Here is a 144,179-nt window from a genome sequence, read left to right as displayed (position 1 = left end):
ACAGTTGTGGGTGGAAGCTATGAGAAAAGAGTTGCAAGCTTTGGATGACAACTTCACCTGGGAATTGGTAGAATTGCCTAAAGGAAAGAAACCAATAGGATGCAAATGGGTGTTCAAGGTTAAGTTAAAGTCTACAGGTGAACTAGAAAGGTGCAAAGCAAGGCTAGTGGCAAAAGGGTTCAATCAAAAGTATGGCATTGACTATGAAGAAACCTTTAGTCCAGTTGTCAAAATGAGCACTATAAGGTGTTTGATTGCAGTTGCAGCAAGCAAAAACTGGCCTTTGTTTCAACTGGATGTAAACAATGCATTTCTGCATGGTGATTTAAAGGAAGAAGTGTACATGAATGTACTAGAAGGTGTTCCTAACCCACACAACAAGGTTTGCAAATTGATCAAATCCATATATGGATTGAAGCAGGCATCCAGACAGTGGCATGAAAAGTTAATGACAGCACTTCAGAGCCAAGGTTTCATTCAGTCTAAGTTTGACTACAGTTTATTTATTCACAGAGATAACACAGATATCAACATTGCAGCAGTATATGTTGATGATGTGATCCTCACTGGAACAGATTCCAGTAGACTTGAAGCTTTGAAGGTGTTTCTACACAAAGAATTCAGTATAAAAGATTTAGGGCACCTAAATTATTTTCTTGGGATTGAAGTTGGATACACAGAAGAAGGAATCATACTAAGTCAGAAGAAGTTCACAAGAGAACTCATCAAAAGCTGTGATTTTGATGTCTCCAAAAGGGTTGTTACTCCTCTACCTTTGAATATAAAGCTGACTAACTTTGATGGAGCACCTTATCATGATATAGAGAAATACAGGTCCTTGGTTGGAAAGTTAAACTTTTTAACTCACACCAGACCAGACTTGTCATACACAGTACATACACTCAGTCAGTTTCTTCATTCCCCTAGATTACCTCATGTTGAAGCTCTACACCACACCTTGAAATATCTAGCACATACAGAAGGGCAAGGTGTTCTCTTAAAGGCAACAAACAACATCAGTTTACAGGCTTTTTCAGATTCTGAATGGGCTTCATGTCCAGATTCCAGAAGATCAATAACTGGCTATGTCTTACTACTTGGTGGCTCACCTATCTCTTGGAAATCTAAGAAACAGAATACAGTTTCTAAATCATCAGCAGAAGCTGAATATAGAGCAATGGCTGCAGCAGCTGCAGAGGTAACTTGGATTGTCAACCTTCTGTCAGACCTTGGGATAAGTGGACTAAAGCCTATCACTCTACATTGTGACAATCAGTCAGCTCTACACATAGCCAAGAACCCTGTGTTCCATGAAAGAACAAAACATATTGAAATAGATTGCCACTTCACACGAGACAAGGTTCTAGAGGGGCTATTGCAATTAACTTATCTACCTACTCAACAGCAATTAGCAGATGTCTTCACAAAGCCACTACCATCTGCACAATTTCAGAAGCTTCTATCCAAGATGGGAGTATCTATGACTCCATCTTGAGGGGGACTGTTAGCATTATAGATTGTAATCTAGCTTATGCATTGTAATGATCAATAAGATGATCAAATAACAAGACTGCCTTGCTGTTATTCTAGCTGATGAGTCAGCACCTATGCTAACTGATTCTTCAAGAATCAGTTACTTGTTATAACTGATTGTAACAAACAGAAGATTCTAGACTTCTGCTCTCTTATATAAGCTGTAATATGTTGATTTATTAATACAATTACAAATTCCTATTTCCTTAAATCCTAAATCTAACAGGGTATCATCGATGTAATACAGAATCTGTTCATCAGGTAATATTATATTTGTTGTTATATAGTCAAACTTGTCAAAAACTACCTTATAAAATAGTTTTTTTTGCCAAAAAATTTCTTATAAAAAAATGTTGTAATTAAGTACGTTATTGAAAATTTAGGTTATAAGATACTACCTTTTTCCGAATTATGAACGTTGAATTAAAATTTCAGGATTGACTTTACCATATGCATCTTACGTGTCATTTAATTACCCCATCCCTGTTAGATAACTCGTGAAATACACCTAATAAAGTCAATCCCGAAATCTTGAATCAATGTTATATATAATTCAAGTATCCAACCAACGGTAGTATCTTACCGCATAAATTTTTTATAAGTTAATTAACTACAACATTTTTTTTATAAGGTAACTTTTCACAAAAAAACAATTTTATACAAATTAATTTGCCTTATATATATATTCTTTTTTTTTACAAATATATATTTCTCTTTAACTAGTACAAACTCCGTTTCAAAATGATCATTACATTTTTCGTTTTAATCTGTTTCATAATGTTCTTTACACTTTACTTTATTCTATTTTTGGACAGGAAAATTTACTCCCTTACATTTTTTTTTACCCCATAATATTTACAATTTTCCGCTCACTTTCTCTTACTTTATTAAAATTTTCTTACACTAACCCACGTTTTTACACATTTCTCTTACTTTATTCATATTTTATTATATTTAACGAACTTTTCTACTTTTCTTAATACTTGTGCAAATAGTAACCGTAAAGATCTTTATGAAACGAAGGTAGTTCTCCGTAGTTTAGATCAGAAAATATTTTACGACCAAGTAGTTTTATTTCAGTGGTATATAATTAAACTGCACAAGCTAAGGGCATATTTATATTCTTCTATACACCTTTGATTTATAACAGGATGGTGCTGATCTCCTAGACAAACTGGAAGAAATTCAATCACCGGAACCAGGGGTGTTGATTTATTTAGGTTATCAGGAGCTTTCCCATCATTCTCAAAAGATCTCACCAAGCTTACATTTGTTGATAATGAGTTCAAGACTGTGTATGTCGTTGATGGCAATGGATTGCACACCGTTTTTGAGGTAAAACTAGTTTAGTGAACAGGTCCATTTTTTAACCATTGGAGTTGCTCGATTTAGCATATTAATAAAATAAAATAAAATAAATGTTAAAGTACGTTTTATGTAAAAATCACTACAAGAAATTGTACTATTAACGACGAGAAATCCCGTCGCGAAAGGCCAATAATCGTTAATTAACGACGGGATTTCCTGTCGCGAACCCGTCATAAAAGGGGGCCGTCGTTAATAGAAAATCCCGTCGTAAATCCGCCGTAAACCCGTCGTAAAAGACATTTGCGACGGTTATTCCCGTCATTGTTTGGTTGTTAGCCCCGTCGCAAAAGGCTTTTGCGACGGAATTTTTGACCCGTCGTAATTAGGTTGTCGTTAAAGATACAAAATCTTAATGATATAGGCGAATGAGTCAAATAGCGTGTTTGCTCCGATTTGAAGCCAGGATTCAGAAAAAGATACATTGTATGTATGCAAGGGACCTGCGTTCAATGCCAACGGAACTGTAGAGGTATGTGCAATTTTGGATGCAACTAATGCTGGTCAACATCAATTCAAACACCTTACAGACGGTTTTAATAATGCCTTCCCATGTACCAATCCTGATGGTACGTAAACCACCATTCTCATCTTTATCTATTGAGGCTTTATTATTTTGTACATTAATTGGGCTAATTTACTATGCATTTAGCCATATGTTGTTGTATTTAATTATAAGCTAAGCCTATTATATATTGTCTTAATTAGACTTTAGTTTTCTGATTGTGTTATATACAACCTAATGAATACTCCCTCCGTCCCTTAATACTCGCACCGGTGCGGAGTTTAAGGCATTTGAATTGACTTATTAAATTACAATTTAATAATATATATGTACGTGCATGGGACGTGATGTAGTATAATGATAAAAACAGGTACAAAACTAGTATATCTATTTCGATCAACGAGAGATGGAGGTGAGAAGAGATACAAAAATCTATACACAATAGAAAATTTAAAGGCCTTGGAAAATGGAGATGAAGAAGGTGAAATAACAAGATTAAGAAATGGTCCATGGATTGACACACATTGTGAATGGTCACCAAGCGGAGAATGGATAGTATTTGCATCGAACCGACAAAGGACAACAGATGATAAAGATGATGGTCTAGATACAGGGTTTTTCGCAGTATATTTAGTAAAAGCAGATGATCCAGACGTGTGTATTAGAGTAATTGGAAGTCGAGGGCATGACTTTGCTGGTCATGTGAACCATCCATTCTTTAATTTAGTCCTGATGGTAATAGCCTTACAGTGGTTGCTGATCTTGCTGCTGTTTCTTGTGATCCAATCTCAATGCCACACTTTACTCATTCAGTAAGGCCTTATGGTGATATCTTTATTTTGGATATTGACCATGATGATATACATAAAAATCAGGATATTCAGCATTTTAGACGTGTAACACATACAAGGTATGAGAATTCTACTGCTGTTTGGACTAATTTCTCAAGTCATACTTTCAGTCAAGTGTGGAATACCTTCTTTACTCATAGTAAACACATGCTTAACAATCATGCACATGATCGATGATGATCAAGGAGAAACTTGGCATGTTGGGGGTCACATTTGCATACCACGAAGACGCTGTTGAGATCAATTAATTTAATCAAAATGCAAACTAATTAATCAAAAAACAACATCACATCTAAACTAGAGTCTAAGTCTGACATATACGTTCGAAACACGATTCACCACAACCTGACAATCTTCTTCCAAAATGATTATTCTTAGATCGTACCTCTGGCCAAGTTTCACTGCAAGGTGCATCGCCTTGCATTCTGCCACCACAGCAGGAATGAGGCCTCGCATTCTCCTAGATGCACCGAATATCACCAATACTTTGAACGACTAGAGTATGTAGTATACTCGTATTACTCCCTCCGTCCCTTAATACTCGCACCGATTTAACCGGTGCGGAGTTTAAGACATTTGAAATTGACTTATTAATCTAATGGGTGTTAGTTGATAGTGGGGTATTTTTTAATATAGTTAGTGGAAAATGTGTAAGAGGTGAAGAGTGGTGAGTGCGGTTGTGAATTTTTAAATGATTTTTTGTAGGGAATATGGGTGTAGGTGGGGTTAGTATGTAAGTGTGAGAAATAATATAATATTGGTATAAATTTCCATTTATAAAAACGATGCAAGTATTAAGGGACGACCCGAAAAGAAAAGCGGTGTAAGTATTAAGGGACGGAGGGAGTACAGTACAACGAAAGGATACACACACCCAAAACAAGAGTAGGAGAGAGAAAATGAGAGAAATTAGAATTAGTAGGAGCTTTGAAGTTTGGGACGCATGTCACGCATATTGTCCAAGGGGACAATGATAGCTTGGGCCTTAGGGTCAAGTGGTCAACAGTGACCGGAAAGGAAATTGGGCTTTGTTAACTGCAATATTATTTTGGGATTAGGGCAATTGCTAACTGCTGTACCCGGGTACAGTCAACTCTGGCTGTACCCCCAAAAATGACGCGCTCATATTGTTTGTTCATTCTTGTCGACTGTTTGTTCTTTTTTATTGTACTGTTTGTTCATTCTTATTGTACTGTTTGTTCTTTCTTGTTGTACTGTTTGTTCATTTTTGTTGTACTGTTTGTTCTTTCATGTTGTTTTTTAAATTCATCATCAAATTTTCATAATTGTTGTATTTTTTGTTCTTTCTTCTAGAACTTTATGTTTTTTTAATATTGTTTGTTCTTTTTTGTCTATTTGTTTGTTTATAATAATCATATGGTTAATGACCATAATTAAACTCTTCATTAATATTTTATTATTTCTTTTTGTATTGTTTGTTCTTTCTTGTTGTACTGTTTGTTCTTTCTTGTTGTTTTTTAAATTCATTCATCAAACTTATTGTTGTATTGTTTGTTCTTTCATGTTGGCTTTAAAATTCATCATAAAATTGTTCATAATTGTTGTATTGTTTGTTCTTTTTTCTGGAATTTTATGTTCTTTTTTATATTGTTTGTTATTTTTTGTTGAATTTTTTGTTATTTTTTGTTTATTTTTTTGTTCATAATAATTATCTGCTTTATTGTTTGTTCTTTCTTGTTGTATTGTTTGTTCTTTCATGTTGGCTTTAAAATTCATAATGAAATTGTTCACTTCATTGGTCTTTTATGTTTTTACAAGCGCCTATATTGTTTATTTCCCAATAAATAAATAAATGTTCATTTCCAAAATAGTAAATGTTCATTCCAAATAAATAAATAAATGTTCATTTCCGAAATAGTAAATGTTCATTTTTGTAGTTTATTTCCAAATAAATAAATAAATGTTCATTTCCAAAATAGTAAATGTTCATTCCAAATAAATAAATAAATGTTCATTTCCGAAATAGTAAATGTTCATTTTTGTACCAGTATTTGTTCTTTCTTGTTGTATTGTTTATTTTTTCATGTTGGCTTTAAAATTCATCATAAAATTGTTCATAATTGTTGTATTGGTTGTTCTTTTTTCTGGAATTTTATGTTCTTTTTTACGTAGTATATTGTTTGTTCTTTTTTGTTGAATTATTTGTTCTTTCTTGTTTATTTGTTTGTTCACAATAAATATATGGTTAATGTTCATAATGAAATTGTTCACTTCATTGGTCTTTTATGTTTTTACAAGCGCCTATATTGTTTATTTCCAAATAAATAAATAAATGTTCATTTCCAAAATAGTAAATGTTCATTCCAAATAACTAAATAAATGTTCTTTTTCGAAATAGTAAATGTTCATTTTTGTAGTTTATTTCCAAATAAATAAATAAATGTTCATTTCCAAAATAGTAAATGTTCATTCCAAATAAATAAATAAATGTTCATTTCCGAAATAGTAAATGTTCATTTTTGTACAAGTATTTGTTCTTTCTTGTTGTATTGTTTGTTTTTTCATGTTGGCTTTAAAATTCATCATAAAATTGTTCATAATTGTTGTATTGGTTGTTCTTTTTTCTGGAATTTTATGTTCTTTTTTATATTGTTTGTTCTTTTTTGTTGAATTATTTGTTCTTTCTTGTTTATTTGTTTGTTCACAATAAATATATGTGTTCATTTCCAAAATAGTAAATGTTCATTCCAAATAACTAAATAAATGTTCTTTTTCGAAATAGTAAATGTTCATTTTTGTAGTTTATTTCCAAATAAATAAATAAATGTTCATTTCCAAAATAGTAAATGTTCATTCCAAATAAATAAATAAATGTTCATTTCCGAAATAGTAAATGTTCATTTTTGTACCAGTATTTGTTCTTTCTTGTTGTATTGTTTGTTTTTTCATGTTGGCTTTAAAATTCATCATAAAATTGTTCATAATTGTTGTATTGGTTGTTCTTTTTTCTGGAATTTTATGTTCTTTTTTATATTGTTTGTTCTTTTTTGTTGAATTATTTGTTCTTTCTTGTTTATTTGTTTGTTCACAATAAATATATGGTTAATGTTCATAATGAAATTGTTCACTTCATTGGTCTTTTATGTTTTTACAAGCGCCTATATTGTTTATTTTCAAATAAATAAATAAATGTTCATTTCCAAAATAGTAAATGTTCATTCCAAATAACTAAACAAATGTTCTTTTTCGAAATAGTAAATGTTCATTTTTGTAGTTTATTTCCAAATAAATAAATAAATGTTCATTTCCAAAATAGTCAATGTTCATTCCAAATAAATAAATAAATGTTCATTTCCGAAATAGTAAATGTTCATTTTTGTACCAGTATATTAATGTTCATTTTAAACAACACAAAACGACATCGTTTTGGATGGGGGTACAGCCAGCTTTGGCTGTACCCGGGTATAGCCAAAAATTTGCGGGATTAGGGGGTCAAGACACAGATGAGTCCAGATCCTCTAGAGTTGTATCTAAATCATACATTTTAAAATCAATGACTTATATTGATGAGAAAAAATATGAGGGATTTTGGAAAGATAATATATAAACCATTAATTTTTCATTCAATGGATGATATGCTCAAACTCTACCTTGTAGAGTTATTTTAGAACTCTAGAGAATCCAAAACCGCCCCAGATGATCCTCTTTGAAAATCCGCCTCTGTCAATGATTGTAATTTGTAGGAATACCCAAACATTTCTCATGCTCCTCTTCTCGACTCATGCTCAAAGTACTCCATACAAATATATAATCAGAATTGGACCCCGGTGATGCCCTGGAGTATTATGTGAATAACAATTAATTATCATATTCAATGAAACTACTTCCTCCATTTCTGAAAGTTTTTTACGCTTTGGAATACGTGTCCAAAATATAAAAACTTTGACCGTAAATTGTCACTATTATATATATCAAACCGTTACATGTAAGGTCTTGTTAGATTGGTCTTGTATTTTCAGAAGATCAACTTTTTATAATGTTTTCACATACGAAATTGGATACATTAGTAGTTAATATTGCATTGGAGTCCGTGCAAATAGTAACTGTAAAGAACTTTCTGAAACGGGGTAGTATCTATGAATTTTTTCACAAGATAATTTTTCTGTATATATTAATATTAATTTTGCAAAGGTAACAAATAAAAAATCATAGCTCAATTGGATTTCACTCTAATATTGATATAGAGGGAGAGCGTCACGTGTTATGTAGACGTTTGTAAACACGCCTTTTAATATATAGTATAGATTGACGAGTGAAAAAGAAAGGGTTTTGACTTTTGCAAATAGATTACTGGTATTAAATTATTAATTCCGTGGTATTAAAAGTACTTGTCAATATACCTGGATATGCCCTCAAAAAAGAAAAAGAAAAAGAAAAATATATATTGATATAATTAGGCCAATCAAATAGGTTTGGGTCAAAATTAAAAGAGCTTTTATTGATCAAGACTCAAATTAAAAAGGGGCCTTTTAACGTCAAATTGAACCCAATAAGTTAGAGAATTAAAATACTTATGAAATAAAATTCACATAACTATGTTTTCACATGTACTCCCTTTTGTCACTTTCTATTTCCATTATTTTTTCTTGTTTGTTTATCCGTCCGTCCACTATCTACCTATTATCGATCAAAAACTTATTCGAAAAGGTCCTTTTATAATCTAACCCACTTTTAAGTTTTAAGTTAGTCCATCCAATAACCAGATCTACTCGTCAATGAAAAAGGTTGAATGTGAGTCATGTGGCTAGGGAACGCAATATTAAATCGGCAACTTTTGTGTAAGATCGCCTTACCGGAAAGACCACTTTGGTCGCTTAACTAATTGGTTCAATTTCTTAACTAATTGGTTACATTGCTTAATTAATTGATTCAATTGCTTAACTAATTAATTCCCTTGCTTAACTAATCGGTTTCAGTGCTTAACTAATTGGTCCATTGCTTAACGTATATGACACCAAGGTGGTCTTTTGTGTAAGACCGCCTTATAGAAAAGTTAATATTAAATAGATACACATTTATCCAATATCCATCTACAATCATTAAAAGTATAATACCCTTAAGAACGACTATGTGAAACGTGTTCTCAAGATTTTGACAAAGCTCGATAAATTGTTATAGATTGATTAGAGGATAGATATTAGACCTGATCAAGATGAGCCCGGCCTGTCGGCCCGGCCCGGCCCGCCCGAATTTTTTGCGGGTTTGGGTAGAATTTTCCGGCCCGGAAACCGGACCCGGCCCGAAAATTTTATTTTTTTAGACGGGTTTGGGAAACACAAAAATACATTTTTTTTAGTTATAAATTTGGCCCGGTCTGAAAATGACCCGAAAAATCCGGTATTTTAGGCCCAAAAATAGCGGGTTTGGACACAAAATTTTGGCCCGAATCTTGGCCCGGCCCGGCCCGACATACCGGGCTGCTTTTTCATGTCCAAACCCTGCCCGAACCCGGCCCGACCCACACTTTGATCAGGTCTAATAGATATCAAAGTTTTTTCCAACTGAAGCATTCGTCTAAGTGAGAATTACAATTTACCTCAAAAAAGGGGGAACAAAAAAGTGATCCTCCGTAACTACAATCGTTTGACTAAGTAACAAGAAAATTAGATAAGTTGAGTCAAGCTAAGTAACAAGCTTGTTTGCAAAAAAGCTACTTGTTGTTAATGTATATTCAAGCTGGTTTAACTCAAGCCCTACCTCTCAGTCGAGTTCAAAAATGTATTCGATCACTTTGTTCGATTTAGTCTGAGACTCTGGGTTTAGTTCTATTTGACCAGTTAATTAATCGAGTTGAGTTCATCATTAACGTTTTTCTTCATCCACAAAGTATTGTCTTTTACCAAGCAATTGTTCATTTATTCATATAATTTAATTCATTTTAAAAAAAAATACATTCAGATAAGAGAATTTCATATTAATCCATGTAAACAAAATAATTAAGTTGAACCAATTAAATAGAGTTGTATTGGAATGAAGTTTTGAGAGTAGTATGTATCTGAAATCTGAGATCGAATCTTGTGTATATTAATTAATATCATTAACCTTTAACACCTCTGTACCATAAAAAAATATTAAAATTTGAGCAAACATCCGATAAATGAATAAATATCTATGTTTAAAGAGAGGAAAAAAAAAAAAAAAGGTGTTTCAAAGTGATTAATCCCTCTGTCCCAGAATACTCGTAACGGTTTGACTGGACACGCTTGCCAATACACAACTTTGACCATCAATATCTTCAATTATATATTATAAAAACTTATAAAATATTAATATTTTGAAAATATATATTAAGATGAAGCCAACAATATGTTAACACTTATTTTCATATACTATAAATAAAATAGGGTCAGAGTGAATTATGTGAATAGTACAAAAAGTCAAATCGTTGCGTGTATTCCGGGACAGAGGAAATAATAGTTTAGATTAGCAATTTTTTGTCGTCTTTCACACTAATCCTTGTAATAATCCATCATAAGCGCGTAATGCTCTATGAACAAGCCTTTTTTTAATTGAATTAAAAAATAAAATAAAATCTAAACTAAATCTGCCAACTTGTCTCAATATTATTATTTTTTTCCTTTTTTTTTATGAACAAGTTGTCTGAATAAGTTGATGACCTGGACATTGCTTTCATCAACTAGCTTCAACTTGCCCTTTGAATACTTCTCTTTCTATTTACTCCATAAATCATGGAACCATAATCTCCTTTGACCTTTGTATTTACATTTCCATTTATAGTAAGTTCGATCATCAAATATATAGTGAGATATATAGAGAGAAAGAAGCGATAATAATGGATATGAAAACAGTTGAAGAAGAGTTGAAAAGGGGTTGGGAAGCAACTAGTCAACTTCGAGCCTTACTTTTTCCACCACAATTAGAATGTGGTATTGAGAGTAGCAATCGAGAGCTAAATCGATACTATGACAATGAATTGATCATACCTTTTTTGGAAAGTCAATATACGACTATTATCAACTCGTTTAACACCTCCATTTCTATTTTGAAACAATTTTCCGAGTCTTCAAAACCCTCGATTAACCACAAAATTAACAGATGTAGAAAAAGCAGGTATGTCTCTGAAATTTCTCTGGTACATTTATATTAATGTGATTGTTCTTGTTATATATTGTCACATAAAAAATTTCTAATGATCTCCTAGTTCTTGAATTTAAGATACGTCATCTTAAAATAAATGTATGGAAGATGATCAAGGTAGCTTAGTTTCCTTGTAGTAGATTCATGGATCTAAATTAAATTAGGTCAAAAAATTTCAAAAGTCGTATCTTTAAAAGGTACGAATCTAGCTAGATCCTTTCGATTTCCTTTAGGGGCTAATTAAAAGTTCAAAATTTCAAAAGTCGTATCTTTAAAAGGTACGGATCTAGCTAGACTCTTCCACGCTAATTTCTCGAGAGGATCTGGTAGTACTTTTTGTTTGTAGTGCTTCTCGATCAAGATGAATCATAGATTTGACTAGATCCGATATTTAATTTGAAGTTTCTCTATTATATACTTCCTCCGTTTCAAAAAGATCTGTACAGTTACTATTTGCAGGAACTCCAATGCAATATTTAACTACTAATATATCCAATTTCGTATGTGAAAAAATTATAAAATTTGATATTCTGAAAATACATACCGAGACCAATCTGACAAGATCTTATATGTAACATTTTGATGTATATAACAATGAGAATTTACGGTCAAAGTTTTTATACTTTGGACACATTTTCCAAAGCGTAAAGAACTTTCAGAAACGGAGGTAGTACTTCGTACTTCATTGTTGGCAAATTAATTTTTATTAGAAAGAATGATGAAATGTGATGTAACAAACAGATCCATGCATTCTCCACAAAAGTGGAAGAAATATTCAGATCATAGTTTAGCATACAGCTATACAAATTGCTAGGTGTGACTTATCCACGAAGTATGTAATATATTCCATAATTGATCCACCTCTATTCAGATTAGTTTACAAAACTTCACCAATCAGTAGCATGAAGAATGCATAGTTCAAAGACAACACCTAATATAAGGATCGTGTGAAATCTTATGAAAAATGTGTATGAGTTGCTCACGAACATAAATTAGCTGATTGATACACATGGTATATTCATTTGGTTGTTACCTTTTTTTTTAATGACTTTGAAAGTTTTATTTGTGCTTATAATGGCTGAGTGATACGTGTGGTGTACGCATGGTGTACTCGTTTAGTTAATGCATAGTGACTAAGATTGAAAGTTTATGTATTGTTAAATAATGCCTTGAATCGGTCAAGCCCCTTACTGCAACGCCCCAGCACGGGGATCTGTTATCTTGGACACGGATTATCTGTTTTTGGGCCTATTTTCTGAGCTTTTCCGCATCTGTCTAGAGAGTACTATATAAACTCTTTAGGTCATAAGATAACCTAGCCGTATTCTGTAATCTGTATTCCTCAAAATCAATAAAACTTTCCTCCCCTCTGCCTGTGGACGTAGCTAACACATTATTAGTGAACCACGTTAAATCTCTGCGTTCTTTAATTACGTTAATTTAATATTTCTTTACATCCGTTATAACATGTATAATATATCTCAAGTTCAAATGTGCCTTCCCCAATTTGTAATTCTATTGTTTTTCATGACTCATTCAAAAAAATCTAGTAATTAAACAGACAGTATTGTAATTTTGAGAGAGTAACATTGATTTTTTGATTGTATGCATAATTAGGACGATTGAAACCCCTAATCTTGCACCTGATGGCTACGCATGGAGAAAGTATGGGCAGAAGCCAATTTTAAACTCAAAGCACCCAAGGTATATACAAGCTAGCTTTTTAATTACCTAGCTTGTTTAGTACAAATATGAAATTAATGATTCAAATCATTCATTAATATCTTTAATTAATTATTTTATTCTCGATAAAAATAGGGAATACTACAGGTGCGCATACAGAGAAGATCAGAATTGTCAAGCAACCAAACATGTCCAAAAGATATCAAACAATCCAACAAAATACAGGATTATTCACTATGCTTGCCATACTTGCCACCCTCTCTTAAACAACAACAACAACAACAACAACAATATTATCCCTGAGATAAACATGTTGGATTCTTCTGAAAAAGATGTTACCAACTTGATAAGCTTTGAGTCAAAAAAACCTACACAAAACCTTAATTCTGATGCCCTAATTTCATCATCTTTTTCAACTAATGTACACCTACAGCGTAATGGTGATCAATTTGCTTCATTGAAGACCCCAAACCCATCAATAGGGGATGATTTTACTATTGATTGTGTCAATCAGCAGCCAAATTACATGGATATGGCTAGTTCATATGTGGATGTAGAGGGGTGCACTAACAATCAGTTTTGTGATTTTGATGATTCATTGAATTTGCAACACTTGCAATTTTCGGAAATGAATCATGTTTATAAGTGGGAGTAAATTAAATTAAATAAACCAACTTCGATTTGCATTGCATGAGGAAATTAAAGAGTGTTACTTGTTGTACTTGGTTTTTATATTTTATTATTATTATTGGCCTTTGATCCAAATAAGTACTTGTAGATCATGAGCATGGTGTAATTTAATTTGTTTACATTTTTCCAATATCAATGTCTGGAATCTGGATGAAATAAAACTACCGATTGCAATATAATATAATGTTATATCCACCCTACGTTGTTTCCACTTTTTTAATTTAATTTATTTACATTTTTCCATATAGGATAAATTCAGGAAACATAAAAGTACGTAGTACAATATAAATGAATACTTAGCTTTGTCATGTTCACCTTATTAATTTATTTCATAAATAATAATGTCATATATGTTTAGGAAAATAAGAGACCCGGGTGTTGGAAATGCTCCCAAAATTATAGTTAGTGAGTTAATGGATTATGTGATTAATCATATTTCTTAATGTTAGGTACGTAGTTGTTTATGTTGCTTATAAATAGTTGTTGTAATTCATAACTTTTATCTATGAACTGAATCAGTTTATTTTTCATCTCCATTTATAAATTCAAATAACTTTTACCTATACTGAGTACACCTTGATAACTAAATTCAAATAACATAAGTTCAGAATGACACCCCTACTATTTTTATTATTATTTTGTTAATTGGTTAAAAATAAGTGTGCTTACGTGTGGTTAGGGCCGACATCTCATGTCAAGTTTCTATAATAATGTCCATGAACAATCTATAAGCCACCATCAACACGCCTCTCCTATCACATTTGATTACAACGAGCTCGTTTTGTATTGGATTAATTTCGTGTCAGGTTCAGACAACCTGTGTGATATCTCGGCGACCCAGCCCATTCTCAATCACAACTGCTGTAAAAGTCAAAAAGAAAATGTGGACTTCCAAGTTCCAACCATACAACAAAAGAATAAATATTACTCCGTAGTCAACTACTACCACAAAGTACGGACTATTATATTATTTGGAAGATGGAAAGAGTAATATTTTAATAACTCAAGTGGTTTTTTATTTTTGAGATAGGAACAAAAAAGTGGAATTAGTTGACTTGATGGATCGATTAAACATCACTATCAAGTATATCAATCATGCTCTGGGATACGGAGTACTCCGTAATTGATTAATGATTGAATTATGATTATGTCTCCTTCAAGTGTGGATGACGTTGGTGCCCTTTCAAAGATGACGTTTACTTCTATACATCAATTCTTAAGTCATTCTACACGTAAGACTAACCGTTGACAAATTTTGTATATATCATGACCTCGTGGCTCGATCTACATCTAGATCCACTAGAGCTGGCAAAAATTGACCCAACCCACCAACCCAACCCGAACCCAACCCAATAATAAAGGGTTGGGTCAAGATTTTCAACCCGTTTAATTAAATGGGTCAACCCAACCCAACCCGTTTAATTAAATGGGTTGGGTCAGGTTGAAATTTTCAACCCGAAAACAACCCGTCTAACCCGTTTAAGTGCAAGAAAGTATGTAATATATATATGTATAATGTGATTTGAAAGATTTTATTTCTCATTTTCCCTTCAACATTGAATAATTATTTGACGTTTTGATTCATGTCAAATACATATTGAAAAATTACTTTTTGCAATGAGATATGCCCTAACAAAATCACCTCGCAATTCTATAGTCAAATCAATTTACAATTAAAAGTGGGAAAAAAAAATTAAACGGGTCAACTTCAGGTCAACCCGTTTATAGTTGGGTTGGGTTGGGTTGAAAATCTCAACCCGTTTAATTAAACAGGTCGGGTTGGGTTGGGAAAATCTCAACCCGTTTATAAATGGGTCGACCTGATTTCGACCCAACCCAACCCATTGCCAGCTCTAAGATCCACAATAATTTTGAACAAAAAAGTAACTTTAATTGTCAAGTACTCGATTCGTATTTTATTAAGTGGTGTATTTTTATTTGTAATCGCCCGTATTTTATTAAGTGGTGTATTTTTTATTTATGAAAAATTTTCCTCTTATTTTATTATGAGGTGCTTCATTCAGTTTAACTTATTTTCATTTATTTAAAAATAAAATAAGGATTAATAAGTTCAAATAAGATAAACAAGATGAAGTATAACATAAGATAGCCAGATAGGAGTCAACAAGTTCAAATGACATCTTTTTCTACTTCCAATGAGCACCAACAAAAGATAAGATCATGCGGTGTACTCTTACGTTTCATAATAATAAGTACACTTACGCATTTTACAGGAATAAGTATTTCAATATGTTGGTCAACTTAGCATATTAAGCACATCGAATATTTTGGTCGAATTAACAAACTAAGCATATAAAATATGATTAAATAAATATGTCCAAGAGTTTCATAAAAAAATTGTCAAATAAAAATTATTTTAGAATATTTGTGCTTGCACGTGAGCTACTCCGGTTTTTATAATCCTTACCAGGACTTTCCAGCCCACATTTAGCTAAAATAAGGGACAGCCCAACCTATCAGAAGCTCTGCCCAAACTGCATAATTGTATAATCACTTTTTATCTGAATACTCAATTTCCCTGGACCTTTATCCACCATTAAACTTGTTTGTATATACGGAGAAATTGTTGTTGATCTCATTGATTAAAAGCGATTAAAAAAGAGAAATATACGGATCTTCTTCAACCTTGTTATTTTAAGGTAATGAGATTATGAGACCGATTGAGAATGTACTTCGTATCTGCTTAATCAATTGTGACTATCCTCCTTCATATATTCATTCGTACTCCAAAAAATATTTATCCCGCTATTATGGCACATTTGCACCAAAAAAAGTATTCATTTGTACTCCCAATTTGACAGTAAAGGGTATTGACCTCGAGTTAAACGACATTTGAACACGGAACTCCAATCGAGGAACTGCTAATCATTCAAAAAAAATATAGCAATAAAGTTTCATGAGACAGCAGTTTTGATTGATACTTCCAATTTCAACTCTAATAGACTCTTGACTTGAAAGGAAATCAAATGACTTACACTTCCTTGTACAATAAATTCTGAAAAAAGGGTCTATACATTAGCAACCTAACCACAAAGAAGACAATTCTGTAAGTATTCCATATCCACTGAACTTGCTTCTTCACTAATGCAAATAGACCACATTTCATTAGAATGTTGAATTATGCAATGGAACATTCTATAAGAGTAACGGTACAACTCTAAAATATCTACTCTGCAGAGGATTGTCTCAGTTTTTTCCCGTTGTCTTAGAATAAACAAAGGAAAAAAATAGAAAAGGCCGCTCGGACAGACAGATAAAGGCTCATTTCCATGGACGCAAATGCCAGCACCAGAATCCAGAGGAGAAAAATATGAATTATGACTTGTAATCCTGTCCAATAGAAACTGCAAGTATCGACCCCAACATATGCAATGGCAAAGAAAGAAATTTGAAAAGGCCTGTCAAAATCTGAAGCTGGGATCGCAATCCATAGCCCATGAGAACTTCGCCAGCAGAGACTTGTTAAAAATCTGCGAGCAATCAGTCAAACCAGGCACAGACGGAAAACAAGTACCACGTCAGATACCAAAAAATCAAGATAAAAATCAAGTATATTACTCCTTAAATTTGAATAAAACTTCGTCTATGGTGGATTTCAGTTGATTAGTGATGGTGGCAATAAGATTTCAAGTTAGGAGTGACATTAAAAAAAACATAGTTGGGGTAATTTTTTAAATAACCTCACTTGAGGCATTTGAGGGGAGGGGGACTTTTGGTTAATTTTCCTAAAAATCAAGTAGGACCCTCTGTATTCAGAATTAATCAACATTGTAAAGAATTACGAAGAAATTATTAAGCTAAACACAAAGATGGGAAAGTTGTATAAGATGAACAGATTTACTTTCTCGATTGGAACTTCATTTCTTTTGCACCATGCAACTGTAATCCGAGGATCAAGATAGTTAATCTTTGATGTGCCCAGAGCTATTTCTTTGAGATCCTCTTTACTTCTCATGTCACGCTCGTATTTATCTATTTTTGTCTTTGCTGATTGTATCTTTTTCTCAATCCTACAAGAAAATTATCATACATCAGCCGAAAAATCTCAAAGATATCAGTAAGTTAAAGAAAGGTTTCACAATAAGCAAAGGCGATGGGACAATTACGCTTCAGGGCTCAAATTTCTCTTTTGCTTTCCATTACTGTCCTTCAATGGCGGCTTTCCTTTCTTTGCCCGAGCCAAATCCGTCTCCAGTTCACTCAGCTCAGCCTATTTCCAATACCATGTAACTAATTAATATTCACTCGCCAATATTACAAGACAGAGAGAGGGGTCAGATATGCTAAACAGAAAACCATGCCTTAGCTTCGTCTATTCTTGTTTGAAGTCTATCCATCTGTGCAGAATGAGACTTTGATACTGTACGTTGATGATTACAAATGATTGCAACCTGTAACAAGAGAAGTAACACATTGAATGAAACCTAGTACAAGGACACAGAGCAAAGATTTCAAGCGATGCAAAAGACTCAACCTACCTCCTTGTTTGCATGCTGATAATTGGCAATTTTCTCCGGCACCTCTCCACTTCCAGCCCCTCCTTTAGCAAGCTATCACACAAATACACCTTCAGAAACACATCAACATATAGAAAATATTGAAGTACATCATCTATAATTGTTTTAGCTTGATGTCCTAAAAGAAGCCATAAAATTACACGTTCAGTGGCAATAATTTTTTTCTAGTGCACGTCCATTTTAAGCATTCGCATGACAGTTCAAGAAGGTCATTGAAAATCCTTGAAATCAACTAGTATAAAATGCTGATTATACAATTTCATGGAATACGAGGAATTACTAACCCATTCATGTTTTGACTCTCATTTCCTTTTAATTCAGGTAACACATAGCTAAAGGGCTTTATTGTTCAAAGATGACTAAGGCTTTGTTCTTTGCACCTGATCTGATCTGATTTCTCTAGTTTTTGGTCTGGTCTGATTCTTCCTGTCTAGTTTGGTCTGAATGTTTTCTGCTAGTATTTTTTGCTTTTTTTGGTCTGTTTTGAATTTTTCTGGTCTGGCCTGATTTTTGTAGTCTGATTACTAAGCAATAAGAATAAGGTGAATAGAACAGAGCCTAACTTGAAAACTTATTTGAGATTATGTGACCGCATGAAAACATAACCACTCATCCTACATAAAAGGTCCAAACTTTTCCTATTGTTCCCTGATGTACATAGATTATGTGACCGCATGAAAACATAACCACTCATCCTACATTCCTACGCTACAAAGTAAAGAGACGGTCATTGATGTCATACCATGTCATCCAAAGTGACAGATGCATTAAAAGTACGAAATACTTTTGCAGTGAGGCCAGGCATTAATTCTTTCAGATGAGTGTTCAGTTTGCTAGTGTCCAACTTGTCAAAGAGATCATCACTGCCACTCTTCCCTGATAAGAATTAATATTGTTAATCAAAATTCAACAAAAAAAACCAACTCAATCAGCACATGATCAATTGTTTCTTACCTTCTCTGAACTTCTTAACAGCTTTATACACAGCAGGATCAGCTTCAAATTGTTTGTAGTACTTGATTGAATCTTTACCAAGGAAATCAAACTGGAGGGTAATATGTTAAATTAATTATTGATTGTGGAGCTGCAAATTTAAATAAACATTTGCAAAAATGCCCTCAACCGACCCCTACCATCCCCCCCACCCCACTCAAAAGAAAATATCAACAGCCTGTTTATTGAAGAATTCCCAAGAATAGCCATCTAAAGACATTTCAAAGTTGAACCTAGCCAGAAAGAAATGGGAAAATCTTACCTCCAATATAGGAGGATCCAGTGGTTTTACATTTTCCACTTTCAATGTACAACAACCAACAGTATCTGCTTCATCATCATCCTGGAACATGGAAAAAGGTATCACAGTATAAGAATATGTTAACAGATAACCTGATCCCCAGGGTTTCATAACTCTTCACTCTTCTTGTGGTGTAAACCGGAACACAAAGCTCATTAAAAACTTAAAAAGACCAAATAAAGAATAATGACTAAAGAAAACCATGTGACTGCTTTCAGGTAGGAGACATCTTATGGGTCATTAAAAGTAAAGGGGTCTAAATACAGCAGAGATCTCAATTATCTCAGTAGTATATAAGTGCCAGAACTAGCATAATTGCAAACCCTCCTTTTATCATCTCTTTACATGCACAACATACCCAATGGCCTCGCAGGTATAGTGGATACAGTGTACTGCTATCTAAAAATCAAACTATCTATCTACTGCAGGGAGGAAATTAATCTCAGTAAGCAGCTTCATAATTCTCCTTCCAAGAGTTCCGGGTTTATGCCAAATTTTAAATTACATTGAGAAAGGATTTCATCTAAGACATATTCATGGTTTAAGTGATCAATAGAAATCCTTTCAATGCAGTACACCCCACGATAGCCTTGTACAGAGAACAAACCCATGGCAAAACAACTTCAGCGAACAAACTTAAGGTTAGCTAGACATGAAACATGCTCTTAGCTTCCAACCACAATAATCACAATTGTAAATGTCAACATAGAGGTAATCTCAGACTCTACCTTCTCATTTCCCGCCCTCAGAGCAAGTCTATCAATGAGATAGGTAGCAACTGCTATCTGTTGTCTGGTCATATCTTTGCTCCCAAAGTTATTTGTATATGTTGTTCTAATACCTTCAATGTAGTCCTGCACTTAACAAAAGCAAGCATTAAAACAAACCATCCATAGCTCAAGACCAACAATAAACATGGAGGTGAAAATCCTACAAAACAGCAACCTTCAACTTCCTTGCTTTCTCATATTTTTCCTTGTCACTTTGCCCCTTCAATGTACTGCTAGCTGCCAAGAACACATACTTGAACTCTTTTGGGTTTATGGGATCGTTCCAATAAGCTAACCATGTAACTGTATTGTCATGCCTTACTTCTTTCCAGCTGCCAATAAAGATTACACATCTTAAAGCATATTTTCAAAAAACAAAAAAAGATCCTCAATCACTGGAACAAAAGAAGCATTCTCTTATTTTGTAACAAATAGGAAATTGAGTCAACCGCTACCTCTGGCCAGGGATAGGACACTCTGGAATCGGAGCGTCCTTTCCTATATTTATTGTAATGTCTCTTGGATATATACGCTTTTTGAGTTTCCCCATCTGCATCATGACAATTAAAACTATGACTTAAACATATTAACCGAGTTAATCCATTAAGCCTGAGATACAAAGTAGAAACTTTGACAACCTTGGGATGCTCGCCGCGGCCCCTAAACAATCCAGGAGGCTCAACTCTAAAGTTACCCACCTGTAAGAAGTTGAAACTATAATTCAGATTCAAAGTAGCAGCAGTTGCAGTTTTTCATACGATAGGGATATTGAAAGTGGGTTGCCTATCTTTCTAGCAGTCACAGCACATGTACCAGTACAGAAAGTGTGTCTTACACAAAAAGAAGCACATTGCCAAGAAGTTAAGTTTAAATCACTAAGAGATTGGCAATGATAGTACCAAAGTATTTGTTATAATGGTATTGGCAGGACTTAAAATCAGTAGCATTAGAGTACAACATGTTAGGCATTTTATATATTTTACTCCGTACTATTTTAAAAATTACAACTGTTGGCACATCCTTTTTCCTGCACAGAAAATTCTGCTTCAAAACATATGATACTTTACATTCGTTCAATAGGGAACATGTTACCCAGTTTGCATGACCTAAGTGACAAAACATTCAGAACCATTAACCAAAAATATGTATCAATATGAATCAAGCTAACAGAGAAGACACTCCAGTGACTCCCTACTTGAAACTCTACCATTATGTCACCCCCTTGTTAAAAGAAACAGGGTACCACAAAAGATTGCCAAAATTAGATGAAAGTATGAAACAATCAAAATGAAATTTTGTTGCCTCAGATGAATTCTTCCTAATGCTATACATGTGAATAGATCAACTCAGATGCAATAACATTCAACAAACATGACCAAGTTCCTGTACAAAAAACTGACACCAAGTTGCTTCAAGTATAAATCACCCTCTATATGTATATATTAACCAAACAGAAAAGTCCACAAAAATGGATAAGGCAGAAATGGTAGCGTGAAAAGGTCCCAAAAAAAAAAAAAAACAAAGATATTATGTGTACAGTGACACAACCACTATAACTTCAGTTGAAAGAAGGGAAGAAACCTTTTCTTTGACACCATCAACGATAGCCCACATATACTTCTCTTCGAGTTTCAATTTTTCTTCTTTTACTTCCTTCTTTTCCTGCAAGAATAGTGACTCTTGTCAATTTTCATAAACAATAGCATCAAACAAATCCTGAAGAAACATAATTCACTTCACCAAAATCATAAAGGATGACCTGGCCAACCATACAAACTAACAGATATTGACACCAGCGCCAGGCAGGAGGGGAGTTGGGGGGGCACCTTATGTGCAACCCAATCACTGAAAAAAACAATTGTGATACACAAGTCAATGAGAACCCTCTCCCCCCCCCCCCCCCCCACCCACCCCCAAAAAAGAAAAAGAAAAAAAAGTCCCCTTAATCAGAGATTTGTACTCCCTCCGTCACAGCAATCATACTCTTATATGTTGGCAGGCACATAAAGAAAAGTTATTAAATATAATAAATGAGAGAGAGAAAAGAGAGGGAGAGAAACCACCTGCCAAATAAAGGTATATTTACATTTTTATTTTATATTTCTTTTGTTATTTTACTTGCAACACACCCCCTTAGCATGCAGTTCAAGGAAAATATTAGAGAAGGTAAAAGACTAAAAGGACAACTTAATAAATATGGAGTATAACTTAAAACACCGGTTAAGGGGACGGTTGGGTTATTAAGGTTATAAGTTACACTAATCAACCTGTTTGTTTACCTTCTCCAGTCTCCTACTTAACTGCTTGCCACGGGGTGTGTTGCAAGTTATATACTTCCTCCATTTTTTTATTATTGCACCATTTTCCTTTTTTGGAAGTTGCATATTAATTGCACCATTTCCTTTTTTAGTAAGTTTACTTACATGAAATGACATTTTTATCCTTGTATGGGTGGTGGGGACCAAACCCCACTTGTTCTTTACCTACAACTTGTACTTAATCACATGGGTATTTTTGTCAATCTCTCACCTTTTACCACCTTTCTTAATTCTTGTGCCCAAAGTAGATGGTGCAATAATAAAAAAACGGTTTTTTCATGAAATGCCCCTGAGGTTTCACAAAATGCACCAAATACACCCGCGCGTTTCAAAATACATAATATACCCCTATTTCTTAAAAAAATGCACCAAATGCCCTTGAATATCTTTAATGACTAACGGCCGTTAACTCCGTTAGTATTAACCTCTAATTGCCTCTAATTAACTCTAGCTAACAAATACAATTGAATTTGAAGCCCAAAATTGAAGAACAATAAATCTGAAAATTCAAGAACAAAACCCAAAAAATTGAAGAAGAGAATATGAAAATTTGAGAGTTTAATACCTAAAATCGAAAATCTAAACTACAAATTGGAATTCTAGTGGCTCTAATCTCTCTCTAATTTACCCAAATTCTGCCATTTTCGCCCTTTGTTGTTGTTGTTGCTGCTATTATATACTCACAAAGAACCCAGCTGCAAAATCTAAAATAGGAAAACCAACAAAAATCAAAATCTGAAAAACATAAAACAATTCCTGCTGCGCTATTCTCTATCTCCTCTAATCGCAGCTGCTCCCTCGAACCAAAAAGAAGAACATAAATGCTGAAGAACAAATTCTAAAACGAAGTTCTAATTTGTATTGGGCGAGGTAGAATAACAGCTAGGAAAGAGAATAGCGCAGGGTAGTTAGAATTAGATTAGAGAATCAGAAACAATTCGTAGATTAGAATGAATTTCGTCTTCAAATTTTAATTTCTTTTTCGATTTTGTTTTCTTATTTTCGTTCTTGGGGTTGAGTTCTTCTGCAGAAAGAGATATATAGCAGCAGTAGCAGAAATAGGAGAGTAGAATAGCAGCGATTGGAATCGAGGGCAGCCAAATCAATGTCTGTCAACTTGACTTTCCATTCACGAGAGCAGCAAGCACAAATACAACCACCACCACCAATGGAGGTCCAATCACCCATCAACACCACCTCCGCTTTCAACACTGTCTCTCCTCTTCCGCCGCCCTCAAAGCCAGAAACCACCCCTCCGCCCTTAAAGCCTGAAACCACCCCTCAGCCGCCAGATCCTAAGAAATCCGCTCCTAAACCTCCCGATTTCGTCACCGTCCCAAGCTACTCAAGTAACCAACATATATCATGAAGTACATATCTACATGAGTTAGCAATTGATGTTTGATGAAGATGGTTTGAAGAAGGAAATATTGTGGTTGGGTTCACCATTTTGATACCCAGAAAAAGGCGTGAGATTGAGAGGATAGAGGAGAGTGAGAGGAGAGAGGGGAGTTAGAGTTAATTAAGGTTCATTAGGTGTTAATTAGGATTAATTAGACTAATCGGTGTTTAATTATGGTTAAATTAGGATTAGTTAGATTAATTAAGAGTTAATGTTAACGGAGTTAGACTTCCGTTAATTCTAAGGGCATTTGGTGCAAATAAGTTTAAATAGGGGTATATTATGTATTTTGAAACGCGCGGGTGTATTTGATGCATTTCGTGAAACCTCAGGGGCATTTCATGAAAAAACCGATAAAAAAATGGAGGAAGTATATATATTAAAAATAAAAAAAATAAAAAACAAGAAAGTTCATTTTTTCTTAAGAGGTCTATTAACATTTTTTTGAAATAAACAAAATAGGAAAGTTTAAACATAAAGAAAAGCGGAGGAAAAAACAGAATGTCAGGTCAAAGTGCACAGGGGAAGGATAGGTCATTATCCATTCTGAGTAACAAGATATTTGGCTATCGGCCATAACGTTCCACACAAGCCAGCCTCAAGCTAACAACAATCGACATAATTAGACAATAGAACACAAGCAAGTTAACCTCAAAGATTCTACCAAAAGTCGACATTTTTGGCTATCAGAAAAATTATCATCAAATTGAAGTCACTATTCTTTAGTGTAATACTTACTTCAGAGGTCATTTGTTTCTTTTTCTCCTTCTCACTTAGATGCCATTCATGTATAGGCCTAAAATCACACTTGCTAAGATCCTGAATCACGTGGTTCTTCCCAAGAATTTTCTTCCAATCGCTAAAGAAGTTTTCATTAAATTTTTCTTTCTTTATATAATCTGTCTCAAGCATCACAGCATACATAGTTGCAACCTGTGAACATAAAATGTGAATAGAAGCATAGAACAAGTAAGTAACCCTGCGTAAAGAAAAAAAAAAGACGATAAGCTAATAGATGTTTGGAGAGACACATCTAAAAATCAAGAAACTGAAAGCAAAGAGCGAAGAATAAGATATACCTCCTCCTGCTCGGGTGTGAGATTAACCGGTTTACCATTGTACAGCATCTTAACCCCATGAGGCTGGTATGGAGAAGGAAAGATAACACCACTATGAACTAGAGTGGTCCATTTCTGCCCGTCCCCTGAACTAGGTAACTCTTTCGAAGACTTTGAGTAACTCGATTTCTTGATTATTTTCTTTGATTTCTTATTGACTTTCTTCAACTTGGAAGAATCAACTTTAACAACCTTCTTCGCTGGAACTGATTTACTAGCTGATGCAGCTTTATTTAACCGTTGACCTATAGGAATGTGGTCATCATCATCGGCCTTTGCCTTTATAGGTATTTGCTTAACTTTACCTGAGGTGGATGCATCAGAAAGCTTCACCTTTTTTATAGAAGATTGACCAGCAGAGGTGTCTGCTGAAGGCCTTTTACCTAAGCTAACAGGCGTTTTGTTACTTTGAGTTTCCCTCTTGATAGATCCATTTTGTTGTAGCTTAGAAGCCAATGGCTTATCTTCATCAGAATCATCATATTTTCTAGAAGTTGTTCCACTGTTGCCTTTCATCTGTAACTTAGTAGACAAAAGTTTTTCATCATCTGAATCATCTGGTGGTTTCACACTCACGGCCTTTAACTTTTGAGCCTGAGATGCTCCAGCAGTAGCCCTCCCCTTATCCACCCTAGCACTGAGCGGCTTATCATCCTCAGAATCCTCAGAATCACCATTTGGAGGCTTGCCTTCCACACCAGCGACATTGGAATTTCCTTTCTGTGACCCAATTGAACACCTTGTCCTAAGTGGCTTATTATCATCGGAATCATCAGAGTCATCAACAAAATGCTTAACAGGCTTTTCTTCTTTAACTGCAACAAGAGTGCGCTTCTCCTCTTTAACCGGAATATCCTTCTTTGGATGGTGATTTGCTGAAGAGGCTCCATTCTTTGGATGGTGATTTGCTGAAGAGGCTCCATTAACGGACGGTGATTTAACGGGTGGTACTCTGCGTGGCGGAGGAGATAAAGAAGGTCTAGTTGACGAAGGCTGTGGAGATGCAGAAGGTCTAGTTGATGAAGGCTGTGGAGATGCAGAAGGTCTAGTTGATGAAGGCTGTGGAGATGCAGAAGGTCTTTTCAATGAAGGTGGTGGTGATGGAGATGGTCTAGTTGAAGAAGATGGTGGAGATGGAGAGGGTCTAGTTGACGATGGTGGTGGAGATGGAGAAGGTCTTTTAGATGAAGGTGGTGGTGATGGAGATGGTCTAGTTGATGAAGGATGTGGAGATGGAGAAGGCCTAGTTGATGAAGGAGGTGATTTTAGGGGCTTTGAGGATGGAAGTGGAGATTTTTGAGTTCCAATAGTCGGCTTTGATGATGATGGCTTCGAAGATGAAACCATCTTTCCCTTCAAAGTGCTAGAACTTCGATCATTCAAGGTTCGAGCATCAGACCCTGGCTTCCCTGACTGCTTATCCGTTCTCCCTGATGATGATGATGAAGAATTCTTTAATTCTGAGCTAACTTGATTTGTTTTTCTTCTACTAAAAACTAAAGGCATATCTTCATCATCACTATCGTCAGGAATAAGTTTTTGGTTCGAACAAGCCTCCACTGCCATCTCCAACTATTTGCGCAAAACCAGCATGTTCAGTAACATCAATTCAGGCATTAATTTAACACCCTCAAAATTTTAATAACAGCAAACAAAACCAAATTATAATGAAATGCAACCAATACAACAACCAAATTACAATTCATAATCCAAATAACCCACTAATTTCCCCTCTCCCTACAAACCCTAAAATGCACAATTTCGCAATAAAAGAAGCTCAAAGCTTCATAACAAAATCATAAGCTAAATCAACAAAAATAACAAATATCTAGAAATTAAAATCAACTTCTGCCAAAAACCCATTATCGCAATTTCACCCCTAAACCCCAAATTGTTCATAATTTCAATTCAGTCGACAAAATAAAAACCCTAGGGCACAAAATCCAGAAACGGGAGAGAGAAAGAGGAGGTGGGTACCTTAGTTTCGAGAAGAATAAATTGGTAGATTGACTGGTTGAACAGATTCCTGCTTTGGTTTAATGGTAAATCTGAATGTTATAAAAGATGATTTTATGAATTTTTTGGAGGGGAAAATAAAAATAAAAGGAAAAAAAATGAAGTTATTTAAGTAATTAAAAAAAAATGGCGTCTTCACAGTTTTAGGTTAGGTTGCTTATAGAGACAAAGTACAGAAACGAGAGGAAGAGGGAAGAAAAGGGAAAAGGGACATCCTTATGTTATGTTTTGTTTTGTTTTTTTCTTTATTTTATTAAAAAAATGTTACGAAAAAGCCGAGCTAATACGTTAATTAAGGGATTAATATTTAAGAGTATAAATGAAAAGTAAATTTGTCAAAAATTGCGAGAAACCACCTTTTAAAAAAATATTGCGAGAATAAACCCGATTCATAAATATTTTTGCGAGAGACCACCTTTAGCCGAATTACGGTAGTTGACTCATTTTTCTGGCGTTGACTTGCACGTGACATGTTTAAAAAAAAAATTATTTATTTTTTTATTTATTTTTCCCCTCAATTTTTCTGCCGCCTATGTATTTCATCCTTTATACCCTCAGACCCTCACTTGATTACTCGATACACTAATTGGGTTATGAATAGTTTCTTTTTTAAACAACTAGCATTCTACACTATCATGGAGCTATATATATCACTATATCAGTCATTGTAATGTGTAACTTCAAATGCTCCTACTTTTGTGAGCAAGCTATACATCAAACGTGCATATTATTCATCCTCCAATGTTAAATCATCCATTTTTATAAGAAAAGGTACAACTACACAAGAAAAAGAAAAAGATAATCATACACTCATACGACTGTTAATCTCTTTCAGTCTCCATTCCAACTCTAACAATCGACATTCTCTCATCAAATCTATACAACTAAAAATCAAGGGAGCGTGGATTCGAGTCCAAAATTTGCATCTCTTTCTCTTCAAAAACAACCATGGGAAGACAATAATCAGTGAGGTGATGGATATTATTCTTCAAAATTATCACGAATTACACCATTAGATACAAACAATCTATAATTAGTTAATCATTGTAAATTTAATTTTTCGCAATTACAAAACCTAATTCAACCAAAACAATAAAAAAAAAACCACCAAATTACTTACAAAAGAGTAATTCTATGCAATTACGTACCTTGAATTGTAGTTTAGTGCAAAAAAATAGAGTTTTGTTGATAAAGTTGAATCCCAACAAGTTCAATGGAAGGAAAGCAAAAATGGCGCAGTGAGAGAGAGGTGAGAGAGAGAAATTGAGTGTAAATTGAAGGGAAAATAAGAAAAACATATTGATTTTTTTTATTTTAATGAGGTCACGTGCAAGTCAACGCCGGAAAAATGAGTCAATTACCGGAATCCGGCTAAAGGTGGTCTCTCGCAAAAATATTTATAAATCGGGTTTCTTCTCGCAATTTATTTTTTAAAAGGTGGTTTCTCGTAAAATCTCTATTTTAAAAGGTGATTTTTGACAAATTTGCCTAAATGAAATGAGATGTCTTTGAAGAACAGTACATGATTTATACACACTTGGAAGTTTGTTTATTTTTTAAAATTATATTGAAAGTGGGGTAATAAATGAAAAATAAATCAAGTGAATTTCTTCAACTTGTTGTGGTTTCAATGCCCTTTTATTTAGGAGGTGCTGAAATTAATACTCATTTGTGGATAATTGAAAAAAAAGGTGAGTCCAATCTTTTAATTGGCCTCCTTGCTCTTGTATGAAATATCACATATTCATATGTATTTTGTAATATTTAACATTAGGGATGTGCAAATGCGGGTTTAGTTACCCGTTATAAATTTATTTCGGGTAACCGTTAGTTTCGGGTTATAAGAATGCCGACCCTGAACCGTATCCATAACTACCGGTACCCGCTTTTTCGGGTATCGGGTTTTTTCCGGTCGGTTCGGTCGGGTAATAGTTCAAATTAAAATATGATTTACGTAGTATACAATAACTAATTCAATCACGTAAGAATATTCAACGTTAAACATCATCATTAGCTTAGCAAATAATTTGCATACAACCTGACATACATCAACTTACCAAATCATTTGCATACAACCTGCCACACATTAGCTTAGCAAATCTTACCAGAGTAGCAATTTCTATATATTTTCACAGATTCAATAACATAAGAATACCCAACATTTAACATCATCATCGGGTTAGCAAGACTGAGTAACTTCTTTTTTCAATACTGTAAACAAAAACTGATTGGAAAAAATGGATAAATTATATTTTTTTTCATTTTTTTTAAATAAAATTTTATAATTTCGGTCGGTTCGGTTACCCGCTTTTCGGGTCGGTTACCCGCAAGTTCGGTTCGGGTTTTTTTTAAAAGCAAAAAATCCGACCCTAACCCTATTATTTCGGTTCGGTTACCCGCTTTTTCGGTTCGGTTATTTCGGTTTTCGGGTTCGGTTTCGGTTTTCCGGATTTTTTGCACACCCCTACTTAACATTTGGTTGTGTAGAATTGAGAAATGACAAAAGTGGTGGATCAAATGTATTTTATGTGAGAGTAAAGTTATGGTCCTATAATCTTTATGGATAATGAGACAATCTTTTAGAAACGGCTTAAAATACAAATTGGCCAAACAAAAAGAGACCCATAGAGTATGGCAATTTGAAAATGCAACAATTATCAAACTCACAAGTCACAAGACTCACAAGTCACAACCCCTTCTCCAGTTCTCCCACAAACCATCTTGGAGTAATGTTCGTACTCCCTCTATCCCTAAAAGATTACCCCATTGCAATTTAACGGATCAAACTTTAAAAACGTTGACCATGAATTTTCATTAGCTTATAAAAATTAATATAGTCATGTGAGGTCTTTCTAGATTCATTTCAATATATATTTTTGGAACATCAACTTTTTATAATTTTTATGCATGTAGATCGAATTAAAGATATTTACGTTTTAACTCGTGTGTTGGAGACCGTGAACAGTCAAATGGGCGATCTTTTAGGGACTGAGGGGTGTACACATAAAATTTAAAAAAGGACAATTATAATAACAAAAAGAAAAAAGAAAAAAAAAAGCTTGAGGTAATGCTGGTTAAAATATGATGATGGTATATTGATACATCAAGTCTCATATGTTGATATTGGGCGCTTCCAACAAGAAGGAAGCTCTTATATAATTTAACGCGCAGACATAGATCAAAAACAAGCTTGTTGTCTTAATGGTTAGACTTTCTTATAGTATAGCTATCTTCAACTAGATAGGTCGCGGATTCGAATAGTGGCAACAACATTTTCTACTTTTCCTTTTTTTTCTCTCTTTTCCATTTCTTCGATTATTCTCCCTTTTCTTGGAACACACTTTTTCATTTCTTTTATTGCAATACATAATATTATGAGTAGCAACCCTCAATATAATGTTAAATATTTCAATAATAACATACAGAATAATAAGCAACTCAAATAATATAAAAAAATAAACTAATTAATATTTTAAAAAAAGTTTTAAGAGAGTTATTTTTATAGTTTTAGGGGAGTTGTTTTTATAGTTTAGGCCTGTTAAGTTTATAGTTTTAGGGTTGGTACTTTTTTAGTTCAGGTATGTTACTTCTATAGTTTAGACATGTTACCTTTTTTATAATTTTAGGGGAGGTAATTTTTTAGTTTAGGTATGTTACTTCTATAGTTTAGATCTGTTACTTTTTTTTATAGAGTTTTAGGGGAGGTACATTTATAGTTTAAACGTTACTTTATAGATTTGGAGGGAGTACTTTTATAGTTTAAGCCTATTACTTTTATAGTTTTAGGGGGAATACTTTTATAGTTTAAGCATGTTACTTTTATAGTTTTAGGGGGTACTTTTATAGTTTAGGCCTGTTACTTTTTATATTTTTAGACTTGTTACTTTTATATATAGTTGGCTTGTTACTTTTATAGTCTATGCTTGTTTAGTCAAGGTACTTCTATACTTCTGTTACTTTTATCGTTTAGGCGTTACTTTTATAGTTTTATGGGAGATACTTTTAAAGTTTAAGCTTGTTACTTTTATAGTTTCAAGGGAGTTATTTTTATAGTTTTAGTCAAGGTATTTTTTTCTATAGTTTAGACCTGTTATTTTTATTGTTTAGGTCTATTACTTTTATAGTGTTAGGGGAGAAAAGATAATTATGTCGCACTAGTAATAATGGATGTATTAATTAAACTCTAAATTTAATTTCAAGTATTGTGTTGGATTTTAATATTAATCTTTAATCAATGATTAGGATTATTTATTAAGGTTTATTTAGATTACAATGTAAATATTAAGGATTTAATCAAAGTTAAGTATATTTACGGTTACTCAACAAAAGTTAGTAATTTAAAAAGGTTATGTCGCCTTGTATTTCCCGTGAGGGAGATACGACATGTGACGCTCCGACTAAGCTAGGGTGTCCGCTGCTAATTAATGATAATTAAACTAATTATTGGTGTATAGAAATCGGGGCGTTACAACAACACTTCACATTAACATTTAATAATAATTTTTATTTGCAAAAATGGTATAATAATAATTTTTTTACTAAGTAAAAGAAATGTCAAAATCACAACATATAAAATTGTGATAATTTAACTTCTCATTCACCAATAATAAATTCGATTGAGCTAGTTATCGTTGGAACATTGTAATCCGTTTGTTCTAAACTTCACATTCGTTTCCTTTAATTTCCTTGATGATGTATCAAGTACGGAGTATCATAGTGCATGTTATAATAACTAGCAAGATAACATGTAAAGGGTTATAACTTAGTTGGTTAATGCTTTAGTGTTGAAAGTGAAGGTTGCGGGTTCGAATCGTTCTATTTTATTAGTCATTTTTTAAACGGTTTTTTCATGAAATACCCCTGAGGTTTGCAAAAACGCACCAAATACCCTCGCGTCTTTTGAATCACATAATATACCCCTATTTTTCCGTACTGTTCATGAGATGCACCTCCAATTAACAGACGTTAGTCTGCCGTTAGTGACATTTTACTATTTTGCCCTTAATACATGATTTTCGACATAAATTCAAAAAAAAATTAAAAAATCTCAACTTCTTCCTCTTTCTCTCTCCTCTCAGATGTTCTTCCTCCTGCTCTCTGGTCGCCGGCGGCTCCGATCTCCGCCCCATGGTCGCCGGCGGAGACCGATCTCAGGTCGCCGGCAAGCCTAACTCACGATTTTGAAGTATAGTGGCTCGATCGCCATCGAATTGCAAAGATACTAAACCAGATCGAGCTCGGGATCTAGCTAAAGGTCGCCGGATCTGTTTACTTTTGGGAAGTATAGTGGTTCGATCGCCAGATGCCGGTTTCTTGGGGGGATTGTCACCGGGTGGAGGATTTGATGAGGGTTCAGGCATTGAGGTGAGTGGTTTATTTTTGATATTATGTTGGATAAAGGGAATTTTATTGTTTCCAGTTCATGTATGAACCCGTTACGGTCTAAATGCATAGAAGTGACTGAAAATTTTGGGATTTACATTTCTTGATTAGAAGATGTAGTTAAAAAGATACATAAGTCAAACTTCGAGGCCATTTCTTGTATGTTGTGGCCACCTTCAACATGTATGGTGGATACGTTTCCACCCAGCAGGTAACCCCGACTTTGGCTTAAATTAGAGCTTTTTATATTGCTTGATTGGGTGTTGTTATTTATGCCATATGTTGATTGATAGTAGTTGATGGTTACCTATAAATTTGAAATCATTTCCTTATGGCAAGCAGCTTGTAGTTCTAAAACTTATGAGTCATAATACTCATAAATGTTGTGTCGAATTTATCTATGTTTTCTCAGGTTGGAATTCTGTTTATGAACAAACATTGTAAAACTTCAACTAGGAGTGGTCAAACATAGATTCTTTTTCATTGCAGGGTAGTCTCATCTAGAAATTTTCTTGTGTTGTTAATACAAGATGGGTTAGATGCTCTTGGCAGAGTTCATAGGGTGTTGACACTGGAGATAGAAATAATTTGTATAATCTCCTTCAATAAGCCAAAAACAACATCAAAACACGCTTGCAAATTGCAATTTCTTTTTTGTGGCAATCAACTAACTTGATCCCCTTTGGTGCTAGTAGAACCACAAACACCTTTTGTGAATTGTGCAAGCCTTCAAGAAGTTTAATTGTTTTCATGTGTTAATACGTAGCTCCAAATAAACCATTAGTGCATTACACTTTTGAATACATAGTCAAACTTCCATGGTTCCACATGATTGCAGAAATTTGTGTTGATGACATAGTACAATAGGGAATTGGATGTTGTTCTGTTCTATCTTATTTCCTTTACTTGTTTGCCAAAGTTTATTGCAGAGTATTATCTTTTAACAGTTTTGGTTAAAGTATATTGTGTTAGATTTTTTTTAATGACATCAATGTATTGCATCAAACCTAGGTAATGGTTGAGCTGACACCAAATTTATATTTTAGGGATACTAAGGAGAAGGAAGATAACCGCAGCCAACCATCTCCGATCAGGCCTGAAAAAGCATCCCCCACTGTGAAATTTGAATTTGAGGAACAAATTGCGATTAACCAATCCCCTCAAATTGTTTCTGATCCATCCTTAGACGGCTATGCAGTACACAAACTTGGAGTAATTTCATGAGTCTAGTTTGCTTGCACTTGGGAAGAGAGTTCGTTCTTTAATGGTGGCTGTTGGATTTAGATGTAGTACTGCAGTGACTAATGCACTGATCGATATGTATACCAACAGTATAATTCAATTCAATCAATTTCTTATTGGATTTGTTGTTTGAGCATTTCAATTTTCTTTGATTATTACTTCTATTTTTGTTATAGGTTTAACTTTTAGGTTGATTAATTTGATTAATTAGGTGAACGATTTGTGGAAATCAAATTCTGCAGGTTAAAAGCAGTTTGAGTATTTGGTGCAACTTAGTTTCAAAATAGGTGTATATTGTGCAATAAGTTTATAAATAGGGGTATTATGTGAATTAAAAACATGACTTAACGGAGGACTTACGGAAGGTCGGTTTAGGGGTGTTTAGTGCAAACTTGGGAAAAAATAGGGGTATATTATGTGATTCAAAAGACGCGAGGGTATTTGGTGCGTTTTTGCAAACCTCATGGGTATTTCATGAAAAAACCGTTTTTGAAATCTTTCCTTATTTGTTCAACATTTATCCATTTCATACCCTTATAAATATTCAAATGGCTCATTTGCTTACTCTCAAATAAAATTTTATCCCCATTAAACCCCTTAATTATTTCTCTATCCTATACATATTGGTTGGATTCTATTGAATACCAGATTTCAATTGTATTTTTATTGGAATGTTTTCAATTACAAAAGTGACTAACACTCAAGAACGAAGGGATACATATTTTTATAGAAAACATTGAATAAATTACCACGTTAATTTCCTCTCTTTTAGTATATAAAATACGGTTTTTTCATGAAATGCCCCTGAGGTTTGCAATAATGCACCAAATACCCCTGCGCGTTTCAAAATTCATAGAATACCCCTATTTTTTCAAACTGGTTCACCAAATACCCCTATTATGACTTTCCGTTAGTCCTCCGTTAAGTCATGTTTATAATTCACCAAATACACATATTTATAAACTTTTTGCATAATATACACCTATTTATAAAGTTTTTTGTACCAAATACCTAAATAACTTATACCATTAATAATTGAATTTGAAGCCCAAAATTGAAGAACACATGTGAAAATTGAAGAACAAAACCCATAATATTGAAGAAGAGAATATTAAATTTTGAGAGTTTAATTCCTAAAATCGAAAATCTAAACTACAAATTCGAATTCTAGTGTCTATATATAATCTCTCTCTAATAATCTCTCTCTAATCTGCCTAAATTCTGTTGTTTTTACAACGTAGATCCCAAATCATATGGAAAAATTGACAATATTGGAAATCATATCCGCGGAAATCATATTCGCCGCCAACCTTCAACCTTCAATGAATTGTTTTACATTTACAACATAGATCCAAAATCATATTGTCAACCTCTGTACCAACAGTTTCATGTTGGATTGTGCGAGGTCCCATAATAGCATCCACAGCCTTGTGCGCTACGACACTTCCAGTTCCAAAAGCAACACCTTGAGCTATAGTGGCTTGTAAAGCATGAATTGGAGACATCCCCATCTAACTCACCAAATGGAGAAATAAATTGAAATAAATTGGTGTCCCTAAATTGAAATGGAAAATGAGTAAAAACAATTGAAATCATCAATTGGAAAATAATCGCCCACAAATTGGACTGAGATTGGAGATACAACAAAGGAGAACACATAGGAGAATATACGAGAAGGTAGATTGGAGAAACTCGCGTTTATCGCCCTCCTCCGACTCACCGCATTATCCATCTTTAAAATTCCAAACCTCAAACAAATCAAATTGGGTAAAAAATTGAAAATTGCAAACCCAAACTTTTGTCCGGTTCCGCCACCGTCGCGAACGCCTGACATGCCGCGGTGAGATCCGCTCTCATTGGCGACCAACATGGGCTGACCGGAGGCGATATCATGTCGGATAAGTCGCCGCTTGAACTGAGATTGGAGAAACAAGAAGGGCGAAACCAAAGAAGAGGGTTTAAGGTTGAATTCAGATTGGAATACGGATACGAATTCGCGTTGGGTTAGGCTAATCAATGGGCAAGAAATATTTTTTTGTTTTGTGAAGAGATAGGAGAGAGAAGATAGGAGAGAGAAGAAGAAGATGAACAGAGACAAGATGTCAAAGATGGGTCGAGCAACATAGAGGAGAGGAGAGAGAATAAGAAGAAGAGAGAATTTTTTTTATTTTTTTTTAAAAAAAGTTAAATATAGAATATTGGGTGAGTAAGGGCATAAAGGTAAAATAACGTTAACGGAACACTAACGGCCGTTAAGTCAAGGGGTATTTGGTGCACTCTAAGTTCAAATAGGGGTATACTATGTATTTTGAAACACGCAGGGGTATTTGGTGAATTTCGTGAAACCTCAGGGGCATTTCATGAAAAAACCGTATAAAATAATATAGATTACACATGGATAGGGGAAATCAAACTTATGTATTGAACACAAATCAAGACATACGGAGTAGTTCACTAATGGTAACGTTATCATTACAAATTTACAATAGATACAGAGTTACAAATTTGAAAATCTATTAAACACATAATCCAAATAATTATCATAAAACTAAACAAATAATGAATACGGAGTATAAGCTAATACAAAGAACAACATTTTATTGTCATTTAAATAAATTGTTGTCTAACAAACACAAGAATTGCCAGAATCTCCTCGGCAATTCTTTCATCAAGTTGGTTCCTCAAAAATGGTCGAAAGAACCATAGATATCCTGTACCCATAACCAAACCTAGGGTTATTGGGCCACTTATAGCCCAATGTAACCTCAACTTATGGCCCAAACCATGCTTTAAAAAGCCCTCCAAAATCACACAAAGCCCATTTAGCCCAAAAAACAATGTAACCTCCCATGTGGGCTCCACAAATGTTAAGTAGTAAAAGATTAGCTCGTGTATTAGACCAGATACAAGAAATACAGCCATCACAGAAGAAATTAGGGCACTTTGTTTACTTAAGTACTTGGACAAAATTGCCCTCGTGGGTTCATATATGGTGTGCCGCAGTACATCTGTTACCATGAGGTTCCACCTTCTACTCCAAAAATCTTGGAGGGAGGTTGATAAGTAAGGCTCATCAAACGGTGGATATAGCTCCACGTCAATGATGGCCTTCGCCAATTTGTTGCAAATTCCCACGACCACATCAAGAAATAAGTAAATCAGACCAGAATAAGCTAACCAAAGTAGCCCCAAGTGTAGTTGTTCTTTGTAGAAATAACAAATTGTTGACAAAATTGTGAAAGACAAGGCCTCATGTAATAAATTTAGGGGCAATATTTTTATGGACTTTTGTTTTTGGGCCAATTTATCTTTGATTTTCATTGGAAAAATCGTAACGACGATAAACCTAAGGAGAGAGGTAGATTTTACGTGTTCATTATCGGTATTTTGTTTTCCAAATTTACTTTTATGGCTGTGAATACTTTGATTGTTTGATAAAGGGCCAGTGTCGTAGCTAAATAAGAGTAACTTAAAGTTTCCTAGGTACGTAATAAAGTACGAAGTTACTCCTTTAAGAATTACCGAAGAAAAATAGAGGGGGAAAATGGTGAACAGATAGAAGCTCGGAAAAAAAAGGAAAAACCTTAGTTTTCCCTTAGGGATCTTGGAAGCTATGAAGTAGCAATAGCATAGGGATGCTAATAGTGTTGACCACACAGGGAGGAATTGTTTGCCTTCACCTTCCATCAAATCTTTTTGGAGAAATAGTTTTGTTGGCTTAGCTAATTTCAACTAACGTTGGACTAACCCTAGATTGCTTCCTTCAAAATTTAACTACTAAACTCTAATTTGAGGGCCTAATAAACCACAGAGTTAAATTAACGATGGTTTTTGTTAGATTTAAGTATATGAAAGCTAAAACAATCATGAAGTCGGAATTTTAACTCCAGGGGTTTTTGTTTACCCTTTTTGGTCGGTCATGTAAATTGGATGATAAGATAGATCATCTTATAGGTAATAGAAACGTGTTTTCTATGCTTAACACATACGTCTACTTAACAAATTTATTTTAGGTAAAATAAAGAGTGCAATTTTCACATACAAATTTGATGTTGTGTTATGGAACAAACAACTGAACAAGTTTCAACTTATCAATAATTTTAGCTTTCATATATTTATTTATTTATTTTGAAGGTATGTCTTTTTTAAATACTAATATTTTTAGTATTTTTTTTTTTGGAATAAAAAAAAAAAAAAAAACTCTATAATAAACCTGGTATACTGTATACACTAACTTAGTGTCAATCGTGGTAGAAATGTAATTTACGTATTATTTTTAATAACTGATCACGTGCCTATCCCACTTTATATACCTTTTATTTTGTTTTTTTGTTTTTCATTTGAGCATCATTTTTCAAAATTTTCATATCTGCATTCTTTTCATTTTTCTCTCTTTACTTTCTTTCTATGCTTTTCATGCATATTTTTGCCCAATTTTCAAGGGTTGTGTTCATTTTTGCTCAATTTTCTTCGTACTTATCTTATAACTCTCATAATCGGGTCTACCAGAGGAGGAAAAAAATGGAGGAAGTAGTAGATCAATAAGGAGGTTAGCCATTACCGAATCGAAGAATTTGCGCTCATCTACAAATCATTGCAAGAATTTTGAGAGATCACATCTCGATTCGTTGTTTTTAAAGTAATTTTAAGTTTATTTTTTTTATTAAAATTGATAATGTTTGTTGTTTTGGAGAAATTAACGTTTGTGTTTTGCCAAAATATCGTTTCAACTTCGCGAATTCAACCAGTGACTTCGAGATATTAAATAGTAACTATAAGAGTTTTACGGTAACTTTATGATTTAAAGAGTTACTATGTGATTTTAACTATAACTATATGATATATATTGATTATTGCTATAGCATTTGCCTACTGTACGTTATAATGATTTATCGAATATATTTGACTATAAATTTCATGACTATGTGACTATAATCGAAAAGGTTTGCTATCTTCTACAAATCGATGCAAGAATTTGGAAAATCATGTCCCGGTTCATTATTTTGAAAGTACTTTAAGTTTGTTTTTATTTAAAATTGAAAATGGTTTATTGTTTGGAGAAATTAGGGTTCGTGTTTTGTCGAAATATGTTTTTTAACTTCGTGAGCGCGCTTAATCATTGACTCGTGACTTAAAATAATACGAAGTAATTACTACGGAGTATATGAGTTTACACTAACTTTGTGAGTTAAAAAGTGACTATATGATTAATTATATATCTATGTGATTTAAATAATGATCATATGATACTGATGATTACTGTGACATTTATTTATTGTAATAAAGATTTATTGACTATATTGGAATAAAATTTTCATGATTATTGAATTATATTTTCTTGAGATTTATAGTGAGATTCTAATTCAAATAGCAACTATTGATTCTTAAGGTTACTATTTTATTATAATCTTTTTTATTAAAAATGTTTGATATTTACATTCTAATTCAAATAGCAACTATTGATTCTTAAGGTTACTATTTATTATAATCTTTTTTATTAAAAATGTTTGATATTAATACTACATGTGAGTTTTAAAAGTAACTATAGTAAAAAAAATTGTAACTGTTAAATTAAAATAACAAATATATAACTCATTTTAATGGTGATTGTATGATTTATACAATGACAATAACCGAAGAGTTTGCTTATCGGCAAATCAATGCCAGAATTTGGCGAGATTATGTATTTGTTCGTTGTTTAACAAGTACTCCGTATTTATTAAGTTTATTCTTATTTAAAATTGAAAGCATTTGTTGTTTTATACTCCCTCTGTCCCTTAATACTTGCACCGTTTTAACTAGACACGCTTGCCGATGCACAACTTTGACCACCAATATCTTTAACTACATATTATAAAAATTTATAAAAATATTAATACTTTGAAAATATATATCTAGATGAAGCCAACAATATATTATATACTAACATTTGTTTTCATATGCTAGAAATAAAATAGGGTCAAAATGAATTATGTGAATAGTGCAAAAAGTCAAAACGGTGCGAGTATTAAGGGACAGAGGGAGTAGAAATTAGGGTCTGTGTTTTGTAAATATATCATTATTAACTTTGCATGTTTAATTAACTAGTTGTTGGACCGTGCGCTAGCGCGCACGATCCCCCAAGGTATACAAAATTATTTTGCAACTTACAATTTATGGTAAATGCTAGAAATGATATGTTAAAGTTAAATGTTGGATTTACATGTAACAGGAAATAGAAACCATATGCGTTTTAATTGATAGTTCGAAGGTACAATATATAGGAAATTATACCCAAGTAAAACAATACATTTTGTATAGCAATGGAAGGGTGAAACCGTAAATGCTCTATTGTTAAGAATAAGACAAAATAAAACAAAGAAGGAAATGAAAGACATGCACGTAAATGCACTATTGGATGAATAGTAATCAAAGTATAAAGCTTTATAAGTGTTAGGATTCTTCTTTCTTTCACACGGTTTTTGGATGGTAACTTCTATCTTCTTCCATGGTGGGTCTATATTTCTCTTCGCCCTTTCTGAGCTTCCGTTTTCGATCTTAATTAAAATAAAAACCTTAATTATGATAGGTCCAATATTATGTTAATATGAATTAGTAAACATTACATATTCTTCAAATATGTTTTCAACTAAGGGAGAAAAGTTTGGTGGGTGATGGAGATATATAATGCATTCACCGTGGGTGACGGGGCGATGATGGATTTTTAGATTGGACCCGTGCACATCACTGATCTTTCATCTAAGAGATTATGTATATATCAACATTTTTACTATTAACCTACATATTATAGTGATTTGTTTATTTGCTCATTTACTCTAATCAGACAATCGAATCATCTATCATAGAGTTCTACAATTCTAAACTCTTTAAAAAAAAAAATCATCGGGTTTAGAGGTGGATTTGAGGTGGGTGATGGAGTGAGGATGTATTTTATTTTGTACCTAACAAGGCAGAGATTTAAATAGGGATGGCTAGCATACACATCGTGTGTGGCGTGGATAGAGATGAAATTTTAATATTTAGATTATAAACTGTGCATCACGCCACATGTACCTGTGCGATGTAAGCTTAAAATATATTTTTTGATGTTTCTTTTCAAAATTAATTTAACTTCACACTTAAAGTTAAAATTTATAAAGCACGGGTCATATAGTAGTTAATTACTATAGCCTACTATAAGGGTAGTTCATAAAACGCATAATTTTGTCATGTACTACTAAGTTAATACCAATCGAGAAAATGTAACGTGTATGATTATACTTTTAAAAAAAAAAACACACACACTGAAATTGTACTTTTAAGAACAAATGACACCCATGGCCATGGATAGCCAGTTAATCCAATGCTAAGATTCCCTTAAGAAACCTACTAACAGCTTTGACTTCCTCGAGTGATCTAACATCAACCCTATTCCTCACAAGTTGTGGAAAAAACAACCAAAATCCAGTAGCCATCACAAACCCAATTGTCAACGGGCCAGCAAAAGCCCAATGTAACTCCCCTAGGCCCAATACCCTCTTCAGCCCAATCTCAAGACCCAAACACACTCCATGAAGCAAGAAGAAGCACGTGACTTCCCACGTGGGACTAGCACGCGTAATGTAGAAGAACAACAACTCATGCATCAAACCAGACACAACAAAAGCTGTCATCGTTGCTACAAGCTGGGCCCACCTCTTCCCAATGTAAACTTCACAAAATGACTTCACAGGCAAATATACAGTGTGTCGCAGCACATCCGATACCATGAGGTTCCACCTCCTCCCCCAGAAATCTTGCAATGATGTTGACAAATAAGGCTCATCAAACGGTGGAGAAAGCTCCCACCCTAAAATGGACCCCACCAATTTATTACAAAGACCCATAATAATCTCCAAATTCAAATAAACTGCACAACAATAAATCCCCAGAAGTAAATTCGGGTGAATATTTTTATTGTAATTACTAAAATACCCCGTAACAACAATTAAGGAGTAAATCAGAATCTTTGACCACAAATTAAGGGGTACTCGTAATTTCTGGCCAACATTTTCAGCTTTTTCCTTAATTTTGATTGGAAATGAAGCAATTAAAACAAAATTAAGGAAAGATCTGTTGGGTAAATCATGGGTTAATGGACCAAGATTAAAGGAAAAAAGGATTAATTTGAAATTAGCAAGCCAAGTGAAGAAGAACCCAGTGAGACCTGCTGTTGTTGGGGTGGAGAGAGAATATGGGAGGAGAGAGAAGATGGAGATTACTGGTAATAGAGAGAATAGCCTAATTTTGCCTTTGGGAAGCTTTGAAACAATGAAATATGTGTAAATTAGAGATATTAAGACCTTTAACCATACCTTAATTAAAGCCTTAATTTCCCCTTCTTCTGCTTCTACTACAACCATTTTGATGAGAGGTTTTTGTTTGTGGGTTTGACTTGAAGAGTTTGAGATGGTATGAAGCTTTCAAGTCCAGCCCTGCATGTTTTGTACCTTTCAAGTTTCAAGTATATAATTAGGGATTTAATTATTTATTAATTAGTCAAATTACTTAGGAAATTATTCTTTACAGTTGTGTTTATTTGAGCTAGTCACCGCCCAGTCGCCCACGTTGGCATATCTATTACTTTATACAGAGTACTAAAACAGACACCAGAAATGAACATGTCACTTCCTCGTGTAAAATTTAACTCCAAAATAGAATTCCTTAAATAAAAAATCACTTTATTTATTGTTCAAAATTTTCTATCATTTTTATTAATTATTTATGTATAGAAAAATGAATATATGTTTATGGAAATAATAGATGTCACATAAATATTGGTTATTTATTGTCAATATTTTAGTCAAATCAATATGTTAATAATAAAAAAAAAATTTACTTAATATTTTGATCAAATTAACATATTAATATATCAAATATTTTGGTCTAATTAGCATATAAAGCATATAAAAATGCAATCGGACTGAAATTACAAGATGGTTAAATGTGTAATGTTCAAGATTTATTAATTATGCGTAAACTTATGGGAGAGAAATATTTAATTCAAATATATTATAAAAACAAATGACTAAATAATTTTAGAAAATCCGTGCTTGCACAGAACCCAATCCGATAATTAATATAGCGGTATAGGCATACAACCAATGCAAATGGTAGAATTAGGGCGAATAAAACGATCTTTTTTTCAATTAATGGTACTACTACTTATGGAGTACTTCGTTAATTGTCTTTTGTTTGGTTGGCTGGTTGTTTCTTTGTTGAGTCAGATTTTAAGACATGTACGGATTATTTAATCATGGTTAGTTGTCTTCTGTACATGTGGATGTCGTCGGTTTTAGTTAGTAAAGTTTTGAGAGTGTGGTAAAGTGGTATTCAAGATCTCGATAGAATTTCATCTTCTTCTTTTGCCTTGTCGTATTGCCCTTTGTGATTCTTTATACACTAAAAAAATCCTTACGAGTTGGCTAATACTAAAGTGTGCCGCCTCACCCATCTGCCATTACTCTCTATGTCACACATTTTATCTAGTAGTAATATAAATATGTCACCACATGATAATAAATTATTTTATCAGTACCCATAACTAGTTACTCTGTAAATGCTAATAAAAAAATACAAACGAATAGAGTTTTAAATAAAGAATGGGAGGACTATAAACAATATTTAAAGATCCGACCCACAAACACTTTTACCCTTTTATAAACAATAAAAGGGAACTATGAAAGAACAATCCAAATATAATACGTACTGCGTAGTAAACACGTGTAGTGTAAATTACGTAGAAAACCTTATACATATTACTGCTAATCAATCCTTAATTATAATTGGAAAATTGGATCTAACTTCAACCACAAAAAAATACTTATATGCTATAATTCCTTCACTTAAAGTTATCCATAAACTTCATATAATAAATGCCTTCAAATTCTTTGCAAAAACTTTAATATCCTCAATTGACTCATAATCAATATGGTTCCTCCAAAGTGGGGGGAAGAACAACCAATACCCAGTAGCTAGCACAAATCCAACAGTTAATGGGCCTGAAACGGCCCAATGTAATTCCAACCTCCAGCCCAATTCTCTCTTAACAGCCATCTCTAAAACCACACACACCCCGTGCAGCAGAAAGTAACACGTGACCTCCCAAGTGGGCCAGACCCGAGACACATAAAAGTACATGAGTTCATGCACAAGCCCAGATACAAAGAAAGTCGCTATTGTACCCATCACCTGAGCCCACTTAAGGCCCACAAAATGAACAAAAGTTATCCTAACTGGTTTGTATACAGTGTGGCGCAGTGTATCGGATACCATGCGGTTCCACCTCCTACCCCAGAAATCTTGTAGTGATGATGAAGCGTAAGGCTCATCAGACGGCTCCTCTAGCTCGAAACCAAGTGGGCCCACAATAAACGCGCAGAATGCAAAGCACAAATCAATGAAGAGGAACAATGCACACCCAAACATGACCCAACTTTTTGTACGGTCATAAATCACTACAAAAAGTGCAAAAAAGAAAGATCTAAGCCAATTATTTGGGGGCAATATTCTAGTGTGTAGGGTGTCATGTAGAGGATCTTTCCCCTTAATCTTAATGGGTAAAGCAGCAAATAAGACAAAATTAAGTAGGCTAGTTTGGGCCGATAATGGGCCGAGATCAAAGGCGTAAAGAAGAAGCTTTGAGTTTGCTAGCCATGTAATGAACCAGCTTATTAGGGTAATGGGTACGGGTCTAGTGAGAGAAAGTGGGAGGATTACGAAAAGCGAGAAAATCGGGAGAAGAGATAAAACCCTAAGTTTGCCTTTGGGGAGTTTTGAAGGTATATAAAAAGAGTAGAAAAGAGATGCAAGAATTATTAAGCATGCCTTGATGAATGTTTGGGTTTCTTCTCCCATTTTTGTGGTGTTTGCCAATTTGGAATACTTGTGTTAGCTAGTTTTGTTTGGTTTTATAGTGTAACAATAAGAGGTTAATAGTTCTCAAGGGGACCTCTATCATCAATTCATCATTAATTGAAATTCTAACTACTATTGTATCTAGTTCACTTTCAACAAACAAAAATACTTTTGCTGAATTAATGGACACGACTACGTATCTATGGCTCTATGCTAATGGTTAATGATGTTATGGAGTTATGGACTATGGGGTATGAAGTACGTAATATTTATTTTCTGTTATGTAACCCCTTAAACTGAAAGAAGGGTATCGAATAATACAACGGAGGACCATATACAAGGTTTTATCGATCTTTGTTCGACAACTTTTGTGTAAGACCGCCTTACCGGAAATACCACTTTCACTGTTTAACTAATTGGTTTCATTACTAAACTAATTAGTTTCAGTGTGTAACTAATTCATTTTATTGTTTAACTAATTGGTTGTAGTGCTTAACTAATTAGTTATAGTGTTTAACGTACTAATTGATTTCATTACTTAACTTATATGACTCCAACCGGATCTTTTGTGTAGGACCGCCTTATATAAAAATTTGTATCTTTCCTTTAAGTTGTGTCATTACTTTATTGATAAGAAGTGTTTGATTATCACAAGAATATTTATATATGCCAATTTAAACATTTTGACGTGAGTAGAAATATTGTATAATCAAGCAAAATCTCTAAGTCCCAAATATACATACGGGATAATACTTAGAGAATTTATTTTAATAGCAATACAAATACTTTAGCTCGTAGGTGGACCACTCTAGATGTACTGTCTACCATGACTCATAATTCATACATCATAATAAGTTCATAAGTATGTAATTCATAAGTATGTAATTCAAGTTCTAACTACTATTGTATCTAGACCATTTTTCCAAAAAGCACAAATACTCTTGCTTAAAATTGATCATGGTCAGTTGGTCACACTTATTTTGTTTGAAACTTCCTACTCTCTATACTGTTATATTAATTGATTTATGGTTATATATGTATTATGTTGCACGTACATAGAATATGGAGTACACGATATATAAATTATTCAATAATTCTATACCAAATAAACATCACTCTAGTATTCAATAAATCACAGTGTTCAATAAATTATTCTAAATGGCCTAGTTTTGACTTTGAGTTTTGATCTTTAGATAGGTTTAGATACTTCTTCCGTTACTTTTAACTAGTTTAGAGCCCGTGCAACGCACGACTACTACTAAAACAATTTATTATTTTAATAATAATTAAAAGACTTGTGATATTAGGAAAACATGAAAGTAAAAAGAATATATGAAAAAGTATAAATTAAAAGTTGTGTAAAAAAAATATTCAAATGAACTAAATTTGCATATTCTTATACAAAGTTAAAAATTATTGTTGTTTACTTGTATGTAGAACGATCTAACAACGTTAACCAAACCCGAATGACTCAAGACTAATTTTCGAAAAGACCCGAGCATAACCGAGTTAGTCAAATACAACATATTTTGAATTGAGTAAAATCTTGATAAATAAACTTACTACGTACATGTTAGTCTACTTACCATGTATTATTATTTTAATTAACATTCTTACTTACCAGTTACCATGTATTATATTATTAATAGTAGACTAACATTAGAAATTCATTTATCAATATTTTTTATATTTCTTATCAGATTAAAAAGTTATAATAATACATAATAAAATTATATCATAAAGGAAAAAATAATATTGATTTAGCTTTCTTCCAATAATAAATTATGCAGTACACATCTATGGTAATTAAAATATATTTTTATCTTAGTTTCCTAAAAAACCGCAATGTAATTTATTTATTTTAAAGTAAAAAATTTAAAAAAAAATTTGGCGGGAAAAAATCACACCAGGAAATGACACGTGTCATTCCTGGTGTCTCTTTTAGTACATAGTCAGAAAGGACCTTTTAAAATCAAAAAATTGTGATAAAGAACCTTTTTAAAAAAAAATAGTGAGATAGGACCTAAAATCGAATTTTTGTTGTGAATTGGGACCTTCACCCATTTTCCGGTGATTGACTCAATTTTTTCGGCGTTGACCCACGCGTGCGGGTCACGTGCCTAATATTTTTTTTTTCCTGTTAGATTCCCTCCCATTCCCCCTTACCTGCCTAATTAACCCTTAAAAAAACTTCTGCACTCTTTTTCCTCGTTGATCTTGAGGTCGTATTCCCTAACAATGAGGGTTCTGTGAATCGGCTCTTGTCTTGTTACCCAATGTTTATGTGAACCCTGAAAAGGAGCTTGAGTTTGCGACTGGTAAATACAGAGCAATCTAAAAAGGAGCATTTGATTGTTTCAATACACCCAATCTGGAATACCTCTCCGCAGATGATGACTCGTGTTCTCATTATGTGGTGAAAGATCTATCGTGGATTCGTGGGTATCGGCTTTGGGCTTTGTCAATTATGAAGCCACATGCCTTGATGATTTAGTTCCCAAGTACATACACCACCTCCTTGATTGATTTTTAAAGGGGATTGCCGCCACTGAACTTCTTACATTAACTTGGAGTACTGTATATCTAAGTTTTCGCTCTTTGTTTAGTATAAAGTGGGTTACATTCCAATCTTGATATAGCGTGCAAAATAATTTTTTGGAGATAAACCCTAACATCCATAGAATTAATTCGTAGAATTAATTAGCTAACGCGCGCGGTCCCCCAAGATATCGGAATTAGTTCGTAGAATTAATTAGCGTATAAGCAAAAGTTGTACGGGAAAAAACCGAGGGAATTAGGTAGTCCAAAAACAACTACAAGGGATAGCATCCCTTATTCCAATATCGGCTGCTTGATCTGTTCAAATAGAAGCTAATGCAAGCTAGATAGTATATTATAGGAGTTCATGCTAGACAAACAACAATACATATTCATGAAATCAGCATTGCAAATCAGAACATAAAGAACTCGGCATAGTGCCCGAGTCATAATATATACAAGAGTAGTTATGTTCATGTTACAAAATATTTAAGGGGTATTTGTTGAGAACACCGCACTACGAGCTTGTTCCCTTCAAAAACCTCTAGGTAATGAGCCTACATTCCCACCTTCTATACTATCGCAACAGAAACTAATTCTGTTGGCAAGAAGTGTAGGAGTCATAAACATATTACGTGCAAATACTAAAGGGTTTGATTCTAGGCTAAGAATACGGCTACATATATCTTACAAGTTCCCAAGGTAGACTAACCACAATACTAACTATTTTACAAGTGATTAGGCTTAGCTAAGCAAAAGAGTGGATGAATGATTTACTTGAATTACTGTCCAAAGGAGCTATCCTCTTCATCCTAAGAAAAATGGAGGAATAATGATGCAATTGAATTACTGACCAGAGGAGTCATCCTCTTCATCCTCTTCTTCGTCCGCTTGTCCTGCAATACTCCCCTATTCATCATGTAGCTCAGCTATGAATTCCTGCTTAAGTTTCTTTTTAGGAATGGCTCCCTGCTCTGGCTGCTTCCCAATCACCACTGCCTGCTCAGGGTTCTTCCTACGAAGCGTTGGTTGTTCAAGCTGTTGCCTATCGACTATTGCCTGTGTAAGCACCTGGCTGGCACTCGGTTCCTGTTCAGCCTGCTGATCAGCAAAGTTATGTTCAGCATTTTCTGCTAGGACATCCTCCGGTTCCAAAGCAACCGATTTCAAGCACCATTCAAGAACGTTGTTCTTTGAAAGGCTCGTGGTTGGGCCAATTTCCAGCAGAAAGTGGTTGGACTTGAGCATCTCCTGGAGCTTTTCAAAGGTCGCTCCATCATCCTGAAAATATAGGTGTTTGTAAGCTTACAAACTGCATAGATCTGTGCTTTAACAGAGAAGAAATTTTGCACAATCATAAATTTTAATGGGCTTCTGCAAAGAGATACTTATTTTTCCTTCCCTTGATCCCAATACTAACTGCTAAGTTCCCTAGGCTAAAATACATTCTCAACCAACCATAGAAAGCTTAATGCCTCTTACCTCACCAACTCAATTCTTCAAAAAGGTACTGTGATTGACAGAATTATGCACGATATATTGGTAACGGTTAAAATCCATAGTAAATACACAGCTACATCCATTCTCTACATTCACCCCTTTCCTATCTAAAGTTTAAGTGTAACAATATAACTTCACCTAAGATAAACAAGGTAGTTTCTCATTTCTAACAATTACCTAGACCAACAAACTTAGATCCCAAATTCCAAACAACATCCTGATCACATGGAATTTTTCATACTCCGTAAGCCGAAAGGTGCACAGGGATAACACCATGAAATACTTGTCATATCACAATTTAAAACAAGACCATAAATGTAGGATAATCACAAGATCTCGAGAAACCAAAATAGCTTCCTGAAAGTAAAAACAAAATGATGCTCCTACCCATTAGAAGTGGGTATAAAGCCGAGCCGAAAGAGACCCCCCAAGATTTTTTAAGAGAGGGTTGGAAGAAGGCTTGAAAAGTATTTTGAATTTCATTATTTCAGAAAATCGGAAAGCGAATAGTACATAATTACTTTCAAAAGTTTAACCATTCAATAATGTAACATAATAACCGAGTGAGACGGGAACATCTAATTTGTTTGATGGCTTGGTTGATTCATCTCTAGATCATACTAAGCTAACCAATTTGCATCAGTGTTTAGATTCATTTGATATAAAATCCTGGAGTGTATGGCTGCCTTTGTGTGGTCGTCGTTTGACTTTTATTTCTTAAGTAATTAGCACTTCAGACTGATGGGACAAGCTATTCAAGCAATTGTTTAATTTTAACCTGTCAAATTTGAACTTAGTTTCCTTTTATGGTCAGCCTACTTTGATAACAGTGTTCAGTTATTGTGAGGGGGTCGAAAAAAGCACGAGGCTAATGCGTGACCTCGTCCCTCGTGGGTGTGACGCTTCTTTTTGTCAAATCAAGTGTAATTGGATTTCCTGTGAGTTTACACCCAATTGACTAGTAATATAGGAGTCGCCATTCAGTTTTTAACGACAATGAGAAAAACTGACAAAACCCGGTTATCGTGACATAAAGGGAGTGCAATTATGTTTGACCACGACGGCCGTAGGTTCCCTTGTGATCCCTGGTGGTGGGGATCGCTCAACGTACACCCGCAGGGTAGAGATTGAGGGTTCGGGGGACTGTAACTACCGAGAGGAGTACTCTCTCTTCGATAACTCCAGAGGCAGGATATCCTTACTAGCTCAGCATAAATAATTGAAGGGACATGCGTTAACTATTAAACTAATCTGAGTTGATTTTAATAATATGCAACATATAGTACTAGATCGAGCGCGATTATCTGATTTAGATTGTTTTAAGGGACCTAGCATGATAATCCAATTTCCCAAAAATATCATATTTATTAAGCGTGATCGAACAATCAGATTTTAGTTAGTTTAACAGTTCATAAAAGGGCGAGGAAAGCAATTAAATCATAGAAAAGGGACACATTACGACGCACCCTTGAGAGGTGCGTCACGATTCTCAGAAAACTAACCACTTTGACTTTGCTATTTCTCCTTTTATTTAACGAATCTCAAATTATGGGACGGGATACGTTCTGTTCGATTTATGGATCGATTGCGACAGAACGCGTGATCAGTTTTGCAGCGTGAGGCATAGGCTTAGGGGTTTAGAGTCAATACTTAGAATATAATTGTGTGTTTTTGTCTTTTTCACGTCGAACTTAGGGCCCTATTTATAGAAAAGAGTTCGTGGAAAGATAGAAATGTAGAACTCTAATCCACGAGGAATTAGGAAAAAACACGTCCCAGGTATTTTCAGCGCCCAAGGCTGGGCGTCAAAGATTTCGGCGCCCAGCTCTGGGCGTTGAAAATAGGATCCATGCAATTTCAGCGCCCAGGGCTGGGCGTTGAAATTGATGTTTGGGCCGTTTCTTTGTCAGATTCGGACTCTTAGAATCCGGAGTGTATGAGACTTAATCGAGTCTTTTAGTGCGTATCAATTTTATGACGGGATGCGTCTGGGCCCGTTACGAACTCTAGGCTCGTTAGGATTTTAATTAATACGTGACTCTTATTTTCGAATCATATTAGGAATAGGATTCTCTCGTAATCTCTATCTCATTTAGGATTTATTTTGGAGTGCAACACCTAATTCTGACAGGTTTCAATCTTTTATGACTTGCCACTTTTAACAACTACTCATTACGGCATTTACTATTTTTAGCAGGTTTCCATAAATAGCAGGTTTCGGGTGAAATGAAAAGGGGAATTGAGATTCGTTATTTTATAGGAGATGCGTTGTCAAGTGGAGATTTACGCTTTCATCATCGAACCTTCCCTTTCGGGAATGGGGACTAAAGTAGGTGTCTACAGTTAGCCCCCACTTTGACTGAGTCTTGGAGTAAGACGATGGTGAAAGTATTAGACGGAGTGCGTCGCACAAGCCATGGTGACCTGTTTTGGCGAGGGTCTCACGAGCCCCCGAGTGATAACATTTGACTTAAGGGTCATCACTTGAAGTGTCGACATATCCCTCACGTGTCATTGGGATTTGTCAACGGATAGTATAGAAACTCCCTCACTTTGTCATTGGAAGTATCTAAAGAGGCGTAGAAACTCCCTCACCTTGTCATTGGGAGTAGCTACAGATGTTTTCTAAATCAAAGCTATAAAGTGTAATTGGGCCTGGCCAAGCCCAACCACGAGGTAAAAATGTTTTTAAAGATTCTCATTTTCAGGGCTAGCTAAATGAGGAAACCTCCTTGTTTTTATGGGACGTAAAACGAAGGAAAATCCAGCACATCGCTCTTTTTTGGAAAAAAAACGGAAAACCAATCCTTTTAATTTTTGGAAAAGGGAAAACCAGAAAAAGTTATCGCTGCAGCGACTAAGGACCTGCGCGGCTTGTGACGCAGACCCCGCCGGCTAAAGATGGCGAGCCTGTCCGCTAAGGGTGAACACCCCGTCCGATAGAAGTGGACGAATCTGTTTTGAAATTTGAAAATAAGGACCTACGCGGCTTGTGACGTAGACCCCGCCGGCTCAAGACGGCGAGCCTGTCCGCTAAGGGTGGACGCCCCGTCCGAAAAAGTGGACGAATCTTGTTTTTGAAATTTGAAAATAAGGACCTATGCGACTTGTGACGTAGACCCCGCCGGCTAAAGATGGCGAGCCTGTCCGCTAAGGGTGGACGCCCCGTCCGAAAAAGTGGACGAATCTTGTTTTTGAAATTTGAAAATAAGGACCTACGCGGCTTGTGACGTAGACCCCGCCGGCTAAAGATGGCGAGCCTGGTTCATTGTGTTTTTTGAAGATTCTATTTTTCGAAAACTGAGGATCTGCGCTGCTAGTGACGCAGACCCCGCCCGCTGAAGGTGGCCGAGCCCTGTCCGCTAAGGGTGGACATCCCTGAATTCGTTTTTCTATTTGGAACTTGCGCGGTTCGTGGCGCAATCTTGCTCGATTGTGGTGGGCAAGTCCCTATTTCATTTGTTTTTGTGATTTCTTTGAGAATTTCTTTTCTTATTCATTCTCGCAGGAGCGAATTCTTTCGAGGGATGCTCGGGTTTAGTTGTAACCTGAATGTGGGTTGACAACGTGCTTAGACGGACCATTGTCTTGTGGTCATCATCTTTCATGGTTTTGAGCTAGTCTTTACGGCTCAATCTTGCCACTACATGGGTCCTTGATTAGGGGACTATGTATAAGCACCAACGACGACCTTTGTCTTGAGGTCGTAAACCGGTTTTATTTTTTGAGACATCCAAACACGGGAATTCGTACAGCGTAGTTTGGGAATATTGTTTTTAACTTTGCATAATATATTTTCTCTCGAGCCCCCAAGCACTCGTGCTTGACGGTCATCTCATTCCTTGGGGATACGCATTCTGTAATGTCCTTGATCGTGTTTGGGATTGTGCTCGTAAGTGCGAGCGATTTTCGTAGTGGTGTGCTACTCTTAACAAAGCCGTGAGGTGCGACTTTCAGTAAAGAAATCGGCAATTTTCGAGTCGAATGGATGCGACAGGGCCCATTAGAAGTTAGGGCCTTTTTTGAGCCTGGGTTCATTTTCAGCGCCCAGGCCTGGGCGTTGAAATAATTCACGCCCAAGTGGGGCGTTGAAAGTGTTGTTTGGGCTGGTCTTTTGATGACACAGTTGGCCTCTTGTTCATTCGTTTATTTCACTTTGAAAGTTCTATGTATTCTCTTTTCTTTTGTTTTTTTTCTTTATTTTAGAACGTGATGATTTCCTTGAGAAGCCGTAGCCGATTGGTGGACTACGGTGCTTGTCGCTTTGGGGCGATTATTTTAAGGAACTGTTGCTCTTAAGACGTACAGTTATTGCGATAGTTGGGCGAGTCTATATGGCCCGAGGAACATACCTTGAGGCGTAAGACTTTGACCGCTCTTGTTGTTGTATATTTTTCCTTTTGAACGCGTTCGTTAATGTTCGATACTTAGAATGATGATATGTATGTGCGAACGAGCGTTCATAGAATGGCCGTTGTGTGCGGTCCATTAATCAGTTTGTTTGAATCATATTTTTTTTGAGCAATGACTGATTTTTAATAGTTTGCTTAGAAGCTTGATAGGGTTCAGGCCCATTCACGAGGTGGGTTTAAACATCGTGCCCTTTCGATTGTTCAAACATTTGCTTCGAGAGATTTTTTTTTATTTTGCTATGGTCGTTTCGTAGCTTGGAGCTCCCAAGTATGCATGTTGGGATGCTTTCTTTTGGTGTACGATTTTTTAGGTTCTTTCGAGAAAGATGCCTTGGGGTTCCGCTCGTGTAGGTGCGAGCTATCCCTTCCGTGGTAGGCAATGTTTTGCTACCTTTATTCCTTAATGTAGAAGTCGTGTGGCTTGCATTTTGAATTTGGGCGATAAGTAGTTTTTTGCCTCTTTTACACATGCTCTTGGTCGTGCCTACATTAGTGCAATATGCCTTACTCTTTTTTTAGACTTGTACCGTAGGACGGTTGAACTTATGGTGCAACGTAGGCTTGTGTGGCCTAACGGCGTGTCTTAGAACATTCCTCCAGGCGTTTGGGATATCATTATTATTTTTGCATTGGAGTACTTCATCATGCCTCGTTCAGGTGTTTGAACAAGTGTAGCACCTTCTGCGCGGGTTTGCACGGCTTATTACTTCGTTCGATGCGAGGATTCATAGGTGTTTCTTTCTTATTTTTATATATGGGAAAAACTTGGCTAGCAGAAAGAATCGGCGCCCAGGCTGGGGCGTTAAAGATATTGGCGCCCAGCTCTGGGCGTTGAAAATTATCTCTGGGTATATTTTGACAATTCTTATCCTTGATTTTTCTTTCGCTTTTGCTTTGGAACGACGTAGACTGTGTAACGGGCGCTTATAGGGCGAGCGTTAGGTGCAGTAGTTTGATCGGAGTTTTGGTGACTCGCGATTTTCAGTTACCCTTGTTAGTGGAGTGACTTTGTATATTCTAAGTAGTGCTTTAGAATTTGGGAGGGGTTGTAGCCATTCTAAGGTTCGTTTTACACGATTAAAGCTTAGGATTGTGCCCCTATGATGTATGTATAGCATTAGCGTCGAGAATTTGCGATAAAATCGTCATTTCGAGCATTTTTAGAGTGTTTTTCTCAAGCCCCCAATTGTAGCTACGGGATTGGCTTGGTGCTATAATGCTTTGCATACGTCTTTATGCATTCATGGTGAGATGGATCATGAATAGTTTGAACCAGACTCGTTTAGTGCGAGGTACGTTCGAGTAGTGACCTGCTACTTCTCTTGTAAATGTCGTATCATGTGACATCGCCATGGTCAAGGTAGTAACATGTGGAAGTGTGCCTTGACCAAAAGTTAGGTGCCTTTCTTTACCCATAATCATATTTAGAAATCGTTTTGACTCACTTGCAACATCGGGATAAACGCATACTTAGATTAAACCAACGACTCTTTATTATGTTCGAAGAAGTCTTTGAAAATTATTTGGAAATTATTTAAAATCCGAGTCCTACTGTGTACAATCCGAGGTGTCCTAAGTAGGTTGACTTATAGAAGGGTTCGTACAGGATTACATGAGTGAATCAAAATACTGTTACGATTTTTGGAATGCTGTCTAAGGATTTGCTGAAAGCCAGGGTGCAGGCGTCAAGATATTACTTGTGCCCGTTTGGCATATGCTTTAGGCTTTTAGGGCCATCTTTTCCAGAATTGCGGGAATATAAACCGTTGTCAAATTGACTTAGATTTACTTGGTGTATGTTCGCACAAAAGGTCAAGGTATACTTAGTTCTTTCCCTAGCTCTTTCATTTCAATTTTTTAGCCCCCAGTTGCTGTTATGTCTTCCCATTAATGATGCTTTCAGATTTCGATTTTAGATTCCCGTGTCATATGTCTGAGTAGAGTGAGCCTTGATTAAGTGCCAAGTCCTATTGTCCTATTGACAATGTCTGATTTTTTTTAAAAGGGGATTCGCGAGCATTTGAGTTACCATGAACGGGTGCCCTGAGCTCGAAGGAACGATGGGGCGACGCCGTAGAACAATCCTCTTTATTGCAAGCTTACTGCCTTTACTACTTGTTGGCGATTATGACTGTGTCTAGTGGTGAAAGAAGGTCTTTAAGCGAACGACTATGTCTAGTGGTGAAAGAAAGTCTTTAAGTGAGTTAGTTCGCTTTAGGGAGGGTCAAGTCGAGTACTTTAGAGGTCATGGACGTTTGCGCTAGCCCCCATTCAATTGAGGCAAAGCGATCTTTTTGAGTTTTGGCTAAGTGCCTAGGAGTGTGAGTGCTCCTTCTGGCAAAGGTACGTGCCCTTATTATTTTTTCGATGTGTGCTCGTTTTGGCATCTTGATAACTTGGATTCTTCCTTTGACTTAAATTTTTCTTTCGACTTGGGCTGCAAGTAATTAAATTTCAATAAGGGACTCTATTTCTTATTCTTGTCATTCTATAGGATTTAACATTTTTGCAAATTGGTTGGACCGAATCATGGATTGCCTACGTATCCGCCTTAAATAGATTTAATTTGGAATCAGGTCTTGCGTAGTTCTTAGCCTAGAAAATGGTTTCTTAGAATGCCGATTTTAAACAAGTACGTTCGAGTGGAAACATATTATTTGAAACGGTAGAATAAGTGAAGTTTATTATTATCTTAATCTGCTGCTTTGCCGTAAGCCAAAAATTTGTTTTATATTTTTTTTGAGTACATGTATTTTTTGGTGGTACGTATATCTGAATACGTGATGTACCCCTCCAAGTGTTCGTTATTTTTCCGTGCATGTGCGGATAAAATGACGAGCACTTCTGGACAAAATTTGGCGAGCAGAGAGATTCAGCGCCCAGGCTAGGGCGCTAAAGATTTCGGCGCCCAGCTCTGGGCGCTGAAAATGACTTCTGGGCGGATGTTTTTTTGGTGCGCTAAATGCTTCTTTTCCTTTTTAAAATGCTTCTTTTCTTCTTTTTTGTGCGCTTTGCAAAGTTTCTTTTTTATTATTCACATTTTTTATATTTTTTTTTTCATTGAGCGTAGAATGTACTTTTTATTTGTCTTATTTTTTTATTTGTGACTCAAGACGGCTTGAAAGATGGGTTGAATGAGATAGGGTAATTTCTATAGGTATTGGTCAAGCATAAGAATTACATCTTCTAGGACTCACAATTTGCAGCCTCAAGCTAGTGACATGAGTTTACATCAACCAAGGCCAATGAGTAGCATGGGGACGGCTCAAGGGTATATCAACAGGATGTATCCAAACAAGTTATATGGTCATTATGCTAATGGTGGTGCAAGAGCAGGTTTTGGAAATAATGGGTATGACGCACGTGTCAATGGCCGTACGTGGTTTGCAGTTGATAACAAGTTCGAGAACAAGGGTTGAGGTAATGGTTTCTTGGGTTATGGCAATGAGAACATGGATGAGCTGAACAGGGGCCCCAGAGCGAAGGCGTCTAAGAACATAAGGATTGGGAAGGGTAGACATCGTAGAACCTTATGTAGTTTTTGTGGCATGATTTGGATTGGTTGACTCAATTCTTTTCCTTCGTTTACTTGGGTAAATTCCGCACTTTGGGAGGTACGGGCTAAGTATTTCATGGATCGCTCTTTTCGCTCTTCCTTTTCTCTCTCTCTTTAAGTATTTCATGGCTCGCTTTTTTCGCTCTTCCTTTTCTCTCTCTCTTTAAGTATTTCATGGCTCGCTCTTTTCGCTCTCCCTTTTCTCTTTCTATTTTTCCCTTTTGCATGGGATTTCTCCCCAACATAATTTTTCTTTTTTTTTTGGGCTAAAGGTATATGGTTGTGGTCTTTGAGTCACGAGGCGAGACTGAGTGAGCCTCGTTTGGTAGGCCTATAGTGGACCTTTAATTTTAGTAGGCCTAGGGTGGACCTTTAATTTTAGCAGGCCTAGGGTGGACCTTTAAATTGTCTTACTTTGCAAGCGTATTTAGTCGTTTCTTAAAATGTGCAAATAGCGTAGATTCAAAATGTTGTTTTTACTTTATTGAAATTTAACGAAAGAATTGCACCGAAAATAACTTTTTTTGTTTCTTTTCAGACTCCAGTTTCTGGGATTTAATTGGAAGTTGTGATTTAGACTCGAACTTTCATTAATTTTTCTGATTATAACCCATGTAGGAATATAAGGAGGTGGCCTAGACTAAAATAATAACGTGGCGTAAGCCTATAATACTTGACCAAGAAACTTTCAGACTTAGGTTAATTGGACCATAACTTTCGTTGGTTGACACTTCAGATTTTAACCCTTGGGTGTTCATTTGTCATGCGCCATTTTGCTTAATGTTGGCAAGGTAGTTAATTGGGGAGATCGAATTTTAATTTTTGCAAGACTAGAATCATTAGTGCGGCTTCTCTCTTAGTGTGTATTGCTTTACCCCAATGGTAGCCTTATGGCATGCCGATTTGGGTATTTTCATGGTTGGTCATGTTGCATTCATGGAAAATCTTTTAGTCCGTACTTAGGAATACTTCAAGGGGCGAGTGGCTCGAGAGGACTATGATAGTCGTGACCCAATGTGATCATAAGCCTTGAGGCCATTAATTTTATTTTTCGCCAATGGTATTGACGCCTTAGGTTCACTTTGGGGGTTGTGCGACTATGGAGGAATGATTTTCAGAATATGACTGTTTCCATTTTGCAAATACTTGAATTAAATAATATGTTCTTTTTATTGGTGAGAGAGAGTATTGAGGCCGTGGATTCTTAGCAAGGGATGCCAATTACATATGGGTGCTTATTGATTTAAATGTTAGGAGGGAAGACTCAATATGGTTTAACCTTTTAACTTGCAGAACGACACCAAGCATTAGGACCGATTCCATGGATAAGACAACTAAGACTTAGGATTTGGATTGTACTTTGGCATAGCCTAGTCTAGACTCGGATTTATTTGAACATTTATTTGTTTTGAAGACTTTATTCGAACATTATTTTTTGAATACTTTGCCCATGTGACATTCAAGGTCTTTTAATTAGCATGCTTGATTTCGGAGCCGAGCATTGTCGTCGTAGGAGGCCTAACGACGACACAAAGAGTTATTTATTTTTTATGAGTCGCTTTTAGAATCGAGTGCTTTTCTTATGCCCTCGCAGCAAATTTTTTTCGAAAAGTTTTTTTTTGCTACGTATTTTCTTTTTCGCGGGCACCGAGGCTGTTGCGCCTGACCCGAAGGCCAAACAGCAACTTCAGCGCCCAGCGTCGGGCGTGAGAAATTCTGGCGCCCAGCCAGGGGCGTTGAAAATGCGTCCTTGGCTGGTTCTCGTTTTCTGTTTGCGTCTACTTTCGTTTATGCGACTTCGATTTTGCGTGCTTGCCTAATAACGTCCTTTACGCGTTGTGCAGCGTTTGTGGGATTCGTTACAGGCCATCCCGAGCGTCGCTTATTTTTGTGGCGATCGTTCGGGTTTGCGGAACACGTATCTTGGTATAACTCTTTGGCCAATTGGTTTATGAATGTTTGGGCAATTTTTTTTTTAGGTCGCTGGTTTTCTAACATTGTTTTTCACACATAATCACATATTTCGCTACACATAACTAACATTCCATCATGAGGCAATAATAATATGTCATGTAGTTTATGATAGGCTTCTATGGGTAGTTATTTGCGCCTGGCTTGGCACCGCTTCTATCGCAGATCCGACACATGCCCCGGTCGAGGTAGTGCCTTCAACAGACGAATTTCGTCCCAGAAGGCCAACCCGCAAGTGCAAGCCAAGGGGGCATGCAGGCGAGAGGGACCTAATGAGCTAGCGATTGGGTTCGGGATAGGTGTACTACCTGCACAAGTACCGAGTGGGCAACATGCGCGGCGTGTGCACCCCCTATTGGCGAAAAAGGTATCTTTAGTCCCAACTCCCGAGGGAGCCGAGATTCGTTATGCGGTTCTGTCCGTTCACATTAATATGCTGATTTTCAGGTCGTCCCAACTTGATGGGGAAACAAACGCGGGGTAGGATCGTTTCACCCTTCGGCTATTTTGATTACCTACAAGCACGAGTATTTCCTTCACTTTCCCCAGTGGAGTCGCCACTGTGAGAGGGTCGAAAAAAGCACGAGGCTAATGCGTGACCTCGTCCCTCGTGGGTGTGACGCTTCTTTTTGTCAAATCAAGTGTAATTGGATTTCCTGTGAGTTTACACCCAATTGACTAGTAATATAGGAGTCGCCATTCAGTTTTTAACGACAATGAGAAAAACTGACAAAACCCGGTTATCGTGACATAAAGGGAGTGCAATTTTGTTTGACCACGACGACCGTAGGTTCCCTTGTGATCCCTGGTGGTGGGGATCGCTCAACGTACACCCGCAGGGTAGAGATTGAGGGTTCAAGGGACTGTAACTACCGAGAGGAGTACTCGCTCTTCGATAACTCCAGAGGCAGGATATCCTTACTAGCTCAGCATAAATAATTGAAGGGGCATGCGTTAACTATTAAACTAATCTGAGTTGATTTTAATAATATGCAACATATAGTACTAGATCGAGCGCGATTATCTGATTTAGATTGTTTAAGGGACCTAGCATGATAATCCAATTTCCCAAAAATATCATATTTATTAAGCGTGATCGAACAATCAGATTTTAGTTAGTTTAAAAGTTCATAAAAGGGCGAGGAAAGCAATTAAATCATAGAAAAGGGACACATTACGACGCACCCTTGAGAGGTGCGTCATGATTCTCAGAAAACTAACCACTTTGACTTTGCTATTTCTCCTTTTATTTAACGAATCTCAAATTATGGGACGGGATACGTTCTGTTCGATTTATGGATCGATTGCTGCGTGATCAGTTTTGCAGCGTGAGGCTTAGGCTTAGGGGTTTAGAGTCAATACTCAGAATATAATTGTGTGTTGTTGTCTTTTTCACGTCGAACTTAGGGCCCTATTTATAGAAAAGAGTTCGTGGAAAGATAGAAATGTAGAACTCTAATCCACGAGGAATTAGGAAAAAACACGTCCCAGGTATTTTCAGCGCCCAAGGCTGGGCGTCAAAGATTTCGGCGCCCAGCTCTGGGCGTTGAAAATAGGATCCATGCAATTTCAACGCCCACAATTTCAGCGCCCAGGGCTGGGCGTTGAAATTGATGTTTGGGCCGTTTCTTTGTCAGATTCGGACTCTTAGAATCCGGAGTGTATGAGACTTAATCGAGTCTTTTAGTGCGTATCAATTTTATGACGGGATGCGTCTGGGCCCGTTACGAACTCTAGGCAAGTTAGGATTTTAATTAATACGTGACTCTTATTTCGAATCATATTAGGAATAGGATTCTCTCGTAATCTCTATCTCATTTAGGATTTATGTTGGAGTGCAACACCTAATTCTGACAGGTTTCTATCTTTTATGACTTGCCACTTTTAACAACTACCCATTACGGCAGTTACTATTTTTAGCAGGTTTCCATAAATAGCAGGTTTCGGGTGAAATGAAAAGGGGAATTGAGATTCGTTATTTTATAGGAGATGCGTTGTCAAGTGGAGATTTACGCTTTCATCATCGAACCTTCCCTTTCGGGAATGGGGACAAAAGTAGGTGTCAACAGTTATGTGTTTGTTTCTTTGTAGATTTGCACCTATGTACAGTTTATTGGTTTTTGCAAGTGTTTTTCATGTTTTACTTGTTAGTCTAAGGGGGATAGGCTTACGCTGTGCTTCATCCTGAACGTGTCTGCAACTGTCATCCTGAACAACTTCTCAAAATCTTCAGTGAATGAAGTGCATTCATCGTGCCAGTCCCATCAGATGCCACGAAATTGTAGGTAATCATGCAATGACCATTTTCAAAAGTGTTACACAGCATTACATGTAATCGTTTGTAACAAAGCATTCTAAGTTTTGTAGCTTACTTAGGAGTAGACACTGTATCCGCCTAACATCTGGTGCAAGTGTAGGGTGTCCCTGCTGGAATGTCTCCACGCCGTCCACAAGCAGCGCAACCTAGGTATGCATTGATCATGCTCATTTGAGGGTTGGGTATTATAACCCTTAGCTAATGTCGTTGCTCTTGCAGGGTGTTGTATGGCTAGGGAAAATGCAGACAGGTTCACAAGTCAGGCACAATAAGGCAAACACTTTCTGTATATTATGTTTTCTCATATCAGTGTGGGTTTCCAGCAGATTCCAATTCAGTTACCCCGGACCACTTTCTTGAAGTCAGTGGTGGTTATCAGTTGTTTATTTTGCAACCATTCTATTATGATTTTAACTTTTGTTATATGTATCTCCTTTCTTAATTTTGCACATGGTGAAAAGAGCAGTTTCTACTTTTCTATTACAGAACACAGTTCAATACTGAAGTGTTAGGCTAAAAATCTTAGTTTTGAATTGTCGGGAATCTGAAATCATATGACATCATTGTTTCATTCATCGGTGTTGTAATATTTAAAGACGATAATCAAGGTATATATGAGAAAAGCAAAGCCTTATACCCTTTTCAGTTTCAGGGAGTCCAGTGTGATGACCACCTTCTCTTTCGTAGGGTTCCTGACATCTAATACTCTTGCTTGCCTGTCACTCAGTCAGTCGGTGCGATTCTTGACCCTGCAAAACACATAGAGGTTATTTGCTTGGTATTCTATGTTGTGTTATTTAAGGATAAGGAATAACATGTGCAGTATTAACATTCCCTCAATGCGTCTGCTCTTTCTCCTTTTGGATCAGTAAGGATAAGTAAAATGACTACCTTTCCAAATAAAGAAAACGAAATGGTGAAGCAAAACCCTAACAAAGAAAGATAAACCCCCCTCCCCTTATATAGAGCAATGTAATTCTGGAAACCAGGAACTCTACAAAAGGATTTGTTTAAAAGGGAAAAATAAAATAAAGTACAACTCATTCAACACACAACCACAATTTTTTTTTTTTAAGAAAAAGGCAGCATGGTTTGATTTTCTGTAAGGGGAAGGTTGTACTATCCCAGGAAAACAGGAATGTGCACAAGGTGAACCCAAAAAACAGGGTTGCCTTATAAAGCTAATTAAGGGGAAAAAAGACCACAATTAACAATCCAAGCGATGCCTAAACATGTAATCAACCCATTCAAAGCAAATTTAAATCAAGCAAACATTTTTACAAGCAACTAAACAAAACGAACCTAACTTGATCAACAAAGCAAGAGGATTAATTAATGGACCACAATTAACAGCTTACAGATGCAATCGAAAAAGAACAAATTCAATCGGATCCGAAACACAAAAACCCGATGTAAGGATAGGAAAAAACAAAAAAAAAATCATGGATGATAAGAATACAACATACCTGCTAACAGACTACTTTCTGGCTGTCGATCAAACCTCCATACTAACTGGAAATCTTTCAAGCATGTGGAAAGAAATGAATTATTGACCCATTGAATGATCAATTAGGAATTAGGGTTTGCCTAATTAACCAATTAATCACATAATAAGCAATTCAATTCTTCCCACGGGCCGGAAAGATTTCGGTCATCGTAGACGAACACCGGCGCCACACAAAAGGAAAAACGGAGTAAGGGAAAGACGAATAAACGAACGGAGAAGCAGGGGAAAAAGGAAAAAGGAAAGGAAAACCAGAGGAGAGAGGAATGGAATAAATTAGGGGAAAGAAACAAATTTCTTAGGAATCAGAAAACAGAAAAGAGAGAAAGTGAAAAAATAAATGTGGAAATATGTATGCAACAAGGTTTGAACCTTGGTTGATTGAACAAGCATTATAGAGCTTGCAAAGGGAAGGAATTCAAAAAAATTCCTTAGGAATAGTGAATTTCATGTATTTGTGACTCAAAACACTATTACTAAGCATAGTGTTCAAAATGTGAGTATTTTAAAGGTTAGAGATTGATAATATATATCGTCTCATGGTTCTTACTTTCACCTATTTTATTATGTACTATGTATTCCTTACCTTTTACATTCTTTGAATAATTGAATACGTACATTAGCTTTTATTACTCCGTACTATTGTTTATTGTTCATTTACCCCAAGGGAGAATCATTAAATTCAGGATAGAGTTGGACGTCGGGTGGAGCTTCATCCACCTCCATCCGCTAATTGTCCATCCATTGTCCAAGCAATCCATCACCCACAAAACAAGGAGAAGGTCGTTCAGTCACTTAACCTTCATCCACATCTGACTCATCCACATCCGACCTATCCATTATGCATGGATGAATCTGGTAGATCGGTTGATTAACGGGTGTAATTAAAAGTATCGTCAAATTTATTTATAATATTAATATAAAGTGATATTTGTTAATATAGTGCAGAATGAATTATAATTTTGATACATCTACATTATAAAACCTAAAATGCTAGTAATAAAAAAATTATTAGGTAATACATACAATTAAGTTAAAAAAGTATTTATTTACCTATTTTCAAGCAAAACATTTTTTTTCTTTTAAATAACAAATATCCATTAAGTACTGAGTACTAGAAGTATAATATATCAATGTAAATATATTTATATATTTTATTAGTATTTAAGTAATTGTATTAAAAAAATTAATAATTTTAACGGGTGGATGGATGATGGATCAGGTGACAGGTTGGATGAACCTCCACCCGGTCGAATCCGACCCGACCCATCACCCGATCTACCCATTTAAAATTCATATTTTATCGGGTATTCATCCACATGTTCGATTCTGGGAAATCAGATATCCGTCGAGTTCGGATGAAATTTCCACCCATATCCTTGTCTTAATACAATAAACTCAACCTCCTTGAACTCTGTGTTAATACAATAGCTTTCGGTTGATACTGTTTTGGTACTTTGGTAGTAGTGAAAAGATAAAGAACGTAATTAATAAGATAAGGACTTCTCATAAAACCCTACTCAATATTTACCACATTATAGGGTCATTGTCTGGTCATACACAGAGCTCATTCATTCTTTTTCACAAAACAGAACTACTGCACACCATTATTATTTCAACCAGATTTCTAAAACAGTGTCTAAAACTATACAGTACATTCTTTTTAAGGCAATAGTGTTGTGTATTATTGAAATAAATTTTCATTTATAATTGTAGGTTAGGACTTAGGGGGCAGGCCAGGGCAGAACAACAAAAATTTATGAGTATACGTGTATGACAAAAACCATCGTAAACGCTGGTTATTCCGAAATGAGAGGGGTCGATCAATTTGTCTCATCTAATTATTGAAAGGTCTATTAAATATGAATAATATGAGTTCAAATGTTAATACAATTTACCTATTTGATGAATTACTGAAACTGCGATGGTATTTGGTGAATAAACTTAAACTTCGGGGTATTTCGTGAAAAATCCAATTTATTTTTTACATTTGGTTTTTTACACGCGTTTTAACTAATAATTAATGGACATTAAAATTCCTCTATTTTTTAATTTAAACAAGACAAATTACTTTTATGTATAATGTTTTTACTTTTATCAAAATTCTGATATTGGAAAAATGAGAAAAAATATATATTTAATATCCCAATGGAAAATTGTGTGAAATTAAATGACCCAATTAATTTAATTGGTTAAAATAATCATTGGACAGAAATATTAATGGAATATTAAAACATATGGAGCGCCTAAAGCCGCCCCAATATACTTTACATTAATACCCTTATATCAACTTTCCATTTCTCTCTCCCCAAACTTTAACCTCTCCTATTATCCTAACACTTATAAAGTCTTGAACTTCTATTACTATTCACTCAATAGTGTACTCACCATTTTTCCCCCATTTTGTGCCTTAATTTTTTTTTTGACTTATTCTTATCAATAGTGTGTGGACAATTATAACCTTGGTCATATAGCTACCATGTGTCCATGTATCTCTTTTTTTCTTTTTTCTTTTTTTCTTCTATTTTGCCTTTTTCTTTCTTCCTTTTGTTGGGATCCAATACCCCCATTCTACCAATTTATCGCGTCACTCTTTCTAAACTAGCTTTCCTCCGCCTTCTTCTCGTCTCTCATATCAATGTTGCTTGTGGAATACTACAACATCAATGACACAAATATTTTGAACGTATGTATGATTTCATACTTTTAATTACATGCAAATCGAACTTTAGCATTATTTTTCTAGCATAATTTGTAAATGTTAGTCTTTAACATAACATTTCTGCAAACTAAATTTGTATACCTTGGGGGATCGTGCGCGCTAGCGCGCACGGTCCAACAACTAGTTGGAGAAATTAAAGATCTCCACTGGCCCTTCACCAGCCAATCACTACCAATTGCCACGCAATTTGTCCAGAGAAAATACCTTCACAGACTTTTTTATTTGCTCGGAAAAAGTCTCACCGACTTATATATTTTAAGCTTGTATCATGGTACAGACTTATGAATTATAACCTTGTATTACATCTGTTTCATAAAGATCTTTACAATTACTATTTGCATACATATTAAGACAAAAGTAGAAAAGTTGATTGAATAAAATAAAATATGGATAAAGTAAGAGAAATGTGTAAAAAGGTGAGTTTGTGTAAGGAAAAAAAATATAAAGTAAGATAAAATGGGTGGAAAATTGTAAATATTGGAGTTAGAAGGGCAAGGTAATAAATTTTATGTCCAAAAATAGAATAAAGCTAAGTGTAAATAACATTATGAAATAGACTAAATGTAAAGTGTAAATATCATTTTTAAACACGGTTACTAAACACAACCTGATTTTACTTGACGAAACCTTTTTAATCTCATTTTTTTCATTCTAAAAAAACTCTAACCCTCACTTTTATAATTTTCTTTCAACATTTTTTATATTATTTGGTTTAAATATATTTTAGTGTTATGTGTATGTGTATCTAATCAAATAAGAATACATATTTTGATTGCAATGGACGATTTTTTTGACTTGTAAGACCTTGAAATTGAGGTAATTTTCATGTTTTTTCGAGTTATTTCATACAATTTGTATGAACTTAATACTTCTATTTTGTACAGATTGAACAGAATATAACTAACTATTTCATACAGATTGAACAAAATATAATTAACCATTTCATACAAATTGAACATAACAGAACTAAGTATTCCGTATAAATCGAACAGAATGATCGATGATACCCGTTCTTTCAATTGTCTATAGTGAAAGAACTATCGACTAGTCATGTAGTTAATGTTTTCTATACATTAGTAGCGATGATAGAACCCATTTATGTATCAATATGGCCCCTCCTATAGTCTTGTACTCTTTCCGTATTTATTTAAGGGATACACTTGTTTTTTCCGACCGTATTTATTTAATAGATACACTTGACATTTTTAGTAACTTATCAGTCCTACAATCTAATTAAATAATCTATGAATCTATCTAATATATCCTATGTCCCACCAACCTATTAAACAAATAATTTCAGAACTACACCCCAACCCTCTAAAATAACATGGTCTCTACTTGTTTCACTTATTAAAATATCTACACAACTCCACTTATTTTATTATTTTATTTCATTCAATTATTTTTCTTAATACCCGTGTTCAATCAAGTGTATCTCTTAAATAAATACGAAAAAGTATTACGGAGTACTGTATTAGAAGTCTGATACGCGGAATACGACTTTTGACTTTTAAGTTAAAGTTTTGCCGAACAAATCCTGCAATGCATGCAGCACAAAAACCGTATTCATGCTTGCTGCATGCATAAGTTCACCATATCCCCAAATCCCCCATGAATCTATATATGGAGTATTAATTAATGACTATCATATTATTATGATAAAGGGATTAGTTTAAAGTTTATTTTTAATTGCAGATGGCCAGCTTGTACCAACAATAATTTAAAGTATATTAGTGTATGATTAATATATACTTCGTATTTTTTTTTTTGGGGGAAGATCATATCACAAATCACAAATCACAAAAGCTACAGTAACAATTCAAATAAAATTTCTTCAAAAAATAAAAAATAAAAAATAAAAAATAAAATGGAAGAGGAAGCCAAGAATTTGTTCAAGGCATGTGTAACAATCCTTGCATCTCTATGTTACTCGTATTTCATAGCCTCTAAATTCCCAAAAGGCATACTTAGATTAATCTCACTCTTCCCCATTTTCTCTCTCTTCACCCTCCTCCCTCTTTCTCTCTCTAGACCACTTACGAACTTCCTCTTAGGAGGTTTTATCACCTGGCTCGCCAACTTCAAACTCATACTCTACGCCTTCAATCATGGCCCTTTATCAGATGATCATCATCAATCCCTCCTTAAGTTCATCTTTCTTGCTGCCTTTCCCATCAAGATCAAGAAAGTCAACTCATCAAAAGCTCAAAAAGGTAATTCAGTAAATTCAGAGAAGAAGGCGGTATTGCCCTTGAATTTTTGGTCAAAAGGGGTTATTTTCGTAATTTTAGAAGTGGTGTACCATCAGAAGAAGAATATGGTGGTTTTTTGCTGCTTGATGTATTTGGCCATTGATATTGCATTTGGGGTGTGTGATCTTCTGGTGGTGTATACTCTTGGGTTGGAGCTAGAACCACCGTCCGATGAACCTTACTTGTCAACATCACTGCAAGATTTTTGGGGAAGGAGGTGGAACCGCATGGTATCAGATGCACTGCGCCACACAGTATACGAACCCGTGAGGTCAACGGTTGTCAAACTCGTTGACCATATGTGGGCCCAACTGACAGGTGTCATGGCTACATTTGTCGTCTCAGGGTTGATGCATGAGCTGGTTTATTACTACGCTACACGTGCTTCTCCTACGTGGGAGGTCACGTGGTTCTTTGTGTTGCATGGAGTATGTGTGGGTTTGGAGATGGCTGTGAAGAGAGGGTTGGGCCAGAAGTGGAGTTTGCATTGGGCTATTTCTGGCCCATTAACGGTTGGGTTTGTGATGGGAACGGGTTTTTGGTTGTTCTTCCCACAATTGATGAGGAACCATGTGGATGTTAAAGCAACTCAAGATATTATGGATTTTGGCAAGTATTTGAAAGAGGTGATGATAAGAGGATAAGTTAGGTTTTATTATAAGTTAGTTTCATCCATCTTCATGTTCATATTCACGTTCAATCCTATTTAGCAAATGAGACATCTAATCATTTATTTTCGTAAAAGTTGTCAATGGGATTAACAAATTTCAGTTTTTATTTTAAAGGAAGCCTAAAAGACACTTACTTTCCATTGCTTAAAACATCAGCACTAACACAAAATAATTTTTTTACGTGAGATTACTACCCAACAAACACCAACCACATCATTGACCCACGACAAGCAACAAGCGAGCTCATGGGAAACAATATTACTACTTCGACCAACAATAGACCAAGAAATATTAGAAAAGGAACTGGAAACATGATATTTAGGCATCTAAAACAAGATAGAAATTGCTCCGCCCTTCCTTGTGCCCGTGAATTCCATTGATCTCATTCACACAGTCACTCTCCACAACTACATTGTCATAGCCATGCTTCGTCACCAACTGTAGCCCCAAGAGCACGACCTTCGTTTCAATCACTTTTGCTTCCCACAAGTCTACACAATTACATTTTCAACTTTATAGGAATGTTGTTTAATTATTTTTTATATTGCTACATTTAATTCCAAAAATCTAACCATACATATCCATATATTTAACAATTACTATTCTCTATCTCTATTATATAGGTGAAGAGGTGATGTTATTTTAGTAAATTCACTTTTGGTGTCCCATTTGGATTACTAAAATACCCTCTCCACTTATAGAATAGAGAATATAACGACAACCTACCCAATAGAAAAACCCAAATAAGCATTTTAATCAATCTAGCCCCTTAAATAAATTATTACCATTTTAATCTATCTGTTTATATGCATCCGAATCTAACTTATATGTTTCTTAAATTTGCACGCATCGCATTTGAATTATATTTTTTTACATGTTATTTCAGGTTAATAATACAAATCTGTTTCTTATACTTGCACGCGATGCGTGCATATAAGACTAGTAATTAAATAAGTCAAATCAATGTCCTTATTTGTAATTTTACACAATCAAACAACCATTATTTATCAGCTATTTACCAAACACCTTTACACAACCAGCTTATACAATAAACTAGCCAAAACTGCTAATACAATCCGCTACCGCTAACCGCTAGTTGCCAAATAGGACCAATATAAAAAAAAAGCATGATCCATAGATGAGATGGAGAAACTACCCTTTCATTAAGAAAAATAGAACTAGACAAAGAAATCCTGATAACACTAGCAATAACAAAGACAACCAAATTTCAGTCGCATTACATTATTATTGGTAACATCTAAAATGACTTCTAATAAAATTACAAGATCTGTTATGGTTAACCTTGATCCAGGACAATACCATCGTAGTCCTCCCCAGCAAAAGCAAAATCCCTGAACAGAAGTTAGGAAAAGCAGCAAACCTCGGTTTAATCATGAATCCAGCCTCCCGAAGAAGTGTGAGAAGAATAGTAAGGATTGGCGGGACCTGGTGCAAACCCCATTGAATATTCAGGTCTCGGGGGTGGGGGATGATGATGATGAGGGTAGAAGTCAGGAACAACATCGGGCCTGGGACCCATATCAGGCCCAGGACCATGACCATGACCATAACCAGCACCACCCATCCTCGGAGTTACGTTTGTTGCATTCAATCCAAAATTATATTTATCAATAGCTGAGCCTGACATAACATGATCCACTCTACCAGTGTAACCTGATGTTTCAGTCCTATATGTTGATGGTCCTGGATATGCTGGAACAGTTTCAATGTAAGGTGGTTCGTTGATTTCATAAGCGTGAGGTTGTGATCTTGATCTTGATCTCGTGTTCCCAAAAGTGGGATGCTGATATCTCTCTCTTTCACTTGGATAAATGTCATCTTGTGGATGGTGATGATGAGGATTCACATAATTCACACTTCCAATCTCCACATTTGAGGGGGGAGAATGATACCTAGTCATGCGCTCCACAGAGAATCGTCTCTCTTCATCATGGGCAGATTCAAATTTAGGTGGAGGAGACGCTGGATAATCCCTCGTTGCAACGTGAGGGTGAGGGTGAGGGGAGTGTCGGGCCACTTCATAGGCCCGAGGCCGAGGTTCATGTGGAGACAAATGTCTCCGTTTGTAGTCATGAGAGGACTCAACAGGCCCCCCTCGTACCATTTCACGCTGCCTCTTTTTCTTTTCATTCCTCTTCTTACTTCTGTTACTCTGTGGGGTAGCTTTTACCTGCTTGTCTATACTTGGACGATCATCCTTGGGTGCAGATTGCTTCTCAACATCAACTGCTCTTTCCTTCAGATCTTCTGTTGGATGAGTTTGTGGTGGAGAAGCATTGTCGTCTATCTCCATTGCTTTTGAACTCTGACCACGCTTCTTAAATGACGAATCACGATCAAGCCTGTTTTGGGGGTTGTTCCTACCAAACCAACAAAACAAAAAAAACGTCACATAATAGGTAAAATAATTATCTAACATCTTCTTAGCTTATCCTATTCAGATTTCAGGATACTTCTCTGCATTTCTAAAATGTCATCACACTCTTGGAATAGAGGGAGTATTTTAATTATGACTAAGCACCCAAGCCAGCTGAATTCCATGGCTAAGACCTCATTTACTAAAAAGTAAAAACCATATCTGATCAGCAAAAATAAGTTTCTATCTCTAAATATGGGATTAAAAAAAAATCCTAAAGATGTACTAAAAAAGCGGAATTTCTAAAGCCTAGAAAGAAGCACAACTCTTGGTCCATGATTATGGATGTGGAATATTCTACGCTGGCTGTCACCTGACTGCCGCAACCTTCCAAACTCATACAGGCTTGCGACTGGTAGTGAGTGAACACTTATTGGTGTTTAACACAGGTTGCAGACATAAATCAATGAAACCGGTGCACCATTTTGCACCTCACCAAAATGCCTTGCCCAAGCCTTCCTAAGCACTCTTTTGTGCAACATAGAAGAAATGTTAAACAAAAAATTGCACGGAATTAAGGTCTGAAGTGTAGAAAAAACAAGTGTTTCCACTTTACACAACTCCCACCCCACCCAGATTCTGTTCCATTTAATCCCGTTCAACGGCCATATAGCTTCGCGGCTACGGAATGGACAGCTGCAAAAGTTCCCAGGCACTATACGACTTATAGAACCATGCAAGCATAGAAAAGGATAGCTGCCACCACGTGTACCATCCCCTTATAGAAAGAGCATATATACCCTTGTCCCCAATTCCCATACAAGGCGACAACAACTGTTGTCCGCTGCAGTGGACAACAGAATCCAGGACCAAGCGTAATGAATCACTTCATTGCACAAAATTGCACATTTGCACCTGGCCGTGTTGTAATCATGGCCATATAATGTATCGTTGTAAGACTTGCTCCTTATCCCAGACATTAGGAACACTATGTGGATGCGTTTCCCTTACCCTTATCCCACTCTCAAGCCTCTTGGGCTGTTGTGATGGGTGGGCTATCTTCTGAGCTAGAAGGCCCGACTCAAGAGCAAGTAAATAAACGCTAACAATAATTAATTGTAATACACTGTTTGTAAATAATGTGGATCACCAGAAGTAATTCCTGTCACTTTACTGAACAGCCGCAAGGTAAGAGTGAAAAGGAAACTAAAAGCCAAGTAGTTAGGTTAAAGGAATAAGATGTGGAGCATCCTAAGTTCATCAATTATACTCTATAAAACTTGACCAGCGTGCTGCCCAAAGCTCGTACCTTACAAAACTAACCTATGCCCCCGTAAGCATAGACCGAACTAGGCCGTTCACGATATTTGACATCCATAAAACAAACAAATCTAAGTAGGAATAGCAGATAATGAAAATGGATCAGAGTGGGATTTCTGCAACTCACTCTCTCTGTCCTTCAAGCAGATGACGATGATGCGTCTTGGCTATATCCAGATGCTTAGAAGTCCAGTCTTGGCGACTCCAAAGATAAAGGACTGGTGGCACAACGTTCCAGTCATCCATTTGTTTGTCACTTGTATTAACAGACCCGGGAAGATAAAATGACTGCAGGGAAAGAAAGCATTAAAGCAGATATGCAACAAGAAGCAAGTAAATAAATCGAACAATTCACACAAAGTTTCAGTTTACCTTTCCTGAAAGTTTAACTTTATCCTCCCATACCAAATCATAAGGAATTTTCTTTTTATCCAACCTAAATACATAATAATGTCAAGCAGGAATAAGGCAAAATAAGAAAGGAAAAAAAGAACAGAAAAAGAAGATACCTTTCGGTTTCAGGGGGAACAATAAGAATAATGAGCTTTGGCTTAAATTGAAGGGCCTTATTAATGAACTGGTTTGCCAAGCTTGCTTTAACTCCAAAAGGAGGATTTAGCCCCATGATCTGAACCAGCATTAACAACAAAACAGGAGAAGAATGTTACCAATTAATTATTGGCCCAAAATTTCAAACCACATTTTATAAATGACAATATGTGGATATATCTTACCAACTTTGACCCAGTCGGCAATTCATTAGGTTGAACATCCATCCAATTCCTTGTCTCAAAGCAGAAATCTTTCTGCACAAGAATTCATCAGAATCACCTTAATATGAAGGAATAAGAAAACAGGGCCAGCTAAAATATATCAATTCTGAAGAAAAATTTAACAGCCTGATTAAGAACAAAAGACATTAAAGATCCACCGGCAATGAAGTGTCCAAGGCCTAGGGATCTACAACAAAAGAGGAGAGACTGCAAGAGGGAACAGAGGGTGAAAGGAGAGGGCTAGTGGGCACAACAAGGTTGTACGCTAAGACAACAACAACAACAACAAAGCCTTAGTCCCAAAATAATTTGGGTCGGCTAACATGAATCGTCGTAGGAGATCGTCATTGTCACCAATCAAACCAGAAAGGGGTAGGAAATAAAAAAGAAAAAACAAGGAAGAGAAAGTGGAATTAATGAAATTAAGATAAGAGAAAAATGTATATATATATATATATATATATATATATATATATATATATATATATATATATATATATATATATATATATATATATATATATACTTCCTCCGTTCCGGAAATATCGCACCATGGTTGACTTTTACTCATTTAAGCACTACTTTGACTCTTAATATCTCAAATCGTGTGCATGTAAAAATTATAAAAAATTAATATTTAGAAAATATATATCGATATGAATCTAACATGACCACACATGACTAAAATTTCCTTACGTACGAATCACAATAAATGGCCAAAATCGTCGTGTGAATAGTGTAAAAAACAAATGGTGCGATATTTCCGGAACGGAGGAAGTATATATATTATAGAAGAAATATTGTAAGAGATAATAAAAAATAAGTAAAGTTTAAAATAAATGAATAAGTAAAATAAGTACATTTTAAAATAGCGTGAAAAATAAAAAAAATTTGAAAAAAAATAAAAATAAATAAATAAATAAATAAAATAGAGAGAAACAGAATCATTGAAGCTGTATAAGTCAAATGAAGTCATCAATGTATATTCTCTCCCTCCACTCTATCCTATCCAACGCCATATCTTCCTCAATCCCAAGAAAACTCATATCGTGCTCAATCACCTTCCTCCAAGTTTTCTTAGGTCTTCCCCTACCCCTTGCAATTCTATCACTTTGCCACCCTTCTATTCTCCCAACCGGACATCACTTGATCTTCTGCTTACATATCCAAACCATCTTAAACGATTTTCCATCATCTTAAACTCAATCGGTGCAACCCCTACTTTTTTCCTAATAATCTCATTCCTCAAACGATCCTTTCTTGAATGCCCACACATTAAACGTAACATGCGCATCTCCACCACATTCATCTTGTGCACGTGACAATGTTTCACTGCCAGCATTCCGTGCCGTATAACAAAGCCGGTCGAATTGCCGTGCGGTAAAAATTTTCCTTCAATCTTTGGGGCAAGCCTGAATCACATAGAAACCCCGAGGCACCTTTCCACTTCAACCAACCTGCTTTGATTCTATGGGCCACGTCGTCATCCAATTCTCCATCCTTTTGGATAATAGATCCTAAATAACGGAACATTTCAAAGCCTTGGACAATTTTCTCATCCAAGGTAATCGCCCCTGTCTCTCTATCTTGGACTCCACTAAACTTACACTCCATATATTCCGTCTTGTTTCTACTCAGCCTAAAACCCCGAGATTCCAAAGTTTGTCTCCATAACTCCAACTTACTTTCCACTCCTTTTGTTTCATCATCCATGACTATAGCAAAAAGAAACGGGCTAAGTGCGGAACCTTGATGCACTCCAATCGTAATAGGGAATTCTTCGGTCTTACCAACACTACACTCGTGCTAACTCCGTCATACATGTCAAAATATCAACTTTGAAATGTACATCCCCAGCCTTGTATGAGCAAAACCTGGTCAAACCAGACCTGCAGCTCAAATAGGAAGATGGAGAGAGTATGTAGGTTCGAAAACAGAAAATATGGTCAGGCAGTCGGGCCAGTCCATGAGCCTGTGTTTCATTTGAAAAGGACCAGCTATTTGAATTCTTAGTTGTTTGTTCATTTTTTGATACAGAACCCTATTAAAGTGGTACAGGTGTAGATACCCCAGGAAAAAAAAAACGCAATAAGAATACTTATATGCTATACCTTTGGTCTGAAAAGATCATAATTTTTGTAATTGCATTTTCTCCCCCTCTTTTCAAGCTTTTCTTTCATAAACAAGCTGAAATCATTAGCTCCGCAGCAGAAATCAACTATCTGTTCATTTTTTGTCATAAAACAAAGCATTAGGTGATTTGAGGAAGAACTACATGGAGAGATTCAAGTAGTAGCTGGAAGCCTAAAACACACAATACCAACAAGGGCTACAACTCATAGCAACAGTGCAACCCAAGTATGCGCAACAACTAGCTCAAACATGTAAATGCTGCAGACTACAAATACAGTTAGAAGAGAAGAATTTATCTTCACTCACCCATACCAAACCATAAGCTGGTAATAATAAACAAAGAAGATAATAGTATACAACAATATATATGAAACCGACATCATCATAGCAACAGTAACTCATACCGTGTCATCATCTTTGACGTACCAATGAAGTGCATCGGCAATCTGCATCAAGAAATGATGTTTTCAGCTAACACTTTAAGAGTTCACTATGAATTACAGAAAGCATGAATTGCACCACAGATATTCAATTCCAAGAGTAAGATAATCTATCCAACACAAAGCTTCAACATTCTTCCAATAACGTCATGAAAACAGGATAGGAAAGATTTAAATGCGCGACTGAAAACAACTCAATTCATCCTGGACTAAGACCATTTGTGCATTTCATCAGGAGCATAAAAAAACTGGATGTCATGGTAGGGCTAATGTACGGTAGTGGTGTTAAAACATAAATTCTCCTCCACTATGATAATAAAAAAAATCATGCAATGAAATAAACTCATCTTAATCAAGCAGTAGAATTACGATCTGAAACAAAACTCATCTCAATCATCAGGCTATATCATCTTTGATGATAGCTTACCTCCTGAAGCTTCTCAGGCTTGGTAAAATGACGACCAAAAGATGTATAGCGCATACCAATTAAGAAAGGAGCAAGGTAAACTCTGAGCTTGCTCTGCAAACAAGAAGGGTGCAACACACAATCAGTCTCAGAATTTATTCAGACAGCAGAGCAGCTGGAAATATTTGACCAACTAAATTATCGTTAAAGCAAAACCATCACGCAGTTTTAATCAACAAACATATACAATCCTCCGTCTGGAAATACTCGCAACGTTTGGACCTTTTACACTATTCGCTACGGATGTCAGTGGGGCGGGTTTTGTGGGAGACCCGCCCCGCATCCGCCCCAAGTAGGCAGGGATGGAGGTAGGTTTGGCGGGTGATGGGGTGGGGATGGGTATAAAAATCGTACCCGCCATGGCTGATGGGGTGGGTGTGGATTTTGGGTTGAACCCGCCCCATCCCCATCCGCCCGCTTCATACCCGCCATGTGTGATGGGGTGAGTGTTGATTTATTTGCATGTCCAGGTGATAATATGAATTTAGGTGAGTTTTTAAAATTTTTTATTTGGATTTTTTTGTTATGACGGGTATTTTTTGCGATTATATATGTTACTTTAGTCATAAGGTATTTTTTTCTAAAGTTAAATTTCATTACTCCGTATATATGACAAATGTTTGCTAAAAAGAAAAATTAGGCGGGTATCGGCGAGGGTATGGGGCGGGTATAAGAAGGGGATGGATACTCAGTTGGGTGGTGGGGCGGGGATGGATTTTAGTTTATACCCGTTGGGGCGGGGACGGGGATGAGTTTTGTACCCGCCATGGGTGATGGGGTGGGGATGGGGATGAAAATTTTAGGTGGGGATGGGATGAGGATGAACGGACCTTCATCAGCATCCGTCCCGCCCCATTGACATCCCTACTATTCGCATATTCTACTTTGACTATTGTTAAAACATAGTCAACGAGATCTTGTTAGATTCGTCCCAATGTGTATTTTCAAAATATCAACTTTTTATAATTTGTGATTGAAGAGCATTTAAGATATTAACGATAAAATTGTGCATTGAAATGCGTGAAAGTGACCAACTTGCGAGTATTTCCAAACGGAGGAAGTATAACTTTGTTGAAGTCTTCTCATCTTCTAGAAGAACTTTGTTTTTCCTGATACAACATGAATCCGGATAGAAATTTCCTAAACACTTTGACATTCAGCATGCAATTAGTTTAACCTTCCCAAATACTTACTTTGTTCCATAATACTTGCAACAAGGGGGGGGGGGGGGAGGCACAGATATTAAGGAGTACATGTAGAGAGAGAAAGAGAGATTCTGTCGACCAGCTTTTTGGTACCTAGAAATAAATACTTCCACTTATTTCTTTATTACTCATTCCATAAAAAGGAATAGCTGGCCACAATAGGCCAGGGGGTTCTCCACTTTCCTATTAATATAGGCATTTAGGAGCAAGAATGTAGGAAAAGCTATTTAAACCTATAAACTATATTGACATTTGAGAACCAATAACAAAATTGAAAAGCGCTGTTAAGTGTGAAGCGATTCTGTACTGTACGAAACTACTTTCAATTACCACAACCAACTTAAAAAGGCAACACCCACTCTATACTCGTGGACTTTTGGCTGCACTGAACGACATTGAAAAATACATAACAGCTCTAAAAAACCTCATAAACTAAGAAATCAAAGAACATAGTAGAAAAGTATTGCTTAATACAGCAACATATAGAAAATACCTTCCACTTAACCAACTGGCTCAAAATCTGTGGCTCACAAATACCTTTTGCAGCTTTTGCATCTTTTGCATCTTCGGTACTGCTTTCCAGTTTCTTATTAGCTGCACAAACAGCCTACATACAATAAAGGAAGAAATATAAAGTGTCAGCAGCCAATGACATAATCCATCTTTTTTTTTTGACGGGGAAGAACAATATCATTAATAATCAACCTTACAACATCAAGAAATACCTCACAGGATTTCTCCACTTTCCCTAGTGTAATAACCTTACAGGGATCCATTTTTTGCTTATATAGGCGGCTAGAAATTATTTTCTCGTGTTTCGCAATAATATCATCCAATGTAATTATAGAAGAAGCTTCGTTCATCAAATCGAGTATCCTGCGTTGCAAAACCAAACATCAAATCGTGGTGCCAAAAACTTGTTTGCTTAGCTCCCGGTTATAGAACTTAAAATTCCTCACTACAAAACAGATACATAAAGACATATAGAGAAACCAAATCCAGAGATTCCACTATATATTATTTTACCTTCTTTCTGAATCAGAACCTAATTTCGGCACAAATTTTTTCACTGCAGTTTTTGTTTCAATTTCACCAAGTTTCTCAGTCTGACAAGGCTTTAAACACTTGCGCTCTTCACCCCTAAAAGATCCATCAATATTTGACAAAGCAGGCTTCTTTTCAGACAGCCACTTCGTGGATGAGTTACTTTTTTGCAGTTTAGTAACTCTTCTATCATCCTTTTTATCTAGAACACTGTCTTCAACAGTCTTTTTCTTCGACTCTAAGGCAGGTGATGCCAGAGAAGGTGCCCTCAAAGATGACACTTTCTTTCTCAGTGCAACTTTGTCATCATCACCAAATTTGATATGGTCTCTGGAAGGAGTCCCTAAATCATCCAAAATCTGATGCTTCCTGAGAAAGAAAATTAGAAAAAGTACTAAGTTGTTATTTGCAATATTATTTAACATTGTGTTTAAAAAGAGATAATCCAAAACATACATGCTTGGCAACATAAATATAATTTCACTCACAAGCAATAGATTAAGATGCGGTCCACCAATAGACCTTCCCAAGCCCGTTGTTCAACGCCTGCATCTTCATCTTCTTCAAAAGCTATCTTCCTGGTAATTGGTAACATAAAAACCAAGTGACTAAATAGAAGATCAACACTTATAAACAGAGGACCATAATTTTTAAAATCCATGTTACCTGGGTAAACATTTTCTGTGGTATGCCTTTGGACAACGTCTACAAACAGCCATCTGCAGTTTAGGATCAGTCTTATCTTCCGCTTGTTTACAAACAAAGCAAGTATGAAGGGGGCAAGTAAATGACTCTCCAGCACGAATCTTCTCCTCCACTTCTGTAGCTGCATCATCATTCCCGTGAAGCCGTTTTGCAACACAATGGGGGTGATAGAAGTACCCACAGGTTGCATTAATGCATTGAAATACCTTTAAAAAAATAGCATTTAAGAAGTTAAGGACACATTTTAAAGTGCCGCACATCAGGAGAATTCTTACTGACAGTGACATCAGTATTAGGTCTGTCGCAGATCTCTTACAAGATCAATTTAGTTTTTCCGTAGCACTGCATATCTCAAAACTAGATACACTGATACAGTGGATAAATGTACCACAACATGTACTTGATTACCCATACGGCCCAATCTCAGAAAAAAAAATGCCGTGTCAACAAGTTTCTAAAGTTACAGAAAAAAATATTAGTAAAAGAAAAACAGAAGACCAACTGGCATCCAAATTCTAGAGTGACCATTGCATTCAGACCAGACTAGTGTAGATACGATGTTTTTTGAAACTAAAGAAAACTGAACCTGTCACATCCAACAAAGTCCAAGTTTTCAGCATAAAGGAATATAAAAACAGCTTAGTTGAGTGTTCACTACCTTTCCAGTTTTTTCTACTTCTTGATGACTAGAGTAGCCTTTTCGTTGTAAATGCATCAGTAAATCCAATGTCACAAAAGCATGAAAAAGTATGCCTATGACAATTCATGGACCAGTTGAAGATAGGGGGATAAAATGAGCAAATAAGGTTATAAACAAAAAAAAGGGGTACTTGCTAACCAAAAAATATTTGTAGCTTGAAAATTAAATTTAAAAAATATGCACATTCAGTTAAAAAAAGAAGTTGCAGCATATGCATCCTCCTGATTAGAGAGGGAAAGAGGGAAGGATTTATACCTTGGCACCAGTCTGTTTGTCAGATGAGCCTAACAGCCCACAAGAGAAGCATTGATGTAGCTTATATTGGCAATTTTTACATTTGAAGTAAGGCATAGCCTGCGAAGGAACATAACACATCAAGTTTTATGCAAAGACGGAACATGGAAAATAATTTCAGAAAACAGGAACTCCCAGTTCTTTCGACTACAAAGATAGGTGGAAAGAAACATACCTCCACTTCCTTCTCAGTAAAACCAAGAGAACGGCAGTTAGACGGTTTACCAGCTCTTAGAGTAGCATGAAAGGATCTCATGCAACTTCCTTCACAACTGCATAGAAACAAACAGAACCTAAATTCAACCATAGACATAACAAAGCGAACTACTACAGACGGATCATGTTGAACTTGTCCAATTCATAGGCAGTGACTCAAAAGATTACCAAGCGGAAGTATCACAAACTTTAGAGATTTAACACAATTCATTGCAGTAACAACTCAAACCATGAATTGCATAGCATATGTTGCTTGCTTCTTCTATGATCATGCAAGCCACTTGGATGTGTTGGTTGATTGCTAACATACTAAGTAAGCACTGATAAAACATATTTTGCGATTCAAGGTTCTTATCATTCTGAGGGATTGAATTATGCTACTAATTCTTAACGTTCTCATTCACTAATTGCATAAACCACCAGAACCCATCCTCAAATCACTGAACCTCTCCTTTCTAATATTTGATTCGCCGATGATCAATGAAATACAAGAGCATGCACATACCATAATAGAGGACCTCCTTCATCACAAATGGAACAAACTGAATCAAAAGGCTCATCTTCATCATCTTCCTCATCAGCTAAACTATTTTCATCACCAGAACCATCTTCCTCATCGCCAGAATCATCCTCAAGATCATCTGATGAACAATCATCATCACTAACCACAAACTCACTTTTCCCTTTAACTAAAATATCCTGTGCAACCAACAAAAGGCCCATATAAGCTATAAGTTCAGTAGAATGAAAAAATACATAACAAAAAAGTACAAGATACCAAGAGTTTTAACAAACCTCGTCAGCTTTATGCTTCTTTTGTGATTTTCTCTCAAGAACTGTCATTAAGAACTGTCCAGAGGCACCTCTTTGTCATTAAATCAAATAATACATGATGTACAATTTATAACAATAAATGTAAACTAGAACCAAAATATTTTATCACAAATGTTGGGAAATGAAAGAACAGACAACACAAACAGGGGAACATTGCAAAGCATAATCAAAGTAAATTTTTCACAAGTCATATATCGATAGTAGTTGAAATTACAATTAGGTAGCGGACTATGAGTATGAAGGAAGGGAACAGAGAAAAATATTACAGAAAATAGCAAATACATGGAGAACATCAAATCTACAATTTAACCAAATTAAATCAATAGTCAACTTAAAGAGTAACAAAATATCAAAATAGATAGATAAGAGACACCCAATACTATATTAAGAAATTTGGCCAGCAACTGACCATGTTCAAACATCCCAACAAAATTTGAAATTGGAATAATTTCACTAATCCACTTTATAGTTATGAACTTCTGATAATAGATAGATAAGAGACACCCAATACTATATTAAGAAATTTGGCCAGCAACTGACCATGTTCAAACATCCCAACAAAATTTGAAATTGGAATAATTTAACTAATCCACTGTATAGTTATGAACTTCTGGTAATCAGCAACTTTAAGATTTCTTCAGTTTACGATAAAAGTAAATTTTGAGTTAAAGATAAAGGGCTAAAAACTAAAAGATGGTGACACCTTTTAAACCTTTTAAGAAAAACTACATAGCAAGATAAAGTAACTGACTCGAGTGGATATTAATTCACTCAGATGGGTATTGAAAGGAATCAATTTATTTGTTTGGTTATAAATTTCCAGGATATGCATTTTTTCTTCGACTTTGTTTCCTTGTTCTCTCAAATTTTCTACACTCTTTCACGTAGCTTCTGCAAGGAATTAACCACATCCATCTTTAAGATGAATGATTTCTTCCCTCTACTCACTACATTAAAACCACCATCATACTCTCTTTCCCCCCATCCCCTCCGGCCACCGTATGCAACCCTTCCTTCTTTCAAACACCCGATTGCTCCCTCCTATGCCCACAGTAACTCTTCCTTTCCCTTTATCCATCACTCATCAGCCAGCCACCCCCCACGTGATTAATTCATCATCCATTTTTCTTCAGAAACTAAAATCCTAAATTCTTCATCCAAAGTGAAAACTTCCTATATCTTCTATTCCTTGCTTCATTTCCTTAATCTATAAAAGTTAAATCTCCTCCAGTCGCGGTCACAGTCAAATCCACATCCACCAGATTCTCCCAACTTTCTTTGACCCCTTCCCACTCTCTTGTCCTATCAAGAGTGATCGTAGGCACCAATGACACATTTGACACTCCCTTGTCCATCCCTCTTCCTTGACAACTTTGCTCCACCACCGCCCTCCCTTTCTTCACTTCCTTCCATAGATAAAAAAAAGTGGTATCGATCGCCGAGTTTCGGTAACGGAAATGATGCGTTAGTCGCGGACAGTGTCGTGTAGGAATTTGAAATTTGAAAAAAAAGCCCCGTGTCAGCCCCACTCACTACCTACCCTAGTCCTCCTCCCTTAAATCGTACACGTGACATAATTAAATAATTTTCACACCTTCTCTCTCCTCTCTTGTTTTAGATATGAAAATGCAGTTCTCTACTCTATTCGGTGGAGTTTCTCCATTTCTTTCCTTTTTCCCTATATTTTTGTTGAAAACATGGGCAATTCAGCTGAAAACGGGGTAGATATGAGACTAATAACGCTTAATGGGGACAAAATTGGTTTCGTTCGGTAGAACGGGCCGAGATCTCGCCGTTTTTAAAAACACCTTTATAGCTCGGGATATCTCGTATCGCCGGCCTCCAAAACTTAGTTTACACCATGCTTCCTTCTGCCTCAGCCCCGCAACCATTCCATCACCCCCCTTCCCTATTATAAACTCCCCTTCCCAACTAAACCTCATCGGCACAGCTTGCAACAACCCCTTCTCATTACTAGTACTGCAATGCCTTTCAAAACGTTGCTTGGATTATGGCTTTTAGTCAGATTATTAGTTACTATCATTGTGTCTGTTGTTCCTACTCGGGAATGACACGTGATTCTAAGGATTAACACTCATTGCACATCATCTAAAAACTACATTATAATCCAGATTGATAGATCATACTTTCCAGATGGTTATGTTCCCATGAACTAAAGGAAAACCACACAAATTACGAAGTTCGACAAAATAACAAGTGTTTATCTTATTCTTTCAACAGCTTTCGTCAATTACAAAAAAGGTACTGCATGTCTGCATGGTTTTCACATCATTCGAGGAACTTACATCAATGAGCATCTCTTCTGATTCAAGTTTTAACCCAAAAATATACTTCGTACCTTTTTTGTAATGCATAGAAAATGGACATAAAAAAGGAAAAAAATTGTAAGCACAATGAGCCATCACCCTATAAAAAGACAAAGATAACAAGGTAAATGGCAAAGAATGTAAAAGTAACCTATCAGTCCAACAGATGAGAAATATTCTAATATCTCAATACCATTCAAGCAAATATATGATATTTATTTAACCCGAGAATCAACTGGTTCTATTATCATTAAGGTTGCTACAGTCTACAGAAGATAAGACCAGCATACCTTCGATTTCTTTAAAGATTCATCATGATTCACAGCTTGCTCAATCAATGTCATTATAAGGTGTTTTGAAGAAGGGGTGTTCTCATACAACCTACAAATCCCAAAAGAGAGGGTCAGAACTCAGAACTAAACTCTACAAAGACAGGAGAAGGGGAATGTCAGGTTTACCAATAAATACCTGAAAGTCTCCGACAACGTTTTCCAAACATGCTTCCCATGCCATTGTGGATGTTTTTTCACTAGGCTAAGGAAGTTCACTGTTATCAACACCTTACCAATGAATTTTTCCTCAAAGCTTTGTCTTGGCTTTAGAAGCTTAATCCAGTTGTTATCCTTAGAAAGAACAGATATTTCCGGTTTTACTCCAGAGATATCGAAATTCCAAGCTCTAACAAGCTTATAAATTTTATCCAGCCCACCATCAGCATTCCCACGCAAGTATATCTGTCTTCCCTTACACTGCATGGTCTCACTTGGATTCCAGTTGATAGGCAGAACAGAAAATGAAATGGGTTCCTCACCATCATCAACAAAGTAGTAATTAGTCACAGACTCCGGCAAGTCCTCAACCTCATCATCAGAAGTTGCCATCTTTATGTCTTTTCTTCGCAAATCTTACTGATACACACACACACAAAAAAAAATCAGCAATCATTTGACAGTCAACCAGACCCTTCTTTCCTTCAATTTATCTAATAATCAAATTCCATGCAGAAACAATATGGTCTTTCAGTGACAAGAAACTCAATTATTATTCTTTAAAGAAATTGATCTTTTAATCTCAACTTTTATGAGAATCAGTAATCCTAGGCAATCTAACGAGAATCATAGCATATCAAAAAGGATAATACGAATTTCAAGTAGGATTATGAAAAAACACCAAAACAAACCCAACATACAATATTTAACAATTTGAAACCTAGCCTATCAGAAAATTACATTTATGAATCAATAAATTAAAAAGAAAAATCGATAGAAAATAGATAAGTACCGAAAATAGCAGCAGCGGAGAAGGGGGAGGTGGTTGGCAGAGGCGCAGCCGACTAGAGGAGGTGAATGGTGGTTTTCTTGGAGGGTTTTAACTTTTAAGAGAAAGAAGGCGATGAAGCTGCGACCATATGCGGTTTGGAGTTCGATTTTTTTTTTTTAATTTTTTTTTTTTATAAAACTTGGATTGCGATGATAACAACCTCTTTGACGACTGACGACTGACGACTGACGACTGACGACTGACGAGTACTATATTAAGTTATTAACCTTTTTCTTTTCTATATAGTAATCCAACTTTTTCCTACCAAAACTATGTCATTGTAATTGGTACCAAAAAATTTTATGACAGTAAATTTTAGAAAGAATTTATTTTAGGTATAAAATTTGTAGATTCCCTAAAAAAAAAAAGTATGAATAGTGCAATAACATGGACAAATAAGAGCAACAGTATTGGTGCCTCTTAAACACATGCTTGTAATATTGATATAATTAGAGTAGGTAGCTTCACGTCCAATGCAACATGATGTTGTAGCTCTATTGAGCGATGTAGCTACATCTAAGGGTGTTCATTGGTCCAAATTCGAATCGGACCGTACCGACCCAGACGGGCAAAAACCGAAATTATGATAATTCAAGACCCGAAGACCGGACCGATTATGCTTGGACCGAACTCGGACCGGACCGAAAAAATCGGTTCAAATCCCGGACCGGATCGATTTGGACCGCTTGTAGACCAATTTCTATATATTATTTATTTATTATAAAAATGATGATGAATAAATATACATATAAAACTATTTGTTTAAGGCCTTTCTTGAAAGCTAAAATAAAATATATCACAATATAGTGATATTTACAACATAAGGAGAGGATTAAATTTTTAAATAGGTTATATTATATTTTATTAAAGGAAAAATCGATCTGGTCCAAAATCGGGTTTTAGACCGGACCGACGACCGAAAATTGATATTTCTCGACCCGAAGACCGGACCGACTGCCTTCGGTCCGGTCCGGTCTGGGTCGGTACACTCCGGTTCATTTTTTCGGTCCGGACCAATTTTTGCACACCCCTAGCCTACATCAATTGCGGTCCCCACTACTACCAAGTTTCTGATCTTCCATCAATTGCGGTTTCTATTGTTAAATTGTTGGTCATGTTTGGTAAATAGCGGTTATCTATTAGCTGTAGCAGATTGTATTAGCAGTTTTGGTATTAGCTTGTTTGACTAGCAGATTGTATTAGCTTGTTATGTAAAAGTGTTTGATAAATAGCTGATATATAATAGCTGTTTGATTGTATAAAATTATCAATAAGGACATTAACTAATTTAATTATAGAGAATTAATAATTGCTAAATATATAGATAGGTATCATTAGATTTTTATCGGAAAAAGTTAGGTTGAATCGTCGACGTATATTATCTCCCTCTATTCCCCTATTTAACGTCATATTTTCCTCAATCTTCAATAAACTTATATCACTCCCAATCACCTTCTTCCTTATTTGCTTTGGTCTTCCCCTACCTTCACAATTCCATCTGTTTGGTACTCTTCAAACCTTCAAACTGGCACATCATTTGGCTTCCGTCTTACATGGCCAACCACCTTAGTCGATTTCCCCTCGTCTTATTTTAATTGGTGTAAAAAAAAATACTACAAATTCTTATAATAGATGCAAATATCTGACGTTAGAACAGTTCGACGCAGTTTGTTCATTCTCTTAAACCATCAATGTTTCTCCATGTTTCCTGCAACTCTCCGACTTTCACCCTCCAGATATGTCTGGAACACTGTCTCTCTCCAACTCATCACTGGGAAAGTTGATATGGTTTCGTCAATCTCATGCTCTCTGGTTAACAAGATTGAAACAAAAATTATTAGTTGGCGGCTGACAGATCGATAACCTATGTTACTCGGACTTGGATCATACTCGATATTAGGAGTGTGAAATATAGTTCAACTTACAACCAGTATATCAAAATACGGTCAGCATATAGACCCTTGGGAAGTTGCCCTCAATTTCTTTCAAAAGCAATCTCCCTGATAACATAATAGAACATTCAAGAGAAGGTAAACTCTTAAAAATAACGAAATTTATTTAGCTTAAAAATTACCCTGGTAAATTTTTTGGTGGTATGCTTTTGGAAAACGCCTACACACAGCCATCTGCAAGTTATGACCAGTTTTATCCACTGGTTGTCTATACAAACAAAGCACAAATGAAGGGGACAAGTAAATGGCTCTCCTGCATGAATATTCTCCTTGAGATCTGTTGCAGCAACTTCGCTATGGCGATGAAGAGACAAAATCAGGATGATAAAACTAGTCGCAGGCCGCATTATTTACATTGAAATACCTGAATATAACAAGGGTAAACAAAGTCAGAGCATACTCGTTTTAATTCCATAGAAAAGACAATAAACTTAGCACATCAACAAATCACAAAATATACATTCTCAGTTTATTTTTATTTTTTTTTCCTTAGCACCATTTTCCTTTTTTTGGAAGTTGCGTCACGCTTTTTGGTGTATTCACACACCAAATACCCATTTTGCCCCTATACATATTTTATATTTACCATTAACACCTAACTTTTTCCACAAATTCTTATTTATAATGGGTGTACAATAAGTATTGTCTACCTAATTTGTTTTTTATCACATGAGCATTCATAATATTTACTTCATTTCTTAATGTTTGTGCCCAATCCAAATGGTGCAAGTGAAAAAAACGGAAGTATCTGTTAGACAAGGAATTTCAAAAATAAACGGTAATCTAGAACCCACTCTAGCTTAAAAGGAGAAGTATTCCTAGAAACTTGATTATGGAAGAAATATTAGAAGTTATACATACGGAGTAGTACTGTATTAAAATTTGAGAGCAATATGATTAGCTTAATGCAGCAGTGTACAACACATAGCATACAGTGCATAAAATGTATCCCTGTCACCAACAGGATAAAAGAAAAGGGACAAACTAAGGCAAACCCCAGCCTTCTCTTTGCGACTTGAACGTTAACAGTGAATAGTGTAGAACATGTTCAGAAAAGAAAAGGCAGAAAGTAGAAATATTTACTGACTCTTTGTTCCTAATAAACTAATGCAGAGGAAAGAAAAATTTAGCAAGCTGTACCTGAGCTCCTGCCAGCAGATCAGAGGAGCCTAACCTCCCACAAGAGAAGCACTGATGCAGATTAAACTGACAATTTCGATATGTGAACTGACGCATAGCCTGCACAATAACAAACTACATCAAATTTAACACAGGAAACAGAAGGGAAATTATTTAGAAAAAGTGAAAAACCATAGCAGATTATTGGAATGCATGAGAAAAGTGAAAACAGCAAATGAGCAGTACCTGAAGTTCATTTTCAGTAAAACCAAGAGAGAAACATCTGTAGTCCGCCTCTTCAGCAAATTCTCGAGTAGCATGGAAGGATCTCATGTAATTTCCTTCACAACTGCATTGAAGAAATAGAGTCTAATCTAATTACTTTTCATACAGGAAAAAATAATTTTTGTTCAACACATGTCGACATGTCGTAAGGTGTCAAGCTTCAATAATCAATATGATTGATAACTTCTCATGCTTCATTTCTCTGAAGGGAAATAACGTAAAAAGTGCCCTCACTTCTGCAGAACCTAAATAGCTTCACTGAGTCAGCTGTTTACACATTACAAACGTCTATTAAGACACTTTAAACAATGTAGAACTAAAGCTCTATTGTCTAGGCAAATTGTACTATTGTAACCCCATAAACTAGATAACCCTATCAAATATAGCGAGGGAGAAAATTATATACATAATGTTGAAATTCTGGAAGGGAGAAAAAAAGCTAGGCATAGAATTACAAAATTATAGAGCTTCCTTGAGATGAAAAGTTCTCAAGACTGCTCTGGCCTTGTCATACTCGTTCAGGTCAACTAGCATCTTCTTCAAACGACGGGCAAGGGCACTAGTTTCACTCTCAGGCTGTCCTGATGCATGCTTCTTCTCCAGTGTCTTTCCAAGCTTCAGTACATAATCCACCAGCGGCAACAACTTGTGACTGCATGACAATGATAATGTATGAGAAGACCAATATTTTGAAATCAAACAAATAAGACACAAGCACATAACCGTTCAAAAGTTCTTCAATGTACAACGATTACCCAAGAACTGACTGCACGGAACTAACATCTTAAATGTAGTTTCCTATCCATTTTTAAATCTTATCTTGTGATGATTACAATATTGGTCATTGGAGAAGAAAACTTGAGGCTTATATCAAGCATCACCCTATGTTTTGGTTTACCGCAAGTCCGCAAGTCTAAAACTACCCCAAGTCCTTAACTCACCACACCCCATCCTTTCACCCACAATCTCTTCTCCCACACCAGCACCCATGCCAATGGATCTCCCCAAACCCAACAGATCCTGCCCCACCCAACAGCTTCTTAGTCCCCGAACTGTCATTTCCACCCTCCTTACGAAATGAAAAAGGGAAGGGTACACCATTGAACACTAATAAGCAAAGAGAAGAGCAAAATAATTCATTATTGTACCCATGGCTGTCAGAAGAAATCACATTTTCTATAACTCCTCAGAGAGAGGACAGATGTGGCCTATAGGGTGGAAATACATGATTTGTCCAGCCCATGGGGCAGACGTACAACATCTAGATCCATCCCCCTGTCTGTTCAGTGTCACCCCTCAAAAGGATTGTAGAAAATGCTGCCAGCAACAGCACCAATGACATTTCAGGAAACTGAGGACTCATGTGGATTGCCAGAAAAGTGCAAAAGAAAGACAAGGTGAAGAGGAGCAGAGAGGAGATAGAATTTTATAGGATAATGGAATGGGGGAGTTTTGGGAAATGTGAAGGAAAAACCTTGTAACTCCAGGTGGTAAATAATTCCCTTTTGGTAAGCATTTGAGGATCTGCATAAGACTTATTGTCACTCATGCCCCGTAATTCTGACCGCAACTGAAAACCACAGATAGTGCCTCCTAAAGACATTATTTGTATCCAGGGCTTTGGGCACAACAAATCATAAAAAATATAGAAAAATATACTGAAAACAGAGAGCTCACAATGCTATCCAACAACCCCCTCATATAATATGTAGAAAAGTAACAATTCAACTAGTGCAATGCAGCAAATAAACAAATCCATGAGGAAAACAGTCAAACTTAGACAAACAAGCTAAAAGTGCTGAGAGAAAAACATCTGGCGTCAAAAAGGAATTGCAGCGGTTGTAATTTTGCATGGAGCATTTGGATGGAAAATAAGCAATTTCCTAACATTGCTTTCTAGATTATTTCCGTGTAATTTTGTTGGATTATATCAAATGGTTGACAAGGGAATGTCCCTTGTTAATTTAGGAAAAAAATGTTTTCAGATATGCCTAATCTTTGTACAGTGCTTTAAGCTGGAAAGTTCCAACACAGTTATGACTAGGCTTTGGACTTTAAGTTTCAGAATTATGGTTATTTTGATAGCATTCGTTCCAGGCGACTTAGAAATCTACTCCCTCCGCTATTTTATGTACCCAATTAATGTAGATTCTTGTTTCTAGGAGAAGTAGGTGGGTGTGAGAACAGGTAGGATACAGTAAGAAAGAGGTAGTAAAATGTTGGGTGGGTGTATGAAAAAGGTGGATAAAGTAAGAGAGAGATAGTTGAAAGTGTAAATATTTTGGGGAAAAGGGGTAAAATGGTAAAATGTGTCTTCGAAAAATAGAAAAGTAGAAGTGGGTAGAACACACCTTAATGGAAAGTGGGAACATAAAAAAAAAAAACAGAGGGAGTTTGTATTTTTCCGTTCCCACAGGATATATGATGGATCAACGTATAAGCTTGTAATCAGGCCACTTTTTACATTATTTTCAGAGTTTTTCATGACAAATAAAATTGGAGTTTTTTCCCTTGGATATTCTACTTTGGTAGTGTTTGGCCTAACTTCTATAAGTGTTCTCAAAATAATAAATAGAAACTAGGCCAAAAAAGGTGTTTTAAAAAAATTGAAACTAGGCCAAGCATAAAAAAGGTGTTTGTAAGAAATAGAAACACTTTCCCTAGAGATCCATTTTGGAGATTCTCGCGAACTGTTGGTCGGGAAACAGTTTTTCCCTTTTAATGAAACTTTTGTTGTACCATTGTCCATTAATATACCCTCATAAAGTCTGGTAAAGGCTTATGTTGTACCATTTTCCCTCCTGAACTTTAAAATAAAGGCTTTCATGTCCCATCTTAATACACCCCTCTCTCTCCTCATAAGGTCTGGTAACTTCATCTTCTCAAAGCCTCCACCCTTACTAGACATTTTCCCTTATCAAAAGGACGATAGATTCTTGCTGCCATGCTGGTAAATCAAATTGTTAGTGCTCAAAACGCATGAATCATGATTTGTTAAAATTTGTAGATTCAGTTACGTATTTTTCAACTAAATCATTATTGAGAAAATGAAACACATAATCCATTTTGATCTTGAATGTTATGCTGGCATTTTCATTTTTGAGGGAGTTTGAACAGAAAGATGGCTTTGTTTTGCTCCCAAATTGAATGCTCCTCGATTTTTTTTCTTCCAGATCTTTGGTAAAAAGAAATTAAAAAAAAATATTTGTTCACGTCTTTGATTTTTAAAAGAAATTTTGAAATAATCCATTTCAACCTTTTTTTAAAAAAAATATCCCAACACATTTTACGCTAGAAAAAAGGTTGCAGCAAAAATAATAGGCTAGAACTCTTCCTACAAAAGATATGGGCCAAACAATGCAAATTGTTTTTTCTTTAGAAGTACTTCTTTCTATTTCTCAAAAGTGTTTAGAAACCGTTTGTAGAGAACTACTTCTGAGAAACAGAAGTTGTTTTTCAGAAGCTTGGCCAAACAAACTCTTTGTTTCACGAGTGAAGCACGAAAAATAGACCTTGTGTCAAGCAAGTGAAGCCTAGATTAAATTAGCTAGGTGAGTAAAGCCTTATAAACAAATCCAAAACCCTAAACAATGTGTTATGTTAGCAATCATAGATGGAAATAGATGAGAATTTGGAGGGTAGGGTAGGGGAAGAAGAGGGGTTCACATTTTCCTTCCAAATTTTCCCAACAATGAAAATATTCGATTTACAATGGGAAGGAAGTTCATCCCCCTTATTTCCTTCCCTTTCCTCCTCCCATCCCATATCCAAACAAGAGAATGAATCTCTCTCCCTTCTTCTTTACTCCTCCAGTTTCCTTCATCCAATAATTTATTGATCCAAACAATAAGTAAGTAAATCTTAGGCTATTCTAATTAAAACCTTAGAAGTCTCACACTGAATTACTGAAAGAAGGTTGTTGAGTTGTTCCATTAACCGGTTCATCACCTACTCCCTGTCACCATAAGACATCACTTATAGTCATTGTCATCAGTTGACTTCTTTTCTTTTAATTCCGAAGTCATGATTATTCGGGAATATTCCTAACTTTTAGGACCCTCTCAAAAAGAAGACAAGAGTTATTTTCCTATATACAACATCCTATCAACACCGACCAAAACCATAGTAATAATACTTTTTGAGAAGGTCCCACCAAAACCTGGGATTACTAATATCAAATTTTCCTAAATAAGAACACATAAAAAAGGGATACAATTTTTAGTAGTAAAAGCCTTCATTTCCATCTTCAATAGATAGGATTAAGCAGGTAAGACAGTACATCCAAGCACACAAAATTCCAGACGTAACACAAGTGTTATGGCCCAAAAAATTACCTGCGTGCAGCTGTAACACTTGTACCAGACCAGACCCCGTTTAGTGAAGCAATTATTCTCTCAGTTCTTGTAATCGCATCATGAACATTGGGAATAAGGTTTTGAACATGAGGAAGTATTTTCCCACCCAAAAGTTCATCAAGAACAAGCTTCTCCAACACTGGCAAAGCAAGTATATCTTTCCACATGCAGATGTTCCTCATCAATCGAACTGCCACACCAAATCGATATGCTGCAACTCTTGCAGCATTTGGCACAGCTTTCATAGCAACAGCACTCCACGTAGGGACCTATAAAACATCAGAAGAAAGTAAAAACCTCATTTCACACTAACATACACACAGCACATTTATTAAGACGAAGGATTCTATGCAGATTTGCAAAATACCACAATATTGGCAACTGCATCAGCTAGCCGAGTACGAATTGCAGCGATCAGTTCCTTGAGGGGCTCACTTGAAGCCGGAACGTAGTTGATGATCAAGGTCGTTGCAGAAACTGCATTCTTTGACTCTCTACTACTGAGAAAATCCCAGCAGTGCGCTATGTCATGACGCAAAATGGGAAGTGCCACCTTCTCCACTAAACCAGGAACAAGATCAGCATCTGCATCATCAGGACTAAAGTCACTTCCATCTTCTGGAACACCGTAATCAAAGAGCAGGGAATGCCTGTAAGAATATGTTGAAACACCAATAAGAATCATGCAGAAATTTACGAGACAAAGCAGCTGGAGAAAATTAAAATCTTTATCAAGTGAGAAAGGGCTTAGCGTGAAAGTACAATAAATTTTCAAAACCCACCAATACAGCAATCAGCCAGTAACAAGTGGGTACTTACATACCATGTCATGTCAAAAAAGTCAACCTCTTCATGTAAAGGGTCCCACTTTAGAAGCTCTAATCTCACATAAGGAGAGAATAAAGATGGAATGCTCAATGATATATAAGCATCACGATAGCTCTCCAAGTACAATCTCTTCCACCTTTCAAATCTTTCTTTAACTGAAGAAAGTTCGGAATATTCCTCAGATGCGTCACTGAAGACTTCTGCAGCTGTCTGAAGCAACAAATCACGATTTGACTTATAAGCGTCACTCTCATTGTCACTGTCATCAGTACTAGATTCGCCCTCCATTCGGTAGGAGTTGTCATTTCCAACATACGACATTCTCTTTATATCTAAACGAGATCTCCTACGCTGTCGAGCATCAGACCTACGAGACATATCCAAACGCTTTTGCCGATTTTCATCTCTACCATATTCATCAAGCTTCTCAGGAAAGCATTTTTGTTGCTTGATGGTAGCAGCTGCAGCCTGAGCTGCACTAGTGGCGGCAGCAATAGTAGCAGAATTGCCACCACCTTTCCCTAAAACTGACATAGCTGCCTCTACAGCTGCTTGTACTTCTGCCATTTCCTCATCATTATCAGCAGCTCGTCTTTCAAAGATAGTCAAAGCACGTTTCTTGTGGAGTTGCTGCATATGTTCTTCGAGTTCCTCTATGTACGGAGCTTTATGCTGAAAAAATTGCAACAAAATCAGCTGCAATACATTGATATATAGGTTCACGATAGTAGAAAGTATGTTAATGCCAGAAAAGCAGGGAAAAGTGATAGAGAAGCAGTCAATACTTTGGTGATAAAAAAATAAAAATCAGAAAGTGAAAACATTGAGCACTGTTGACATACTTATTTGGCTTCAAAATCTAAAAAGTTAATCGTATGTTATATCAGAACCCCTAATTGGTTCCTACAATTAGCAACACGCCCCAAAAACATAAGCATAATCATCCAGACGTGGAACTATGGCATAGTCTTTTTGCTTTGTCCCAAAATTACTGGTTGAGTGAGGCGTGGTGTAAATTTACACTCCCTGAATGCAGGCTTCCTAAGACAGCTACACTGAGAAAACCAGGAAAATCCTCTCAATGATTTAGATCACCATATCAAGGAACCATTTCAACTAGGTTCCCTAAAGAAGGCTGCTTTATCCTTAGAAAAGGTGCCCCAGCCCTTAAAACAAACATGATAAGGTAAAAAAGTTCAGAGTCCAATCAGCAGCAGTCAAGGCATTGTCAGAAGGACCCAGAACTCACAAGCAAACCTTTCAACATATGCAACAAATCCAGGGTTCTACTTTGGTGAACTCTAGATATTCCTAATCATATTCAGGCCCAAATTAGATTTTTTCCCAGAATAGAGCAAATCCAAAGGCACTACTTCAGGGTTTAAAGGGTTTCTGTAGACTAATTATAAGATTCGAGGGTGCTAATTACAGCCGTCATACTTCAAAAAATACCAGATATTAGGGCCTAAGACAAAAGATTCTCGGACTACTTGTATAGAAGTCAAATTAAAAAAAATGAGAAAGTTTTCTTTTCCACCTCCTCACTTGTTCATTTCATGATTCAGCATCATATAAGTTTCAGGCACAAATTCATTGTCAGCTGAGAGGAGTTGGTAGCTGCTAGGCACATAAATCTAGGTGCAAGCAACGGCTAGCCTTTGCCAAACTTGCAATGGACATGGCGATATTATGTAGTGCCAAGGGGAAGAGACTTGGATGTTTGGAATCTTTCCAAGACACTCAACTTCCATAATCTTTTCAACCAAGCAACCCCCTCTCCTCCACACAGAAGTAAAAAGAAATCCCCCATCCTAACACCACAACACGCACACAAATGCACTAATTTACTTTTCTTCCCTTTTGGCCTTCTTGCAGGGCAAGGAACTGTCACAAACTAACTCTTGGAAGGAAATCCAGAATGTCAAAGCTTAGGCCACATAATGCACCAATGAAGGAAGATTGTCCAAAATAAAGCTTACAAAGAGAAGATCCCAACTGATAATGTACTTCATCATTAAGAGATGTTGCAGTTTGTGCCTTAGGGTGGTGTAATCTGTTAACCATCTTCTCTTTTTTCCTTGGGTTCTTTCACTTTGGCACTTATTCCAAGCCTTGTTTGGGCTAAACTGGGTCTGTATAAGATGTTGTGGTTGCCTGTAAATGAAGGACGAATAAAAGTTACCTTGCCGAAGTGCGGAAGATGACTGCTTTGGCAATTTCGAGATGCACATGGAAATTGTTGTGATTAGATGAACTAAATCCTAAAATGGAGGATTAACATTTTTGAGTTTGGAATTATGGTGCTAAGAAAGGAACTAATGTTGAAGGATTAAGAAAAAGAATTACAAGGACAAGTGATCTTTTAATTTGAGAAGGAGAAAGCAAATCTTTAGCCTAAATAAGGCTCAGTCAGCCACTAGCCCAACAAGGAAGAAAAAGGAAAGAATTGAGCTGAAACTTGTAGGCCCAGTCGTGCCGAACACAAAGGAGAAAGAGGAAAGCAAAACAGTTTGCTTCTCATCAACTGATGTGCCCGCATGAAGTATGGGCTGCGAGCCTGCGACCGCACAGGCCCAAACGCATTTCCTGCCAGCTCCTGCCTTTTTGTCGCCCGCACAGTCTGGCACGGGTTTCCTTTGTTTGGCTAAGTGGCCTTCTTTTTATCACTCATTCAATTCTTTGTACTATATAAACCAAATCAAACCGATTTCTGATTTTTGTGAGATTTCTGGTGAGAGAGTGAGAAACACATAAGTTAGAGAGAGAAAGTAGATCTAGATATAAACTTATCACCATTTCTACTTATAGTTCCTCCTCTAAAGTGAAGTGATTAACACAAGCAATTAATCCCCCTGCCCAAATGTGGATATAGCATTTTGAGTGAACCACTATAAATTTGGTGTCCTTTATTTAGATATTTATTGTTCTTCATTTATTGCCATTGAAAACCAGAAATAAAAATCCTTCGATCTCAAGTATTGATACGTCACTAATTCATAACAGAAAGAAAGTAATCAACGGTTATTTAAGGATTTATCTTCCACCTGCAAAGGTTTCGAGTTCCAAAATTTGAGGTTTTAAATAGCTGGAGTCAAGTTTTAGTTTTTGAGATTCACTTACCAATAACTTGAGGGCATGAGCCTTTTTGTCTTTGGCTCTCCTTTTTTAACATGAATGACACCTCCTGGTGTCTTTATAATTTAATTCCTTACCAAGAACAGCCCACTGATGATACGGTTATGGATGAAAGTGATAGTCTTATACTAGCAATTGGAACCAAAACTGATTTGGGTTCAATGGCTCATTTTGTGTGCATGGTGACTTGGATTGAGTGAGCTCGTTATATGGTCCTTATTATCAAGGTGGTACGTTAATCAAACTGGTCCGTTTAATCACATTGGTCCGCTTGTTTAAACAGATTGTACGCACTTATTAATTTTAATTGCTTTGGTTAAAGTCGGTTTAATAAAGGGATATTTGTTTAAATCCCCAATTTAAATTCAGTCATTACTTAGCTTTGATTATTGCTGTTTGTAAGGAGAGTTTTAAGCCTTTGTAACCTCCAATTTAGTGACTGAATTAGGAGGCTTTAGAGCTTGTAACTGCCAGTTTTAAAGGCTCTTAAATGGCTCTTAATTAGCCGTTTAAAGCTCTTGTAGCTGTTTGTTTTTGGCTATTTATAGTCAGCTTCTTGATTGGAATAAACAACCAACTGGATGATTAAAACACTTGTTTGTTACGTTTCGAATTATAGTTTATAATTCAGCCTTTTTCTTTGTTTTGGACGCGTTTCTATTCAAAGAACTGAATGTGAGTCAATAGGTCTTGTCTTGCATTCACGATCAACGAGTTAAAGGTCTAGCTTGTTAATCAACGAGTTTTTAAACTCGTATCATTAGTGGTATCAGAGCTGCTGTTCGTGTGATCCGCCCAAAAAAAAAAAAGAAAAAAAAAAAAAAAAAGAGCGGCTGTTCGTAATTCTTACATACTGAAATATGGATTTTGATGATCCTGACTTTCTACAACATCTCCAAGAAGCCTTGAAGAACATTAGAGATGGGGGGTATCGTAGGCCTCCTAGGCGTGATCTACGGGCTATGGATGAATTCAAGGTCACCGAACTTCCTGAATTTGTTGGTGGAACAGATCCGGAAGCCTATTTGGAGTGGGAGCGCAAAATAGAGAGAATGTTCGATTTCAAGGACATTGATGATGAGAAGCGTTGCAAATATGCCATATTGAAGCTAGGACGAGGGGCTTCATTGTGGTTCGAGGGACTGAAATCCAAGAGAATACGTGAAGGGAAGGAGAAAATTACCTCTTGGGAGTCTTTGAAACGTAAGCTACGTAAAAGGTATGTGTCAACGACTCATAGAATAACAACTTATCGTAAAATTGCCGAATTGAGGCAAGGAAGAATGAGTGTGGCTGAATATATTGATGAGTTTGAAAAGTTGTCCTTAATGGGAGAAATTGAGGAAATTGAGGAACAAAAACTGTCCAGATTTTTAAGGGGTCTAAATTATAATATTGCCAATACCGTAGACCTTTATCCATATTCTGATTTTGACACTCTTTGTGGACTTTGTTTAAAATTGGAAAATCAAGGGAAGGCAAAATATGGGGGAGGGTCTAGTATGGATGGTAAAGCCAAGTCTTGGGCTAAATCCGAGCCTAGCTTGAAACCAAACACATCACCTAGTACCGTAGGTTCAAGTAATTCTACGGCTGCCCCTAAACTATCTAACCCAACCAAAGAAACAAGTCTGTCCAAGGTGCGTTGTTTTAAGTGTCAAGGGTTTGGGCATTATCAAAATGCGTGTCCAAATAAACGAGTAGTGACCTTGAGAGAAGCTGTTGAATGTCGTGAGGAGTTGTTTGAAGAGGAAAAGAGGTTGGGGGACGTATTTGTGTTTGATGAGAGTGGTGATGAGGAGGAAGAGGAAGGGTATGAGGCTCCAATTTATGACACAAATCTGGTTCTTAGAGCGCTACAAACTCAAATTTCACCTACTGATCTAGACCAACGAGATCAGTTGTTTCATACTAAATGTCTAGTGAAAGATAAGTGGTGTAGTGTAATTGTTGATGGGGGGAGTTGTACCAATGCTGCTTCTAGTGAAATGGTGTCAAAATTAGGCTTAATCACTACTGCCCATCCTAGGCCATACGCACTCCATTAACTTGATGATGGTAATAGTGTAAAAGTGTCGAAGCAAGTAAGGGTTGGTTTGACTATGGGTTCGTATGTGGATGAAGTTCTTTGTGATGTTATTCCTATGGATGCTTGTCATATTTTGTTGGGTCGTCCTTGGCAGTTTGATAGGGACGTGATTCATAAAGGGAGAAGCAATGAGTATGAATTGAGAGACAAAGGCAAGAAAATTGTGCTAAAGCCTATGTCATCTCAAGCGGTTCGATCCATGAGTGTGAAACAAAAGAAAAGGCCGAATCTCACCATGTTGGCTAGTGAACGAGAAATTGAGCAAGCTCTTGATCATGGAGAGTTGGTGTATTTGCTCGTGGCTAAGGAGAGTCCAATTGAAGGCCAAAATTGGAAAGAAGGCAGTCCCATTGCCGAATTGCTGTTTGAGTTCAAGGATGTATTTCCGGATGAATTACCACCAGGTTTGCCCCCTATTCGTGGTATTGAACATCAAATTGATCTTATTCCAGGAACTTCTTTGCCTAATAAGGCTGCCTATCGTTGCAATCCGGAGGAAACAAAGGAATTACAAAAGCAAATTGATGAACTTGTGAATCGAGGCTATGTTAGAGAAAGCTTGAGTCCATGTGCTGTTCCGGTGTTGCTTGTGCCTAAGAAAGATGGAACATGGCGAATGTGTGTTGATAGTAGGGCTGTGAATAACATTACCATCAAGTATCGTTTTCCAATTCCGAGACTTGATGATATGTTAGATGAGCTCCATGGTTCGAAGTTGTTCTCAAAAATTGATTTGCGAAGTGGTTATCATCAGATTCGGATGCGTGAAGGAGATGAGTGGAAAACGGCTTTCAAGACAAAACATGGTTTGTATGAGTGGACCGTCATGCCATTTGGTCTCACTAATGCTCCTAGTACGTTTATGAGGCTAATGAACGAAGTGCTTAAATCATTTTTGGGCAGATTCGTTGTGGTATATCTTGATGACATCTTGGTGTATAGTAGGAACGAAGAGGAGCATCTAATTCATTTGAGGGATGTTTTTGAAACACTTAGAGCTCAAAGACTCTATGGGAAGCTAGAGAAGTGTTCATTCCTTGTTGACAATGTTGTATTCTTGGGCTATGTGGTTTCGAAAGATGGAGTGTCCGTGGATCAGTCCAAGATCGAGGCTATCAAATCGTGGCCTAATCCTAAAACTATAAGTGAGGTGCGTTCATTTCATGGTCTTGCTTCATTTTATAGATGTTTCATTCGTGATTTCAGTACTATTACTAGTCCTATCACTAGTTGCTTGAAGAAAGGTGCTTTTGTATGGGGAGAGGACGCTCAAAAGGCGTTTGATGTGATTAAAGAGCGTTTGTGTGCTGCTCCTATTTTGGCGCTGCCAGATTTCTCTCAACCTTTTGAGGTCGAGTGTGATGCTAGTGGAGTGGGGATTGGTGCTGTTTTGATCCAAGGTAAGCGTCCCATAGCTTATTTTTCGCAAAAGTTAGGGGGTGCTCGTTTGAATTATTGCACTTATGATAAAGAGTTCTATGCCATTGTTAGAGCTTTGGATCATTGGAGTCATTATTTGCGTTCTAGCCAATTTGTTTTGCATTCTGATCATGAATCTTTGAAGTATATTAATGGGCAACAAAAATTGAGCCCAAGGCATGCTAAATGGGTTGAGTTCTTGCAATCCTTTCATTTTTCTTCGAAATACAAAGATGGTAAAAGCAATGTGGTGGCTGATGCATTATCACGAAGGTACACTTTGCTTGCTACACTTGATGTTCGTTTGTTGGGGTTTGAGACCTTAAAAGATTATTATCATGATGATGGTGATTTTGGAGTTGCATTCGAGAAATGTGCAGTTGGTGCTTATGGGGAGTACATGTTGCAAGATGGGTTTCTTTTCAAAGGTAATCGCCTTTGTATTCCTAAGCATTCAATTCGTGAGTTACTAGTGCGTGAGGCTCATGGTGGAGGATTGGCTGGTCACTTTGGCATAGCCAAGACCTTGGAAATATTGAGAGAACATTTCTTTTGGCCTAAAATGTTAGGTGATGTAACGAACATTGTGAATAAATGTGTGACTTGTCATATGGCCAAGAGTTCTTTCAAACCCGGTTTATACTCACCTTTGCCGGTTCCAGTTCGCCCTTGGGAAGATGTATCCATGGATTTTATAGTGGCTTTGCCTCGTACTCAAAGAGGTAAGGATGCTATTATGGTCGTGGTGGATAGATTTTCAAAAATGGCTCACTTCGTTGCTTGTCACAAAACGGATGATGCTTGTAATGTGGCTGATTTGTATTATAAGGAGATTGTTCGTTTGCATGGAATTCCAAAGACTATTGTTTCTGATCGAGATTCCAAGTTCTTGAGTTACTTTTGGAATACATTGTGGAGAAAGGTGGGAACCAAGTTGTTGTTTAGCACTTCACATCACCCTCAAACTGATGGGCAAACAGAGGTGACAAATCGAACCTTGGGAACGCTATTGAGAGGGTTGGTAAGTAAAACGCAAAAGGATTGGGATGTCAAGCTTGCTCACGCTGAATTTGCTTATAATCGGTCTCCTACTTATGCTACTGGTCATTCTCCATTTGAGGTAGTATATGGGATTAATCCATACTTGCCCTTGGATTTAATTCCATTACCAAAAGATGAGTTGGTTCACAAGGATGCCGATGCTAAGTTAAAGTCTATGATGAAACTGCACCAACAAGTTCGTGAGCGAATTGAAGCTATTAATGCCTCTTATAAACAGAAATCAAATAAGAATCGCAAACCGAGGTTGTTTGAAGAAGGTGATTTGGTTTGGGTTCATTTAAGGAAAGAGCGTTTTCCAAACAAACGCAAGAACAAGCTTATGCCTAGGGCTGAAGGTCCTTACAAGGTGGTTGCACGTGTGAATGATAATGCTTACAAGATTGAGCTTCCGGGAGACTATGGTGTCCATGCTACTTTCAATGTAGGTGATCTTTCACCTTATCTTGATGATGATGGCCTTGCTGAATTGAGGTCAATTCCTTTTAAAGGGGGAGGGGATAATACGATTATGGATGAAAGTGATAGTCTTATGCTAGCAATTGGAACCAAAACTGATTTGAGTTCAATGGCTCATTTTGTGTGCATGGTGACTTGGATTGAGTGAGCTCGTTATATGGTCCTTATTATCAAGGTGGTACGTTAATCAAACTGGTCCGTTTAATCACATTGGTCCGCTTGTTTAAACAGATTGTACGCACTTATTAATTTTAATTGCTTTGGTTAAAGTCGGTTTAATAAAGGGATATTTGTTTAAATCCCCAATTTAAATTCAGTCATTACTTAGCTTTGATTATTGCTGTTTGTAAGGAGAGTTTTAAGCCTTTGTAACCTCCAATTTAGTGACTGAATTAGGAGGCTTTAGAGCTTGTAACTGCCAGTTTTAAAGGCTCTTAAATGGCTCTTAATTAGCCGTTTAAAGCTCTTGTAGCTGTTTGTTTTTGGCTATTTATAATCAGCTTCTTGATTGGAATAAACAACCAACTAGATGATTAAAACACTTGTTTGTTACATTTCGAATTATAGTTTATAATTCAGCCTTTTTCTTTGTTTTGGACGCGTTTCCTATTCAAAGAACTGATTGTGAGTCAATAGGTCTTGTCTTGCATTCACGATCAACGAGTTAAAGGTCTAGCTTGTTAATCAACTATCCTTGTTTATACAACGAGTTTTTAAACTCGTATCAACTGACCACTAAAACTAAAAAATCAAGCTATATCCAATCATGACATCACAAACAGGAAATTTTCCTAACAACATGATTCTAATGCTTATTGTCTTTTAATTTTAAAGATAGCCCAAGTACAAAATTACTGTTAAATATTGACATGTGTTTTTGGTTTTCCTTTTTTTTAATAGCAATAATATAGTTAGGACATAGAGATTTACCAGATTCAAAATTTCACTTCAGCTAGTGATTTCTTTTTTCTTTTTTAGTTCTCTTCTGAAAAACACTAAAATAGTGATTTTTTCAGTTCGGATTTACATATATATTTTTTTTTTACAGGATACGTACTAGCCGTAAATGCTAAGAAAATGATGATTTCATCACAAACTAACCCCAGTTGTAGAAAGCAGTCAATCACTACCATTATCTAATCACAAGATCTGATACTAAAATAAGCAGATCTCCGCCTCAACCGAGTGATCGACCTCCCCAGCTCCTTTTAAAGAATACTGCATTCAACCCATCAATTCTAAGCCCTATAACTATCACTGCCAAACCTATATGCGTTAATATCAGGTTCTACAGAAGTGTAACGCGTTTGGGTTTGTTTGAATCAATAATAAATCCTCGACCAAACCTAAACCATGTTGTTGAACACTATCCTAAATTCCTAATCCACACTATTTTCTAAGAGGTTACCTGATTTTAACCCATGAATTTATAGATACACAAGTCAACACATATAAAAAATTATTCCTTAGATTTTTTAAGCAAATTTCACATTAACTAATAGAGCATTTTATGGTTCATAAATAAATGGGATGAACAACCTAATACAAGTTGTTTCTGGGTTAGAAATAACACCCTAACCTGACCCATTTAACAAACTAGGTTATTCGTGTTAACCCAATCAATTAGATGGGTTAAAACCGGAGGGGTCAACTTTTACCAGCTTTTTACTATCAACTGAGATAGTGAGATTGCACATCATTGATACAAAAACCTTTTCCCAAAACCTATAAGACACCAGACACCTCAAATATGATGAAGATATACAATATAATGCCCCTTTCTTTATCATACGCCCAGAAAAGAAAAAAAGCATTCACAAATAATGACACTACTATTCAACTCGCCTCCTCAACCACCAAAAGCCTCAACACTAGTCTCCTCATCATCAATTGAAGCCACAATTTCTAAAAGTGAATGGAGTTAAGATACTCATTTTTGGAATGTCTAAGATTCATAAAGCACTTTCGATACAGTGGATTCCTTCAAGTACTTATTTGAGTTATAAAAAAAATCATCTTCCAAAGTGAAAGTACATATTTACAATTTCATAAGAATCACAAATTTGAAATTAAAAAAATATTCAGCAAATGTTAACACGAGGGATAAGATACTGAAAAATAAGAAACTATACCTGCAAAAAGTCACATATAACAGAAACAAAGTCACGGAGCCTTTGCATGAAAATATACTTCTCTCCAGCATCAGATGAAGACTTCTCAAGTACAGTGATATTCACCAATGATGCAGATAAACTTTCATCAACACGAGCCAATGAAGTCATCGTTTTTACATGAGTTTCCTGGAAACAAAGAAGGGGGCAGAAATCAAGAAAAATGTATGAGAACAAAAAAAGCCATCCCTTGTACAACATAGCGAAGAACAAAAAAAATTATAGTTCATAAGCATTAAAGGTGTGTGGAAACAGATACCAAATACCCCGGAAAAAATTAATAACAGCATGACGCCGCAAGTTGGCTCTTTAACACAAATAAGTTCTATTACAGGTTGACTGCAAATTAAAGATGGAAGGGACAGAACAGCCAAGCTTTACACTTATTATAAGATGGAAAAATTTCTTATCAAGCATAAGACTTGACCAAAAAAGCTGTAATCTGGATTAGCATATATTTGCACAAGGTCGTAATTTCCAACAGCCCTTATTACGAGGTATTATTTTATTTCTTTATCTGATGAAAATCAGGCCGGAAAGGATAGAACTAGTAAGCTAAGGGGGAACGGGGGAAAAAGCAGCAGAAGAAGCCCTAGCCCAAAGGCTAAATATTGAACAATCAAATCCAGCAAGAAACACGAGTAGCCACTAGCCAACCCACGCAAGTGACCCAACCATAGGGGAATACTCTCACTTTTCTAACTTCCCAAAAGATTTTAAACAATAATACAATCACCTATTCATTTGGGATGGGGTGATAATGATTGGGGTTATGGTTATAGTGCTATGGTTGATTACACACATTTAAGAACATATATACCTAACAACAAGTAGAAGAAAGAAAATACATTGTCAGTGTAATTTTATTTTGCCAATCCATTGTGAAGGTCCTAGATCTATCCCTGGAACTTCAACAATTATCTCAAGTCAACAAGTTACGCAAGAAAAATTGATAAATTTAGGCAAAAACAGACACATGCCTTAAGTCTCTTCAAGTTATCTTGAAAAGCTAGTTTGGCAATTTTAGCCTGCTGAGAAATGGACATTGTCCCAACGCCCTGTACACCACCAATTGCCCCTCCAATGCTGGGTGGCCCAGCAGGAGGAATACAGGCAACAGATGAATAAGACTCTGGTGTTGTGTACATATAACTTTGAGGTTGAGCAGATTGAGCTGATGATGCATTTCTGCTGACTGCAGTAGGTCCTTCATCCATTCTCTTGCCCAGACCTTTCCTAAACTGCTCCTCTTCCCATTTTCTCTCTTCCTCGTCTTCATCATCATCCATGGTTAACTGCCCAGCACGCACTGATCTTTCATCCACATCTTCAAATACACCCTTTTTGGGACCATCTACCTTCTCACCAAGCATAGCAATTCGAGTTTGAAATTCTGGTTCCTCGTCACTTAACCCCTCTGCTTCTCCATGATTGCTTCCAGCATCCAACGATATATAATCTGGTGCTGCAGCCCGTGATTGCCGAAGTTTCTCTCTCTTAGCCCGAATGGCATTAATTGTTGCTTGATCTAGGAGATCCATATCCTTCTCTCTCTTCAGGGTAGCAGTCTCTTCATCCTTTTCAGGGTTGTCTTCATTGAGCTCATCACCATCATTCCCAGTCTCCAGAACAGGTTTTACACGACCTTTCAAAACAATGACAGGCTCCAAGGAAGAACTAGGTTTTGTGTCTGATGCTGGCAGTCTTGTCCTAGAGCTAACAAGGGTTTTAGTGTTCTTTTGGAGCTCAAGGAGAGCTTCTTTTGTATATTGACCAGCTTGAGGTTGGACGTTAGAGGGAAGTGAACTAGAGGAAGACCCACGACGGTCCTTGAGAGATGTAATTTGATGAGAGGAACTGGACTTGGAGGGACGGGATGAAGAAGATTTTTGCGGACGAGAAAATGGTGTTTCATTTTCTTCATCTTCAGCAAAACTTAGAAGCTTTTGGTGGGTTTTCTTTGGTTTTTCTGATGATGTAGCTTTATTCAAAGATGGTTTCGTGGTAGTTTTAGATGGAACTCCACTACCATTAGTTTCATTATCTTCTTCATCATTACCAGCTCGACGACGGAAGTTTTTGGATCTAGAGCTCATTAGAAAGCAAGATATTGCTACTAAAGCCTGCTCAATTTGAGGGTCTAGCTGCCAAAATGGAGATCATTCTGTCAGCAACAATCAGTAAACAAGGCAAGAACAAAAGCATGGAAAAAGATCATTCATAAACAAAAAAAACTAGAGTGTTATTACAAGAACTCGTTAATCTAGAACATAACCCCAAAATTAACAAGGCCATGTTTAAAAACTAGAGGCATTACGCCGAAATAAGTTTATCAGCTCCTTATTTCGTGTTTTAAACCATAATTCATTAGTTATACCGTGAAAGCATTCTATATTTCTGACATTTCACTCTTAAAGATTCAGGGGTTCAAATTTGACCAAATACATTATCTTCTCATGAACAAAACCACCACTACCTACATTTTCTCAAGCTCAGGCCGGTCCCTGAGGCAGAGCAGGAGGGGCGCCGGCCTGTGCCCAAGGAGATTGTCAGAAAAATCGAATCATATCAAAAATGATTATACAAATTTCAAGTAGAATCATGAAATGGGTATAGAATAATTAGACAAAAACAACACCAAAATATACCAGCAGAAGTACTTTTAACAATTTGAAACCCACCATGTCAAAAAAAAATCGAATCAGTAATCCTAATCAATCTTATGAAAATCATATCAAAACAAAGTTAACAAAAAAATCCAACAGAATATATTTAACAATTTAGAAAATTACATCATTGAATCAATACAAAATACAAAAAAAAATAACAAAAATCGATACAAAATAGTTCTATAAAATTACCGAGAATAGCAGCAGCACATAAGGAGTGGTGGTTGGCAGAGCCGCCGCCGACTAGAGGTGGTGAATGGTGATGCTTGCTTTTCTTCGAGGGTTTTAACAGAAGAAGGGATACAGCACTGCGACTATGTGGTTTGGAGTTCGAACATAGACAAAAAACAAAAATAAAAATTTATTCAAGTGAAAAGAAGAGGCTCCTAAATTTTACTCCCTCCGTCCCGGAATACTTGAAACGCTTTCCTTATCGGGTCGTCCCGTATTACTTGAAACGCTTCTAAAAATAGAAACTTTACATAATATTTTATTATTTTCTCACCTTACCTAAGGGCCCACCAACAACTTACTACCCCAAATAAACATTAGAAAATTCATGACACCACATACCACTATCTATATTAAAAAAATACCTCACTACTAACTACCTTTCAATTAAATAAGAAGTCAATTATAATGAATTAAACTCTGTGTCGGACAAACGGTTTCAAGTATTCCGGGACGGAGGGAGTATTAAAAAAAAAATAGAAAAACATGCTGAGTGCAAATAAAACCTACAAAGTGACCAAGTGTGGCAATATTACACCTTAAAATCTTACTCCCTCCGTCCCGAAATACTCGCACCATTTTAACATTTTGCATTAATCAGATCATGTCCAAATCATAATCGATTTATACGGATCAAAACCGATATGTTCAAATCAGAACTGATCAATACAATTCATATCCAGAATAGAACCGATATATGCAGATCATGTCTAAATCAAAACCGATCTACATCACAATATTAGCCAAACATACATCACAATTCAGCTTCACAACATTAGAGGGAGTTGAGGTGTGCCATACCTAATACTCTAATAGTCTAATACTTCGTAGTTCGTACCTTAGTTAGAGCTTGGTACTTTTTCCTACGATCGAGTCATCCCGTATATACGAGCAGCATACTTGTTGAAGTCCTCTGCAAGCCTATGGCCTAAGCACCCTATCCGCAATGATGGCATGAGGAGCTAAAGTCCTTGCCATTAAACACTTTGTCGTACCATATAGCCATATAGCCATATAGGCCATATATAGCAAAGCTAGTGACACCAAGCTGCTTCTTCTTGCTTCCCATTTGTCCTATTTTTAATTGATTAACTATTTCATTCACTAATAAAAATTATGTCATTGGAAAATATTAGACCTGATCATCTTATACCCGGCCCGAAAAATGACGGGCTAAGGGGCATTCTTTTAGGCCAATTTTCCTAGACCGGACTTATCAAAATTTTAGTTATAGAATTCGTCTGGTCAGAAAATCTTGCTATTTTTGGCTCGAAATTAATAGAGAAGATGAGGATTTTGATATGAGTGCATGTACATATCACATATGGAGATTTGCGCGATTTTGCATAGTTTTGGACTCGGTTTTACGGGTCGGAGCCCGGGTGCTCGGTTTTGTGGGTCGGCGCCCGAATTTGGATTTCTTAATGTCATTTTGACTGGAAATAAGCTTCAGAGACCAATTGTGGTACCCGTTTTGAGAGCTCGTGTTTGAATTTTGAAATTAAATTTTGTACCAAGTTCCGGGATGAGAACGGACTTGGGGATTGGATTCTCTTTAAGTAGGAAAATTTCTATGTACATATAAAACTTTAATTATAAGGCAAGTTTTCTCAAAACTTGGGACAAATCGGAAAATCATGAACAAAGTTTACAAACATATATTAATTTTAATCATAATGACACATACTCCATCTGCCAAATAAGTGTCGCTCTGACTTAGGAAATGTGCTGACGAGTCTGACTAGTGAGTAATTAGCCACCCCTATGATTACGAGTCTGACTAGCGAGTAATTAGATAACCATTATCGTATGACTCATAATGAGCAACACAACCAACATGAACTTATAGTTGGCAACAAATGTAAAAAGGATAAGAAGAAAAAAAAAGTACCAAAAGGTCTTGCGCGCATAAGGTGTACAATAAACTTATTATACACCAAGATAACTTTTATCCATTTTTTGGTAACTTTAATCTAGTTTTGAGTAACTTTTATATTAGTAAAAAAAAGATAGAAATGGTTAGATGATTAATGTTATACCTTATTAGTGGTTTTGAAAAATATGTTTTACTGAAATGAAAAAATTTATCACTAAAAAATAGATAACTTTTACATATATAAGCTTAACTTTTAAACATTTTTAGTTAACTTGTACTCCGGTGTACAATATTTATTGTACACCCTTTGTAAATAAGAATCATAACACTTCTAAAGCCTTGAACATTGAATACTATTCACCCAATAGTTAGATTACTAAAATGCCCCTAAAATCCTTCATGTTTTTTTTGTCATTTTCCTTAACAATAGAGTATTTACGTTTCCACCCTCTCTATATCCTCTCCCGGTCTCCCCACCAGGATTATCTCCATCGTACCTTCAATTTCTCTCACCTCTCGTATCTTTCTCTCTCATCGCTTGGGCTCACCTGCCACATTTTCAGAAGCGACTGCGGTGATTGTTGGAGCTTACCTTACTACAGATGGTCATAACAGGTCAGTGTCTCAGTCACTTGCTTCATCATTTTTTTTTTTGGTTTTCTTCTGGGTTGCTTCCTGAACTTGGTCCGTTAATTGCTCTGATTCAGCTCGTATTAATTGATTTTTGTTTGTTTAAGCATTATCAGATTATACTTCGTTGATCTTGTTATCGTTAGTTGGTCTATTTGACATGCGAATTCAGCACAATTGGTTCAATTTGGTAGTTTTTTTTTCTTGATTTTTCTGTTTTAGGTCAGTTTTTAGTGTTTGATTGTTAGTTGATTTGTGGTATTTTGGTTGTTAATTTAATTTTTATTTTACTTGATTGTTAGTTTTGACGAGTTTGAATCAAGAAAACAGGATGATACTTCAAATCAAATCAAAAACCTAATTTCTATAATTTTGCTAATAATTCTGTCAAATATTTCAAAGTTTTAATGCCGTAATTTAAGCTTTGAATTTATGGAAAATTTCCTGGAGTTTTGATATTAAGTACTCATTCAGGTAACACTGCCAGGGATTACTGAATCAGGAAGTTAATGCCCAATTCCTAATGTTGACAATCAGTTGGGAATTATATATTCAAGTTCAAGTATTATAAGTACCCATGCATTGCTCAAGAATGGCTCCAGGAGCTTCCTGAGACTACGTATGACGAGTAGTATGTACTGCATAGGAATCATCCCAACCATGATATTAACAACTTAAAGAGAATGCCAGGTTGAGATGTCAGGTTGTCCTCGCTCATTGTCTTCACTCGGGAGCATCAAGGTATTATTGTCTCTCTTTCTGAACCTAATGCCATGGGATACTGCCTAATTTGGTTTGATTAGGGTTTTAAAATTCAAAAATTGTAAGCCTTTCCTTGATTTTGATAACAAGGGTTTGATACAATTTGGGGGCTTATTTTGGATTGGTGTTATTATGATGAGGAAAATGTGTAACTGTTATTGACAAAGTGGAAAGTTTGCAAGTTATGTTGGATCATTTAACTTTGAAATTTCTGATAATTGAGCAGATTATGTTGAAATTTCTGATAATTGAGCAAATTATGTTGTGATATTGTTTTGCTTTAAGATTTCTGATTTATGTTTGTAGTGATTGCTGATTATTTGCTACTGCTGGATTTGAGCTAAAGTTGCGGGGGAATTGTTCTTTGATTTTGTTTGTAGGAGACTGGGTTAACTGTTTGACCTTGTATTAGGTGTGTTTTGAGATTAGACTGAATGTTACTAGCAAGTAATATTCGATTGATGGTTGAAAGTGACGAGAGACTGAATTTCATAATTCTCTTTATTTGTAAAGTTTTGTGCGTTCTTTGGGATAGAAGATGTGTTGATTAAGGAGCCATCGAAGATGTTTTTATATCTGTTAGAAATGTGATTCGAGGAGCTGATGTGATTTGAATTGCTGGCATTTGAAGCTTTTCGTACGAGATTTTGTTTACTGTAGTAGCTTTAGTAGATACGAGAGTTGGAGTATAGACATGACTCAACATCTCAGCTGAAGCAGTAGAAGCAGTAGAAGCAGTAAGCTTAGCTGCTACTGCAGCAGCTGCAGATTTCCGGGAATCATCCTCAGCAGGTGCAGCAGACTTGTCTTGTGTATACAACAGGGTTTTCTTGACTTGTCTTCTGTATACAACAGGGTTTGCTTGCCTGTCCCCGGAGGTGAAGCCAGGTGCTAAGGAACCATGATCATCTTTCACAACTCGTTCTTCCATTACCATGTTGTTGTCCAGACTAACTAACTGTTGACTAACATTAGCAACTTGATCTGATCGCAACTGAGCAGCCTGGATGCCATAAAAAGCAGTGAGGATCAAACATATTGAGTTACATTCAACTGAATGAAATATGAATCAACTCCAAGAGGTAATTCCAAAATGTAAATACTACGACATTACTTTATTGATACGTGTCGGCATACTAAATTTGCCAAATCATATGGACACCCCATGACTAAGAAACATCATGAAATAATATGCAGTTTAGAGGTAAATCAGAACACAAGGTTTTTTCCCTTTTATTTTCTTTTGTAGAGTAAAGCTAAAAACTAAGCACCTTATGGGGATGGAAGGATAAGCCTAAGAATCAATACGACTAAAATACTCCATAAGAGCTAACAATTATTATATGGAAAGAGAAATTATGGGATACAAGGGTAAGACTAAGTTATAGCTATGCAACATGTAACCGTTAACAACCAACAATCATTATATGGAAAGAGAAACTAACAAGTGTTTCAAGATACTGTATTTGGCTCATCAAGTATAAGTGAATGGTAATTTATTACAGAGTAAGACTTGTAGCTGTCTACACACTAGATCCAGTTTTAGTTCCTGCAAAACAAACATGCATGATTCCGTGTGTTTGTAGAAGAGAAAACCCAATAAAACTTGGTACTCACAAGAACAATCCCACTCACCCACCCCACAACACCAAAAGGAAAAGCCACCTATTAGGCTAATAGATATGTGGTTTACTTGAGGAAACCACTTCACACAAAAATAAAAGGGTGGTGGCATCTAGGTTATGCAGCGGCTACTGGTATTGGCTGTCGTGGGTTTGAAGGTGGGTTGATGACTTGGGGAGGGACAAGGCTGTTTGGGGGGGGGGGGGTAAGAGGGTAGGTTGAGGGAGATTTCAATTTTAGTTTTGTTAAATCTTTTAGTTGAGTTGATACTTAGATTATTGTATTTTGCCGTTAATGGTTTATTGTTTTGGGTCTTCAATTATTACTTTTGAAAGATAATGAATATTTTCAGAATTTGTTTTGTTATTCTTCTTCAAATTTCCCTGCAATTGTGTATTTTAATGATTTGAATTGAAATGGTTGTGATGTTGTGTACATATGCTGGATTGTTGGTCCCAGTCCCTTTCCTGATTCCCACGTATCACATTCAAAAAAGTTAATTTTGTCTCCAAATGCTTTCAGTTAACATCAATTTTGTTCTATTGTTTGCTTAAATTGGTGTTGTTTAATGTCTATATTTTGATGACCAGTATTCTCTGTGTTTTGTTTCTATTTATGTGCAGCGCCAAAGAGCGTTGACAATCGAACCCAAATTTGGTATGATACCAAAGGTGCTCTGAGGTCGATCTGGTCATTTACCAAGCACCCGATGCACCCTTGCCCTCAGGTATACCCATTTACTCCGTTGAGATTGTGAATGTGTGTGCATCTGGTTGTGCTATCTCTCAGATTCATCTCCACTGTGGGTGGTTCAACTCTGCCTTCCCCATCGACCCAATGATCTTTAAGCGCATCCGTTTCAACGATTGCGTGATCAATGCTGGCAGAACCCTCTAAAGTGGGCAGTCTTTTACATTTCATTATGCTAATATCTACAGTTACCCGCTTTCTATTTCATCAATCAGTTGCTTATAGATTATTAGATACTACTATAGCTATTAGTCATTTACTTGCATATTTTGAGTGACTTATAAAGTGATAATACGGAATGGGAATAGTTAATAAAGTGGTCAAGTTATGCTGAGTGAGTCGTACATTTTCATAATGTCTCAATTGATATTTTCTTAAAATGCGTACTTTCAGATATGAAATGTTTCAGTAGCAATGCCAATGAAATTGGTGGTATTTCCTTTTATTTTTTTTAATAAATATTTGATGAATCAAATGGACTTAGTTTTGTCTAATTTACTCTATACATTTGAAATCCACGAGTTATATGGGGCTTCCCTAGATTAATTCTTGGCTCTACCGTTGGGTAGGCTTCTGGTCTCTAGATTAATTATTTAGGGCTTCTCTAGATCGTTTTTCTTGGCTATGTCATTGGGTAGGTGATATGTTCATATTTTATAGTGTGTTTACCCTCGTCCCTTAGTACTTTTTGATCTCAAATGAGCTTTTCGGAGCGATTTTTAGTACTAATGTGCTCCTTGTAGTGTGTTTGTAGTTTCAGGTTCATCATTGTAGGAATTAGCATGTTTTTGTGCATTTTCTACTCATTTTAATCAATACAAGAGATTATGTACTTTCGAGAGCACACACATTGAGTTGGAAGAGTTTTCGAGCAAAGCGGATAGTGAAAGAACTAGAAAACCGACACTCGTCTACTCTTTTGATCATAACTTACGTTCTACAACTCCAAATGAAGTGATTCTAATTGGGTTGGATTCTAGACTTCAATAGCTTTCCAACGAGTGGTCACTAGCCTAATTCCGACGAATAACGAAAGAGATATGGCGTTTTAAAGATAGAGGATTGTGCAGTTTGTACGCGCGCCCGACGGGCGAATGGCTGCCCGACGGGCGAACGTCTGCCCGACGGGCGGGAGCTGCCCGACCGGGCGCGTGCCGATGATTTCCAGAATTTCTCCCTCCGCCCGGCGGGCAGACCTGCGCCCGACGGGCGGGTTACGAGCTGGTCGCCCGACGGGCGAAAGGCTGCCCGATCGGGCGACGACAACCCAAGGCCCTTTTTGCGCGGTTTTCTTCCGGTTTTTCCTTATGTTTATGGGCAAACTATAAATACTAGGCTTAGTTATTTTAGTTGGGCATCTTATTTTCTAGTATTAGACCCTTAGTTTATTTTCTCTTAATCTAGTTTTCTCTCAAATTTGTTTCAAGCACTTATTTTTAGTTTCAATCACAGCTCCAATATTTAGTTCATCCTTTTGTTCTACATTTAGGTATTGCTTTCTATTTTGCTTTATTAATTACTTTTAATTATGTTTTCAATCATGCTAATTGCTTTGTTTATTGTTAATGTGCTTGAGTAGTCTAATTTCTAGGGTTGGGGATCCATGAATAATATGAAGTGATGATTGAATAATTATGATTGTTGGCATTGTAATTGATTCCTATTGATTGGTTTATTTCACTATACAATTAGATTTGCGCAGGTTTAATTGTGGTAGTTATGCAATATCAAATTAAGATTCTAGAGATGCAATTTGATGTTTAGGCTTGTGTCAATAGGTGGAATTAGAGTTAATACGTAGCGAGAGCCCGTTAATTCTAAGTCTATGATTAGTATCGACTTGAGAGAGCATGCTAGTCTAATCAATTACTTTGTTGATTATCGTGATTGTTCAATGTCCTGGATTATTATTTGTTGGCGAACCTATGCCCTAGATTCCTTAATATATTGATTCATTCTTGTTTAATTATCGTTCGTAGTCTTAGCATACAAACCACCAAATCAACTCTTGTTCTCAATAGTCTAGTCTAATTGATTAATAGTAGAAAGAACACTGTTTCCCTGTGGATTCGATCCCGACTTCCCTTGCTACCTAGCTAGTGGACTTAGGTTATTTTTGATTAGGTGATACGACTTTAGCCTGTCAAATTTTGGCGCCGTTGCCGGGGAAACGGTTTTATTTTCTGCTATTAATTTTGTGGTCTAGATTATTTTCTTGAGTCTCGGAGAACTTCCAGTTCTTTGAGACCATGTATATATTTTATTTTATTTAGTTTATTTAGTTTATTTTTTATTTTTTATTTTTTTCTGTTTTTTTTTTTTTTTGTTTTTTTTTTTTTTTGAAAATAAATGGATTATTATTCTTTCCCTCAATTCGTAAATGAGCCTTTTTGGGTGTATTTTGATAGGCTTAATGATTTTATTGGTTACCACAATCTTAATCTTTGGGATTCTTGTGGTTTTGCTTATGGTGGTTTAAATGAGTATACAAGGAATGTGATAGAAAGTAGATTTAATGGTGATTTTCGAGCCTTGTCTTTGGATGATATGTGGGATTACTATATGTGGTTTGCAAGGGATTTGTATGAGCGTGAAATGGCCATTCATGTTACATGTGCTACTCCAAATTATGAGCATAATCTACATGGTTCTACCCCCTCTCCCTTGAATGCTTGTTATAATGAGGTGCATTCTAATGTTTATGATAATCATGTCTATTCTAATGACTTATCTAACCCTTGCATGGATATCAATGTTTTGCCTCATGATTCCACTATTGCTTCTCCCGTGTATTATTGTGAACCCTTGCCCAATCCTGTTCAACCCGAATCAGAAAGCAGAGATAGCTTCTTAGAGGAATTAAGAAGATTAAACTCTGAGATTGAGATTCAGTGTACTAGATCTAAAGAGGCTACTAATGAGATTATTAAAGCTAGTAAGGCTACTCTTGAGAGATTTAGAAAAGTTCAAGAAATTATTGAAAATAGTGATTCGAGTTGTGTTGGGGATGGGGGTCAACTGAGTGAACCCATAGGCAACCAAGAGTGGGAGGAACTTATAACAGAGGTTGAGGATGGGTTGGAGGATGATGATGTGACTGTTGGATCAATGGATGAAGGATTTGTTGAAACTGAAAAGCCATATGTTATAGAGCAAGTCCATGAGGAAGTTGAAGTTGATAAAACCCTTGTTGTTGTGTCAACCCCTACCCCTCATATTCCGAGTCCAAGAAGGGTTATTCTTAGCCCCGTTTACACCGTCTCACTCCCCTTGTCTTTCCCCATAAAACCTTTGCTTGAGGATCTTCCTCCTCCCCCCGAAAATCAAAAGCCCAATGACCCAATAGAGTCTGTTCCTCTTTGTGAATCTTTTGCAGGTACTTGCAGTACTTACAAAGAAGAAGTGGATGCTTTGCAGAGAGCTCTATATGGTGAAGAGCATGTCCACCATGAATGCCAAAACACAGAGAGAGCTATTTCATTGATCATTGAGGTTGAAGAATCAATAGTCCGCAAAAACAACTTCCATAAGGAGAGTATGCCTACTTTCTCTTTTCCTTCCCTTTCTTATTCTTCTTTTATTATTGTTTTTTCTTTTTGTTCTTCTTCCTTTAGGCATCCTACTCCTTACTGGCGCAAAGCTCATTCGGACTTTATGCAAATGTTGTTGTTGATTATTGTGCATGTCTTGTTGCACGAAAGATGTGCGAGTGCGCATGACAAGCTTCTACGCTCGTTGGTTGGTTATTTACTAACCAATCGCTTTGCGGGAGACACATAAGAGTTGGAGCCGGAGGGGTTCAATGAAGATTGAGACCCTCTATCTCCACTCCTTCAAGCACTGAGGACATTGCTGAGTTTGGCTTGGGGGAGGTATGTGTTATTGATTTCTAGAGTAGTTTATCGCTTTTGAAAAAAAACAAAAAAGAACAAAAATACGTTCCGATGAATACAAAATCATGCTTCCTTGTGCCCCTTGATTGAAATGTTTTGATTCTTGGTTTTTGATGACGAGCATTGTTGATATGTTGACCATGATTTAATATTCGACTATTTTGGTGCCTTTGCATGAGTCAACTTTGACCAACTATTTGTGAACTTGGTGCTTGGCTAGTTGACTTGGTTAGGAATGTGTGATAGTTTCCTGGTGTGTCGTTGATTTTAAGTATTGGTTTGCAACTATTAGTAATGTTTTATGACTCATATACATGCACATTGAGGAGGACGAAGGCATTTTTCTATTTAGGTAGCCTTCAGATGAAATTAGATACGTTTGTTCCTTCTTTTTCTACCCATGTTGTTGCTTGTGCCCTTTATTCGGTGACTAACCATATTACAAGCTCGTGAAAGCCCCATTGGTTACTAGTCCCAAGCCTAGCTTGGGGGAGCTAATAGTAGTGAGGTGAGGGAGTTGTAGTGTGGTACTTTCGAGCATAGTGAGTATTGAAAAAAGGGAGTTCTTCTTATCATGTTTGTTGTTTGAAAAAGATAAAAAAAATGATTTGAAAAATGAAAGAGATGAGAAGAATAGAAAATGTGTAGGTTTCTAAAAGAAAAAAGAAAAAAAAAAGAGATTGAAAAAAAAGAAAAGAAAAATTCGTTACTCTCAGAAAAATTTCAAAGTATTGTTTCACTCAAGTATTGTAATTCCATATCTTTATGAGTGGTTGGTCATAATTGTGAAAAAAGGCAAGAAAGTATGGTGTGGCTTGTTTTTTGTTTTATCATGTGTTGAGTGGGAGAGTTGTGGTCATTATTTGTGGTTGATCATGGTTTTGATAGGATTTATGCTCCCCAAAGCCAAGGCTTTAAGCTCACATTTTACCCAAATTTACCGCACCCTTACCTAAGCCTAACATTACAAGCTTTGAAGACCTTCTGACCTTTGTGCATTGAGTCGTACTTATGTGAAAATAGTTGTTTATCAATGCAAGTTATGACATGACACATTCCGAGTCGACCACTAGGTTGAGTGTATGTTTTTCTAGACACACGAGTGTTGTGAGTTTGGGAGGGCATTGTTCACTTATATGTTGGGAGGAGAGCGAACGGGTACATCTTTTATCCGCGGCATAAATGAGTGACGAGTGTGTGAGCACTAGTCTTGAATTCCATTGTGCATTTGTGGTTCGCTTTGCGTGACGATTGTTAAGGTGGATTAGCGGTCGAATAGATTTGATCGGTTGACGTTGATGCATGCTTGTTGGATTTTACCTTGAATCGTATCCATTGTTTTAAGATGTGTTTGGGGTGAAGTTGATTTATGTATTCATCGATGATTTCTTTGCTTAGGGACAAGCAAAGATCTATCTTGGGGGAGTTTGATATGTTCATATTTTATAGTGTGTTTACCTCCGTCCCTTAGTACTTTTTGATCTCAAATGAGCTTTTCGGAGCGATTTTTAGTACTAATGTTCTCCTTGTAGTGTGTTTGTAGTTTCAGGTTCATCATTGTAGGAATTAGCATGTTTTTGTGCATTTTCTACTCATTTTAATCAATACAAGAGATTATGTACTTTCGAGAGCACACACATTGAGTTGGAAGAGTTTTCGAGCAAAGCGGATAGTGAAAGAACTAGAAAACCGACACTCGTCTACTCTTTTGATCATAACTTAGGTTCTACAACTCCAAATGAAGTGATTCTAATTGGGTTGGATTCTAGACTTCAATAGCTTTCCAACGAGTGGTCACCAGCCTAATTCCAACGAATAACGAAAGAGATATGGCGTTTTAAAGATAGAGGATTGTGCAGATTGTACGCGCGCCCGACGGGCGAATGGCTGCCCGACGGGCGAACGTCTGCGCGACGGGCGGGAGCTGCCCGACCGGGCGCGTGCCGATGATTTCCAGAATTTCTCCCTCCGCCCGGCGGGCAGACCTGCGCTCGACGGGCGGGTTACGAGCTGGTCGCCCGACGGGCGAAAGGCTGCCCGACCGGGCGACGACAACCCAAGGCCCTTTTTGCGCGGTTTTCTTCCGGTTTTTCCTTATGTTTATGGGCAAACTATAAATACTAGGCTTAGTTATTTTAGTTGGGCATCTTATTTTCTAGTATTAGACCCTTAGTTTATTTTCTCTTAATCTAGTTTTCTCTCAAATTTGTTCCAAGCACTTATTTTTAGTTTCAATCACAGCTCCAATATTTAGTTCATCCTTTTGTTCTACATTTAGGTATTGCTTTCTATTTTTCTTTATTAATTACTTTTAATTATGTTTTCAATCATGCTAATTGCTTTGTTTATTGTTAATGTGCTTGAGTAGTCTAATTTCTAGGGTTGGGGATCCATGAATAATATGAAGTGATGATTGAATAATTATGATTGTTGGCATTGTAATTGATTCCTATTGATTGGTTTATTTCACTATACAATTAGATTTGCGCAGGTTTAATTGTGGTAGTTATGCAATATCAAATTAAGATTCTAGAGATGCAATTTGATGTTTAGGCTTGTGTCAATAGGTGGAATTAGAGTTAATACGTAGCGAGAGCCCGTTAATTCTAAGTCTATGATTAGTATCGACTTGAGAGAGCATGCTAGTCTAATCAATTACTTTGTTGATTATCGTGATTGTTCAATGTCCTGGATTATTATTTGTTGGCGAACCTATGCCCTAGATTCCTTAATATATTGATTCATTCTTGTTTAATTATCGTTCGTAGTCTTAGCATACAAACCACCAAATCAACTCTTGTTCTCAATAGTCTAGTCTAATTGATTAATAGTAGAAAGAACACTGTTTCCCTGTGGATTCGATCCTGACTTCCCTTGCTACCTAGCTAGTGGACTTAGGTTATTTTTGATTAGGTGATACGACTTTAGCCTGTCAGTAGGCTTGTGGATCCTTGTCACCCTTGTTGCTATTGTCCTTCGTATATCTTTGCCCATTTCCTTGATTAAATTAGGCACGTACATCCATTGTTACAATAGTAGGCCAGCTGAAAAAGATTTTGCGAGTCTGCATTGGTATAACATGATAGACATTCTTTTGCGTGAAGAAAATGTTTACAGATGACTCAAACGCTTATCTCATCTGATCATGTTTCAAAAATTGCTTATACTTTGGTTTTGTTGTTGTTGTTGTTGTTGTTGTTGTTGTTTTTGTTGTTGTTGTTAATTGTGTTTCTTATAGCTCGAACATAACGAACTCTATCAATCATGTATGATTGATCTCATGTAATTCAGTTTCAGAAAAGGTGAATGTGGGCTCTATATTGATTTTTGTTTTGTTTCTGTATTGACAGGACTTCCTAGGTAGAAGGCAAAAATATCAAGAACTTATTGTAGATGGAGCAGTCGGCAAAGCAGATGAAAGGTGACTTGTATTTTCTGCGTTTTATTTTGCGATTTATGTTAAATGGAGTTTGGGAAAGCTCAAGAAGATTGGCTTGATAGTTGGGACATTTCAGGTAGCGCAGGCAGTAAATATAAGCAGTAATGCTGCTGCAGCCCCATCTCCGAAGAGGGCTTGAGCCACCAAGGAGTCCTCGCGTGTCTCAGTGGGCCCACGGAAAGAGATGGTGTGTTCTCACAGGAGACAACTAGCACTCGAGCTCCGTAGCTGTTCTCTGCAAGGTCCTTAACTAAGCCAAGAGCAGTTCCACCTGCATAGCAACCCTATTGGCACAACAAGTATCGCTGCACTGAAGGGTCAAGGCCTAAAAGCCTCGTGAGGTGGTGTTCAGCCCTGGGCATATCAACGTTTGAGGTGGTGCAGAAGATAAGATGGGTGATCCTCAACTTGGGTTGGCTCCACTCTTCAATGGCCTTCGTAGCTGCCTCTTTTCCAACTTTTGGAACCTCCGTAGCTAGAATGACTTGACGAGTACCCAAGGAAGAAGCATCATAATCACACAAATTAGGGTTATCTTTCAAGATCTCCTCACTTATGTGCATGTGCCGCTTCTTGATCGTCGTTTTCTCGCCTGTAGATCATAATTCACATTCACAATTAGTTGTTATCCAGTGTTTAAACTCTTGCAATGATTTCATGATTCTCTATTGTATGCAAATGCAGGGATCCAACATCAGGACTACTTTGTGAAGTTTTGAGCTTGTGCCAAGGACCTCAAGCATGCTAGCTGACAAGATGGCGATGGGTTACAACATTTACAGCAATTGAAATTAAGCACATTAGATTTTGTAAATTGTACTGTTTCTAGTTTTCCACACCCCCTTATTGCTTATCAGGACCTATGGCCTCATGTGGATATAACCTAAACTTTAATTTGTTACTTTGTGTACTGTTAGTTTTTTCCCTGCAATCCATCAAAATAAAACAATACAAAACAAATTTGATTTGGTACTTTGTCCAAAAAAAACAAAAAAAAAATCTAGAAAAGTAATGAACGAAGTATAGAGTCGAGTCAAAATTTCCACGCTCGGCTCAAGAGTCCGAGCGCCAAGCCAAGCCAAATCCCAACTACTACGTAGTTAATTTACAAACTCTTAATTACACCCATGTACACTAAATATTGTAACACGAATTTAAAGTTGGAAAATTGATGGGAATAAGTCATCGTTTTGGTTGTTTAATTATTAAAAATAAGTCATATTCCCTCGATTTTAAACAAGTCAGACCAATTTGTGTTGGTCTGGGTTACTAGCGGTTTGGGTTTTGTATTCACGGGTTAAATCGGATCCCAGGTCAATAACAAATCGGTCCGGTCGGTTTTGATCTCATTGTTTTCCGCATATATTCGGTTCGAATGTTGATTAGTTTCAATCGATATTTCTGAGTTGAGTTACTTTTTGACGGCCTGAAGCGAGTGCTTGGACTCATATAGCTTAATGACTCGAGCCTACTTTAATTATATTCCAAGCAGGTTAAGCCAGCCATCACTGTTGGAATTGAAAAGTCCAAATAAGAAAGGCAAAGGAGGGGATATTGCATTCTCATTTCCAATACGTAAGACTATGAACAACACTATTGTGAGTGTAAAGGGATCAAATTAATTACAAGTATGTTTTTTTTATTGAAATTGTTATACGTCAAACCAAATTAAATCTCTATTACATAAGGAACATCATTTAATTAATTTATTTTTTAATATTAAGAAACTAATTTTTCATTTTGTTAACTATAATCTGGTATTGAATAACTTATAGGATTTTATTTTGTTAACCTATACGGATTACACACAATTTCTAACAGAAATACATTTGACTTTGTACATAAAGTATTTGATTATTAAAAAAATCAGAGTAGCTAACTAATTTATGAAATATTAAAAGGTGTATTTTTGTTTTTACAATTATTGTTAATAAGCATTTACCGTAAGATTATTGTGTTAATAAGAAGTTACTGTAAAATTGAAAGTGCACTTAATTTACATGACATGGGTGCTTGAAGCAAATGGTTATCCAGGGATGACTATGCCGATGAATGAGTGCTTTTTTTCCTCGCTTTGGTGCTCATTGTCAAGCTTCATATGTAAAGAAACTCATTGTGTGTTTATTCTCTCTCTGTATTTGTTTTATAAGAAAATTTTAGTTATGTTGCATTGCTTCCAGAAACTCGTTATTATATCTTAACTTAACTCTAGGTATTGTGGTTTGATTTTTTTTTTTTTTAGTTAAGGCACATGGAAGAGTTTGGATGCTCATGTGCCTGGGAAATTCCCATGCACCATTTTTTTTTGATAAAAAGCCCAAGGCGATTAATTATTGAAGAATAAGCAATAGTCCGGCACAACAATCTCCGCAATATCAAACAGGCTCTCCCCAACCCATACACGAGTAGAGTACTCACGTGGGTTTAGGTGGACCATTACATAGGTCGCCTCATTACCCTCCCTAAAAACATGGACAAAATTAATCATTCTAAAATTAACAGCCAAACACAAGAATCTCACGAATAACTACTCCAAGATACGATCCATCAACTGCTCTCGATCTCAGCTTACTCACAACCTGAAGACAATCACATTCAACCAAGACTTCATCATTCCCATGAACCATGTGACTTGCAATTATGTATCAAAACTTTAATTGCACCTACGTAAACGTGTATTTATGCAATTTCAACTTTAACAATGTCTCTTGTATTTAAAATAAATTGTAAATATATGTATTTTATATAACATTTTTAGAAACAAATTTTTATACCTTGGGAGACCGTGCGCGCTAGCGCACGGTCCAACAACTAGTTTGTGAAAAAGTACTCCTTCTTCTTTTATTTAAGCTATTAATCCTGCAACCTTTAAAAGTGAGAACTTGATTTTCACTATTCATGCAATAGTTCATTGACTAAAGTGCCCTTAAGCTTCTCCATTTAGCATTTGTGCCATCTTCTCATCTGTTGCCACGTTCCTTTGTGGGCTCTTTTCTCTTTCCCTCTTTTCTCAACTCTGGGATCTTCTTCCCCCTTCCACTTTTAACAAACCCTAGCTCTCATCTCTGCAATCTCCTCCGCCCCCTTCGCCTCTCTCCTTCCAGCATCCTAGGGGTTTTGATTTGGTGTTTCAGATTCAACTGCGGAGCTTAATAGCTAACATAAGGAGAATTTTGTTGTTCTTCCCCTTTTCTCGATCTTTCTACTATATTGGGCGTTTCTGTGTATCTTGGTGTTATTCAAAGTCTTATACCTAGAAATGGAAAAAGATGGAAACTGAGGTGGTTAAGGTATACAAATTTCATCTTTGTCTTTTTTTCCCATCAATTTGCCCGATTTAAACTCTTTTCTATGGGTTTTGGGTTTTGTTGATTTTTTTCTATTGAAGTTAGGGTTTAATTGATGATTGCTTCTTATTTAATTTATGGTTTGTGATTTCTGATTTTAATTGACATTTTAGCAACTGTGAGAATCTCGTCACTCATGGATGGTCACAAACCCTAAGCCCTACTATCTCCTTATTCCTTCCATTTTCAAGCCCTAGCTCTCATATCTCCATTCTCCTCCGGCACCCCACACTTTGATCTGCTCCCATGAACCTCTCATCTGTATGTTTTGATCATATCTTGAAGGTAAATCTCAATGTCATTACTTTTTCTCGAAGGTTAATTCTTTCATCTCTTTCCTTTTTTCTCCAGAATTTATAATTCTACAATCTTATTGTTTTTTTTTAACAAATTCACCAAATTTCTCGCATTTTTTTTATTGATAAATACGATTTGATATATTTTTAAGAGAAATTGGGTTAATTGTTGTTGAATTATGGTCAACTTTTTTTTACCAGATTGAGTTCGATGTAGGAAGCGGTGAGCTTAAAGCCAATGTCGAGGAGTGGATATGTACTGAAGCTCTATATACTTCCCCTTTGTCTTTCTCCATTGAATTTTTCCTTTGCGATATTAATAAGGTCTAATTTCTCTATGATTATTAAGTAAGGAAGCCAAGTCATCCAATTTCTCTATAATTATTTGCTGATTATTTGCACTGAAAAAAAATATTTGCTGATTATCTGTGGTTTTCCAACTGTCTTAAAGGTTTAACAGAATTAAGAAAGGGAACGAAATCGGAGAAACTACGAGCTCTTGATTCGTCTTCGTGCAAGGTATCTTAAATTTCTCAATTTTCTTGTGTAATTTAATCTTTAATTTAGTTTTTGTTTCTAGGGTATAATCTGAAAGATTAAGGTTGTACCTTTTCACTTTAACATCTGATTTATGGGTTAGAATTGAACATGGGTTTTTCAGTGCTCTTAGTAATTCAAGCTATGGAAACGTACGGATTGTTAATTTTTAATCAAGAGTGATTAGATTAATCCGAGTTCATAATCAGAGTTTAATAGTGTTTAAATGAACTCTGATGATCGACTCGCAAAATGGTTCGTGGTTTGATCATAGCTCAGATTAAAGAATCTTAGTTAATCACTTGGAAATTATGAATTGTTTTGGATCAAGTTTCATAAATCCTCAAAATCCCCCAATTTTTGGTGTGCTAATTTCACCTTAATTCTAGGTATATGATCCTACTGTAGAGCTGTGAAGAGAGCATAACCGAAGTCAAACTATTTACACTTGGAGATGTTTAGGAAGTCATGCTTATTGTTTAGCACCTACCTCTTTGTTAATACGCCATCTTCTGTTTTCAAGCTGTAATTTTTCTTGGGAGATGAGAGGGGGAGATCATTGATGTTTATTGTTGCGAGTTTTCACTACAAGAATTCATGCTTTTACCGACCGTCTCGTAATTAGTACTTTACCGACTGTCTTAGGCAATCGGCGCTTTCTTGTAGTGTTTGTGGACTCATGGATCAAACTTTGGTACTGATTAATTTACTTGGTTCAGATAATCAGCTTATGTGACGGATAATTAGGCTGGAAATTTATCTTTGGTGAGTAATTATGGGAAGCAGTGATGACGTGAAGTCTCCTAAGTCAGAAAAAACATCTCCACCTGCAACTGTAAGATGAGAATTCAGGGTTCATACAATTTCTGATGAATGATCTTTTCCCTATCTTGTTTCATATATTCTTTTCATGGAAGTTTTCAGAATATGAAAAGAAATTGACAAAAGTTGCAATCAGTTTGTCCGTCTTTAATTGACCAAAACTTAGACATTCAAGTTTGATGATTGGGCTATATTGTGTTTTCGCAGGAGCACAATGGAGTTCATATGTATCCTGACTGGGCGGGCATCCAGGTTAGTTGTTGTATGGATGAAAGCTGAGTTCCATTGTAAAACTATATCCTGAATGAACTTGTTGTTCTCAAATTAAACTGTATGTTGTTTTTACAGTTAAAACAATTTACTAAAAATGTTTGCTGATTTCTTTAGGCATATTATGGCCCTAGAGTTGCTTTGCCACCATATTTCAACTCAGCTATTGCACCTAGACACCCACCTCCCCCTTATATGTGGGGACCTCCTCAGGTAACTATCATAAGCATATGTAAATATGTAATGCAGTGTATTCACCTTGCATCACTCCGGAATTCAGTAGTTTGCAATTGTTTTTTTATCCTTTTCCCCCCCTTCTCTTCCTTATATTTTGACATAAATGTTTCTATTTTCCAGCCTATGGTACCACCATATGGGGCACCTTATGGTGCAATTTACGCACCAGGAGGAGTTTATGCGCACCCTGCAATCCCTCTTGTAAGGGTCCCCTCCCTCTCCAAAATAAAAATTTGCTGGTTTAACAAGTATTCCCTTCGTTCCTGAATAAGTGTCCTATTTCCACAAATAGCTTTCCCTAATAAGTGTGATATTTATATTTTTCGACACAGTGGCAGGATTTGAGAAATGGGGGTACGAATAAAAATTCTTATAGTCTACCAACGGGGGAAAAAAAAACCCGGGTCCAATCCCGCTATAAAAAGGATCCAAAAAAGGGTCTACTTTCGGTATTAAAAATGGGGTCACAAATACATTTGTTGTAATATTTTTGTTGTCTGTGCAGTAGCAACTTAAGTCGACCGCATTGCATCTGAATTATATGTTGTATAAGAGTACAATTCCCTTCATGTGGCATACTGTATTTAGAAATTCTTGTTAGTTTTGAGAATTTGCTAATCTTGAAGGATAATTTGTGTTATTCATGTACTTTTATCATGCTTTTGAGGTTTTAAGGTGTTTAAGTGTGACACTTATTGAGCTTTTGTCTCGAAAAGTTGCAGACCGGTTTCAATACCATATTATCCTTTCTTCTCTTGCCTCATTTTCCCTCAGTTAGTTCAATAGAAGTGTTTGGGTGTTGTTATTGACTTATTGTGTTATGGCTAATGAGTAAGAGACATAATTCAGTTTAAATTTACAGGTATCTTTCCTGACATCTTCGTCTGAAAATGTCAACAGGCTGTCATGGCCCACGAGTTGGGTCATCTGAAATACGACCATTGATTGTGGCTGACATTAACATATGCAAATATCCTTGTTCTTGGGGCACATACAATACATGGCAAGTTTAATTTTGCATTTCTACATGGGTTGCAGCATGGATATACATACATAAGACAATTTGCTTAGTTTCTGACTTAATAAGGGTAGATATCAAATATATAAGACAATTTACTTAGTTTCTGACTTAATAAGGATAGGTATCAAATACATAAGACAATTTACTTAATTTATGACTTAGTAAGGATAGATATCAAAATAGGATGGCTTGTCTTACATGCATACGTATGGTATTTCGCCATGTTTGGTCTCATACGCTTCGATTGTACATTGAAATGGTAACATTTTCCAGCGTGTCATACTGTCATAGAATGATATATTTATACTGTCATACTGTCATAGTTGGTTTTGGAATGATATATTTATACTGTCATACTGTCATAGTTGAGTTTCAATATAAGATTTCAGATTCTTATATTCTATTAATTTCTGAATTTTCGTAGGTCTTAGGTAGTTAAAATTTGATTTTAGGGCTTTTTCGTGTTTTCCTATATTCTCCCGATTTCTGAATTTTCTAGGTGCAAGTATTGTTGTATTCTTCGATTTCGTTGCTCTGATTTTGTTATTTTGGAATTTTGATGGTTTGGATAATTTCGGCAATGTTGATTCGGTTGTTGTTTATGCCTGATTCTGAGTGTTTAGAGTAGATGATATTCTTCTATTGGAATCTCGAGTGTTTGGTTACATTGCGGAATTTGGATAAATTTTCTATGAAATCTTAAATGTTTGAACACTTCATAAATGCTGATTTGATGGTTGTATGTATCAATAACGTAGTTCTGAGTAATAAATTTGACTGTTGTATGTGTCAATTTCGTAGTTACGAGGTGTATATTTTGCCTTGATTTTAAAATAAAGGTTGAATATGTTGAAAAGTTTTAAGTTATTCACTTACGTACTTATATGTTTATTTAAGTGTTAATTTTGAACGCATATATAAGTGATCATGCTCTGCTTATCTGTAGATTGAATCACTTGCATGAAATCTCAAAATACTAATGTTTTAGAAACTGCCTGATTATTGGGAATCGATAGTGCACATTAGACATGTATTATGATTCTCATGACACAACTAAAGATTCACATTGCTTTACTATGGTCAGGATAGCTCAGTTGGTTGAGCAAAGGATCCACAATCCTCTGGTCACTAGTTCGAATCTGGTTCCTGGCATATGATATTATATCATACCATATTTTTGATCGATGGATTGATTACATTGATAATATATATAGTTAGTTATTATTTATTAACCTAATAAGGTATGTTTAATTATACTTTGTGCCTCGTTTTGGATGATGATTGAAGTTGTAAAATGGAATTAATCCTCTTGTACAGGCTTTTTATTGCACACTTAAGTTCAATAAAAAAAATTATGTTGTGTATCATGTAGTGTGGTATATTTGTTTGTGTTGAGATTTTAAGCAGTTTCTTTGAGTGATGTTGTAGTTAGATGCCAGTTGTCTGATGTAATACTGAATTGTTCATTACTTTCCATTTGACTTAATTACATCTGAACAGGAGCTTTGTTGCATATATTTTGCATTTTAAGTGTAATCGCCCGAATTTTTAAAACTCGATTAATTATGCTTAATTATTTTTAATTAGCTAAAAATCGTTTTAAATCCTAATTTCAAACTTTATTTTAACTAACGAAATTTTTTATTTCACTTGGACTTTTAATATCGATTGCTCGATTTAACTTTCATATTTAAACAATTTAATATACGAGCTTAACGATCATTTCAAATCTTAATTATTTTCAGATTTCTGATAATTTCGAAACGTTCTTATTTTATTCGGAAACTAAATTTATTTTTTCGTTAAACGATGTTTTTATAAAGAATTACTTTAAAACTTGATTTTAATTAAACATTTCTATTTTTATAAATTTCTGAAAATTACAACAATTTCTGAATTTTTGCCTGATATTGTGAAATTACGAAAATGCCCTCAAGGAACCAAAATTCCATTTTGCTGAATTCGAGGAAGGAATGCCTTCCTTCCCTCCTTCCCTCAATTCTGTACAAGTTCACCCCTTGGACCCCAAGCAATGTTCCTTCTTCTTCACTCTACTTCACCTTATTATCAGACATAAATTTTCACCCATTTCCTCAACCAAAATCAATTAACAAAAATGGAAACTGAAAATTTCACCTCCCTGCTTCTCTCATTCGAGCACCACAACAAACACTACCAACAACAACCACCTCAACCACCTCAACCACCCCGCATCGCCACCAACACCTACCACCAGTCGCAACACCCCCAGCCACCCAGACCACCACCCGCCACCGCAACACCCCCACCAAACTCCCCTTCTCTCTCCTCCTTTCACGACACCCCTGCCCCCTCCCCTGTTTCCTCCCCTTTCTCTACCTCTCCGCACCACCCCCATCACGCTCCACCACCGCCCACCATCACCACCTTGTACACCGAACTCCGCCGCCCACAATTCCCAGCGAGATGTTATTGCGCCGCCCAGAACTGACCGCAAACACCCTAAACTCCCCTGCTTTTCCGCCCCTTTTCGTCCTCCCTCTCCTTCGCGACGCGCCGCCGCGAACCACCCACCATCACCGGCGCCTCCTGACGCGTCTCCGATGCTTCTTCGCCACCCAGGACCTGAGCCCAACTCCCTCCTCCCTTCCTTTTCTCTTTCCTCCTCTCTTCCCTCCCCTGTTCGTGCGTTCCTTCCCGCAAAACCAAACCAGTTTCATTTTGAAACCTTGGTTTTGTTCCTTAACCCATAATTAAATTGGGCCCGGAAACCTAACTATTTGGGCTTTTTGGTGAGTTGAAATTGAATTATTAATTTCAGATTTTCATTTTAGCAATATTATGTTTTAATAACTTTTATAATATAATTATTTACTAATAAAATTGTTATTATTTTTTAGGTTTAATTATCGATTTAATAAAATAAATTACTAGCTTGATTTGGCAAAAACCGAATTTATATGATATTTTCATGTAAATCGATTTATAAAATATATAAATATATTTCGATTAAAATTTCTCTTAATAATAATATTTTCATTAAAATTCGAAATTATACTTTTTATTAAAATTCGTTAATTATAACTTCATTACTTATAAAATTTATTATTTATAAAATATTGATTTAGATTATTTATCGTTATAGTACTAATTCAATAATTTAATATTCTGAAAGAAATCGGACTTGGAGCTCAGGAAGAACGATCCATCAAAACAGGAAGTGTAAAACAACGGTTGAGGTAACGGCTATTGCTAGTACCCGCAATCCCCTTATAAATGTATTATGAAATTATGACGTTATGATTGAATTTATGAATTAAATGTTTTGATGTGTTTTATGGATTGTGGGATGAAATATGATTTGATTGAATTGTTTCTTATAATATGATTTGATTGAGTTTTCTCATAAAATGATGTTTATGCAATGCTATGAAAGAAATGTTATTTTAATGGATCCCAGGATCTAAATGATGTTTTACGATCTAAAAGAGTTATGTTATTTCAACTGAAATACAAGACAAGGCTTGGTAAAATTACATACAACATGATAAATGAAAGTGAAAGACCTGGTTTGTCTGGCAGTATATAAACTACTATCTTCCTATCTACCGGTCATGCATGCACCACAGACATCTGTCCACCCATGGATTACGAGCCCAGGCTCCCATGGTTTATGAGCCCAGGCTCAGGGCCCAGGCCCATGTTACGATGATGAACCCAGGCTCTTATGGGCCCAGGCCCAGTGGAGGATTCCTTCACGGTTCGTACTTGCCGAAAACTAGCATGTTAATTAAAAGTTTATGAATGACGTTTTCATTAAAAGTTTATGAATGAATTAAATGTGATGTTTTATTAAATGTTTTACTTATTTTATTCTCCCTGTGTTATTAAATAAAATGAGTTGAAATGAATTTACGTTGCTAGGGTAGTCGTTACTGAGTCTTCGGCTCACCTTTTTGTTTTCCGTTTTAGGTACTGCGGGAATCGATGGAAACGCGTAGTTGCGAGGAATTTCACTTTTATATTATTCACCTAGTTTATGCTTAATGTTTATAATAGTTTAATTAAAGACTTTTAGTAATTTATGTACTTGTATTTTTGGGAATATAAAGGATTATTATATTAAATTGGAGGTTTTTATGGCTTATGTATGATGTTGCCTTGTAATTTCCAAGAGGGAATTACGGCAGGTAATGTCCCGACCAAATTAGGTTAATTCTGCTGCTAATTATGCTTTAATAATTGAATTAGAGGTCGGGGTGTTACAGTTTGGTATTTAGAGCCAAGGTTCTGCGACCATAAGTGCTAAACCTTACGGGTTTTGCGCGTAATAGAATTCATTAGGCTTTATGCAAAGAGTTTTAAGGAATAAGTTAAAAAGAATATGTTAAAATCATGTTAAGTTAAAATAAAATGAGTGTGAGTGTAGGAACGCACGGGATAAAAGGGATTCATTTCTCCTGTTATGTATGTTTTTCTGATTGAATATGTTATGCGAAATATCAATTATCGAACTTACCAACGGTGCCACGGACGAAGCTCACAACAAAGCGCAACATTCACGATAACGTCGCTCACAATGATTTCCTATGATGATTTCTATGACGAGAAATCTATAGTAGACCCCAAGGAGATGATGGAACGATTAAGAAATGCAAGTACGTTGTCAACTGAATTGGTCAAAGATTCTCGGAAAACAAAAGTCACTAATGTGAACGAAAATGCGTCACTATGTAAGAAGTTTTCACCTCCGAATCCACCAATCTATGACCGCAAGCCGATTCGATGGAATTTGAAGACTAGATTAATCATATGGATCAACTACTCGAGACTTTCGAAATGCTCTAACGAATAGAAGCGGATATCGTGCTAAAACGAATACTTGTTATCGATGTCGAGGAAAAGATCATTTCGTTAAAGATTGTCCTAAACCTTCTCCAACGAATGCCGGAACATCAACCTCGACCAATCATGAACGAAACAACAACAATGCTAAGGATAATCATAATCCATCACCCCACCAACATATGTAAGCGCTTATATAATGAAAGGCGAAGACGACGCCAACGCTGATATTATTTTAATTTAGCTATCTCTCGCTTTAGAATCAAACTTCCCTTGATTTTATGTTTATCGTCACATGTCAGGTTATGAGTTTTCTACCCTAGATAGACTAGGCAAAGTTTAAGCATTACTGTTTTCTTAGAAAGGTTAAGTTAAGCACGGTGCGAACTCAAAGATTTTGGAGATGTGAATTGTTTTGAGGAACTTTTATGGTTATGAAATCTTTAAGGATAGTATAAATGTTAGAGTACCAAACGAGCATAAGGTTGTATTTCATGAGTGGTTGGTCACTAATTAAGTTAAGATTATTCGAAGTTTAAAGCGTTAAAGTTATGAATAAAAGTGATTCTAGGGTTACCTCCCCATGGTGAATGTATTAATGTTTATAAGTACTAAAGTCTATTATCTAGGAGATGATTGGTATGCCTTATGCCTCTATTAAGGAAGCTAAGAAGTTATACAGAAAAGTCATGAACCCAACAAGAGTTATGATAAAGGACCAAATTGAGTTGACACATGAATAAGATCTTGAGGATTTTTACCAAAATAAGCTATCAAGAATTAGTCTGTCAATAAGGTTAAATGATATAGTAACGAAAGAGCATGAGTTTGTATTTTTATAAGTGGCGAATCACCAATTAAATTAAGGTTATTCAAGGTTTAAAGCGTTCAAGTTATGATTGATTTAGGAATTACTTTCCCGCACCCTTCATAATGATTGTTTTGTTATTGTAGGTACCTAAGTGTGTATTCAGATATGTTAAGGAAGCTAAGCTAGAACTTTTAAAAGTTATGCAAGAATATGATTTATGGTGGAAAGATGAAATTGAATTTACACATAGGATTATACCAAAAGAAGTTATCGGGAATTCGTCTGTTAGTTAGGTTGATGGTATTCTTGGTTTACCTTTCCGCATCTTTGATAGGGATTATTTTTGTGTATTTATGTAAAAGGATGCTTGATAATATCCATAAAGGAAGTTGAACTAGAGAATTACAAAGATGTTATCTATGATTTATGGTGGAAACATGAAACCGAGTTGGTGTAAAGCTTTAAGGATCTTACCAAGGTAAGTTACTGAGAATTAGTTTGTCTATCAGGTTGATGGTATCATTGAATGCCGTGAAATTCGAAAAGAATTATGAATGATTGAGGTAATGCAATGGAGTTGAGAATAGGAAATCAACACAATGACATGTCTATAGAACCAGGTAGTCTGAACTAAGTTTTTTAGAAGCTAGATTGTTTATGATAAAGGCATGCTTGATGGCTTAGCATTATCCGCAAAATACGAGATTTTTCGACCCAAGGATAAGTAACGAAGTCGTATGTCTAACGATATATTTCTAGTCACGTGATTGGATTCGAACCCCTACAACGAACGCAATTAATGAAGTCACTCAACATAGAAGAAAGATCGGAGATCGAAATCAAAACGCATCGAATAATGAAATTCAACGACAAAGATTTCTGCAGCAAAGGAGCCAATAGCAAATGAAAGAGAAATGTCTCTAATTATTCGCCCATGAACGAGATGATGTATGAATAACTATGTTTTCTATGAATGATTATGTTATGGTCAACCATGCTCGTGTGTTAGATCAAATGATTATGAATGTTATGAATGTTTTGCTTATGTTGAATTTGAAAATTTCAATTTATGAACTATGTCTCTATGATATGGATTATGTTTATGCTGACATGATTGTACTGGCAATCTAATTGTTATACATGGATGCCGTCTTCGATGGAAGTCCTCCTGAGCTCAGAGTACGAGATTGTGAAAATAAATAACTTTTACAATTGTTTTGAGTATTGCAACTGATAGATAAATATTTATTCTCATTATATATATACATATATTTTCAAAATTATAATTTTTGCACTAAATGTTACTATTTTTGGTAGAAAATACTTTCAAACAAGACCTCACACAGTAAAGTGGGAACGTAGTCTATGCTAACAAGTTTGCCCCTTTTATGTTCTTTGCTCCTCGATCCTATTTAATGAAGTAAAGTGGAGATACGAAAGACGATGGTGGAATGTACTTGACCTTAATGACGATTAAGGATCGACATATAATTTTGCCCCTTTTGTATTCTTTACTCTTCGTTCTAGGTCTCGAGTTGAAGCGGAGTCCTAAAAGATGATGGCGGAATGATTGCTAGACATTGTCAGAATTGAAATCGTGAGGTCTTGGTTTTAAACAAAAAAAAAACATCATACTTTTTTCGAGCGTTTTCAATTCTCAAACAATCATTTTATAAAATTTTCAAGTTTCGAGGACGAAACTTTTTCTAAGGGGGTAAGAATGTAATACCCCGAATTTTCAAAACTCGATTGATTATGCTTAATTATTTTTAATTAGCTAAAAATCGTTTTAAATCCTAATTTCAAACTTTATTTTAACTAACAAAATTTTTTATTTCACTTGGATTTTTAATATCGATTGCTCGATTTAACTTTCATATTTAAACAATTTAATATACGAGCTTAACGATCATTTCAAATCTTAATTATTTTCGGATTTCTGATAATTTCGAAACATTCTTATTTTATTCGGAAACTAAATTTATTTTTTCGTTAAACGATATTTTTATAAAGAATTACTTTAAAACTTGATTTTAATTAAACATTTCTATTTTTATAAATTTCTGAAAATTACAACAATTTCTGAATTTTTGCCTGATATTGTGAAATTACGAAAATGCCCTCAAGGAACCAAAATTCCATTTTGCTGAATTCCCTTGCTCTCCACGTACAACCAGGAAGGAATGCCTTCCTTCCCTCCTTCCCTCAATTCTGTCCAAGTTCACCCCTTGGACCCCAAGCAATGTTCCTTCTTCTTCACTCTACTTCACCTTATTATCAGACATAAATTTTCACCCATTTCCTCAACCAAAATCAATTAACAAAAATGGAAACTGCAAATTTCACCTCCCTGCTTCTCTCATTCGAGCACCACAACAAACACTACCAACAACAACCACCTCAACCACCCCGCATCGCCACCAACACCTACCACCAGTCGCAACACCCCCAGCCACCCAGACCACCACCCGCCACCGCAACACCCCCACCAAACTCCCCTTCTCTCTCCTCCTTTCACGACACCCCTGCCCCCTCCCCTGTTTCCTCCCCTTTCTCTACCTCGCCGCACCACCCCTATCGCGCTCCACCACCGCCCACCATCACCACCTTGTACACCGAACTCCGCCGCCCACAATTCCCGGCGAGATGTTATTGCGCCGCCCAGAACTGACCGCAAACACCCTAAACTCCCCTGCTTTTCCGCCCCTTTTCGTCCTCCCTCTCCTTCGCGACGCGCCGCCGCGAACCACCCACCATCACCGGCGCCTCCTGACGCGTCTCCGATGCTTCTGCGCCACCCAGGACGTGAGCCCAGCTCCCTCCTCCCTTCCTTTTCTCTTTCCTCCTCTCTTCCCTCCCCTGTTCGTGCGTTCCTTCACTAGTGGAAAAAGGGTCATTTGCATCGCACTTTTAAGCACATTTGCATCGCACATTGTGCGTGGCAAAAGATCTCGATGCAAATGACTTTTAGTCATTTGCATCGCACAAAAGTGCGATGCAAATGACCCTTATTTGCGTCGCATATTAAGAAAATGTGCGTGGCAAATGACTTTTCAGGCACCATGTTGAAAAGTCATTTGCCACGCACATTAGCTTAAAGTGCGTGGCAAATGACTTTCAGGCGCCAAAAAAAAAGTCATTTGCCACGCACAATAGCTTAATGTGCGACGCAAATGACAATTTGAGCGCCAAAAAATTAAGTCATATGCCTCGCACATTAAGCTAACGTGCGTGGCAAATGACTTATTTTTTGTTTTTTTTTAAATTGGTTTTTTAATATTTTATTGGGAATTCCGACATGGTCGTCTTTGAAAGTAGACGCTTCCCAATACCGGGAATACATATATAAATAATACCTATCACAATAGTTTACAACGTAATTAACGTTCCCAATAAAAGGCAATTAAATTCGTCATAGATCAACCAACATGTTACAAAACAAACATAAAATTACTACAACAAAGGTATCTAGCTAGAGATCGAGTTCATATTACAAATTAAGCTAAAAGTCGACATTATTCATGAAGTAATCTGCCCAAAAATCTTTCACCTCATTAATCTCCTCCGGTGAATAAGGCAATGTTCTTGAAAAATCCTAAAAAAGTGTAAATAATTCAATTTATCCACGATCGATCAATATAATAGTTTTGTGTACTTCAATTTATTATATAAAGTACGTAGTTTATGAGAGCATACCTTAGTAAGATCTTGACTATGGTGGCCGAGATCATCTCCGGGCACATGAATCCAATAGTATTGGAGTGACAATCATCGTGAAAACACAACTCACTCAAAGCCCTATAATATATAGTGTAATAAGAACGTTAAGACAATCATAAAAATCAAATTTAGGGGCAAAATATTAATTTAGGTAACTCACATAATAAAAACTTGTATTATCGATATATTTAGCCATGCTCCCGAGATCAAAACTTGTAAAAACTGACCAGTTCTGTGCACTGATCTGCACAGCTCAGATCAGAACTGTGCAGATCAATGCACAGAACTGGCCCCACTTCACACAACAAGAGACATGGAATAAACACGTTATGGCTGAGCATAAGTTCCAACGAGTGTACGCTCCTGCCCACTTGCACCTCTGGGATCCCAACACTTGATTGTTTTATCCCAACTACCAGATATTAATTGCCCTGAAATATTGCAAAGTTGAAGTCAGTTAATAGCACAAGCTCCAACAGAAAATAGAGAAATGAATTGCCAATGAAACACAAGTAAAACGTTCTGGCATCAACTTTGAAAATCTCCATTACTCCAAAACAAATCAATTTCTCATCCCCAGTCAACATACGATTTCAAGTTACTAAATGCAAACACAATGTTCTGTTATGACTCAAATAAGAGCTAAATAACTTTAAAGATTCAGAGCATTACTATATCAAGCCAAGTTTTTTTAACAAAGTGGCCATTATGTAATATTTCATTTTTAGGCCTGTGGTAACTGATACCAATAACTAAACTAAAATAGATTACAACACACCATTAAGCTATATTTCTTTGTTCTATCAAAACACCACCAAAATCTTACTCACTTAAGGACCCATACAGAGCGGCATTCAATGTTAACTGCTGACAAATCATGAGTTCGTGACTCCATTAAACTCACCCCTACGTTGAAACCTAGTCTGCTGAGCCAAGAACCATTACTAAGTATGCAACATCCTCACCAAGAAGCTCAAAAAAACCAGTTACTTGGAATCTTGGATACAACTCAGCTCATGGTCATTTAAGTTGAAAACTTCGAACTATTCCAGAAGGTTTCTTTACATGATTGCTTACTAGCAAGAGAATAAACAATGGGAAGTCTGAACTATTATCACATTTCAGCATACCTGTTGTATAAGAGTACTCCACACAACGTACATGTGCTTCATGCTTTCCCAAGACATCCTCTTTCCCATAGTTAAAAACCAGCCTGAAAACCAAACATAAATATTCCACATCAGTCCAATTGTCCAATTCTACTTTAAACTTCCATTTCCCCTTGTCTATATGAAAATAAGGATACAAACTATTGAATACGTGACTGGGGCAAGTAGAGTGAACATTATCAAGTAGCAAGTAAATCTAGCCATTTACTCACACTAGTCAAGATTTAAGAAAGAGTATACTAAATATACTCTCAAGTCTCAGCAACTCAACACTATCCATAGCAACCAAAATATTCAAATGGAACATGCACTCTTTCTAATGATTGAAAGGTAAAATCATGGTAAACCAAGCACCAAAAAAAGTGAGCAACAAACAATCGCAAAAACAGAGTTTAAAAACACCCTTAAAAATGCAGAACTATAAACCTGACACAATGAATGGCAAGACTGCAGGAAAGTGTTAGGTTATGATACATATGACAATTCATAAATCATGCGGAAAAACCATAAAGCCAGGAAAGCATATTATTTACACATAATCATTTAGCATAGTTTAGATGCATACTCTTTGTTGCGTGCCTTCCCTAGCTGCGCCCGAACCGAACAAGAACAAGTCTTTAGGACTCCAAGTGTCGTCCCTCCGTAGATAGTCCACAGCACGTCCGGATCCGCCTTAAGCTTGACCAACTAGGATCGCCCTTAAGGTACTTAGAATTTTCGGCACTTATTAGGCAATTGTATGACTGAATTTTTGCTCTCAAAAATCACTTTGAATACTTGAATACTCGATGAAAAACTCATGTATAAATTTATGACCCTAGGCATATATTTATAGAACCTTGGAAAGGATTTCGAATCCTGTTAGAATACTAATTAATTAATTAGAATCCTATTCGAACTCTAAATAATTAATTTAATCTTTTAGGATTAGGATTTAATCTATGCACGAATTCCGATAGCTTTAGGATTCGTATAGCACGTACACACGCACCGCACGAGCATCACACGCCCATGCGCAAGCCTTGCGGCCCACGCTGTGCGCACGGCGCACAGGCCCACTGCCCGCAGCCCATTTGTGCGCGCGCGCCAGCCTTGGCTGGGACTGGCCTTGCGCTGGGCCTGGTCGAGGCATTGGTGTGTTGTTGGATGCGTGTGGCTTGCTGGGCGATGGCCTGGCTTCGTGCTGGGCCCTCGTCCGGCAGGCCTCGTCCGATGCTTATTCGTACGATACGCTTCCGATTAAATTCCCGGTTCCGGAATTCATTTCCGATACGAACAATATTTAATATTTCCGATTCCGGAATCAATTTCCGTTTCGAACAAATATTTAATATTTCCGTTTCCGGAATTATTTTCCGATTCCGATAATATTTCCGATTCTGACAATATTTCCGTTTCCGGCAATATTTCCGATTCCGGCAATATTTCCATTTCCGATAATATTTTCCGATACGTACCATGTTTCCGTTTCCGGCAACATCTACGACTTGGATAATATTTATATTTCCGATACGATCCATATTTCCGTTTCCGGCAATATCATTGTTTCTGGAGTATTCATTTCTTGCCTGTGACGATCTCAGCTCCCACTGAAACCAAGATCCGTCAATTCCGAATATCCATAGATGGAGTATTTAATTCCATTAAATACTTGATCCGTTTACGTACTATTTGTGTGACCCTACGGGTTCAGTCAAGAGTAAGCTGTGGATTAATATCATTAATTCCACTTGAACTGAAGCGGCCTCTAGCTAGGCATTCAGCTCACTTGATCTCACTGAATTATTAACTTGTTAATTAATACTGAACCGCATTTATTAGACTTAACATAGTGTTAGGTTATGATACATATGATATTACATAAATCATGCGGAAACAACCATTAACCAAGGAATACATATTATTTACACATAATCATATAGCATAATTTAGATGCATACTCTTTGTTGCGTGCCTTCCCTAGCTGCGCCCGAACCGAACAAGAACAAGTCTTTAGGACTCCAAGTGTCGTCCCTCCGTAGATAGTCCACAGCACGTCCGGATCCGCCTTAAGATTGACCAACTAGAATTGCCCTTAAGGTACTAGAATTTTCGGCGCTATTGAGCAAGGAATGTGGCTGAATTTTTCTCTCAAAACTCACTTTGAATACTTTTTAAAAACTCGTTATCAATTGTGAACCCAGGCCACATATTTATAGGGATATGGAAAGGGAATTGGAATCCTATTCAGATACAAATTAATTAAACCTAGAATCCTACAAGAACTCTAATTAATTAATTTATCAAATAGAATTAGGAATTTAATCATTAACCGAACTCTGCACGTTTTAGGAATCGTGCATGAACACAAACACTTACGCACACACACACGGCAGCCACGATGGGCCGCCCATGCGCGTGCGTGCGAGCAGCAGCCCACGCAGCTAGGCCTACGCGAGCTACAAGCCCACGTAGCTCCTGCGCGCGCTGCGCGCGCTGTGCGCGCTGCCACGGCCTGCTGGGCCTGGCCTTGCGCTGGGCCTGGCGTGGCCTTGGCTGTTCGTGTGGCGCGCTTGGCTAGCTGGGCGATGGCCTGGCTTCGTGCTGAGCCCTCGTCCGGCAGGCCTCGTCCGATGCTTATTCGAACGATACGCTTCCGATTAAATTTATTTAATATTTCCTTGGTCCAAGTATGCGAACAATATTTAATATTTCCGATTCCGGAATTAATTTCCGTTTCGAACAAATATTTAATATTTCCGTTTCCGGAATTATTTTCCGATTCCGATAATATTTCCGATTCTGACAATATTTCCGTTTCCGGCAATATTTCCGATTCTGGCAATATTTCCATTTTCGATAATATTTTCCGATACGTACCATGTTTCCGTTTCCGGCAACATCTACGATTTGGATAATATTTATATTTCCGATACGATCCATATTTCCGTTTCCGGTAATATCATCGTTTCCGGAGTATTCATTTCTTGCCTGTGATGATCTCAGCTCCCACTGAAACCAAGATCCGTCGATTCCGAATATTCATAGATGGAGTATTTAATTCCATTAAATACTTGATCCGTTTACGTACTATTTGTGTGACCCTACGGGTTCAGTCAAGAGTAAGCTGTGGATTAATATCATTAATTCCACTTGAACTGAAGCGGCCTCTAGCTAGGCATTCAGTTCACTTGATCTCACTGAATTATTAACTTGTTAATTAATACTGAACCGCATTTATTAGACTTAACATAGAATGCATACTTGGACCAAGGGCATTATTTCTTTCAGTCTCCCACTTGTCCTTAGGGACAAGTGTGCATTTCCTAATTCCTTTGTCGCTCGATGCTTGCTCTTGAACATAAGGTAAGAGTTGTCATCCTTATTATGTCCAGAGGTGTTCCTCGGTTTCAGAGTTCAACTGATCAAATAAACAGATAATCATAGCCTATGATTCATCCGAGCACGGCCATGCATTTCACAGTTTCTAGCTCTCCGAGTGGCCTTGTACAACTTTTAAGCATCTCATCCCGATTTATGGGAGGACAATCCCAATCTTGCGATCTTGAGATTAGACTTCGTTTGATAGGTGATTACCTGAGCGTTGCCTTTATAGCCTCCTTTTACGGTGCGACGGTTGGTCAACGTCAAAGCAACCAGTTCTCAAACAAGTAATCTCAAATCACTCAGGTATTGAGGATTTAGTGTCTAATAATTTAATGAAATTTACTTATGACAGATTTTCATCTCTTACAGTAAAGTTTCATAGGTCTTGTCCGATACTAATCTTCCCAAAGTAAGTATCTATGCAAATGATTATGACATTGCCATGTCCACATAGTTCAAGAAACAGAACTACTAGTCATCTTGCATTCTAATCGTCTAACGTTTTCTATGCGTCCAATTTTATAGAAAACTCCGACTAGGGACCATTTTCAACCTTTGACATTCAAGTTCACTTGATAGACATTTCTTAGTCACAGGACTGGTCCTGACAGTCTATCTTGAATATATCGTCAAATTGAAGGGACTCATCATTTAATAAACCACAAATTAAATGGAAAAATGAATTCTTTTCATTTATTGTGAATGATTAACCAATAATGTTTTACAAAGATTTAAACTCTAAAACTTTAAAACATTAAATAGAGACATCAAAGCCATTCTCCAATATGCTTGATTCCCATAGCTGCAGTGTGCGAGTTGTGCTTCGCCTGCGGCAGAGGTTTAGTTAATGGATCTGATATGTTGTCATCAGTTCCAATTTTGCTTATCTCGACTTCTTTTCTTTCAACGAACTCTCCTAGAAGGTGAAATCTACGAAGTACATGCTTGACTCTCTGGTGGTGTCTAGGCTCTTTTGCCTGTGCAATAGCTCCGTTATTGTCACAATACAGGGCTATTGGTCCTTTAATGGAGGGGACTACACCAAGTTCACTTATGAACTTCCTTAGCCATATAGCTTCCTTTGATGCTTCATGTGCAGCAATGTACTCCGCTTCAGTTGTAGAATCCGCAATGGTGCTTTGCTTAGCACTTTTCCAGCTTACTGCTCCTCTGTTGAGGCAGAAGACAAACCCAGACTGTGATCTGAAATCATCTTTGTCGGTTTGGAAACTTGCGTCCGTATAGCCTTTAACAATTAATTCATCATCTCCACCATAGACCAGGAAGTCATCTTTGTGCCTTTTCAGGTACTTCAGAATGTTCTTGGCAGCAGTCCAATGCGCCTCTCCTGGGTCTGACTGGTATCTGCTCGTAGCACTGAGTGCGTACGCAACATCCGGGCGTGTACATATCATAGCATACATTATTGAACCAATCAATGATGCATATGGAATCCCATTCATTCGTCTACGCTCATCAAGTGTTTTTGGGCACTGAGTCTTGCTTAGAGTCATTCCATGAGACATGGGTAGGTAGCCTCGCTTGGAGTCCGCCATCTTGAACCTATCAAGCACCTTATTGATATAAGTGCTTTGACTAAGTCCAATCATCTTTTTAGATCTATCTCTGTAAATCTTGATGCCCAATATGTACTGTGCTTCTCCTAGATCCTTCATCGAAAAACATTTCCCAAGCCAAATCTTGACAGAGTTCAACATAGGAATGTCATTTCCGATAAGTAATATGTCGTCGACATATAATACTAGGAAAGCAATTTTGCTCCCACTGACCTTCTTGTATACACAAGATTCGTCCGCGTTCTTGATGAAACCAAAGTCACTGACTGCTTCATCAAAACGTATATTCCAGCTCCTGGATGCCTGCTTCAATCCGTAGATTGATTTCTTTAGCTTGCATACCTTTTTAGCATTCTTTGGATCCTCAAAACCTTCAGGCTGTGTCATAAACACAGTTTCTGTTAAAACGCCGTTTAAGAAAGCAGTTTTGACATCCATCTGCCATATTTCGTAATCGTAATATGCAGCGATTGCTAACATTATCCGAATAGACTTTAGCATTGCAACTGGTGAAAAGGTTTCATCGTAATCCACACCGTGGACTTGCCTGTAACCTTTTGCAACCAATCTAGCTTTGAAAACTTCAAGTTTCCCATCCTTGTCCTTTTTCAGTTTGAAAACCCATTTGCTTCCAATGGCTTGGTAGCCATCTGGCAAATCAACCAAATCCCATACTTGGTTTTCAGACATGGAGTCTAATTCAGATTGCATGGCTTCTTGCCATTGCTTGGAGCTAGGGCTCGTCATAGCTTGTTTGTAAGTCGCAGGTTCATCACTTTCAAGTAATAGAACGTCATAGCTCTCGTTCGTCAAAATACCTAAGTACCTTTCCGGTTGAGATCTATATCTTTGCGATCTACGCGGGGTAACATTTCTAGATTGACCATGATTCTCATCAGATTCTTCCAAAGATCTCTGAGTTTCATCCTGAATGTCATCTTGAGCATTCTCTAGAGTTTGTTGTTCGACTCGAATTTCTTCGAGGTCTACTTTTCTCCCACTTGTCATTTTGGAAATGTGATCTTTCTCCAAAAAGACACCATCTCGAGCAACAAACACTTTGTTCTCAGATGTATTGTAGAAGTAATACCCCTTTGTTTCCTTTGGATAGCCCACAAGGATACATTTGTCAGATTTTGGATGAAGTTTGTCTGAAATTAATCGTTTGACGTATACTTCACATCCCCAAATCTTAAGAAAAGACACATTTGGAGGCTTTCCAAACCATAATTCGTATGGAGTCTTTTCGACAGCTTTAGACGGAGCTCTATTTATAGTGAGTGCAGCTGTATTTAGTGCATGTCCCCAAAATTCTAATGGAAGTTCGGCCTGACCCATCATTGACCTGACCATGTCTAGCAAGGTTCTGTTCCTCCGTTCTGACACACCGTTCCATTGTGGTGTTCCAGGAGGAGTCAATTCTGATAGAATTCCACATTCTTTCAGATGGTCATCAAATTCATAGCTCAGATATTCAACGCCTCTATCAGACCGCAGTGCCTTAATCTTCTTGCCTAATTGATTCTCTACTTCACTCTGAAATTCCTTGAATTTGTCAAAGGATTCAGACTTATGCTTCATTAGGTAGACATAACCATACCTACTGAAGTCATCAGTGAAAGTGATAAAGTAGCTGAAACCACCTCTAGCATTTGTACTCATTGGTCCACATACATCTGTATGGATTAAACCCAATAGTTCATTTGCTCTTTCTCCAACTTTAGAGAAAGGTTGCTTTGTCATTTTGCCAAGTAAACATGATTCGCATTTACCATAATCCTCTAAGTCAAATGGTTCTAGAATTCCTTCCTTTTGAAGTCTTTCTAAGCGTTTCAAGTTTATATGGCCTAATCGACAATGCCACAGATAGGTGAGATCTGAATCATCCTTTTTGGCCTTTTTGGTATTTATGTTATATACTTGTTTGTCGTGATCTAATAAATAAAGTCCATTGACTAATCTAGCAGATCCATAAAACATCTCTTTAAAATAAAACGAACAACTATTGTCTTTTATTAAAAAGGAAAATCCCTTAGCATCTAAGCAAGAAACTGAAATGATGTTTTTAGTAAGACTTGGAACATGGAAACATTATTCCAGTTCCAAAACTAGCCCGGAGGGCAACGACAAATAGTAAGTTCCTACAGCTAATGCAGCAATCCGTGCTCCATTTCCCACTCGTAGGTCGACTTCACCCTTGCTTAACTTTCTACTTCTTCTTAGTCCCTGTGGATTGGAACATAAGTGTGAGGCACAACATGTATCTAATACCCAAGAAGTTGAATTAGCAAGTATACAGTCTATAACGAAAATACCTGAAGATGGAACGACTGTTCCGTTCTTCTGATCTTCCTTTAGCTTCAAGCAATCTCTCTTCCAATGCCCCTTCTTCTTGCAGTAGAAGCATTCGGATTCAGAAGTGGGTTGACTGACCTTCCTCTTTACAGATTTGGCGCCAGTTTGCTTAGTTGGGCTGGCCTTGTTGCCACCTTTCTTAGCATTCCTCTTCTTTCCAGATTTCTTGAACTTGCCCCCACGCACCATAAGCACATCCTGCTTATCACTTTTGAGCGTCTTTTCAGCGGTCTTCAGCATACCGTGAAGCTCAGTGAGCGTTTTGTCCAGACTATTCATACTGTAGTTCAGTTTGAACTGATCATACCCGCTATGAAGAGAATGGAGGATGGTGTCTATAGCCATTTCCTGAGAAAATTGCTGATCCAGCCGACTCATATTCTCAATGAGTCCAATCATTTTGAGAACATGTGGACTTACGGGCTCGCCTTTCTTAAGCTTGGTCTCAAGAATTTGCCTATGAGTCTCGAATCTTTCGACTCGAGCCAGATCTTGGAACATGTTCTTCAACTCACTAATGATTGTGAAAGCATCTGAGTTGATGAACGTTTTCTGTAGATCCGCACTCATGGTGGCGAGCATTAGACATTTCACATCCTTGTTGGCATCAATCCAACGATTGAGGGCTGCCTGAGTGACCCCGTCGCCTGCAGCTTCGGGCATCGCCTCATCTAGGACATACTCCTTTTCTTCCTGCATAAGAACTATTTGCAAGTTCCTTTGCCAGTCAAGGAAGTTTTTCCCGTTCAACTTCTCCTTTTCGAGAATTGATCGAATGTTGAATG

General features: G+C 36.4%; 9 protein-coding genes, 1 non-coding gene and 1 pseudogene across 17 annotated transcripts; 4 read left to right on the top strand and 7 right to left on the bottom strand.

Moving 5' to 3' along the window:
- Positions 1-10,999: 10,999 nt before the first annotated feature.
- On the top strand, positions 11,000-13,941 carry LOC110789295 (WRKY DNA-binding transcription factor 70-like). The gene is made up of 3 exons (XM_021993942.2): positions 11,000-11,346; positions 12,991-13,077; positions 13,192-13,941. Exons 1-3 carry the CDS (start codon positions 11,069-11,071, stop codon positions 13,709-13,711), a joined length of 885 nt encoding a protein of 294 aa, XP_021849634.2. The 5' UTR covers positions 11,000-11,068; the 3' UTR covers positions 13,712-13,941.
- A 2,886-nt stretch (positions 13,942-16,827) lies between these two features.
- LOC110789302 (DNA topoisomerase 1 beta) lies at positions 16,828-27,421 on the bottom strand. 2 transcript variants are annotated; one of them, XM_021993951.2, is made up of 16 exons: positions 27,164-27,421; positions 25,148-26,758; positions 24,807-25,001; positions 21,930-22,010; positions 20,987-21,046; positions 20,804-20,898; positions 20,524-20,680; positions 20,307-20,432; positions 19,540-19,620; positions 19,239-19,329; positions 19,027-19,160; positions 18,246-18,317; positions 18,069-18,158; positions 17,874-17,977; positions 17,609-17,777; positions 16,828-17,237 (listed from the first exon to the last, which is right to left on the bottom strand). In XM_021993951.2, the coding sequence occupies exons 2-16, from the start codon at positions 26,750-26,752 to the stop codon at positions 17,169-17,171; spliced, it is 3,129 nt and encodes a 1,042-aa protein (XP_021849643.1). In that variant the 5' UTR covers positions 26,753-26,758; positions 27,164-27,421; the 3' UTR covers positions 16,828-17,168. The 2 variants fall into 2 exon arrangements, with proteins under 2 accessions (XP_021849643.1, XP_056697286.1); XM_056841308.1 differs by lacking the exons at positions 24,807-25,001; positions 25,148-26,758; positions 27,164-27,421 and adding an exon at positions 22,108-22,188.
- An 8,826-nt stretch (positions 27,422-36,247) lies between these two features.
- On the bottom strand, positions 36,248-37,727 carry LOC110789283 (probable long-chain-alcohol O-fatty-acyltransferase 5). Its single transcript, XM_021993930.2, has one exon. The coding sequence runs from the start codon at positions 37,511-37,513 to the stop codon at positions 36,434-36,436; it is 1,080 nt and encodes a 359-aa protein (XP_021849622.1). The 5' UTR covers positions 37,514-37,727; the 3' UTR covers positions 36,248-36,433.
- Positions 37,728-41,057: 3,330 nt separating this feature from the next.
- Positions 41,058-42,297, bottom strand: LOC110789294 (probable long-chain-alcohol O-fatty-acyltransferase 2). The gene has a single exon (XM_021993941.2). The coding sequence runs from the start codon at positions 42,205-42,207 to the stop codon at positions 41,161-41,163; it is 1,047 nt and encodes a 348-aa protein (XP_021849633.2). The 5' UTR covers positions 42,208-42,297; the 3' UTR covers positions 41,058-41,160.
- Positions 42,298-43,456: 1,159 nt separating this feature from the next.
- Positions 43,457-44,738, bottom strand: LOC110789293 (probable long-chain-alcohol O-fatty-acyltransferase 2). The gene has a single exon (XM_021993940.2). It carries the CDS (start codon positions 44,699-44,701, stop codon positions 43,709-43,711), a length of 993 nt encoding a protein of 330 aa, XP_021849632.1. The 5' UTR covers positions 44,702-44,738; the 3' UTR covers positions 43,457-43,708.
- Positions 44,739-66,792: 22,054 nt separating this feature from the next.
- On the top strand, positions 66,793-68,217 carry LOC110789292 (probable long-chain-alcohol O-fatty-acyltransferase 5). The gene has a single exon (XM_021993939.2). The coding sequence runs from the start codon at positions 67,089-67,091 to the stop codon at positions 68,115-68,117; it is 1,029 nt and encodes a 342-aa protein (XP_021849631.1). The 5' UTR covers positions 66,793-67,088; the 3' UTR covers positions 68,118-68,217.
- A 1,071-nt stretch (positions 68,218-69,288) lies between these two features.
- On the bottom strand, positions 69,289-84,459 carry LOC110789301 (protein ENHANCED DOWNY MILDEW 2). The gene is made up of 20 exons (XM_021993949.2): positions 84,260-84,459; positions 83,447-83,886; positions 83,269-83,359; positions 80,613-80,666; positions 80,323-80,516; positions 79,777-79,873; positions 79,563-79,661; positions 78,569-78,813; positions 78,391-78,480; positions 77,885-78,271; positions 77,584-77,734; positions 77,352-77,465; positions 75,615-75,707; positions 75,152-75,193; positions 74,726-74,836; positions 72,576-72,647; positions 72,351-72,469; positions 72,214-72,277; positions 71,969-72,129; positions 69,289-70,525 (listed from the first exon to the last, which is right to left on the bottom strand). Exons 2-20 carry the CDS (start codon positions 83,857-83,859, stop codon positions 69,532-69,534), a joined length of 3,591 nt encoding a protein of 1,196 aa, XP_021849641.2. The 5' UTR covers positions 83,860-83,886; positions 84,260-84,459; the 3' UTR covers positions 69,289-69,531.
- Positions 84,460-87,827: 3,368 nt separating this feature from the next.
- Positions 87,828-106,195, bottom strand: LOC110789300 (transcriptional repressor ILP1). Of its 3 annotated transcripts, XM_021993948.2 has the most exons (8): positions 106,031-106,168; positions 105,650-105,700; positions 104,150-105,313; positions 103,131-103,298; positions 92,833-93,509; positions 92,377-92,659; positions 91,989-92,278; positions 87,828-88,306 (listed from the first exon to the last, which is right to left on the bottom strand). In XM_021993948.2, the coding sequence occupies exons 3-8, from the start codon at positions 105,263-105,265 to the stop codon at positions 88,114-88,116; spliced, it is 2,727 nt and encodes a 908-aa protein (XP_021849640.1). In that variant the 5' UTR covers positions 105,266-105,313; positions 105,650-105,700; positions 106,031-106,168; the 3' UTR covers positions 87,828-88,113. The 3 variants fall into 3 exon arrangements, with proteins under 3 accessions (XP_021849640.1, XP_021849639.1, XP_021849638.1); XM_021993947.2 differs by lacking the exon at positions 105,650-105,700 and having other exon boundaries at positions 104,150-105,309; positions 106,031-106,195; XM_021993946.2 differs by lacking the exon at positions 105,650-105,700 and having other exon boundaries at positions 106,031-106,191.
- A 2,227-nt stretch (positions 106,196-108,422) lies between these two features.
- Positions 108,423-119,393, top strand: LOC130471272 (uncharacterized). Of its 5 annotated transcripts, XR_008931956.1 has the most exons (6): positions 108,423-108,560; positions 109,050-109,316; positions 110,193-110,419; positions 111,584-115,582; positions 118,954-119,024; positions 119,119-119,393. XR_008931956.1 is itself a non-coding variant. In XM_056841307.1 (3 exons), exon 3 carries the CDS (start codon positions 114,060-114,062, stop codon positions 115,488-115,490), a length of 1,431 nt encoding a protein of 476 aa, XP_056697285.1. In that variant the 5' UTR covers positions 108,423-108,560; positions 109,050-109,316; positions 111,584-114,059; the 3' UTR covers positions 115,491-118,916. The 5 variants fall into 5 exon arrangements, 1 of the variants encoding a protein (XP_056697285.1); XR_008931955.1 differs by lacking the exon at positions 110,193-110,419; XR_008931958.1 differs by lacking the exon at positions 110,193-110,419 and having other exon boundaries at positions 119,105-119,393.
- Positions 119,115-121,669, bottom strand: LOC110789282 (chalcone synthase 1A-like; annotated as a pseudogene).
- A 4,982-nt stretch (positions 121,670-126,651) lies between these two features.
- Positions 126,652-126,724, top strand: TRNAV-CAC (transfer RNA valine (anticodon CAC)). The gene has a single exon. It is a non-coding gene; the product is annotated as a tRNA-Val (tRNA).
- The last annotated feature ends 17,455 nt before the right edge of the window (positions 126,725-144,179 follow it).

This window comes from Spinacia oleracea, chromosome 4 (assembly GCF_020520425.1).
Source record: "Spinacia oleracea cultivar Varoflay chromosome 4, BTI_SOV_V1, whole genome shotgun sequence".
Taxonomy (NCBI): Eukaryota; Viridiplantae; Streptophyta; class Magnoliopsida; order Caryophyllales; family Amaranthaceae; genus Spinacia; species Spinacia oleracea.
Note: the sequence above shows the minus strand (reverse complement) of the source record. Positions and strands in the feature narration are given on the sequence as shown.

Excerpts from the sequence above, each read along its gene's own strand:
- LOC110789295 (XM_021993942.2), top strand. The coding sequence starts at position 11,069 with ATGGATATGAAAACAGTTGAAGAAGAGTTGAAAAGGGGTTGGGAAGCA. Across the intron at positions 11,347-12,990 it reads AACAGATGTAGAAAAAGCAG|GACGATTGAAACCCCTAATC; the intron begins GTATGTCTCTGA and ends ATGCATAATTAG. Across the intron at positions 13,078-13,191 it reads TTAAACTCAAAGCACCCAAG|GGAATACTACAGGTGCGCAT; the intron begins GTATATACAAGC and ends CGATAAAAATAG.
- LOC110789302 (XM_021993951.2), bottom strand. The coding sequence starts at position 26,752 with ATGGCAGTGGAGGCTTGTTCGAACCAAAAACTTATTCCTGACGATAGT. Across the intron at positions 19,161-19,238 it reads TGTTAAGAAGTTCAGAGAAG|GGAAGAGTGGCAGTGATGAT; the intron begins GTAAGAAACAAT and ends AATTCTTATCAG. Across the intron at positions 17,238-17,608 it reads ATGAAGTTCCAATCGAGAAA|ATTTTTAACAAGTCTCTGCT; the intron begins GTAAATCTGTTC and ends GATTGCTCGCAG.
- LOC110789283 (XM_021993930.2), bottom strand. The coding sequence starts at position 37,513 with ATGGAAGGTGAAGGCAAACAATTCCTCCCTGTGTGGTCAACACTATTA.
- LOC110789294 (XM_021993941.2), bottom strand. The coding sequence starts at position 42,207 with ATGGTTGTAGTAGAAGCAGAAGAAGGGGAAATTAAGGCTTTAATTAAG.
- LOC110789293 (XM_021993940.2), bottom strand. The coding sequence starts at position 44,701 with ATGGGAGAAGAAACCCAAACATTCATCAAGGCATGCTTAATAATTCTT.
- LOC110789292 (XM_021993939.2), top strand. The coding sequence starts at position 67,089 with ATGGAAGAGGAAGCCAAGAATTTGTTCAAGGCATGTGTAACAATCCTT.
- LOC110789301 (XM_021993949.2), bottom strand. The coding sequence starts at position 83,859 with ATGGCAACTTCTGATGATGAGGTTGAGGACTTGCCGGAGTCTGTGACT. Across the intron at positions 79,662-79,776 it reads TTACTGAGAAGGAAGTGGAG|GCTATGCCTTACTTCAAATG; the intron begins GTATGTTTCTTT and ends GTTCCTTCGCAG. Across the intron at positions 78,814-79,562 it reads ACAAACAGACTGGTGCCAAG|GTATTTCAATGCATTAATGC; the intron begins GTATAAATCCTT and ends ATTTTTTTAAAG.
- LOC110789300 (XM_021993947.2), bottom strand. The coding sequence starts at position 105,265 with ATGAGCTCTAGATCCAAAAACTTCCGTCGTCGAGCTGGTAATGATGAA. Across the intron at positions 93,510-103,130 it reads TTATATGTGACTTTTTGCAG|CATAAAGCTCCGTACATAGA; the intron begins GTATAGTTTCTT and ends CAATTTTTTCAG. Across the intron at positions 92,279-92,376 it reads ATGCAGTTGCCAATATTGTG|GTCCCTACGTGGAGTGCTGT; the intron begins GTATTTTGCAAA and ends GATGTTTTATAG.
- LOC130471272 (XM_056841307.1), top strand. The coding sequence starts at position 114,060 with ATGGATTATTATTCTTTCCCTCAATTCGTAAATGAGCCTTTTTGGGTG.